The sequence below is a fragment of the Malus domestica genome, chromosome 13, assembly GCF_042453785.1.
Source record: "Malus domestica chromosome 13, GDT2T_hap1".
Taxonomy (NCBI): domain Eukaryota; kingdom Viridiplantae; phylum Streptophyta; class Magnoliopsida; order Rosales; family Rosaceae; genus Malus; species Malus domestica.
In genome coordinates, this window is record NC_091673.1 from 11,457,710 (window position 1) to 11,598,627 (window position 140,918).

Consider the following 140,918-nt stretch of genomic DNA (forward strand, 5'->3'; position numbering starts at 1 on the left):
TACTACAATATATATGTCAAATACAAAACACTTATAACTTACATACTTAAGAAACCACTGTGGAAACAATTATCGGTGTTTCTTGGCATACAAATGTGATGGATGTTCTCGCTTCATCATCTCTTTATGCTCATCTAAATATGCTATTATGTCATCACAACTGTTCAGTATGAACCAATACGCTACCTCCATGTCATTTCTGGAAAACGACTTTCCTCGTATAGGATATCCAAAGGGTTGTGCGCTTTGGGCAAAAACAGAAAGTTTCTCCTTTCTCACACCCCCGTCATTATTGTGCTGAGGACAATTGAAAGCCGTCTCCACATCTTTTAAATACATTCCATAGAAAGTAAGCGACTCATATTGAACCCAAGCTTCTATAATTGATCATTCGGGTTTCGCCCTGTTGTGTACACTTTTTTTCAACTCCCTGAGAAGCCTACCAAAATAAAACAATACGATACAAAATAGTAAGCGTAGACTAATGATACATAAACAAATGATGATGATTATATACCTTTCTATTATATACATCCAGTGATAGTTGACATGACCAGCAAGCAATGCCTCTTCAGGCAAATGAACCATCACGTGGATCATACTTGTCAAGAAAGTTGTAGGGAATGTCATCTCAAACTTGCATAGTACTTGGACAATGTCATGGCGCAACTGATTAATGTCCGTCTTTCATAATGTTCTTGTCGTCTATTGGGAAAAAAAATCTGGACAACATGATTGGCTTCACTGCATCTGCCAGTAATAGGTGTCGAATACCCAAATGAAGTAGGCATTGCATAAACACATGGTAGTCATGGCTCTTTAGTCCAGCAAATTTACCTCCGTCAACATTCACACAATGCGCAATATTAGAAGCATACCAATTGGGAAACTTTACATACGATACAAACTTTAAAAACACTTTTTTGTCATTTGGTTTCATGGAAAAAAAATGCAAGATCCCTCATGGCTTTATCACTATCCCTATTCATCCATAAACCCCTATGTATGCCCATTCTTTCCAAATCAAGATGAGCTTTGATCGTGTCCTTTGTCTTGCCCTCGATATCTAGAATGGTGCCCACCAATGTGTCAAAGATATTTTTCTCAACATGCATAACGTCGAGGTTGTGTCTCAATTTTAGTTTCGACCAATACGAGAGTTCAAAAAACATAGGCTTGTGCGTCCAGTTCATATGTGTAGAAGGTCTAGTCTGACTCACTATTTTCCTGAACGGAGCAAAATCCAAACGGTTAAGCTGTTCCAAAATCTGATCACCCGACCATTCCCTAGGTCTAAGGCGATGTTCTGTGTTCTCGTCAAACTCTTTATCCTTTTCCCACCACTCGTGGTCTTATGGCAACCATCTCCGATGACTAAGGTAACAAACTTTTTCGGCATGCCAACCAGATGTTACATCATCCTTGCATACATAGCATGCCATATAACCCTTAGTGCTCTACTAAAAAACCATTGCATATGCGGGAAAATCATTCACAGTCCACATGACTGATGCCCACAAAGTGAACATCTTCCCAGTGAACTTATCGTATGTGCGCACATCGTTTGTCCATAAATCCTTTAGCTCATTAACCAACGGCCTCAAGTAAACATCGATTGACCTGCTAGAATCCTCAGTTATCAAAAGAGTCATCATCATGTATTCTTTTTTCATGCATTTCCAAGGCGGCAAATTATATGGGAATAAGAAAATTGGCCAAGTGTTGTGGTGTTGGTTTAGAACCCCGAACGGATTGAATCTGTTAGTGGCAAGTCCCAATCTAACATTCCAGGGATCAGCAGGAAACTCGGGGAACGTTCGATCGGACTCTTTCCATGCCTCCCCATTAGTAGAATGCCTCATCACATCATTGCCTACCCGTTTTTCCTTATACCATTTCATGTTGGTGGCAGTATGTGTCGACATATACAATCGCTGCAACTTAGGTTTCAGGGGCAGATAACGCATGACTTTTTATGAGATCTTAGTCGTTCTATTCTGAGATGTCATTTTGAACCTCGACTCATTGCATACAGGGCATTTATCCAATGCTTTATTCTCTTTGTAGAATAAAAACAATTATTTTTGCAAGAGTGAATTTTTTCATAACCCAATCCAAGACCATTCAACACCTTTTGCGCATGTCTATAGTCTTTCGGCCAACAATTGTCCTTCTAATGCATTCTCTTGAAAACCCCCAAAAAGTAATCGAAACACTGGTTCGACATCCAATACTTTATTTTTCCGTGCATTAGTTCCATAATGGCCATGAGAACGAAAAAGCTCTCACACCCCAGATATAACTTTTGGTTGGCATTTTTTTAATAGTTTTTCATACTGTTCGAACTCTGCACTGTCCATTGGTGTAGGCACGTCATCTTCCCGGTCTTGATTGGTGTTTGTCGATGCAAATGGAATAGCATCAATTATAATATCCATGACTTGTTCATTAAGATCCACAATAGGTTCAACATTGTCCACTCTTGTGGCATTTGAAAACGAACAATTGTCTAATTGTTCCCTATAATGGTTCCAAGTATTATATGTCTCAATCATTCCATTCCTTACTAAATGAAATCGAACATTTTCAATTGTCTCCCTTAATGTGTTGTTACACCTCCTACAAGGACATTGGATTTTAGTTGCACCCGGGTTGTGTGTACATGCAAAGTCAATAAAATCCTTGATTCCATCGAAGTATTCGTTCGCGCATCTATTCGAGTTCTGTATCCACGTCCTGTAAGGGCCCTATCCCATTCGGGAATGTATAGTCATGTCACGTAATTTACGGCTACATCATATTAGATTTCGACGTGGATGAATTTCAGCAACATCTTGATATTGTTCTTCAGGTGTACGACGTAGATATAAAATACCTATGTACCACCTGAAGAACGTACAGAGATGACACCGAAATCTCCACAACCGAAACCTAATCCTTCAACCATAAACTACGCGTCATAACTGTGCATTCCCAAACTGTCCAAATAATGGGACAATTCAAGAATTAATTGGACCGCAGTCATGCTTTCGTATCCATGAATGAAATCCAACTAATCCTCGAACGGGAAACTAAGTTTTACTAAAAATAAAAAATAAGTACAAAGTTAATTTCAATTAACTCCGTACATCACAACACATATTTATACGTCACGTACAAATTTAACAACATAATATAAATATAATTTCACAACACAATATAAACATAACAAACTAAGTTCAACATAATTTAATTAATTTTATATTTTTTAAAAATATAACGAACAAAATACATTCTCAATCATTCTCCACTAATCACTAATCACACACAACATCCCTATAGACAACGAAATTAATGGCGTTAGTATGAATTTACATTAATACGTTTACCCTAACAACAAAAAACGCTTACCAAACACACCGAGATAGCTCGATCAACCTAGAGAAGAAGATGGAGGGAGTATTAGATGATGAAATTAAGAGAAAATGGAAATGACAAATGCCGGATTAAGCAAAATCGAAGGGATGAGTGCAGAGGCATAATCTGCAAAAAAGTTTTGCAGTTTGCCTCTGCACATGGTTGAATCCATATTAAAAAGTTCACTTTGGGACGAATGATTTTGCGCGACGAACAAGGTCCTTGTCGCGCAAATACCATTTGAGCGACTAAGATGGTCTTCGTCACGCATATGACATTTGCGCGAAAAAAAAATAATCATTCGTCTCGCAAGTTTACCATTTTTTTATTTTATTTCCTTTACTTTACAATTTATTCTTTTCAACAAATTGCGCAACGAAAGCATGTGTCGTAGCACAATCCATATTTTTTTATTTTTTTAATGTTTTTCTGTTTTATTTGTATGTATTGTAAATTTTTATTTTATTATAAATCAAAAACTCAAACCTAATTAAACATTAAAGTAATTAACAAAACTAATTTACCTTCCCAAATAGAAATTATAATTAATGTAAATATTACTACTCATCATCCACATAACATATATTTATTCATTAAATTAAATATAAAGTCCACAAAATCTTTTTTTTTTTTTTAAACAACCTTCATTAACTTCAATCATCCCTCGCCCGCAACACATCACACTTCCACTGCCAGAAACTCTGCTTGAAAAGCCCATCCACATAAATCCGTTGCTTCTCATTGATTTCATCAACATCCCAATGAACCTACATTAATGCCAATAACAATAAATTAGTAATTTAAAAAATATTACGTTTTAACAAAAATAATTGTTCATTATTTACCACAAACTTACCGATAACTCTCCCAGCATGGAATTTTTCAACTTCTTAGGGACCTTTTTCGAAGACTCAAACTCGGCAAAACAATCCCTCCACACCAAATTCCCAATGTCATACTAAAATTCGACATACGCCTCAGCCATATTTTTGCCTTCAAAGTACAGCACTTGCTTTTGTTGATACCTCTCTGATCACACTACAAGTTTCTTTTTTCCAAAACCTTCTCCAAAATCGGCCATTCTTTTCAAAACAAAAAAAAAATTTGAAAACTAGGGTTATGAAACTGTGTTTATATAGCACTAGGACACCTTTGCACGGCGAAAGGGTTCGTCGCACAAATCTCCATGTTCGTCGCACAAAATGCATCATAAATGGGAAGGTTTGAACGCAGTCTGACTGTGCTTTGTGCGACAAACAAATGTTTTCGTCGCGCAAAGTTGTCTTATGCGATGATGTGAAAATTATGTTGACACACAAATTAAACCCTATTGATGACAATTGTAGTAATGATGCAAGTAGGGATCGTTCTAAACCGGGGATTAACTAGGGATGCTAATCAACACAAATAAGACTCAAGAACACTAAACTAGACTCTATAGACTCAAAACTACCTCAAAACACTCAAAACAGCAAATAACAACAAAAAAGACTCAATTCTAGACCTAACAAGTGACTTGGACGAAAATAGGACTTCAAAGACTCAAAAGACCAAAAGAAAACAAGTTTTGACTCTAAAAACAAGACTTAATGAATGGGGATTTTGTTTTGACGAAATTGAAAGTTAAAACATAAACTTTGAAAACAAACTCAACAAAAACGATGTTGGATGAAAAAGAATGGTGAAAGGCTAGTTAGAGGGTTCTTTCTCCACACATGAAACATATGCATACGACTCGATTTCCAGTTACTCTTTCAACAAACCATGAATGACAATGCCCCAAATTAACTAGATTGCACCAATTAATTCTCAGATTTCCCTAGATTCATTGAATTGAATGGAATACGCATTACAACCAAATTATTCTTATCAAGGACCCTAACTATGGAATACGCATGATAGAGACACATATCAAAGATCATTAAGTTCAATGGAAATCATAAGCATTGACGAGGCATTCATAACTATGGAATACGCATGTTACTCTTGCCAAGGATTTACTTAACACAATCGTGACTAGCGACTTTTACTACTTATGAATATAAGTTAATAACGATTAGGTGAAATTCCCTTATACTCTAGCGTCAAATTCATGCATGCGAACTAAGTATGCATCCTTAATTAACATACATAAACATGTTATCAATCAAATAGATAAGTAAACCACATTCACGATTCATGAAATCATAACTGGAGGAAATCAAGTCATATAAAACATATGATCATGGCTTTGAATTCCCCTCTAACTTATAAAGAAATTAGTTCCTCATGTTCGCAAATAAACAAAGATAAATAAATCTAAACATTGACATAAAGATAGAAAACACCTAGAAACGCTCCAACAATCCAAGCTCCTTGAATGGCATGCACGGCTCCAAGAGTCTCCTTCCTTCTCTTTTGCAAATTCACGGCACACAAGGGATGATTGGGTGAATGATGTAGTGAAAATCTGGTAGAGGGTGGTGAATGAATGGTGCGGCATAAGGTGGTATTTATAGGCTGAAAATCCCAACTCCTAGGTAGCAAAGGACAAGGTTTTAAAGGTCTAATCTGCATAGGACAATAACATACAATCCTATAAGGAAAACAAGTCAGAAATCCAAAAAGGAATGGGAGATAAGGTGCGGCACAAAGGGTTGTTTCTAGAAAGAAATACAAGGCAAATTTTTAGGCTTCTAGAAAGGTTCTAGGCGCCATCTTTGTAGGAGAAGATTAGGTCTTCTAGAAATCTGATTTTAAGCCTCCTAATCTAGTTAGAAACCCTCCCTTGCAGCTGAAATATGGGTAGTTTAGGATTAGGATAAGATAGGATAGGATAAAGTTTGTTTGGATAAGATAAGCTAAGATAAGGTTATGGATGAGGTTTTGGATAAGATTCCTTCACTTGAGCTGATTCTTTGGCTTTAACTCTTCTTCTTCACGTAGGAATACTTGCTTGAGTAGGAAACTTCATACGTCTAGGAATCCATCTTCAATTAGGACTCCTACATTGATTAGGAATCCTTCTTCATTTAGGAATCCTACATTTAAGCCCTTTCCTACTTCAACTAGGAAACTTTGTATCTTCAATTCTTCAACTTCAAAAAGACATTCCTAGCTTCTTCAATCCCTCAAATTCGTCCATCCTTTGTGCTTCACATGCATGAACTTCATTCTAGCCCAGTTTTGCTCCAAAATGCTCCAAATTGCATCCTTTTGCTTACTTTGTCCTTAAAACCTGAAAACACATGAAAATAGCTTAAAAGACTAACTTAACTAAGAAAACACAACATAAATGCATAAGAACTAACTAACTAAGGCGCATAAATATGCTCCTATCATGCGACGAGTGAAATAATTGTAATTATAAAGTTTACATAAACATAGACATCTATGTTTACGTAAACTTTATAATTACAAACAAATATTCTGAAAATATTTAATACCTTAAATATTTTTTCTATAAATAATTAATACTTTAAATATTATTCTATAAATAATTAATACTTTAAATATTTATTCTATAAATAATTAATGCCTTAATCCATACAATTATGTTTAGCATAAGTACGATATTCATTGAAGATTGAAAACACATATAAACCGAGGATAAGCTTCTTACATTAGGTCTCAATAAAAAAATCCAACAAGAATTGAAACCTAATTAGGTCCAAATACATAGCTTATAAAAAAAATTAAAAAAAAAACCTTTAATTTAAATATTGTCATACAAAACATAAATTTAAAACTACTATTTGGATGGTCCTGGTCCATTCCGCAAGACTTCATAACGCCACCGATTGTAACCTCCCTCCAACGCAGCATCCATCAACTTCATCGATTGTTCGTTCATATCATCATCAAAAGTATACTTACACTGTTACACATATATGCAAATAATTAATTCCAACAAATAACTAAAAATTTCACAAACATAATTATTGATCCATCAACAATATAGTTACTAATAGTTCATCCATCACAACCTTCTTCACATTCCCAGGCACATCTTCCCAAAAATGCCACTTAACAGTGGGAGAATTATTCCCCATGGCTACAGCAATCACATGCTCAAACTCAAAATGATCCCTCAAATCATGCGGGTTGGCATCACTCACACTCTCATCCTTATTTTTATCCGCCAACCCAGCATGAAAGGAGAACAGAATTGTGAAGAAAAATGACAGCAGAAGCGCATATTTATAGGAAAGTTTGGATCTTTGAGCGACGAAGGCTTTGTCACACAAACATCTGTATTAAATGCTGTATTGATTCCTCTGATTCACATGCAGTAAATGGTCAAAACTGACAGGAACTTGCGCGACGAATAATTGGTTGTGCAAAGGCCCCCTTTTCGTCGCGCAAGTTTTTCGTGCCAAAAAAATTTACCTTGTGTTTTCTTTCTAACTTTACGCGACAACGATGGTTTGTTGTTGCGCTTAGTATTCTTGAGAGACAAATATTTTCGTCCCACAATTTTTTCTTGTCCTATCCTTTCTGTTTTGCCTGACGAATTTGTTTTTCCGTCATGCAAGTACATCTTGTGCGACGAAAAAAATTTCGTCGCACAAAATATCGCCTTAAGCTATTTTTTTTTCTAATAGTGTTAGGTTGCCCATTGTGGCTTAGCCGAATTACACATCCCCTTTAGTATAAAAAAAAATATCGTTGTATTAAAAAAAATATATATATATATATAAACCTCATATCAATCATATTATAACACTTGAATTAGTAAGACACCAATGACCTCACAAGGAATACAAAACATTATGTTAGTGATAATCATATGAAACCAAATGTTGTCAAATGCATGAGTAGATTGGTGCATTTGGTGTGGTGGGTAGGAAAACCTTTAAACTTAACAATAAAGGCAATCTGCTGTTGAATGTCGGACTGATTACAAATGCTTCCTTAGCTCTCAATAAACACCATGATAATTTTAAGGTTATTCATCATCAATATGAAATCATACCACTCGTGGAATATATTTAAGTGGAGAGAGTAATTGGGCTACGTATTATTGCTAATGGATTTATAGGCTGATATTATTGAAATTTGCACTTGCGCCCCCAAAAAGGGAGAGAAGACCAATGCAATTATAAATATTTTTCTTCAGTATCTACATGTATTGAAGGTGGACATCCTTGAAGCCATTAGATCAAATCTAACGGCCCGCGATTATCAGTTTTAAGCTATTAAATCAAAAGCCAACGGTCAATTGTGAAACAACCAATGTCTTAGATATAATATAAGATCTCTTACTACTTTTAAGTCGTTGGATCAAATTCAACATCCAATCATGCAACGACACTCGGTTCCTAGGTACATCCAATTGTACATTCCTGACATAAGATTGTTTCTTTGGAGGCATGGGTTTGAACTCTGTTGACTTCCTAATCTAACAAATCTATCATTTGACAAACAAAAATTGTATGTTCCTAACATAAGATTGTTTCCTTGGAAGATATGTGGTGTAAAACTTTTGAGCATACAAGGCTACAAGTTAAATGTACTTTTTTGGTAGATGATTATGTAATTGATATTGTCAACACTTTAACCTAACAACAATTCATAATTGATATTTATAAGGCTACGAGTGCGCTTAAATATTTTTGATAGATGAATATGTAATTGATATTATCGATACTTTAACCTAACAGCGATTCATAATTTGATATTTATCACCTTCGAGAGATGTCGATATTCGTTTTGCTTTGACTTACAAGGTTACCGATGTATTATCAACGTTCAAAAGCCAAGACATGTCAACAACTGTCTTCAAAAGGACTAATAAGGAGAAGGGGGATTAAATAATGCACATGGCTTGCATGTGTAGTCTGGTGTTTGTATGCCAAATGAAATCAATGCCACCATGTGCTCTCTCTCCTCTGCTCCCTTCTCTCCTCTGCTCTCTTCTCTTCTCTCTCTCTCTCTCTCTCTCACGCTTCGTTTTCGTTTTCAAACCCCTGCGTCTGTGAGTCGTATGCATACATTGACAGTATGAGCAACTGTTGTGGTGCATGTGGTCCTTTTTGAACTATATTATTACAAGGGAGCTAGTTATCCTGCCCAATCAATCCAATTCAATCATCAAAAACCCTAATCCAATCCCACTGATAGCGATGAAACACAAACACCCGTGTGTGTGTTGAAGAACCCTTCATCTCTCTCTCTCTCTCTCTCTCTCTGGAGGGACACGTGGAGAAGGATTGAGGGTGACACTACTAGCTAGCAAAGTGAGTGATGAAAGAAGTATGATTCTCTTCCATCCGATCTCTTCATCTCTCACTTCTCTTTTCTCTTTGTATAAAGAAATCAACATCAAATGTTGACGTTATTTAACTGTGATCGTAAAAATATAAGAGAATTGAAAGACAAAGTGATTTAGAGCGGAGAGAATCATAACCCGTAATAAAATGAGAGTTTTTGTCCAAAAACGTATTAACCAAAATACGTTACCCCTGTGAAGAGGGGCAGGTGAGCACAGAAGGGGGCACAGATAGAACCAGCAATCGCCCCCAAATCGGGACTAGTGTGCTCTTGTCCGGTGGGGACGACAAACGCACATGCATATATGTTGTAATTGAACCCATCACCTCCTTCCCAGTAATTTTATGTTGCTCCGGATTATCGCATGCTAATAAACTGTTAGATTTTAGTTTAACAAAATCAGAATATTTAATACTCTGAAACACCATAAAAATTCCGTCATTCTTCAATTCTTCTTCTCTCATATTATTTGTATTGACACTTTCGGCAGCTTTTCTTTCTTTCTTTCTACCCCCATTCTTTTTACTTATCTACCCCCTACGGTCCTACTATAGCAAGCATTTTGCCCACTGAGATATGTGTATGACCAAAATCCCGTACGATATTCCATTCCATTATTCATTTTCCTAACATGTTTAAATTGCCCCTTCCCTCTTTCCTTCTTCTCCACAACATTCAAATAGGTCTTGTCATTTCTAAGTGGTTACAATGTGTGTGTCCCCAAACTTGCAAGTGATCAGTCATGTCAAAACTAACCCAATAGCTCCATAGAGTTCTATCCTTGCTACCTAAATGTTGTTGCAGCTTTCAGCTAAAACCAATTGACAACGAGTAGATGATGATTACATTATAACATGATATAAAAATAGATGATAAATGTGACAAACACAACGATATAACATGCGCGCGTCACCCAAACCATCCACATGTTGCTACATTGTGAGAGAATAATGGTATTTAAGACACAAACGAGACATCATAGCTCACATACTTTATAATACTAGTGGCATTATCAATGTATATAAAAATTTTCTATATGAGGATGCATTTTTGTGCGTCTAAATAGTATTTACTAAGATTGCTTAAAAGATTCTCTCCACAAATTGCCAATTAAATTTGAATTGAATTCTCAAATTCTTATACATACCGCTGAACTAAGAGAAAATTAGTCATACTCCATACCTTCAATAAAAAGATAGTAACACAATATTTGCTCTATTTTCTAGTTCAGAATTAGGCGCAAGTTATTTTGTACAATTTGAAGATTAAGATTATCATTTTCACAAAACTTTAGAGCTCATTTGAAAATATTTTTTAAAACGACAAAAAATAGTTTTGGTGAAAATATTTTTGAAATCAATCTTTAATAAAAAAAATCAAGTGAATACTGAAAGAAGCTTAAGTGCTTCTTTCAAAATGCACTTCAAATGTTTTTAAAACCCAAAAATATTTTCTTTAAAAGTATCTCCAAACGAACACACTTACCTAAATTATCCAATAATAATAATACCTATAAAAATAATAATAATTTGGTTATTCAATTGAAGATTTCTTCCATTTTTTCCATAGTGGTGTGGGTGGAAATAGAATTACTGGAAAATTAAAACGAGAAGAGCTAGACATCATGTATTTAACAGGATAAATGACAATTACTTGCACTGAGAGCCAAAAAAGAAAAAAAAAGGAGGAAAGAAAAAAAAAAAGCATTGATCGAGGAACCCATGGCAACATCCCAACCCCGTTCAATCAAGTGGAGCCGGAAGTTGAACCGGAGAGCAGCTGAGTGAGCCGGCTCATGGCTCGGACCTGCATCTCCAGAGCCGCGATGTAATCAGTCGCTTCTTCTAGAATCACCGGCAACGGCTGTTTCCGGCAACCGGGAACCAAACGGCCCAGAACCCGTACTTTCTTCTGCACGGCCGGCAAGCCCTTCCCTTTCAGCCGCTGAACACTGAACTTGGTCTTCCTGGGCCGGGTCGACCGGGTCCCCGACGCAGCGGCGGATCTCTGCCGTTTATGCTGGCGGAACTTGATTTTAAGGCGGCTGGTGAGAATGGCGCGGCTCCAGCGGGTCTTACCCTTAGCTGCGACGGCGAGTACTCTGTCGGCGGTCTCGCGAACGGCTCGGCCGCGTGGCGGAGTACAAGTGGAAGCGGAGGAGTTGGCGGCGGGGGCGGAGGAGTCGGGTGCGGGGTTAATGGAGACTTGGTTGAGGGCGTGGAGGAGCTTGGAGGAGTAGAGGTGCTGCTGTGCCTCGGACTTCCACTTGGTGTGGCTGTTGGCGGGTTCTTGGTGGTGGAGGTGGTCTTGTTTGGATTGGATTTTCTTCTTCTTTTTCCTTCTAGAAGGATCCCGGGCTCGTTCGGAGGTGGCTACGGGATTCGAAATCAGAGTCGACGCCATGGATTTTGATTCTCCCCTTAAATGGGGGGTTGAGGATTCGGAATCAAACGGAGGAATTGGAATTGGAATTGGAATGGTATTTGACAGAGGATTTCGGTTTTCTGTTAATCCAATAGAGGAATGAGAGAGAGAGAGAGAGAGAGAGAGAGGAGAACGGAACGGAGGTGGTTGGGGGTGGGGAGTTGGGGGGGGGGGGGGGGGGAGAGGGATGGAGAGAGTAGGGAGAGACAGAAAGAGGGTGGGGACTATTAAGAAGAGGAGGAACGGTGAGAGGAGGCTTATAAAGGAATCAAAAGATAGCACGCGTCATTTCTTTAAACGCACTGACTAGTTATTGTTGGGAAGTGTCGTTTCTTAGATTTATTCTTCCTTTTTCTTTTTCCGAATACCATTTTTACTACCGATATATACTCTAATCTACCATTAAGGAGGGGCGCCGGTTTAAACTCGGTAAGCAGTTAATTAAACAGAATAATCTTATTTATCAGAATAATCGATCACTTGCGAAATACGATAAAGCGTTCTAATAACCTTTCCCTTCAAAATTCATTTTCTTGCATTATATAAAGTCTAACTAACTAAAGTATTCTTCTGAATTTTTTTTAACGAACTGTTTCCTCAATACCATATGGGTAATAGACTAATGGTGAAATAGGATTGTGTAATTATTTAATTTTACTTCTCTACATGTGAAAAGAAATATGACTAGATAAATAGTTTAAGTTAATAATAAAAGACATGACAAATGTTTGAATTTTGTATTCAAACGCAACGAAATTTCTCTTATACATAAAAGTGCGTATCTTTATCTTAATTTGTCTACATGTGGTTTTATGCTGCTAAGTTTGATTAAACCACACTTTTAGTTCCAAATCAATCATAAATGACAAGCTAACTAAGATGGAAACAAAAGAACTCAAAAACTGTAAAAAATTAGTATCAATTAGTTTTAAGTTGAGTGCAGTAAGTTTATCATAAACCAACAAATTTGATCTTGTTATGCATTGCTATCAACCTTGCCCCTTCTTTGCTTAGGTCCAATTTTGTTCCTTTAAACCTATTAGGCTATAAACATGCCCTAAAATTTACTGAAAGTTGTATGGCATACCTAAATGACCTCCCTTTGACAAACAAAGTTTTGCCATTGTCCCTTTTGTGATCAAGCCCTTTACCTAAATTTAACATCTAAACTAGAAGAATACAAGTCACACAACTATGCTAACTTGAATAATTTAATTAATTAATTATCTTCCTAATTAGTAGCTAAACTAAGCCAACACACAAAATCCAAAACCCAAGGAACATTTAAATTCAAGAAAAAGTGAGAAGTAATACCAAAAATTCAAAAAAGAATTAAGAGAAAAAACAAAGTTTGATTTAGTGACAAGTAACACTTGCCAATGAAAAGGAAGGCCACCAAATAAAATAATTTAGAATTTGATTGAAGAGGAAACTTAACCCAACAAACGCCATCCAAAAAATTAATGATACACATGATGAAAGTATAGATTAAGGATTGAAGATTGAAGATTAAGATTAAGGGGGCATATAAATGTAACAATTTTATTGGCTGGGTGGTGGTGGTGTTGGCTTCCACTAATTGACCAGGTCGGGGGGGTCCCACATAAAATGTTTTGTTTTCATTCCCTGCAATGATTTTCTGAATGGTGGTGATCCAGAAAAGAAATGATAAACAAAGGGGAAATCCATGTGCAATGTGGGTTGCTTTCTCTGGCACTTTTGGTATCCCTCCCAGGCCTTTGTATTTGTACCGAGAAATGCTAAGGGAGTCTAAAACGAAATTATTTATGAATTATTTGCATTTTATAGTTTACTATTAATTTTTGTATTAATATTATAAAGTATTACGAAAAAACACAAAGTATCAGAAAGTTAATTAAATATCTCATTTTTAAGAAAATCCCCCTTTTGGCATTTTCTTTTGTATTTGTTAATGGTTTTGGAGTTTTCCTCCTCTGAGGTGTGGGCAGTTATGCTCCAACTCCACCTCCGCATTTCCTTCCGACAGGGCTTCTTCCTTTTATTAATGTTTTTATTTTGTTAAGAAAACAAGATATTTTTCATACCATAATCGCAATTTGCGACATAATTATCGTTTTATATTCTTAAAGTAAGAGAAAACCCTCTTTTGTTTTTTGTTGGCTTCCATAACCCATAGAACTGTTGTAGAGCTGGTCAAATTACACATTGCTCACCGAAAATTATAATAGCATTGCTTTCCTGATCGATGTTTGATATCTCAGTTTACCTCTTACCATCAATTCCCTTAAAAACTCCGTCAAAATCACTAACATGGCACCCAAGTGAAAAAAAATAAAAAATTAGAGAGTTGCGTCTTCGATTTTGACGGAATTGTTGACGGAATTGATGTTGAATGACAAATTGAGACACAAAACATTTGGCCAAAGAAGCGTTGTAAATTTCATAGTGCAATGTGAAATTTAAGCATAACTATGGGAACTAGCTAAGTTGTCACATAAGGGTAATAAAATAGCTAATTGAACAACCATTTACTCCAAATATCTAAATCCATTTTATTTTCCTCCCTTACCATAACTTGTGTTAACTTCTAACGCATGCATAACATATTTCATGAATGACACAATACAAGCACCAAAACACAACTGGACAATCCTATTTCTCTCGACTCTACTTTGATTTCATCCTATTAAATCTTAAACTCTAAAATTAAAATATAGCAAAAATGTTGAAAATAAAAAAACAATGAATTTTCCTAATTTACCCCTATGATTCTTATCCAAGGAACATTTCATCGGGCACAAGTCGGAGGAACACCACCGTAGACATAATTCCAATGCCAAATCTAGCAACAATTATTTGGTCCAAAACCAAAAATAAACAATTTTTTTTTAACGACAGATAGTGCTAACAACTTGACAATGGGATAAACGAAGGTCCAGAAGCGCATATCACTTATGGTTTTGGGATTAGTTTGGCTTATGTCTTAAAGTTTTGTTAATCATGAACCTAATCCTAATTCTCATCATAAATCATGGTGGGCATGTGTTATCTCCCAACCCTTTGAGGGGCATTGTATACTAAGAAACCTTAAAACATGCTTTTGAAAGATTAAAAAAACCAACCACAAGGTGGCATTATGATGCACCAGAGGGATTGTCTCCCCTGTGACAGACACAATCAAACAATTGAGGCACAAAAAAGTGGGAGGGGATGGAAAAAGACAAAACCCAAAAAATTAAAGATGGGTACATATGAATGTTGAAGGTTGGAAGGCGATGGTGAATAATATGGGTTCAAATCAAGGGTTCCGGAAATGAATCCTGACCAATGGTTGTGGTGGTTTGGTGTGAAGTATGATTATAAATATCTCACTAGCTTATCACTAAATATCTATCTATCTATCTATCTTTTTAGATCTCTAATCTCTATAGTAAATACTGTATGAACCTAGTCGGCAAAAACTTCTCTTTTTGCATCTCTCGAGATGTGGCTTATCACGTGATGTGGGATGCAAAGAGAGAAGTAGATGTGGTTAAAGAATTTATTCCCACTATTTATGCATCTCCTAGAATGTCACTAATCACATGATAAGAGATACAGATAGACAAAAGTAGAAGCCCGTTACATGTAAGTTATTCTCCAATAAGTATTATGTAACTAAATTCTAAGGAAACAAAAGAAAACTTGTGATATGTTAATTTGACACCTATATATGCCCTACTATGTGATTAAACTAGGTTTTTGGCACTAAGATAAATTTGTTTATGGGAAGATTGAACATAACCAAACCAATGATTTCAACACAGAATCTTCATCCATGGCAACTAGTGTTTTTCCCTCTAATTATGCTAATCACTACTTTAAACAACAACAAACTCTCCTTCCTTTGGGAATTATACCCAAATCAGAATCTTTGATTTTAAGTAGAGCTAGCTCTCTCCTTCTTTCACCGTCACTAAACTAAAAATTATTTTCAAGATTTAAAAACAAGACATTTACCTGCGGACCTTTCGTCGGTGCGATTTGATTGGTCCCCTCCAGCAAGTTGCTCTCACAGTAGAAGTTTATCCCGTTCTTCATCTGTTCTCCGGAATCCTTGTTACATTAAAATAAAAGCAATTAGGCCTCTGCCGTCAATTTATGAGGATTAAAGACAAAAGATTTAACTAGAAGGAAATAATTAATAACTAGAAGGATGACAAGCTTTGAAAAACCAACTTATAGCTGTCGTCTAAAAATTCACCTCCCCTCCATTATTCTATTCTCTAAGATTGTTTAGTGCTGTAAATTAGAACAAATCTTTGACCCTAAGGTTTGACTGGTTTTTCTTCCCCTTGTTCCAATTGAAATTCAACTTACTATCATAGTTTAGTTTTAACAGATTTTTTAAGATGGTATGATCGCATTGCTTATGTCATCACAGACCTAGCTTGGCTAATGAATGATGATTTCAACCATTCAAGAATGTGTTCTACCAGATTCACCAAGTGGATATATATATATATTTTTTTATCTAACATATTACTAAGATTCAGCTATAGTAAATCAGCAATCAACACATACTCCACCTCTCTTTTTTTCCAAATATGTCGATACAGGTAGAGAGCAAACAAAACGATAAACAGCAAATTAAGCAGACAAAATGATGAGCACCATGAAACCCCAATCCTAACAGAATGACAAATTAAGCAAACTAGTTGGTGGATAAACAGGGGGGCTCAAGCAACCCGTTTTGGCATTACCAATAATTACAGAAGATGATTCAAATGTTTAGTATATTGGAATGTCATAGTTGGGGCACCCATAACTTCTAGACGACGGACAGAAGTCACAGAACCATTTAACTAAAATCCTTGATCATACTCACTTGGTTAAATTTAAATCAATTAGTTATGTGTCGTCAAAAGTACGGTGTCAAACCTAGTTATGTGTCATGAAAAGTACGGTACCCAAACTAGTTTTCAGAATGATTTTCCAGACAAGGAAAACCAGAAGATCATATCAGGAGTTCTTTTACTTGCATTAACCTAAACAACTTAACATTAGGGCATCAAAGCCCTCTTCAATGCATTGATAAGATTGCACAAATGTGGACCATGTGTACATATGGGCCAAATCTGGGCTCAACCCAGTACTCAAATTTGGACATGTTAACTTATTTCTGTGGGCCAAAAGAAAAGAAACAAGAATTGTACAACAGAAGGGCTCAAGAATGTCCTTGTAAAAATGAGTAGATCTCCAATGACAAGTCACAAACTAATGAAGTTTGGCACGCTGAAAGACTAATAGTCACGGGAAAAAAAAATTACTAAGATTGGATTGGGGATACTAGAATATCACATTTGGGGCTCGTTTGGTGACTAGAATTGGATAGGAGTGGACAACTATCCATACTAAAGCCATGAGCATATATATGTGTACACAAAACTAATATTTCAGACATTGATAGAACTATCCATTGTGAACTGTGCATGTCCACAACCATGAGCACAATGCCAAGAACAAGAGTATTAAATCAGCTCAAATTGGAAGAATAAAAGCTAAACCACTAAGCCCCAAGACAAGAGGTCTTACTGCTCAAGTTGGCAGAGGTCCATGAAAGGTGCTTCGGTGTCCAGAGCTGAACGCCCAGACAGACAATGCAATGATCCAGAGCACGAAACACGCCATTGTTATGTAAACTTTTGTCGACAGAAGTTCAGTAACCCGGTCCCTCTCTGCAGGTGAAGTATGGAGCTCCTCTAAGACAAAGTCAACCAGCGCATCCAGAATCTTCTTACATTTAGTATCCACCTCGGAATTCAAGACCTGAGTCTGCGCTTGCCTGAGAAATCTCGTTACAATGTCGGCCTCCATAGAACCAAAGTTTGAGCCATCAAATTCGCTTGATTTACCACTACTCAGAGAGACATTGCCCAGCCCGTCCATATTAACACTGGCCTCCGGAGACAGTGAGACATTGGATGGAAGCAATGTCTCTGATGGCATCAACAGAGCTGGATCCGGCACCAGCATCAGACTCTGAACGATAAAATATGCAATTAAAATCCTCACAATCACAATTACACATTCAATTTCAAACCAACAGAAATATTCAGATATTTCATTTCATTCGGACATTTTCTCAGTAACCAAACAGGCACATTAAGATCGATTCAAATCCAATCGACCTGAGCTAAAACGTATAACAAATCAAGAGAAATAAAACCGATAAATCAAAAAAAAAAAAAATCGGACTGAAATTGAAGCTTACCTCGTTGAAATCCACATCAGAAATCACAGAAATCGGAGTGTAATCCACTGAAATCTTGGAATTCTCAGAAATCGGAGTCGAATCCACTGAAACCTTGAAATTATCCACCGGTTCGTCTTCCGAAACTGCAGAAAAGACGGTGTTCAAGCTCTTCTTCGGAATCTGCGAGAGAAACTCGGCGAATCAGAAATGTCGATCGAAATCGAATGTTGAGGTGAGGAAACTATTAGGGTTTCGAAATCGTACCTTCTTCTTGGGAACGGGAGTCGCGAGCTTCGCAGGTCGGGATTGGTCCTTGAGCGGTGTTCGGTTCTCTCTCATTTTCTCTAGTTCGTTTGCTTGGCGGGAGAAAAACGAGTTTTGATTTTCCTTTCCTTTTAATGAGCACGTTTGGAAGATGATGGTATATATGGGCCTAAGATGCAGACAAAATAAGAGACACAAGAAAAGGTCCATCACAAAATGGCCCAATTAAACTAAAGATGGGCTCAGAAAAACTAAAGGCCCACTTTCAGTTAAGTTGAGGGTTATTACGTCCATTCAGTTAAGGATGTTTTAAAAGATGCCTCGGTTCGATTTTTCTTGGGGCTTGGGTGTCTTTCTCTTGGTTCGAAGTGTTCTGAGTTCAAACCTTTTCACTCTCTGTAGTGTAGAGTAATTTAATTACAAGGCTCAAATCTAATTAAAAGTCAAAGCGCAAATCAAAAGAAGATTGTAAGTTTGGCGACATTGCTAAATTTTCCCTTCCTAATAAAAGTTGAATCAAATTTTGCATCAACACCATCGTATCTAGTTTGTCATCATCATTAGAAAATGAACCGCGTGCAGCACTGAAGTCAGTGGCGGAGTTAGGAACAACAATGGGATCATGAAAAGAAAAAAAAACCAACCAAAAGCCTATGAAGAATAAACGGCAATATATTCCATAAGATTTAGTTTGTAAATTTACTTTCCTAATCAATCAATCGGAAATAATCTTATAATCTAGTTATGTAAAATAATCATGCTTATGCACCTTAATGATGTTAAGGTTGAGCATTATTGTCGCTTTAACTAGCAAATTATTTGACTTTATACCTAAACTAGAAATATAATATTTCAAGTTAAATTATTTTAAATTTGGTATTTAAACCAAAAGCTCCTGTAGACTAACTTTTAAAAGTTGAGGAAAATGATAAAAAAAAATATGAAAAAGATTGTAACCATGAATGTGTGGTAGAAGCAAGGAAGAAAATATCGGTAATATCGGAAATATCGGTAGTCCGAAAACACGGAAATATCGATGGAAATATCGGGATAATATCGATATCGATAAAAATTACATGGAAACCACGGAAATTGTAAGAAAAACTTGGAAATTTTTATTGAAACTTTGCAGGATGTCTATTAAGTCAATTATCTATTAGTTTATCACAAAAAATTGGAAGGAAATGCATTGCATGATGGATTTAACATTATCAAGTTGATTATATAGCGAGCTGTCAAACATTGTGAGTGTAGAAAATATGTAGTAATTAATGAAAGAAATTTAAACACACCATAATCATTTATATATAATGAATTAGTACAATATTTTACACTTTATACATTGTATTTTTTTTTTCTCTCGGATAACACACACGGACTGACACATGGGCTGGATATTTTGAAAGCAGGTTTGGATTTTTTTTTTCTTCTCTCGGATAACACACACACACACCCCACGATACACACTTCAATAACACACACACACACACATCCCACTTCTACACACACACACGCACAGACACACACTTCAATAACACACACACACACACACACACATCCCACTTCTACACCAGGGACCAAGCCATTTCCTTCTCTCACTCACTTCGACCCTCTCTCTCTCTCTTCTCTGCACTGTCTCTCTCTCTCACTCTCTCAAAATCCTCTTACCTTTCTCCCTCTCTTGCCGTGACCACACACACACACAGCAGCAGCACCATCTGCTCGACTCAAGCAGCTCGAGGACGACACCGTGACTCGAGCAGCACCATCTTGCCGTGACTCGAGCAGCACCATCTTGCCGTGACTCAAGCAGCACCATCTTGCCGTGACCTCCACCGTGACTCGAGCAGCACCATCTTGCCGTGACTCGAGCAACACCATCTTGCCGTGACCACACATCATCAGTCTTCTCTCTCCCACCTCTGCGAGAATGGCGGACGACACCGTGACCTCCACCGTGGCGCACACTCCGGCGAGCACCATCACCACATGTGAGAGGCGCAGATCTTGGCAGCTGCGACGACGGAGCTCGGCTGCCGTTCCGATTCCGACGACGGAGATAGAGAGAGCGATATTATCGATATTATTGATAATATCGCGATATTATCACGATAATCAATTGGAATACTCTGAAAATATCGCTGTTGGAAAAAAACGATATTATCGGCGATATTTCGCCGATAATATCGATATTTAATTCCATGGGTAGAAGCTTAGAAAGTGTTCAAATCTAGATCATTGGAAAATCATAAACTAGCCACTTAAGACTAAAAAGAGTAATGATATTCATACTTTATTTTTATACCACATTTTTATAACATCTTAGGTGACATCTAATGTGGATAGCCACATCATTTGAATTAATCAGATTTTTAAATTTAGTTTATTATTTAATAAGCTAATAATTAAGAAAAATTAGTTAATTAAATGATGATTGTGATATACGAGGAGTCTTTCTTATTCATTTCCTTGGGTTTTGTAATTTTTCAAATAATGTAGCTGTCCACATCAGATACCACCTAAGATAGTATAAAACTATGGTATGAATAACATTAGCCGACTAAAAAAGTATCACATACGTACAGCGGTGCATACGTTTGTAAGGCTCTAAGCTATCTTGTCTTTTTCCTTATAGACAAGACTGATCCATAACACGTGAATCCTGAAGGCTGAAACTTTTGTGAATGCTTAACTACGCATTGCAGACTGCCGCTTATTAAATTCGCACGATTTTCATATACAAATCACAACGGCTTTTGGAGGGAGGCCCTCGCCTCTCTTATTTTACAAGTTCACAAAGCTTATTTTATGGCTTAATTGAATTAATAGTTTTCGTGGTGATAGAATAGTTAGAAGATAGTCTATGTCGTAAAAAAAATTAGAATTTAAATTTATGTGATGAAATCTGTTATAATTTAAGTTTAAAATTAAAAGTTTCGTAACTTTCTATTAATTGTTAATACATAAGACTCACATTTAAGGTTAAAAAGATAAATTTAGCTAAAGTTAGTCTCACATATAAACTCACAAACAATTAACGGAGAGTTTTATTTAACCCTTATATGTGTAACTCACGTGTTAATAATTAATGAAGAATTGACGGAAATTTCAATTTTAAACCTAAATCATATTAGACTTCATCACATGAGCTTAAATCCTTATTTTATTTTCATCGTATAGGCTATTTTCCGACTATTCTATTACTACATAGACTCATAATTCACTTAGACCTTTTATTATTATTATTATGGGGATAAAACGTATAGAAACAATAACAAAGAACCAAAAACATGTCTGGAAACTTGTAAATCGTTTTGTTACCAATTTATTCGTGGAGTCCACTTCCGTAGTGGCCAACTACGCACTTTCATCGTGCTTGACAAAGTTGAAAAAGCTTAGAACATGCTAGATGGGGGCCCTAAATATAATTAAAAAAAACTGTTATAAAGTTTTATTCTACAATCTTCACATGTGTATTTTTCTTTCTAACTCACAAATGTATTTTTCTTTCTAACTATAGAAAGTTTAGAGTGCCAGTAACAATTCCAAAAAACATTATAATATGAAATAAAGAAAAGTAAGAGAGAAATGTGAGAGAGAAAGAAAGAGCAAGAGTGAAACGTCGGTTATTTTTATTCTTAAATTAGAGACATGCTTTGATAACATGTGAGAAGGAAAGAAAAAAAACAAATTTTTTTCTGCAAAATCACTTCAATGCTCATGATTTTTCTTTTCTTTCAATTATACAAAAAAATATATATTGTTTAGAACAAACGATGATATCTACACTAAAAATGTGAGGAAGTAGGCTAAACCTTACAATGAGCTTACCGTAATACTGTACTTGCTTGCCACTAAATTTCGGCAAAATCATTCTTTGGCATGAAAGAGAATCCTCTCTGCTAGGAATGTACTCTTTTAAGGGGATGAGGTGAGTTTTAAGAAATGGTCAAAACGGTAAGTTTTGGACCTATAATTGGATTTTTCATTTCCCACTTTTCCATCTTGCCCCAGAAGATCAGAGATTAAATATCAACTGGAATCTTAAGCCCAGGCCCATCCTGAAATTTTACGAATCTATATTTGTTGTCCACTAGGTTTTGCAATCTAGAGCTTGTAGTGCCTTGGTGTCAACAACCTTTGTTTTGTTTTTAAACTAAACCTTATAATTAGCCTTCTATTTTTCACCAAATAAAAATTAATTCTTTTTTTAGTTTGTTCATATATGACAAGTTCTATATAATTTAGAGCAAAATCCTATTAATTATGCTGAAATTAAAATCTCATAGTAATATTTTTTGAGTTGTGACCTTATTTTTTTGAGTTCTTATGATATAATCATCTCAATACTATTCATAAAAATTTGAATCCCCATCACTATTGTTTGATAAATTTTCCATGCTAAAAAAAGAAAGCAAAAGAAGAGACCTTAAAATTTTCTCCAATATATTACTATGTTTGGTCTAATTTCTTTATACTTCTCAAACGTCCCTCCTAAGAGAAGTTTCTGACTCCGCCATAGCTTGGATCCAAATCGAGGAAAGTAGAAATGCTCACCAGAAGTGAGGTTTGTAGCAAAAATGTGGAAACTTTCTATTCCACATAAAGTTAAACTTTTAGTTGGATTCTTATTCGTGAAAGACTACAAACTACAAAAAGATTGAGTGGATTCAATCTAAATATCTCGCCTAATTGACCTTTATGTTATAATGAAGATGAAGATCAGTTGAGAAATATCAAAGATGTGATGATTGAATGTGATCCCAAGATGGTAAATGATGGGATTCTTGACCGTTGCAAGATCTCTTGGAGGTTCAATTCAGAACTATTATTAAGGACATAACATAGCTGGCGAACTCTTTTAATTATATTCAGTGGCAACAAGTTTTAGAAAAGCTAATTTCCTCGCAGATGCCATTACTTCCCTTGGTCTTAATGTTGAAAATATTTGTATTTAGGATAAGGTGCTTCCTAGTGAGGCTCACTAAACACTTTTATTTGATTGTATGAGTTCCAGGTGCTCCTGGAAATTCTCTTTACCTTAATAAAATTTATTTTTTAGCAAAAAAGGAGAGTCTAAATTTCAAGTGGGTTTCCACGTTAGTATTTTGGGGTACACGTAAACACACAAGTGTTTGGTTCAAATCGCGAGGTGGGTGTCGGTCGATCTCCTTCTCCCAATCCCCCCTTCTATAAATGGCAAACATTTCCCAACCCCTTTTTCTTCATATCCATTCTCCCATATTCTCCATCAGATCGTATCAGACGGGACACATCTCCAGTTTGTGCGTGAATCGAACCCCTTTTAGCCGTCCATCTGTTTGATAGATAATCCAACGGTGTTAGATTCACGCACAAACTCGTGATCAGTCTCCTCTATCAACACCTTATCTTTCTTTCTTTCCTTCCCTTTTATTTTCTGAATTACTTTTACTTTCCAAAAAGAAACAAAATTAGCTTTTTGGCGCCAGTTTCGATTCACATTTCCCTCTCAATTAGTTTTTGTTTCCCTCCAGACTCATAAGAAGAAGAGAGAATTAGCGAAGAGAGTAGGAATCCTGGAAAATTTGGGAATCGGATCGAATGGATTCGGGTTTGGACTCGGGCTTGGATTCGGGATCAACGGAGGATTACGAGACGGACGTGGAGCTTCTGAAGAGGGCGTGGCGGCAGGAGAAGTCCGCTCCGGAGATTCTTCAGTTCGAGAGTGCTTTGGTTCGGAGAATCGTAGAGCAGATCCAATTGATGGTAAATTTCCCTAAATCCAAAACAAACAAAACCCTAATTTCTGTTTTTTACTGTCATGCTTGAGTTGGTTGAATTTGAGCTACAAAAATATTTGTATTGGAAATTAAATGAATACGGGAGAAATGTTTATTTCTTGTCGATACATACGATATTTGGGAATCGAATAGGACCTCGGATTCAGATAAACGCTCAACCAGTTGAGTTATGAGCCCGTAGTGGATATAGGAGAACTGTTAACTTAGGGAGAGTATTCAGTTGAAATTTTTGAGGGATTTTAATTCTTTTAATGAATCTAGGGGTATTCAATTAGGATTTTAAGTGATTTTCTGAAATTGAAGGGGTATTCAATTAGAATTTTAAGATAGTTTATTAAAATCCTTAGAAATTTGGGACCATTCAATTAAGATTTTAAAGAAATTTATAACATTCTAAGTGTATTCAATTAGAAATTGATTTTAAAGAATTTGAGAAAGTCGAGGAATTAGAGGGAATTGGAGAGATTTCGTAGTGTATTTTAAGCATCCACAAATCTCACATCTCCGCATGAGATTTCGAAGGAATTGAATCAAAATTTTATATGGAATCTCTACAAATCAATTAAACTCCATAAAAATCCATTAAAGTCTATCAAATTCTCAATTGAATACAATGTTGATTTTGTTCCTTTTTTTTTATTTTAACTTTAATTATTCGGTAAGAGAGTGAAGAAATAATCTTACTGTTAGTTTACCGTGTTAATTTGGTGAAATTTGTGCTAGTAATTTGTGTTTTTGTGTTATTGCTAACCCCAATTGGATATATATGACAGGAAGAAACTGTGGAGGAGTTCACTGATAGTGGTATTGATCCGCTTACTGTGTCACTCTACCAGATGGATTTGGACAGGACGCAGTTCTTGTTGCGATCTTATTTCCGAATTCGTTTGCAGAAGGTAGCAATCGTTTCTCCTTGTTCTTAGTGTGTGTTTTGGTTTTGTTTTTTCATTGCATTTGAAATCAACTGTATGCTTCTTTGCTTGTTTTTTCGTTATTAGAGAGATGAGCATTCACTATGTTTCATGATGTTAAGTAGGACAGGTTTTTCAAGTCCGCGTTGGTTCTGCTTTGTGATTTGTTTCTCAAGTAACTTCGTTTTGCAGATTGAGAAATACATGTTTCACATCCGGGATAATGCCGAAAGCCGTCTCTCTGAGAAGGAGAAGGTGTTTGTTGAAAGGTGAGGGTTCCAACTATCTCATTACTTTATGTTCTATTAATGGACGCACATGCTTAAGGCTTACTCTGATTTGGAGTTGACATGGTTATTCGTTGCAGATGCTGTGCTGATTTGCAGACGCATCTTGAAAAGAGCGTTCTGTTGCAGTTGCCTTCTACTTATCAGTCTGTATTCCGTCAATCAAGTGAAAAGGAGACTGACATGGGTAAACATTCACATTATCCTTTTGGATTTTCGTGATGCATCTCTGTTCTCTCTCCACCCTATATGTGCATGTGTATCTATTATGGTAACAGCTCATTTACCCAAGATCAGTTCCAAATGCTGTGCTCAGTGCTATGGTTAATGCTTAAAGTTTTCATTCAAATATATCTAGTTATGTGGTGGCCTTTTCGACAATTTACCTAAGATGCTTGCATTTTCTGATATTGTTCGGCAGATCCACATAACTTGCTCTATACTATTATAAATTTTGATGTGATAAATGGTCAGTATTGTTGCTTAGAAAAAATTTAAAACATTAGCACGCGGTGAGATATCCAATGACAAGCTGGTGTATTGAACCAAGGATTTTTTTTTCCTACTGTTTTTTCTTTATTTGCAGACCTTTTGTGTGTTTAATAATGAAGTTTTTATCAGAAACAAATGCATTATTTTGTTTGACAAATTCTTAGCTTTCCCTCGTAGACTTGGTATTTCCTCTGTTATTACCGTTCTTGATATCTTGCTTTAACCGAATAGATTGCTTTAACTGCATACTATTTTCTACTAAACAGATTTTTTTTATTGATCATCTGGTAGGCAGTTTGTAGATTGGACTTCTGAACCCTAACAATGTTCTATGTTCGACTTTTCAGTGCCGAGACCACATTTGGATACTTTTGTTGTTTGCAAAACCAAGTACTATCTTGGACATATCCAGCTCGAGGACAATGCAGATGGAGAATCAGATAGCAGGCAACTCATATATTCATAAACATTTTTACTCTCATAGAAGAAACTGTTGTTTCTTGTTTTGTTTGCTTACGGGTTTGAATTCCCCTTGTGACAGTGCGAGCCAGAGACCATTGGATGAACCGTTTGAAATGGAGCCTAATGTGTTATACTTTGTACGTTATAAAGCAGTGAAGAAATTCGTAGAGGAAGGGAAGATTGATTTATACTGAGCACCATCTAGCACCTCATTGCTCGACCGGTTTCTTCAGAAGCTAAAAAGAATATGCAAGTCATGGGAGTGAGTTTCTGAGCAACATCCAGTGCTTCTACGTAGAATGTTGAAAATGATGAAATCCTCAAACCAAAGATGATGCCGCAGTCTCTCCGCCTTACTGCTTTACAACATTTGTTTGGAAACTATTGATGTTGCGGTGCCTTTCTTTCAAAAGAAACTATCAATGTGCAAGTTAGGGGAGCGATTTTCTCCCTAGCAAGATCTGTATGTACTCTTCATTTATTATTGGCTAAGACTATTCGTTGTGCGCAATTGGTATTCTTTTCGATGTTAGTGGAAGGGGTTTTGGGGGAGGGATGGGGGGGGGGGGGGGTGACATAGTAGGGCTTGAAGTGATACAGCTACTGGTTTTTCGGAATTAAGCTACATGTAGAAATCATTCATCATTTCAGAAATTTTTCCCTGCTACGTAGAATTGATGGCTTGGATTGATTGGCTTTATTACTTTTATTGTGGTTCCGTAAATTCAGACCATCAAATGTTACGTAGCATTAAAGTGGAACATCGTTTTTCCTACATCAACAAAAATCATTTCCTGCTCGTAGCTGGCCTCCAATAGAAACTGGCGAGACTCACAGTTGTGCATTGTGAAAGTAGGTGCAAATATCGGCCGTGGTTATCTGGCCCGGATTGCTTTCTCTCTTGTCTTTATCCGGCCCGGATTGCCCTTTGTTTTGAGGAGATCAACTAAAATTATTAGAAATCATCTCTTAGCTGATCAAAACCAATCACAATTTATTCGAAATTGATACATAAATCAAATCAAATGTGTACGATATATTAATAAATTGATATCCACAACTGATATTTGAAAATTGATCATTTTGACCGTTTAATTTAAAAGATGAAAGTTTGCGATGACAAATCGCAGTGTGCAGTATTAGACAAAGTTGAGGTATGCAGTTCATTGCCAATATGTCGCCACCAAGTATTTTAAAGTTAGATCCAAAGAAAAATCATTGAATATTAGGAGGGTGTATTCAATTGAGATTTTGAGGGTCAGAAATTTAAGTGATTATTTGAAATTCAATGTGTATTTAATCAGGATTCTTAGAATCCACGTGTATTCTGTTGATGCACAAAATCAGTGAGGATTTTGGTATAACAGAAAGTGTTAAGTTTGTGACATTCGCTAGATTGCTCCAGTCACTAGTGTGGATAAGTAGGTAAATGGATAAGGACAGGGAAGCAAACACAAGATGTACGTGGTTCACTCAAATTGACTACGTTCACGGAGTAGAGGATTTCGCATTAATTGTGAAGGGTTACACAAGTACATAGGTTCAAGCTCTCCTTTAGTGAGTACTAGTGAATGATGTAGCACAAATGACATTAGAAAATATTGTGAGAGAATGATCTCTATTTATAGAAGAGAGTTTCTAGTTTCATTCTAACATTGACACGTGTCGTGTTGTGATTAGCTTCTGATGTTGACACGTGTCGTGTTGTGATTAGCTTCTGATGTTGACACGTGTCGCGCTATGATTGGCTTCTAATGTCGACATGTGTCGCACTATGATTGGCCTCCTGGTTGGAGGGAAACTCTTCTGGGTCCTTGACAAAATAACGTTGACCAGTGCTCAGTAGTTTCGGGATTGATCAAGTATGGTACAAACATATTCAATTAAGATTTTAAAGAAGTTTATATTTAATTAGAATTTGATTTTAAAGCATTAAAAAAAAAAATTTGAGAGATTTTGTAGTGTATTTTAAATATTCACAAATCTCATCTCTTCCTAAGAGATTTTGAGGGAATTGAATCAAAATTTTACATGAAATCTTTACAAATCAATTAAACTCCATAAAAATCCATAAATTCATAAATCCACAAAAATTTCTCAAATTCTCAATTGAATACACTTGCTTAGTATAAAAAAAAATATTCCAAACAAATTTAAACAAAACAGACCAAAACGAAACATGGACCCACCCATCAATTGTGCTTTGTCATCACAAAGATTGTGACGACACCGTAATCCCCTCTCCCACCACTTTGCCGGAAAATACAGGGAAAAACTTGCTGGAGCTTTATTCTCCATCTATTATCGAATCGAATATTTAGTAAATTATATTATCACTACATTTAAGCCAAAAATTAAGACCTGGCAACTTGGACTTGGCCGACTTGATCAACGGCCAGGATCTTAAGCAAGCCAGCGTAAGTCACCCCTTGGTTCTCATCGCCACCGCCCAATTTTATCATGGCCTTGATTTCTTCGTCGCTGGCGGCAAAGCCTGCGCTGCTCATGTAGCTCTTCAGATCCTCGTGGCTCAGCTTGCCGTCCCCGTCCTTGTCCATCACCTTGAACACGTCCTCCATCACTCCCGAGCTTCTCGGCCAGCGGCCGCCCGCCAAAACGCGCTCGAACTCGTCGTACTGGACGAAGCCGTCGTTGTCGGAGTCGGCCGCCGACATCATTGAACCGATGAGGTTTTCGTCAACGCCGGAGCTGGAGAAGCCGGCGTAGAAGGCTCGGAGGTCGTCTTTGCTGATCTTTCCGTCGCGGTCGGCGTCCAGGACGTTGAATGCTGGAAGGAAGTCGGAGGTGAGCGCCGTCGTCTCCGTCTGCGAGCTGAGCGTTCGGCCGGAGGGACACATTGCGATGCGAAAAGGGCTGTGTGTTAAACAACGTGTGCGTGGAGCTTGTGGAATGCAACTTGGACTTTGTGAGAGCCATTCGGGTATTTATAGACGGAAAAGGTTGGTGCCACAATTGCGTGGTTCACAAGATTTCGAGAGTAAATGGTGAATTGCCACGTGGGTAATTCCGTGTGACTAATGCGTACAGAGTGACGTCATGAGTGTTAGGGTTTCTTTGGAATGGTGGGTGGACCGGAGAGATTTTTCAGTGTGACCAGTACACGGGTTGGTAGATCACGTGTTATTATATAAATTGTGAGATATATGTGCTAAAAAATTAATAACTTAAAAGTAAAATTTCTCACTACTTCTATTAAAATACGTGGTGTACCATTTATATTTATATCACAATTAAAAATTTATCGGGGGGAATGGTAGGTTTTGTTTGTTTGTTTGTTGGGAGTTTGATTGACAACACCGAGCGGTGCAGAACCAGCCAAAGACCAAGATGTCTTTATCTCCCATTTCTACGGTGAAGTTTGAACTTTGAATTATACCACATTGATATGAGATGGTGGTAATTATTGAATTAATGATGCATTAGGGTTTCATTTGATTAAGTTTAAACCTCCAATTAGTAGCATAAACCGACTTACCAAAACAAGTTTATTTCCTTCTACCAAAAAAACACAAAAAAACAAACAAGTTTATTTCCCCATTTTCTTTCTTGAATATACTTGACTTTTAATATATTATGGCTTATTAATATATTTGACTTTTATTTTCTTAACAGTTAATTCCCTTATTTTCTCTCTTGAATATACCATTGACTTTTTGTTAAATGTAATTTAAAGGAAACTACAATGATAGACATGTTATCGCAATGATGAAAAATAATTATGCCTATACATTTTTGTGCGAGTTTGATACCCACTTAAGCCCCTCTTTCACCCTACCAACTAGTAATTTAACTTACTAACACTATCTCGTTTGTTAAAAAAAGAAAACAAAGAGAATTACAATCTTTCAAAAGGATATCAAATCTAAATAGTCCAATGTGGCTACCAGACGAGCCTTGACTATGTTTACTGTATATTATTTGTATATAGAGGGTTTAGAAGTAAAACTAACAACACAGTTGATATTACTTTTTTTTTTTTTTGGTAAAGAACACATTTGATATTTCAAACGGTATCTAATTTGGATTGTACCATTTTATATCCTCATGAAAAATTAAATAGTGAACCAAAAAGTATCACATCACCTGGTGACTGTCGTGGCTCAATAAATTCCATCGTAATCAGATTCTAGGTTCGATTCCTGGAAGGTATATTTTACTTTACTATATTTCCACAAACGTTTGGGCTTTGGTCTTCTTCTTTTTTTCTGTAGGCCCAATAAGGTCCAGGAAGTTTTGGGTTTGCAGTTCCTAAATTGGGCTGTTTATGTTGGATCCAATCCAAGTGAGCCTAATGTAATGGTTCATTCGTAATATCACTAACACGAAGGGGCTTTTCATAGTATAAATCTCAACCATTTCATCACCCCACAACCCTAATCCTTCCTAAAAATTCCAGTATCTAAACACACCCTCCTTCCCTCCCCTCCCCTTCTGCTATTTTTTATTTTATTTTTTGGGTTTTGGGGATAAAAATGGAGAGAAAGTATCGTGGTGTTTGCTATCGTGCGCCTCTTGATGAAGCCTTGGATCCCATTAATCTGGATCTTTAGGGTTTATGTTCTTTATAAAGAACGAGGAGGTAGATTTTGTGCAGGAACGTTGAGTCGCTTCGCCTCTGAACAATAACCAGGCTCAGTGAATAACACCCTGCCAAATCCCCTTTTCATTTTTTATTTTTTATTTTCCATCCGACTGTTTGTTTGTTTATTTTTGCATCTGATATTATATTAAATTGATTTGTTGAAGAATTTGGATTTGCGTAGTGGGGGCTCCGATGATGGATTAAATCTTCGAGACCTGATCATGGAATTGATGATAACTATAAGCATGGTTTCTGAGGATCCCTTTAATTTTATTTTTTTATTTTTAAGAATTTTAATTTTAAAAAAAATATTTATTTGGAGTGAGAAAGTATAGATGATGAAGTCAGCACTGGGCTCTGAGTACATTTGATGCACAAATAATGCAGCCTAGAAAGCTATTTCTGATATATTCCAACTTCTCTCTCGTTCTAAATCATTTTCTTAGGAGATGGGTCAGCCACTTGAAGTAAACCAGCAGCAAGCACATCAGCAGATCGTTCCGTTCCATCTCATGGCGATGCAATGGATGTGAACCCCCAACGATCACAACTTCCTGGCCAACATGAGCCATTTTCTTCACCTGAGCGGGACAGATGAAACGATCAAACAAAAATATAAGTGGTTTTGGGTTTATGCATCTCAAAGCACAACAACGAAATTACTTCGGAGGAGAAAGTGAAAGAATTATTCTTGCTTCCACATTACTCCATGTACTTTCGGGCTAGGCTTCCCCTTCCTTGTGGTCTAACACACAGCACACAACGGAGTACTTGCACCTTAGAGTAGCATGTAACATATTCTAGCATTGGCTCTTGGAATACTGTCTGGGAAATACCTTGCTTTGATCACTCGAGCCCATAGAGAATTGGGTTCATGTATTAGACGCCAACATTGCTTTGCCAACAGGACGAGGTTGAACTCATCCCGGTTCCTAAAACCCTTACCTCCTTCCTTTTCACCAAGCCAATAGAAGCCCAACTAACCGAGTGGATTTTGTGCTCCCCTTCCTTTTGGCCCCACCAAAACCTGACAACTGCCGAATCGATATCGTTGCACAATTTTTCAGGGAAGCATAATACATTCATGGGATATGCAAGAATTGTGAAATCTCGTCCTTGGAATTTCGTTATTTAATTTACGTATTTCATATCTATTAGGTTTTATTAACTATATTTTTGTTAATATTAGAATTTTAATTATTTAGTTACAAAGTTTGGTTTTTCATAATTAGTATTAAAGAAAAAAAGAAGAAGAAGAAGAGACTAGAATCTACCAGATGACAGTAGGAGAGAGCCAATGAGAAAAGAAAGAAAGGATGGGAAATGAGAGAAAGGGTAAGCAGGGGATCTTTGACCCGCACCCTTTTGCGACCCAACCTGGTCGAAAACAATGGAACCTGTTGGTTCCTCTAGCCAAATTTTGGTGATTTAAGCCGAGCAACCACCTGGGAAACACTCCATGACCTTCCCTTTACCTATTCCACCCAAAAAATTGATGAAAATGGCTTTGAAATTGTGATACCCGCACGGGTGGGTGCGGGGGTCCCTTGCCATCAATCGACCAATTCTGAAATGATTCCCTTCGATCACCACCGCCTATAGCGAGCCCAGGAACAAAGCCCAAACAACTGTAGGGGCGACGGAGCACCGGAGGTGATGGATCGAAGCCACCCATTTCTAAGGTTTCCGGGGGGTTCGAGGGAAATTAGAGCTTTTTCCGGCCAAATTGGCCTTAGTCATAGGTATGAAATTTGCTCTACTCATTGAGATCTACATTTCTGTGAAATTTGGTAATCTTTGGAGTTAGTCGGAAAATTGGGTTTCTGTTCGTTGGAAACTGCCACTCGTGGTGGCCAGTGGACCCACAATGTCTTTCTAAGTCCAATTAGATGCCTTGATTTCATATTTGATATCCATATGATGTGATTTGATTATTTGAACCTAGTTTCACTATGATACATCACTTGATCATTATACGAATCGACAATTCGACCGTTGGATCGTCTCCAAACTTTAGTGCGTTATAGCACATAATATTTGAGCACATTAGAAACTGACGGATCGAGAATCTGACATACGGATCCTCCCGAATTGAATATCTAAGTTTGTAAAACTAATTGTTGACCGCCATTTGAATTGGTGATTGGCGGAGATCTAACCGTTGGATCACAATGAGATTTAAATATCTTGTTCTACGATCTTAATGAGACTCTTGGGAAGATACGGATATGAAATCCTATATATGAATCTTCCGGATTGAATTATGTAGAATTGTGGACCCCATCTTTGACCGAGAGTTGACTTTTGGGCATCATGTCTCGAAACATTCTAAATACTAAAATTAGTACTATAGGAAACTTAAGTGAAGTCTAGTGGGCCTACATTGGATAGAGAGTGAATTGAATATATGTGATATGGTTATTACCATGATTTCTTATATTGGTATTATTTGTGAATATGACTTGGTTTTATAATGTGATTTGAAATGTGATTTTATATATTTAACCATAGACCTATATTTATTAAACATGATTTGGCTTCTGTATTGATGATGATTGTGAAATGTGATTGATGTGCATATTTGAAATGTGGTTTGATTTGCATGATTGGTATAATGTGATGAAATGTAAGGGCTAGTAGTGGACCATTAACCCATTGCCATGGGGTTTGTTGTTTCAGAGCTTGTTTCATATCCCATTTCATTGTTTCATTTCTCGCTTCGTTGATCTGTTCTAAATTTAGTACTTGTGCTTTGTTTCATTTTGTTAAGCCTTTGTAAATTGAGCACTTGGTTCATGTTTTGTTCTTCAAGCCGTTGATATGTTTCTTGGCCTTTCGCTCGGTTCCGTTGAGTGATCCGAAACTGGGTATCTGCTGGGGTTCCATTGAGTGGTCTGGTTCCTTGCTCCGTCTGGATTTCGTTGAGAGGTCTGGAATCCCTCGTGATCCGCGATTCCGTTGAGTGGTCCAGAATCGTATCTTACCTTGGATTTCATTGAGTGGTCTGATATCTATTGTACTCCGCGATTCTGTTGAGTGGTCCGGAATCGTATCCACTTGGATTCCATTGAGAGGTCCAAAAACCCTTATATTCTACGATTCCCTTGAGTGGTCTGGAATCCCGCTTGGTGTTTTGGTTCCGTTAAGTGTTCCGAAACTTGATGTTGTTGGATTTCATTGAGTGGTCCGAAATCCCATTCTTCAGAGATGTAGGTTTCGGCCGAACATTGTCGCTAGCCCTGCATTTTAATGCTTGGTATATAATATAGATTGATGCGATTGTGGAATGGTGTGGAAAGCATGTGTGTACATGATTGGCATACCTGTGTGAATGAGATAATGAAAATTATTATTTGGCTTAGGGTTGATGTGTAACAGTGGTACATGGATGGTCCTGCTTGGTATATCCGCGATAGGGGACCATACATATTTCATGGGTGATCATGATTAGTATATTCACGATGGGTGATCACCGCCTGCACGATTAGACTATGCATATATAGTTCTGCTTGGTATATCCGTGATGGGGGACCATATGTATTAAGGGGTGATCATGCTTAGTATATCCGCGATAGGTGATCACTGTCTGCACGATGAGATTATGCTTATGGTTCTGCTTGGTATATCTACGATGTGGGACCATATGCATTCTAGGGGTGATGAGGATTAGTTGTACTTGGTACATTTGAAATAGGCGACCGTAGTTTAGTTGGATTTCGTTGAGTGGTCTGAAATCCTTACTCTTGCTCACTTCCATAAAGTTAGTCTGGCCCCTAGATTCGAGTGAATATAAATTGTTCACAGTAGACATTGTGTTTATAAATTGGATTTATCATGTTATTACTTGGAATCCAGGTAGGGAATTATGTTGAATTCCTTTATTAAATTTTGTGATTTGATATGTGATCTTGTTGACTGATTAACGTACTTAAATGTTAATATCGTGCATATGTGATTCATGGAATTGATTAATTGGAGTGATTGTGGAATGATGTTGGATATGATTGTTATTATTACGATCAGATTAGTTGACCATTGTGACTAGAGAATAATATTGTGCTTTGTTGATTCTTTAATATGTTAAATGCTATGAACTGCGAATTTATATGGGAAACATGATGATTTATGTGATGGATGAAATGAAAATGTTGATTGTTATGTGGGATTGCTATGTAGCTTGAAACTAGTAATTTCATGCTTGTCAAGTTCTAAAAATTGATTGATGAGTGCTATGATTTTCTACTTAAAAGTATTGTGATAAAAGTCGAGCGTAGTGTTTGACGAACTACGAATGGCTTGATCCCTGTTTAGGGTACGTAATGCAGCCATAATGTATACAAAAAATTACTACGCAATTGGATCGTGAGAGTGTGTATGGCTCATATCTCGAAAGCAGGGTATGATAGAAGTACATGTATTTAGTGATGTCATGTGTTGATCCTGGACGTGTGTCGAGATCGAAACGTGACAGGAATGGCCTGAGTCACAACCTTAATTAACACCTCTCTACTAGCTTGGGATAAGAAATTTTGTTTCCAACCTTGGATTTTTGCAATAACTCGATCCTTGACAAACGCCAAAGCCTACCTCTTAGATTTACCCCAAGTCGTTGGCATACCCATATACAATCCAGGGTCTTCCACCATTTGCATACCCAAAACCCCACACAACTCCATCCGAGTCGCGAACGGGATGTTGGCCCTAAAAAATACATGACTTTTGCATATTAACCTCATGTCCCAACGTTAAGCAATAAGAGTCGTGTAACATCCCACATTTACCAATGGAGAGGGGGTGATGTGCCTTCTATGTACATACCCACCTCCATATAACACGAGGCCTTTTGGGAACTCACTGGTTTCGGGTTCTATCGGAACTCCGAAGTTAAGTGAGTTCGAACGAGAACAGTCCTAGGATGGATGACCCATTGGGAAGTTCTCGTGTGAGTACCCAGAAACAAAACAATGAGGGTGTGACTAAGGCCCAAAACAGATAATATCGTGTTATAGCGGAGTCGAGACTGAGATGTGATAAAATGGTATCAGAGCCACTTTGCCGTGTGATGCGAGTGTGCCGACGAGGACGTTGGGCTCCTAAGGGGGATGGATTGTAACATCAACCAACAAAAAAAGGGTGATGTGCCTTATATGTACATGCCCACCTCCATATAACATGAAGCCTTTTAGGAACTCACTGGCTTCGGGTTCCATCGGAACTCCGAAGTTAAGCAAGTTCGGGCGAGAGCGGTCTTAGGATGGGTGACCCACTAGGAAGTTCTCGTGTGAGTTCCCAGAAACAAAATGTGATGGCGTGGTCGGGGCCCAAAGTGGACAATATCGTGCTACGGCGGAATCGAGACTAGGATGTGTCAAGTCGAGGATCCTCACAATTCTGACATTTCGGTATCGAAGTTGCAAGAGTATGAGGGTATCATCAACAAAGAATAGGTGGGAGAGAGTGGGGCCGTGCATACTAAGTCGAATTCCCTTCAAAAAGTCATCCTCCACCACCCTTGTATTAGCCTAGACAAGACGTCACTCACGATGAGGAAAAGGTATGCTGAGAGAGAATCCCTTTGTTGGAAGCCCCTCGACGGTTTAAATTTCTTCCCATGCTGCCCATTGATAAAGACAAAAAAATACACCATGGATACACATCCCATCACCATGTTGACTTACCACCGGTTGAAACCCATATGGAGCATAACTGTTTCTAAAAAAATCCCATTCTATGATGTCATAGGCCTTGTTCATATCAATCTTCATTGCTAATTCAAACTTCGTCTTGACTTTTTAGAGTTTTAGAAAGTGGAAGACCTCATGTGCTACTAGAATATTGTCCTGAATTTATCTTCCCCCAACAAAGGCATTTTGGCTCGGGGAGATCAGGGACGACAACTAGGGCTCCAGTCAATTAGCTAAGATATTCGATAAGTTTTATATGAATAGTTACAAAGGCTAATCAGACGGAATTGTCCCATCAAAATCGAGTTTGTAACTTTTGGAATGAAAAAAATATGGGTTGAATTAAGCTTCCTTAGGCTGTCATCACCATTAGCAAAAGCACGAACCATTGCATTTACCTCCCCTTGAATAACATCCCAGTAGGAGTGGAAAAACACCTCATCGAAACCATCGTGGCTTGAGGCCTGCAGACTACCCATCTGAAAAATGACCATCTTGATTTCAGCTAAATTAATCGGGCTCGAAAAATGAGAGTTCATCTCCTCAGTGACATATGGTTGTGCACTATTCAAAATCGACTCCCATTCCCGACTGCCCTAAGAGGTGAAGAAACACTTGAAATGTGCATTGACCACCAGTTGGATATCGACTAATCCCTTCTTCTAATTCTCATGCGCATCTTGCATTTTCTTAATCTTATTGAAGCAGCGGCATTGGATAGTAGTTTGGTGAAAGAAGCGGGAGTTCGAATCGCCTGTTTGTAGCTATTTGATACGGGATTGTTGATGCTAGAACTTCTCGTCCTTTTCCTCCAATTTATCTAGCAGAGCAGCGACACCTTTAATCTCATGTTGGTTTCCTTTGAAATGAGATCTACTTTAGTTCAGAAGATTCCCCTTGCAAAAATTAATGCGCTGTAGCCAATGGTCCACCTCACCTAAACCACCTATGATACTTCAACTTTTCTCAATCGCCACCCTGCACCCATCCACCTAAGCCCAGAAGGCCTCGAATCTGAAAAGTTTTTTTCCTTTGGGAATAGCCGGCTCCGTGCTTAAGATTAATGGACAGTGGTCTGAGCCATGCACTATGCCATGAACAACAGAGGTGTTAGGCCAATGGGATTGCCAGCTTTCATTAACTAGGCCCCAATCAAGAAGTTCATGTACCAAGCTATTATTCCTAGTGCCCTGCCATATGAAGTTTGGGCTGCTAAAACCCAAGTCAATTAGTCTCATAGTAGACATAAACTTCTAAAGATATCTTGGTCTTGTGTGCAAATCCTCCATGCCGCCTGATTTCTCAAATTCCCATAAGAACTCATTAAGGTCTCTTCCACAAAACCAAGGGTCAGCAGTGGGCTCCAACACCCTTGTAAGCCAACCCATAACTCCCTCTTGTCTGCCCTATAAGGAGTGCTATATATCCATGAGTCTTGAAACCAATCACAATGATCATTCTCTCGTATCATGGTATGGATCAAATTCTTAGTCGCAACTTTGATAAGAATTTCCATAGAATCGTTCCATTAGAGGCTCAACCTACCAGCCGTCATCACTGGTGGAACATCCCATTCATGAGTATACCCCATTCTCCTTCTCACCCTTTGTAATCTATGGCTTTTCATCTTGGTTTCAAATAAAAACACCACAGAGGGTCTATGTTTTCGTATGAGTCCGTGAAGGGCTCAAACCACCATGTTCGACCTTAGACCACGACAGTTCCATAAGAGGTGCATCATATCGATTTTACAATTGTTTAAGGTCGGCCGCCACCACCCCAGGGTTCTTTTCCCACCCTTCGCTCCTGACTCTCATCCTCAGCAATACCATTAAGGTAGTCCCAGATATTGTCTTCTTCCAACACTGGGACATCTTGCAGGTCATCCTCTGCAAAGATTGCATTCTCAACTGCAGACCACTGTTCTCGCATGGACATACCATCAAAACAACATTTTTTCCTTCTTCCTTGTGTTATGCTGCCTTCCCCAGCTTTTGCATTTTTCTTAGGAGATTGCACTCCTAGATAAGACTTCTTGTCATTGCTTCACTTCAAGCCCATCTATTCAAAGATATTGGGCTTTCCTTGGGCCATCTCCACCTCACATGGAATAGCCATATTGGAGATTACAAGATTTGGGAATGGGTCTCCAAAGATCCCCTGCATTATTGGGTTACTAGGTTGGCCACCAGATGGAGATGACTCACCTAATTTGGGTTTGTAGCAAGGCCCATCCCTCATACATTGTTCCACCAGGTCTTGAATGCTTACACCCCCCTCCCGGGCGGTGGGCTTGAGTATCTGACCTAATCAAATTAGGGTAGCCATGCCCAAATCCATCACCCCTCGTAATTATATTATGAGCCTCACGTGGTAAGGTCCCACCAATTGTTACTTGGAAAAAGCAGTTGTGTTCCTTACTTCTCGCGATGCCAACAAAGAGGGTTTTAGGTTCAGGGAACGTTGGTCTGTAAGCCCTCCCCCTCCCCCCGGTTGGGCTAAAATGAACACTAAGTGCTGATATGCCCAATTCTTCCACATTTGTAACAAAAGTCTTGGAGCTGTTCATACCTAAATTCAATTCATGAGTCCATATCTCTAGATCTTGGTAGCCAGCACCACGTGATGAATGGATTTCCAGTATTAACCAGGGTTTTTTTTACTCTTAGAAACCCTATCGCCGTCATTGGGTCCTCTAGTTCAATGAACTCCCCCACCTCGGCTGAGAAACGCTTGGCACTATTCTCAGTGCATAAGTTGAGGGAAGACCTTTTATCTGGGCCACTTCCAAGTAGATTTCCTCTAGAGACATGTTACTAGGCCATCTCTTCACATAGAAGTTTTGGTAAGACAGAGAAACCGCTAAATTGTCATTCGCATCGACCTAGTCCCAAATGATATTTTGGGTTTTGCATATATAAGCCTTTATCTAAATAGATCTCCATTTTTGGCAACAACAGTTGGAGACATTTTGAAAATATTATCTAGGACTCTAGGTCAACTTTTTGAAAATATCCAAAGGGTTTCCCATTTTTAATGGCCTCATCTTTTTCCTTTGTCACCTAGAGTCATGTAATAAATATGAACCTTATAAATTTTTAAATGCGTTCATTTTTGTTATTGTTTATTAAGAAAATGAAGGATTCGAGCTGGAAACCTCTTTTCTACAACTGAGAGAAAAATATTGCTAATTAAACTAAGTGTGTTAGGTTTTAACAATGCATAAACAAATCATATTTTATGAATATGATGTAGTTTTTTAGTTGTATAAAGGTAAACTAAGAATGTGATATCCACGGATGGAGAAAATGGAGGAAGTAATCTGGCATTTCAAGGAGCTAACCATTATTCAATGGAGGGAGGAGAGTTTGGAATTGTTTCTGGGACTGGGGATTTTACATTCTTTAAGGGGTATGGGATTATGGAAATAGAGTCCATGGATACAGAGAATCATAGATCTGTTCTTAAATTTAATGTCAAACTAAAGCACTACTAGTGAAAGTAAACGGCATTTGATTTCTATTTGTTTTTGCGAACGGTTGTTATTGACATTGCAAAAAGTTAATCTTCCTCATACAGCCATATTTATAATAGCAACAACACTGCAAAAATGTCGACCTCACTCTAACTTATAATAGCAAGTGCTTAGAAATTGTCCCAATTTTACTACTTAGGTGTTGAGTTTGTAAGAAAATACTTACTCATATACTTATAATAACAAGTGCTTAAAAATTAAATAATAAACATGCATATTTAAAGTAATGTTGTATTGTATTTTATACTTATCTTGTTTCTCCCACGTTTTTTGTGCAGCCGATGTGGGATATGAAACGTATACAAACAGCAAAGTGTAGATGGTATTGCCAAAAGCTAATTGGAACTTCAATTTGAGAAATAAAAGGGGATAATATATACAAGTGACAAACTAAAATGGCTGTTTTGACGTTTTTGAAACATTGTGTGAAAATTTAAAAGTAAGGCCCCTAGGCAAATTAAAGGAAGAGAATCTAAAAGCACATACGAGCTGGGACGAGGAGAGGAGGTCCAAAATAAAAATGAACATCGCTACAAAATTGGCTTCACACAGATTGATTGGTATTGCTTAATATAGGTTGGGGAATGAAAACTTAAAACTAGGATTTGGTGGGTTGTGCCAGGCCCAAGCAATAGTGCAACGCTTGGACGACACACGAAAGCTCTAGTAGCAAGCTACTAAAATGAGCTCTCACCCTTAAAAAATTAATTTAATATCATGTGGACTATTGGTCCACGTATCAGATATAAAACTGATAAGAACAGATACTACACTTGATCTTAGCCAAAAGGCCGAGAAAGGTATGCTTATGTTAATATTGGGCATTTGTTTTTATACGCAGTTCATTCTTCTACTTTCTTCCGTGGTCGATGTGGGATTCTAATGCACTATTTCGAAGTACTCTGTCTGTCCTCGTACTTCAACCCAAGTTCACCTAAGGCCTCTCCGCAGCTCCCGTAAAGCATACCCAGAAAAGCAAATGCATTAAGCTAATAAGATAAAAAAACTAGAAAAAATTAGTGAAAGTACATAACTGAAACTACAGCTCTTGGGAAATATGATGAAAACCGAAAGTTGCCCCCAACAGATTAACAACTTCTTGCGATATTTCCAAACCGCCAAAATTTTCGTACAATTATCCGTTAATGGATGTTTGAGATGATGGCCTTGAGCTTCTTCTGCAATGCTTCAATTTCTCCTCACCACCAACACCAAGGTCTCTTCTCTCTCTCTCTCTCTCTCTCTCTCTATAACAGTAAAGTTTTGTGCTAAAAATTTCAGCCAAAGTGAAGGTTACAAGAAGCAAAGGCCTTGAAGAAGCGAAGAATCTCATAAGAACTGTTGGGATTCCATAAAAAACCTCTTCTCCAGCAAAATCTCTTGAGAATGGCAAATGGGTCAAGCTCATCTGCGGCGCAAGCTTCGAGGATGTGGTTGATATCAGGAACCTTTCTCTGGTTTACACTCTTGCCGGAGATAATTAACTAAAATTTAACTGATTTTTTGCTGACTAAGTGAGAATAGATATTGGATTAAATTGATGTTAATTGCTTGACAAACGATTGGTTGCGATTGATTGCATAGACTCTGTAGCGGATGTGTCAGTGGTGAGTGCAGTGAACGAGGGGATTGATGCAGCAGTTGGGATTTTCAGTGGAATCACAGCACAGTGTTGCTTGTATAAAGGATTATCCAGAGCATCTCCTTCAGGCACTTAAGAGAGGCCGTTTCTTTGGTTGGGAACTGTCAATTGTTCCAATAAATACTTGAGTAATGGGCTACGTTTGGCTTCTAAATTCTAACCTAAACTGTGATAATACAAAAAACATAATTAGGTTGGGCTGTTAAAGACTAAACTATGATTTGGTGGGTTGTGTCAGGCCCGAGCAGTGGTGCAACGCTTAGATAACACACGAAGTCTCCAATATCAAGTTATTGTAATGAGCCCTCACCCTAAAGAAATTAATTTAATATCGTCTGGACTATTGGCCCACCTATTAGATATTAAACTGATAAGAATAGATACTACACTTGATCTTAGCCAAAAGGCCGAGAAAGGTGTTATTATTTCGTTGGTGGGCTTCCCTTTTTATACAAATTAACTCTTCTAATTTAATAAGTTGGCCGATGTGAGATTGTAATACTTTATTGCAGTGCTGTTTCTAACTTTGTACTCTAATACAATTACATCTTATCACTCTCAGGCCTACAAAACCATGTCTTATCATCAAAATCCAAAATTAAAAATAAAACTTAACACTAAAACGAAACTAAGCTTTACACTAGGATCTCCACATTAGGATTGAACAAAGAGGATTATACAAGCAAACTCTCTTTATTGATACTTCAATATCTTACAATGCTTGGTGAACCAAGTATGAATGCTCAACCAAGTCTCTACTACTAAGCCCTCTTAAAAGTCTCAATGCTCAACTCAGTCTAAGAATACAAAGCATAAGCACACCTATTTATAGGCAAGGGAGGATGTCTCCCGAACCTCACCTAGGACTAAGAAATATTATACTCTTTTGTCTCTTTTCTACAATAATGGGTGAGAATCTCTCTTTATAACTCATTACACTTTACTTTAGTCACACTCACTTCATGTCTTATCGATGCTACGTGTCGTCATCATATTCCACCACGCTTCCGCATGCATTAGTTCCATCATTCACATCAACCTAGTCCTAGATGATATTTTAGGTTTTGCATATATAAGCCTTTATTTAAAGGGAACTTTAACGAAAAGTATCCGGTACTGTTCACTTTAACGAAAAACCACATTTTTACACTAAAAAGTCAATCCTGGTACTATTCACTTTACCCTTTATTTTGTTCTTATCATTAAAACTCAAAGTTTTCAAGTCTTTTCCATTAGTTTTCCTTTATTTAAAAGGATCTCCATTTTTGGCGAACAATAGTTGGAGACTTTTTGAAAATATTATCTGGGACTCTAGGTCAACTTTTTGAAAATATCCAAAAGGATTCCCATTTTCAATGGCCTCATATTTTCCCTTGTCACCTAGAGTCACGTGGTAGATATGAACCTTATAAATTTTTAAGTGCATTCATTTTTGTTATTGTTTATTAAGAAAATGAATGATTCGAGCTAAAAACCTCTTTTCTACAACTGAGAGAAAAATATTGCTAATTAAACTAAGTGTGTTAGGTTTTAACAATGCATAAACAAATCATATTTTATGAATATGATATAGTTTTTAAGTTATTGTTTGGACCCAAATTTACACTAACGGCCCGTGCAATCAAGGGCTGTTGATTGAGCATAACTCCACACCATTAGATATCAAGAAGATAATTTTGTTATTGTTAAAGGATAATATTATGATTTTTCATCATAATAATTATTTTTTAATGATAAATTACCTTGATATTTTCTTGTACAAGATAAATGGGGATATGCATTAAGGCACGACATCAAATAATGAAGCATGCATGATGGAATTGAAGCATGAAAGATGGGATTGGATTTCTTGAAACTGTTATTATCCAATTCAAGTTTGGTGATAATGATGATGATTAAGTGTTATCATGCACTTGGCTTGGTACTGATCAGGATGGTCAAAGATGATGGAATAATCGTGAGATAATGATTACACTTCGCGATTTGTAACGGATTGCATGAGTGCATTTGGACAATAAAATGGAGAAGGGAGTCTCTTGGTTGAAGTAGGAAGCATGACTTAATGCATTATCACTTGGTCATTCATTGGGCTAGTGTGAAAATATGTGGCTATCAAGAAAAGCCATGTTATCTGCTCAAACTCATTAGATTCTTCATCGCTATAAATATGAAGCATTGTGCAACGTGCTGAGCCTCTCCAATTCAACACACAAATTGCCCTGCTAAAAGCCTCTCAACAACCTTTGAGATTTTATCCTTCTCCTCATTCTTCTTGCCAACACATCTTCAGTTTGGATAAATAGCACTGTGAAAGCAACTGACGACATCTTCAGTTTAGATAAACATCACTGGAGCCGTAGAATAAGCCGATCAATGAGCACTTTCAGTTTGGATAAACAACACTGCTTCAAGACAGATTGATTATTTATCTAAGTCTTGGTCGACAAGGACTTTCAAGTTCTTATTGGTAGAGGTCATTTCATCAGCCTTCTTGGCGAAGTGAGGTGTTACAGGTTACTAGGAAACGTTGAGTTGTTTTATGATTGGATATTCACAAGTACACTTTAGATTTCGGCATTCCGACGGTCGAATCACATTTATCATCCAGACATACATCTCTTTCAAGTATTTGTGTCCATATAGTCTGGTACCAGTTTGATGTGCTTATACTCTTACAAATATAATCACCGTGACCGAACCTGACATCGATGATTTGTGAACTTCGCAAAGACTAGCAGCTTTGTCTTTAGGCTCTAGAACCCGAAGGCCGATATGTGTTCCTTTCTTGACTGCAGTTGCAAGATCAAGAAGTTAGCAGCGTGCTCAACGCGACATCATCATATTTTACTCCTCAGCCGAGCTCGGCTGTCGAGTTGGCACACCTTGCACATAACCGAAGGACGTAGTTAACTCATTATTTACTCGGCATGTGCGCCATGTAGGCTTGGTAGTTTTTAGGGTCAACAGTTGTATAAAGGTAAACTAAGAATGTGATATCCATGGATGGAGAAAATGGAGGAAGTAGTCTGGCAATTCAAGGAGCCAACCATTATTCAATGGAGGGAAGAGAGTCTGGAATTGTTTCTGGGACTGGGGATTTTACATTTGTTAAGGGGTATGGGATTATGGAAACAGAGTCCATGGATATAGAGAATCATAGATCTGTTCTTAAGTTCAATGTCAAACTAAAGCACTATTAGTGAAAGTAAATGGCATTTGGTTTCTGTTTGTTTTTGCAAACGGTTGTTATTGACACTACAAAAAGTTAGTCTTACTCATATAGTCGTACTTATAATAGCAACAACACGGTCCCTGCCCTCGTCTCTTAGGACTGCCAAAGGCACAACGCAAATAAATTAAATCAACTCATGTGTTGCTCAGGAAATACTTAAAAAGAAAAACAAAGGGGTGTGCTATCCACACACCCCAAATTACTTCTCACACACTCCTTGTTAATTTATGTCCGTTGATCTTCTTCAATTCATCCGATCCGACGGTCGAAAATTAGAAGAATGTGTGAGAAGTAAAATGGGGTGTGTGGATATCACATCCCAAAACAAAATAGAAACAAAGAGGTATTTTGTAGTCATCTATTCTCCAAAGTTAATTTTGGTTGTGCTCAATCAACTTATTTGATGAATTTTTTAGAGAGATCTCGTTGTGTTATTTCTCTAATTAGAAGGAATTGCTGAAACGATCTAGAGTGAATAACGCTCTTGCTCGCGTAACCACAGAGGAGGCAAGTCAGATCATCGATCATCCACGTGCCTCCTAGTGAGGTTTGCTTGGGAGGGTGTCATTACAAATTCTCCATGAACAAACCCCAACTTTGGGAAGAACACGAGCGCTTGCATATTCCTGAAGTTGCTTGGGTTGGGCCGTCAAATTTTATACTTTGATTTGGTGGGGTGTGCCAGGCCCAAGAAGTAGTGCAACACTTAGGCGACCCATAAAAACCCCAATAGCAAGCTATTGTGATGGACTCTTCCTCTTAAAAAATTAATTTAATATCATGTGGACCAATGGTCCACGTATCAGATATTAAACTGATAAGAACATATACTACATTTGATCTTAAACCAAAAGGCCAATAAATGTATGCTTATTTCACTGTCGGGCTTTCGATTTTATCCCACATCAACTCTCCTACCTCCTCGATGTGGGTTTCCCCCCATAGTCTCTTGTAGCGCTGTTTCTAACTTTGCACTCTTAACCAAGGAAGAAAAAATCAATAATATCAGCAATATTTCACCAACATTAATTGTTTTTTTGAAGGTCCGATATTTTTTTAACTATCCAAATGATTTTCATCAAAATATCACAATATTATCGATAATATCATAATATTTTTGAAATTATCAATAATATTGTAATATAATATTAAAAAATACTTAAAAATGTTGAGATATCTCAACACATAATACACTTGATCATAACCCTAAGGCCAACCAAGACATGCTTTTCTCAGCTTGGGAATGTGGGTTTTAAAGGCATTCTTGCTTGCTCACTGCCCTCACATGGGCGATGTGGGACTCGACCAAGGAAGAAAATAGGAATTTCGGCCGGAAATCCACACCCACTTTAAACGGCCATAACTTTGTCAAAACTCAACAAAATCTAGCAAGACAAAAACGAAAGTTGTAGCCCTCGAAGAGACGAAGAGAATGGTACCTCACACGACATCTGAATCGTCGTGGTTTGGCCAGAAAATTCCTCGAAAGTCACTGAGGTCGCCGGAAACTGGGTAAGATTCAAATGAGTGTAACTTTTTCAATACTCAACGAAATTGAGTGAAACAAAAAGGAAAGTTGTACTACTTGATGAGACGAAGAGATTGATACCTTGCACGCCGGCCAACTGGCCGTGGTTTGGCCGGAAAACCAGTGTCAAATTCGGCACATTATTCTTTATCATTTTATTCACTTCCCTTTTTTTTTTTTAATATCCTAAATAAAACCTCCCAATATTGTACTAATTAATTATATATAAATGATTATGGTGTGTTTAAACTTCTTTCATTAATTACTACATATTTTCTACACTCACAATGTTTGCCAGCTCGCTATATAATCAACTTAAATCAGTTAAATCCATCATGCAATGCATAATGCGTTTCCTTCCAATTTTTTGTGATAAACTAATAGATAATTGACTAAATAAACATCCTGCAAAGTTTCATTAAAAATTTCCAAGTTTTTCTTACAATTTCCGTGGTTTCCATGTAATTTTTATCGATATCGATATTATCCCGATATTTCCATCGATATTTCCGTGTTTTCGGACTACCGATATTTCCGATATTACCGATATTTTCTTCCTTGCTCTTAACACAATTACATCTTACCACTCTCAGGCCAAAACCAGGAATGTAACATCACATGGGATTGATCGATGAGAGCAACCAGTCCTCTTTCTCGTCCTCTTCCTGGCTGCATCATCTTTGCTTCTCCTCCGTGGCTCGGTTTGAAAGATAGAGCTGGAAACAAGAAATTCAGGGGGGAAGCCGAATCTGCAAAAGCTTTCGTTTAAGAGAATGCAGAAACAAGCCGGAACCATTTCAATTTGCTGTAGTTTAATTTGTTTAAGAAAGTTGATGTTTTGCTGAAAGCAAATTGCTCTAATCCAACTTATGCTGAAATAAACAACATATATTTATCGGATTCGCTTATTAGAGCAATTCCAGCTGTTCCCAAAAGAGGTAAGAGCCTTTTAACTGCCCAAAACATAAAAAAAATTGCTTTAGCGGGCCATGGCGATTAGGGGGCTCCGTCTAGGCCGTTGTGCTGCCCACCCAACTTTTGGCCGCCCTTCCATTGGCAATGGATGACATTAGTCAGTGGAGGGTGGGCCTTGCGACATACGCTAGCCGACAGAGTCCAATGGCTCTTTGCCCTGCGTGTCTTAGATTGTTGGATTTCTAAACGGTTATTTTTTTTCTCGAAAATCCTTTTGTTGTGCCATATGGAACAATCATGATTAATCTAATTGTAAAAAATAAAATAAAAAGAACAATTAAGTCTATAAAAACTCACCATCTTCTTTATTCCCCACACTACAACTCATTATTTATTTTCACTGTTCTAAAAATCTCCGCTTAAGCGTTGGGCGGTTGGCCATTGTCTCGATTAATGTCTAAGCGTTTGAAAATTAAGAAAGGGCGCCTAGACCTGCTGAGGCGCCCTCCTAGACTGCTTAGGCATGCACCTAGCCCGCCCAAACCCGCCTAGGCAACCGCCTAGATTGCTACTCACTTAGACACTTAGACAGAAAATAGATAACATTCATTTTGTATTTTTTTTTAATAAATTGTAAGAGACTTATTGAATACTTAAATGAACACACATTATATGCTTGTTTCCCATGTTTTTCCCTTATATTTCAATACTTCATATTATATATATATCATTCTATTTTGTAGTTTATAATGAAATTATTTATATTTTAAGTATAAATAGACATTTATTTACACAAAATATAATAGATCTACTCGCCTAGATGCCCGCATGACTAGCGCCTAGCATCTTTTAGAACCTTGTTTATTTTTACTACAATCTCTTATATTTGTTTTCCTCTTTCCAAGTACTTTTGCTACAAGGAAAAAAAAAGGGAGAGAGAAAGCAAGTTGATCAATCGGATAAGACGTTACACCAAAGGACGTTGCTTTGTTTGAGACTTGGGTGCTAGTAACTCATTATCCGATCGCGGGAAAGAGATGAGAGTGCAACACATGTGGAAGAAGATTTTTGCCCGTGACGCTACATAAATGGTTGAGAATCTCATCAAAAGTCTGGGCGAGTAGTATTAATGAATAATCACACATGACGAAAAAATCTTATTGGAAATATAAGATAATAACGACAAGGGGAAGATAAAGCCAACAAAACATTAAAAAAAGAAAATGTATATAAATAAATAGTAATAGCCTTTGCCCTTGCTCATACCCAACGGATGGAGTTGCCCAAATTCAATTCAAATGTCTTGCTCTTGCCATTTCCAAAGGATGCAATTGCTGTTACAAGCAGTTAAAATAGTTCCCTGGTGATGAATAAAACAAGAGGTGTAGCTGTATTGGAAGGAAAAAAGTTATAATGACACTACAGCTCTCGCATTCTGTTTCCGAGAGGCAACCAAACCAACTACAACATTCATTTAAGATACGACATAAACATGGAATTATACGACTCTGTAATTAAGTTACTCTTCTGACATTAAAACTTGCAAAGCCTCTTCAAAAACCAAGCATCATCTCCGGATCCCGGTGGTCTGTCTAGCCAATTCATCCTGGAAATTATTTCTCACGACAGTAGGATGATCGTTCACGCACATATCAGAATCAGGGGCAGCAGAGACATGTTTGATTTCATAAACGTATCAGTGGTCACGGGCACCTTTTATTGATACTGGGGGCTCTCGCGCTGTGCCTCTGGATATTAGGTCATGGTTTAAGAATAAAACAATGACAGTTATATCATCGTGAAAATGGCGTCTGACCTTCTTGTCAATTTTCCGAAGATCTGAATATCGCATCTCTCTTTTCCTTGCAGCTTCTTGGAGAGCCGTCTTAACAAGCCGCTTGGCACTTCCCTGCCAACACGGGTACTAGTCAGCATCAGAGATCAAGAACAGCATATAATCCCATTAAAACAGATATACACAATAAGCATCAGATACTAGAAAATGCTTAAAGCATCAGCTCAAAGCCAATGTTTCTTTTTACTTCCCTAAGTTGCAAATTAAAGGGCAAAGTATTTATCCTTACATCTATATTTCCCTCAATAGGTATTCAAAACTCAAGTCAGCACAAGCACCAATATCAGATAAAAATGTGACAGCGGGGAATAAAGATAAATATTATCAAGAATATTGAAACCTATATGTTTTGTCCGGGCATCCAGTCAAATATACTTCTTCTATAACGATCATTCTTTAAGGACATTTGATCTACACCAAGGCAGGTAAGAAAGTATGACATGAATGTGATTGAAAATAAGAATTATTTAATATGACTAAAAACTGAAAAGGTCAGAATCTTACTGCATGTGGATGATTGTGGACAATCTCAACAGCTTTTTCATTACTCAAGTGTTCCCATAGACCATCAGAAGCAAATATAAGGAAAGAATCATTTGGATGGAGGGGATGAGAAAGAATGGTTGGTTCGGCAGACAAGATAGGCATGGTCATTGGTTCGGGAAGTCTGAATTTTGCACTAATTGGCTCCCTGTTAAACCGTGCATGTTTCATATATACGTCACCTATAGATTTAGATACCTACATCAAATAAATGCAAGGAGTTATCACAAAACATCACTATTTAAGAATGAACAAACTTATGAAAATTTATAACGAAGCATTCATAATATAGCCCAAAAATCTCCTTCTAGAAGGATTCTAGCAAGATAACAGGCTTATGTAGATCTAAGAAAATACAAAGTATTTATACATTTGAACTCCTATGATCTTCAACAAATGCAAAATAAAATAGATACAGGCTTTAGTGGGAAAAGGCTTTGTTGTTGTTGTTGCAAAATAGATACACATCTATTAAAAAAAACTTGGCACTGGGGCAAATTTGAACTTGGGAACAAATCAACAACCTTCAAGTTCAGTATCTCTTGCCTATCAGACAAACAACCATGATTTCAATTAGACCTTGCAAAACAACCCATTTACCTCACAAAATTTGGTTGAATCAGGTAAAATCAAACTTATTGAAGATATTATGAATCAGCAAGGGTGTTATCTCAAGTTATAAACAAAGCTAGAAGCTAATGGATAAATTAGACTACTCTATCTTAGTTCAAAATGCTTATCAAAGGGACTCCTAATCCTTCACAATTCTAAGCTTTCAGTAATTCTTATGGCTGGATCCTAAACAGGACGAGCATAAGATGCAATACAGCACTGCAGATGCATGACAGACATAGGATAGAAATGCTCAGACTAAACACTGCATGCACAATACCTAGGAGGCTAGGACTAGGGTTCTTGCACCATTTCGACAAATATTGGCTTCAGAAACAACAGGTAGGAGAACAGAAACACCAATGACATAACTGTAGGTAGTTACAGATTAATGCACACCTTAACTAATGAGCTTTCAGATGAACAATATAAAATAAAAAATACCTGGATTATCCCTTTTACTCTCCAAACTCCATGCTTTAAAACGACAATTTCAGGATCATGTGGGTGCAAATCTTTCAGCTCACGCCTAACCTCCTCGAGATTTGCATTGTGTTCAGTGGACAACTGGATCGCAGCAATTTCCCCAGTGTTGCCCACTTTCTTCCCCAACACACACCGTGAATCTCCCAAGTTTGCCACAAATAGGGTCCCCTGACATATTACTCCAACCAGACAGCATGACCCGACAGTTGCTACTTGGGGTCTAGTACCCCACAGCTCCGAAACAAGGGCAGTAAACCCTTCCTCTGTTCGGAGAAAAGCATTTTGGATAGTCTCTGCCGTCACAACACCTTCGGACTCCGCTGATATTGCTGCATAAACACAATGCCTAAGATAGCCAACATAAGAGCGGCTCATTCTTCAATAGTTAAACAGGAAACCCGACCCCAAAACTGCCCAACTAAAGTAAAATAAAAACAATAGGAAACGAAAACTATGCATTACAACGAAGAACCAGGCAGTGTCCCACAATTTTTTTACTCGCTTAGCAAATTCTACGCGCAGAGATATATATTCAACTTTCTAAGGCATTGTATGCAGAGATAATCCGTGATCCAAACTCAAAGACAAATCAAAGTCACAACTTTAACAAAAAGTTCACAGCTTTAACAAACATCACGATTAACAATTCCGATCCACAAATTAACAATCACACATTCTCCACCAAGACGTGGCGAATTCGAAACCATGCCATTCAAATCTAAAAATCATATATATTTGAGAGGGTTGGGGATCACGAACCTTGGAAATGTTTAAATAAATTGTCGCAAACGTATCGAGCGGTCTCCGGGCCGCCATGTCCGTCGTATACGCCGACGAAGGTTCCAAAGGGTCCAGACTCGATCTGGCTCTGGTCCTCGAGCACCTGATTGGCTTGGACCACCGCCATGGAGAAATCCCCCCACGCGTACTTTCCGAAATCTCGGAACCAAAGCAAATTATCTTTGCCATCTCGTCCTCCACCGCCGCCTGCGATGTTCGCAGCGCCGACGATTCCGACAGAGCCGAGTCCCTCACCGTCGCTGCGCCCAAATGGCTTCCAGCAAAGAGAGAGGAGATTCATCAATGCCTGAAGCATCCCACATCTCTCAAAAACCCTAACCCGAAACCCAAAGACCCTTCAGGACTCCGAATTTGGGGGAAGAGGTTGAGAGGAGGGGAATCCTAGGTTTTAATGGAAATTGGGAGGGGAAGGTATAGGGGGAAGAGGGTGCGCAGGTTAAGGGTGGGGGTGGGTTAAGAGGGGAGGCGCAGGATAGAGAAAAGTGATGGCAGGGGGGCTGTGTTCGGTGGTAGAGGAACAGGAAAGGCCTCGTCCTCGGCTGTCTTGTGGGCAGAAGATGGTGTAGGGAAGCCTCTTGTCTGTCACCCTTCATCGCCTCTTTCTTTCTTTTTTTCTCCTTTTTTTTTTTAGTTTTTTTTATTTTTTATTTTTAATTTGTTTTTTCCACTAAGAAATTAAGTCAATGTTTCTTCCTTTTACTTTTAAGGCATGGGGAAGTGGACAAGATATATATCTTTATTCGTAAAATTTTTGGTTTTATATTCAGTTATATATTCGTTGTTTAGGATATGTAATGTTATATACAATTTAAGTACAATTACGCATGTGGTACTACTCAAACTATTAGAAGCACAAAATTTTATCAAGTCCTAATTCGAATAGCTCTAAATATCCTTGAAATGGTGTTATGTTTGTAGACAAACATATTTTCATTTTTTTGTCTAAAATATATAAGATGGGTAGATTCTACTATTTGAATTACAAACTCTCACAAAGCACGTCTCAGTCGTTTAAGTTTGGTTTAAATTTTGACATCTTGGGCACTTCTTTTTATTTGTTGCTTTCTTTTTGAGCAAAATTATTTTGTTGCTTTAGGCTTATTCCTAAGAGGAAAGTGTTTGTTTTTTTCTTTGCAAGAGTGTGTACCTATGCGATCTTATAGCTCAAGGCCAATTTGTCTTCCTTCCACAATGTATCGCTCGCTCAGTCCAACATATTGGATTTAAGCGCATCACAATCTTGATGCATACAACATATATGTAAATTTTAATAACGATAAATAATATCCACGCATTATTGATGATCTATGAATAATCAAATATTTGTTTTACAATCGGATTAATCTTATGTAAAATGAAGAATACCGCTACTCTAACAACTTTGCGCAGCGGAAGCTTGTCTTGCGCATTTTGCAAGTGGATCTGAAGAGTGTTTCCTCTACGAATGGTCATCAATTTCCTTCGCTATCTGTACTGTCGCAGAATAGGAGACAGATAACCAATTTTAAGCTCCACCATACACAATGATCCAAAACCACGGTGCTTGCTTGGTTATTCCAAATTTCTCAGCATAGCAAGTTGCCCCGAAAACAACATAGCCAGGCGAAAACTGGGTCCGATTCAACGACTGTTAGGGTAGCAGAGTGTCAATCCTAAACGACCGTGGTTCAACAAAGTCCGTTGTGGCTGGAGATATACGTTTCCAGTGACTCGTTTGATGTAACCATAGGAGCCCCTACCTTCTAACATGCATGTTAAGATATTGCCGGAAAAATAGACATTAGCTATCCCCGGTCTCAATTCTTGCAGAAGATTGTGTGCCTGTAGTTAATGTAATTGATTAACTAATTTTTTAGTTTGTTTCCCAGGCCACTGATATTTTCTGCATAAATTAGTACATGGTCTAGTAAACTAGTAGTGGTTTCAAATTTATTGTGTTACGAACTATTACATCAAACAACCTTTCTTTCAACAATTTAACAACGAAGTTTCCAACATTCCGGGATTTGATATACAATGATCCAATATGTTTGGACAACGTCCTGTGACGGTTAGTAACCTATTCATGGAAGGTTGAAGGTTGTTCCATGCCTAGACTATTTAAAACCCCTATTCATGTATGGAAATAAATCATTCAGAAATTAAGAATTACTTTTAAACTTGGTTTAGTGAAGAGTGTTTTTCTTCCTATCCGTAAACTCTTATCTCTTTGGTGGATTCCTTAAAGTGGCGAGTTGTTTATCTTTGAGTGTTCACTTGTGGTTTCTCTTTAAGCTCTGTTATTTGGTGTCAAATTGGTAATAAGAGCTCTGTCCGATCATGGTTGGGAGGCATGGGCGTCGTGGAGGCCGACAAGCTTGCCAATACTCACCACATCGTGAGAGACATCTACGTGACATTTAGATGGACGACCTAAGGAGACAAGTGCAGTAGCTTCAGCAACGTTTTGAGCGCTATGAGCCTCTGGAACATGATGATCCCCGTCATGAAACAGAGAATGATGGATCTGATGAAGAGGACGAGAATCCTTTTGGTGGTGGTGATGATCGAGTCTTGGATGATGAGAACGATCGTAGACAACGTCATCATTTTCAACAAAATTTTGATATCAAAGTTGACATTCCAGAATTTGAAGGCAAGATGCAGCCTGAAGAATTCATGGATTGGATCAATACCATGGAAAGAATATTTGATTACAAGGATGTGGCAGAAGATCGCAAAGTGAACCTAGTGGCTATCAAATTGAAGAAACATGCTTCAATTTGGTGGGAACATCTCAAGAAGCAGCAGGTTCGAGAAGCTAAAAGAAAAATTGTAACATGGGAAAAGATGAGGAGAGAATTGAAGAAGAAATTTCTACTAGAAAATTATCGACAAGATTCTTTTCTTATGTTTCACAATTTCAAGCAAAAAGATTTGTTTGTGGAGGAGTATACAACAGAATTTGACAAACTCTGAATGCTCTGCAACATTGTTGAGCCAGAGGAGCAAACAATTGCTCATTGTCTCGGGGGACTTCGCTTGGAAATTAGCAATATCATGCAACTCCAGACCTATTGGAGTTATAACGATGTCGAGAAATTGTCAAGCTTCATGGCATTCCAAAGACAATCACATCTGACAGAGACAGTAAGTTTGTTGGGCATTGGCGAACTCTTTGGAGAAAGCTAGGCACTACTTTACAGTTTAGTTCTTCCCATCACCCCCAAACGGGATGGGCAAACGGAAGCGGTCGACTGAAGCTTGGAAAATCTGTTAAGAAGTTTGGTGGGTAAAAATATTCGTCAATGGGATCTTGTTTTAGCTCAAGCTGAATTTGCCTACAATCAATCTACCAGTCAGACAACCGGTTCTAGTCCTTTCATGACAGTTTATGGACAAAATCCAATAAGTCCTCTAGACTTAGCTCCACTACCCACAAGCTATCAATTTAGTGGAGCTGCTGAAGAACAGGCCGAGTATATAAAGAAATTACATGAACATGTGCGGGAACGTATCATTAAGCAAAATGAGAATTATCAAAGGCAAGCCAACAAGCACAAGAAGCCGGCTACATTCAAAGAAAGAGATTTGGTGTGGGTTCATCTTCGCAAAGAAAGGTTCCCTCGAGGTAAGAATGGGAAGCTGAAACCACGAGCTGATGGTCCTTTCAAGGTGCTCCAATGTGTCGGAGACAATGCTTACAAGATTGAACTTCCAGGAGACTATGGAGTATTAGCAACCTTCAATGTTGTAGACATTTCTCCTTATCATGGTTGCGAAGACGAAGAGAAATTGGGGACAAGTTATTGTGCAGCAGAAGTGTATGACACCGAATATGGACTTGTCTAATTATTACCAAATTTGGACTCGTCTAATTATTACATGGTGCATTCATCATATTTAATTCAAAGATGGTTCATGTTCTCATTTAAGTTCATGATTAGTCTTACATTAAGTTCATGCTTAGTAACCTATTCATGGAAGGTTGAAGGTTGTTCCATGCCTAGACTATTTAAAACCCCTACTCATGTATGTAGATAAATCATTCAGAAATTAAGAATTACTTTTAAACTTGGTTTAGATTACATATTGATTATAATCCCTCAATTTGTCATTAATTCAAAATATTTAATGTCTCCCATTAAATACTTAAATTTATTAAGATACAAATTTTAATTTATTTTTTGACCAAAAAAGAATTTTTTAATTTTATATGATGAATGCACCTAAATGTAAGTACCGAAATGTATTATATTAAACTAATGTATTTAAATGTTAGTATCGAAATGTATGTACCGAAATATAATGTACTTAAATATTTGTATCGAAATGTATGTACCAAAATGTGTGCACCTAAATATATGCACCGAAATGTATTATAATGAATTTAATGTACCTAAATGAAGAAGACAAAGTACATCGAAATATATTGTATGACAAAAAATAATTTATCTAAATGTTTACAACAAAATATATTACAATAATAAAATGAAAATGAAAATTATAATCAAATAAAATTAATACATTAAAAATTAGGAAGAAAAAGATAAATAATTAAAAAAATAAAAATATAATTAATAAATGAGGTTATTAATGTATCAAGGGACTAAAATTAGATTTTGATCTTACTCATAGTTTTAATCTAAAAGTCATCTTTGTTAAGGATTAAAATGAAGTTTTCTATATTAAAAATGTAGCAATCTATATAAACAAGCCGCGACACATCATCAAAAGTCATATATACAAAGTAAATACTCTTAATCGCTTGATTTACGAGTTCTTTCCTGGTTTGGTACATTTTTCAAGTTCAAACAGATGAGTATAAAATGATGAAGCCATCTATGTTTCAACTTATGACATTTTTCATTAGTGAAGAGAGTGGGTATTGCGGTATGCATGCAAGTCTTCCCTTGTACTTGAGTGTGATTGACATGCATGGTAGTTGCATTGTATTCAACGCATGTTTCATATTTGTTGAAATATGTTATCTATGTATGTATCAAAGTCAAGTTATTTTTGTGGAAAGCCATTCATCAGTTTCTACCTCTCGTTGCAAAGAGCTTTTACGACGTAAGATTCACTAATGAAGGCATCATCATCTCTTCTATATGGGATATGATTGTCTGACTAGTAGTCTAGGATGCTACAGTAGCAATGAATCCGTTGCATAAAATTGATTATCATTAGGTAGGAAATGAATTGAGAAAATTAATGGATTCTGCCATGTGCTGGATGTTTGTCGTCGAAAGTGACGAAATTAATGGCAGTTCGACTCAAAATAAACATTGATGGGTCATGTGATAATGATGGTTGGAAGAGATGGTTAGACATAGTAACTAATAGTCATGTGCTGGATGTTTCGGGCCGAAGGTGACGAAAGTGGCAGTTAGACATCTTCAATTTATGTGGAGGTGGAGCCTGATGCAAAAGCTGTGTAGAGTGAATTCTAACACATGGTCCGGAGTACTATGTTGTTGATCGTGCAGCCCCTATCGATGACATCAAGCGTTTAGAATTTAGTGACTCAATTGTCATTCACTGCATCCAATCCTAGAAATTGTAATAAGGTAGCCCAATTGGCTATGTATGCCTTAAATTGGGATAATATGGATGTATGGATGGAGAAGAGGCCACTATATGTCTCTCATTTTTTATTTATTTATTACATGAGATAATATTATTATAATCTACAATAAGAAATTGGAGTATATATAATTTGAACGCGGAACAAAATAAATTAAAAAAGAAAGCCATATTTACTAAGACAATCCACCACTTGTCTTTCATTTATCAGATGTTAAATTAAACAAAATCTGGTGTCTCAAGTCTCTAATTTTCAAACCTCCATCATGATTTTTATTTCTTCATGAATCTTGTTATTACTTATTACAACAAATATAATATAATCAACAAGCTCTTCTGGGCAATAGTTTATACTCTTTCTTCTGTCTTTTTTTCTTTTAGTTGCAACCATGCTTTGCAATTACTAATTTACTACCCTATAAAACAATGAGTTTTATATATTATGAACCCAAAAGAAGAAGAAGAAGAAAAATAATAATTAAATAACTACTGAAGAATTAACATCATTCATTTGATTTGTTCTCTTACTTTAGCCAACAGATTTAATTAAGACTGAATAAGTTGGAGAACATTGATGGGCGAAATGTCATTGGAGTTCCCATACAAGAGACGCCTTGCTATGATTAAATTAGCAGCATCAGAAGGATGGTAGGGATCCCATAATATGTACTTAGATATCTCCCTGCAAACTTCGGACGGAGGGCCGCACGGAATAAGACCCCCGAAGCGCCCCGCCACATGGCAGCATGCAGAATTTGCATTCACAAAACCTGCATTTAACATAACAAAAAACATTCAGCACTGCATTACACTTCGATCTGTAAGGAAAAATTGAAAATATTCATATGGCCTTCTCATTGTCTGTTGAGAATGAATTCCACATCGATGGGAAGAGGGACCTTGCATGAGCTTATAATTGGCAACATGGGGAGTCGCTCAATCTCTTATAAGCTTGCGCAAGGTCCCTCCTGTTGTGCTATGACAACACCAAACCTTTTTGGAACCAACTCAAGCTAACCCACAGGAAATATATCAAATGAAATGCAAGAACAAAATATTAAAGACACCAAGATTTTAACGAGGTTCCTCAACAGTCAGTGTAACTGGAGTACGTCCTCGGAGCAGTAGGAGCTCACCCAATAATCCACTATCAACCAAATGGAAGTTTACAAAGTGTTGGCAAGCTCACAACCCAAAACCCCAATACAAACAATAGCTCTCACACACCAAATAAACAAATAGAGAAAAATATAATGAATAATTTCTTCTCTATACGAAGCTCAAAGCTAATACACAAATACAACTTTAATTGAGTGAGAACTAACAAAGAAAGAAAATCACCTTTCTTTCTTATATGGGAGCTGCGTACCTCTCTTCTTCTTTCTGTTGCTCCCTCCTATTTTCTTCTTCTGCGGCTGTTTTCTTCTCATAACAACAAAAACAGCAATTGCTGCTCAATAATTCCTTAAGTCACCCCGTGACTTCCCACATGGGCCAAAGAAAAAAAAGTTTTCTCCAACATTATCATTTGTCATCATCACAAAGCAAGGAACAACATCATGATGTCTCCCTTTTTTTTTCTTTTTTTTTGTTTAATAGCCAAAAGGTAATGGCCACTTGGCCACCATTCAACAATCTCCACATTGGCCAAGTTCCGAAAACGCCATGATAAGCCAACCAACACAATTGACCCAAAAAATCACTCTCAAACACTAGCAAGAAAACAACTCATGCCGAGCCAAATGCTCCAAAACTCCTACTGCTCAACGCCTTCTTTATATAGGCATAATGTGAGCCAAGTTCAAACAGTGAACAAACTTGGCTACACCAACAACCTTAGTTAACATATTAGCGGGGTTGTCTTTAGTTGGAATCTTCTGGAGAATGATTTCCCCTTCACTAATAATTTCACGAACAAAGTGATAACGCACATCTATGTGCTTGGTCCTCGTATGATGAACCTGATACTTGGCCAAATAAATGACACTCTGATTATCACAATGTACCTCCACCTGCTTCTGATCAACTCTCAAATCTCTAATCAGCCCATGTATCCAAATGGCCTCCTTTAAGCTTTAGCAACTGCCATATATTCAGCCTCTGTAGTAAACAAGGCAACAGACGACTACAAAATGGACCTCCAACAAACTGGTCCTTTAGCCATAGTAAACACATAGCCTGTAGTAAACTTCCTTCCATCCAGATCACCTGCATAATCTGAATCAACATAACCAACTGCAAAATGACCAATACCAGAGTCATCCCTTTCAAAGCATAAACCAACATCTCGAGTACCATGGAGATATCTCAATATCCACTTAGCTGCTTGCCAATGCTCTTTACCTGGATTATACATATATCGACTCACCATGCCAACTGCATGAGCAATATCCGGTCTAGAGCATACCATTGCATACATCAAACTACCAACCAAATTTGCATATGGTATATTTTTCATTTGCAGCTTCTCTTTATCAGTTTTAGGATATGTAGAGAACTCAATTTAAAATGAGGAGCCAAAGGGGTACTAATTGATTTGGTTGAATCATGAACTCCAAACTTCCAGATCAACTTCTCAAGGTATTGTCTTTGATTCAAACTGACCAAATCCTTCTCTCTATCTCTAGTGATCTCCATGCCAAGGATCTTCTTCGCTTCACCAAGATCCTTCATCTCGAACTCGTTCTTCATTTGTTTCTTCAATTTCTCAATCTCTTCAACATTCTTTGAGGCAATCAACATATCATCAACATATATCAATAAATAAATGAAAGACCCATCTTGCAACTTCTTGAAGTACACACAATGATCATATTGACTTCTAGAATAATTTTGGCCTCTCATAAATTTATCAAACCTCAAATACCATTGCCTTGGAGATTGCTTCAAGCCATAAAGTGATTTCTTCAATTTGCAAGACAAATTTTCCTTCCCTTTCACTATATACCCATCCAGTTGACACATATAGATCTCTTCATTCAAATCACCATGTAGGAAAGCCGTCTTCACATCGAGTTGCACAAGCTCAAGATCATATTGTGCAACAAGAGCTAACATAATATGAATTGAGGAGTGCTTCACAACCGGAGAAAATATTTCATTGTAGTCAATGCCCTCCTTTTGTGCATACCCTTTAGCAACTAATCTTACTTTAAATCTCACATTGCTTTTCTCATCAGCATCCCCCTTCTTGGCATACACCCATTTGCAACCGATGGCTTTCTTGCCCTTAGGCAATTTAGCTAACTCCCAAGTCTTGTTCTTCAAGAGAGAATTCATCTCATCACCCATGACATTGCACCACCTCTTCTTCTCATCACTCTCAATGACTTCCTTGAAATTTGATGGAATATCATTAATGATAATAGGAAGAGCAAAAGCAACATAGTCACTATACCGAGCTGGCTTGGTAATTTGTCTCTTTCCTCTGTTCTTTGTAATAGACTCTTGAGGTGAAACTTGCTCTTCAACTTGAATAGAATCTTCAAGTTCAACTTCTTCAACATCCTCATGGTCTCCAACTTCTTCACTTGTAGTGGCTTCGACATCAGCGGAAATAGGATTTGAAGTACCAGAGGCAACTTTCTCAAGCTCCACTTGTTGGACATCTTTCACATTCTTCTCAGAGACTTTGTACATACTTTCTTCATCAAATGTCACATCTCTGCTGATTACAAGTTTTTTCATCTCTGGGCACCACAACCTATAACCTTTGACACCACTACTAAAACCAAGAAAGATAGCATTTTTGGCTCTAGGATCAAGTTTATTTTCAGTCACATGAAAATAAGCAGGTGAACCAAAAATACGGATATAGTCATAATCAGAAGAAGGTTTTCCAGTCCATACCTCTATTGGTGTCTTACCCTGAACAGTAGCTGAGGGTAACCGGTTGATGATGTAACATGCATAATTAACTGCCTCTGCCCAAAATGACTTGCTTAAACCCGACTAAGACAACATACATCTAACCTTCTCAAGCAAGGTTCGATTCAATCTTTCTGCAACTCCATTTTGTTGTGGAGTTCCCCGAACACTGAAATGTCTCACAATTCCTTCCTCTTTGCAAACTTTAAAGAAAGGATCAGATGTGTATTCACCACCATTATCCAATCTCAAAATCTTAATCTTTCTCCCAGTCTGGTTCTCAACCATTTTCTTCCAACCCAAGAAAATGCTTAACACCTCACTCTTGTGCTTCATAGTGTAAACCCAAGACCTTTTTGAATAATCATCAACAAAGGTCACGAACCAATATCTACCACTTAAAGATGGAGTCTTTGTAGGACCCCAAACATCCGAATGCACATAATCAAGAATGCCATTCGTTTGATGTACAGCAGTACCAAACTTCACTCTAGTTTGCTTCCCCAAGACACAATGCTCGCAGAAATCAAGCTTACAAGTCGTGGCACCTTTTAGAAGACTTTTTTTCACAAGCCTTTGTAAAGCTTTCTCACCGGCATGGCCTAATCTCATATGCCACAGTCTAGTAGTATATGAATCAGATGTGCCCATATTTTCAGAGACTACAGATGCTTCACCTGTCACAGTGTTTCCCTGCAATAAATACAAATGACCACATCGAGGAGCTTTCATCACAACAAGTGCACCATAAGTAACTTTCAATGTCTGTCCATCTGAATGAAACCTGAAGCCCTTGGATTCCAAAGTACCTAAAGAAATAAGATTTTTCTTCAAATTTGGTACATACCGAACACCTGTCAACTCTTTAACCATGCCATCATGCAACTTCAAACGAACTGTACCAATCCCTTTTGTTGTGTAAGGATTGTCATCTCCCATGAACACAACACCGCCATCAAACTCTTTCAAGCTTGAAAACCAATCATTGTGAGGAGTCATATGATGAGTACAACCCGTATCCAACACCCATTTAGTAGCACAATCAAATGATGAGGAAGTGGTTAAAGCAAAATAAAAAACACCTGTTTCAACCTCAGCAACATTGGCTTCAGAACTTTCTTTTCCTTTGGTCTTCAACTTAGGACAATCTTTCTTCCAATGACCCTTATTATGACAAAAGGCACATTCATCCCTTTCCAAGGTTTTTCTACCTTTAGAGTTTCCTCTAGGTCGAGAGTATGATTTTTTCTTACTAGAAGATGACTTCTTCTCCAATGATCTACCTCTAACAAATAAAGCTTCAGAGGTACTATCATGATTTTATCTCTATGCCTCATTTCATAATTCATCAAGGCATTTGACACATCTTCAAATTTCACAGTTTCTTTACCATGCATAATAGTGGTAACAAAATGCTCATAAGAGTCCGGTAAGGAATTCAACAATATTAAGGCCTTATCTTCATCCTTAATATCCTCATCTAAATTTAACAAGTCGGCAATCAACTTATTAAAAGCATCAAGGTGTCTAATCATTTTTGTACCTTCTTTGTATTGAAAGCGGTAGAGCTTTTTCTTCAAGTGTAGCCAGTTCTCTGCACTCTTCGTCATATACTTGTCTTCCAATTTTTGCCACAACACACTTGCTACCGTCTCCCGCATCACAAAATACTTCTGAGTTTTTGCAAGGCATAACCGAATTGAAGAGCAAGCCCACAAATTTAATTTCTCCCAGTCCGGCTTCGACATAGCTTCTGGCTTCTCTCCCAAAGCGGCAAGTAGATCTTGTTGAGCGAACACATCTTTGACCTTACATTGCCACATCCCGAAGTTGTTTGTGCCATCAAACTTTTCCACTTCGAACTTTACATTTTGCACCGTAGTTCTTGCAAACCCGGAGCTGCTTCCAAAAGGATTTTCATCTTGCCTGTCTGACATCTTTGGCAACTAGACAGTACCCAAGAGCAACCAGTGCTCTGATACCAATTATTGTGCTATGACAGCACCAAACCTTTTTGGAACCAACTCAAGCTAACCCACAGGAAATATATCAAATGAAATGCAAGAACAAAATATTAAAGACACCAAGATTTTAACAAGGTTCCTCAATAGTCAGTGTAATTGGAGCACGTCCTCGGAGCAGTAGGAGCTCACCCAATAATCCACTATCAACCAAATGGAAGTTTACAAAGTGTTGGCAAGCTCATAACACAAAACCCCAATACAACCAATAGCTCTCACACACCAAATAAACAAATAGAGAGAAATATAATGAATAATTTCTTCTCTATACGAAGCTTAAAGCTAATACACAAATACAACTTTAATTGAGTGAGAACTATCAAAGAAAGAAAATCACCTTTCTTTCTTATATGGGAGCTGCGTACCTCTCTTCTTCTTTCTGCTGCTCCCTCCTATTTTCTTCTTCTGCGGCTGTTTTCTTCTCATAACAACAAAACAGCAATTGCTGCTAAATAATTCCTTAAGTCACCCCGTGACTTCCCACATGGGCCAAAGAAAAAAAAAGTTTTCTCCAACATTATCATTTGTCATCATCACAAAGCAAGGAACAACATCAAGATGTCTCCCCTTTTTTTTTTCTTTTTTTTTTTAATAGCCAAAAGGTAATGGCCACTTGGCCACCATTCAACACCTCCTTCCTTCGATGTAGAACTCATTCTCAACATTCTCACCATATGATATGTAGTTCTGTGTAATGTCATCTACAATGCGATAAACATCTGCATAAACAAATTTGGACCCCTCAAGGTTGGCGTTAAGCTCCGTGAGAAGGCTCTTCAACTCGGGGTTGAACAATTGCGCAAACTGATTTGGTTTTTCGACACAGGAGTCTCCTGCATCAAGATTTGTATCCCTCTCTTAGGGTATGCACCCAATTGGTCCTACATTTGTCACAAGAATCTTCCTTGCTCCCAAATTGTACAGTCTCTGCAAGGGTAACGCGTCTATTACATAAAACTGCAATGCCGAATATTCATATGTAAAAAGCAAAGGAAAACGATAGTAAATTTACTGTAAGTTGTAATCTGTATATTGAAATCAAAATTCCCACAAATGTTTCCGGAGGTATCAATTTTTGCTCAGGAGCTGAGATCACCGGCGTCAAGTAGTTGTTAATGAAATCGTTCGACCCCATTGTTACGGAGAAGAGAGCCTTGCTTAATTGCTCCAGAGCTGCAGGAAGGCCAAAGCTGGAGATAATGTCTTGCCTGGTATTAGCAAAGAAATCTAGCTGTTCATCCATGTTTAATCGACCTCCCTATCAAATTGCACTAGGTTTACGTCAAATCAAAGCATTGTATGTACAAATAAATAAAAACTCCAAACATTGAGTGCACAAGAAACCTTACAAAAATCTTCCCTGTGTGATTAAGGATTCCACCTCCACCAGAAGCATAATTTATACCCTGCAGAATTTTCGGCCCGGCAGTTGTTGGAGATAAGTAAGGAGGAGTGAAACCTTTGAAGGCAAGTTGCTGACCTGTAAAGACTAAAATCAATTAAAAAGAAGGAAGAACCAGGAACAAAATATAAAAAAAAAATAAAAATGGAGAACTTGCCTATTATGTCAATAGTTGTTCTTCCATTTGTGTATCTTCCAGTTGGCTTTCCGAAATCGATTCCATTGGGAAGATAGTTGGCCTTGGAGAGTGACACAAGGTAGTTGTTGTTTCCCGCATCGACCAAAGAATCCCCAAACACAAAATTAGCAGGAACCTGTTTTGCCAAGCATATTCTCCAAAATAGCACAAAAATTGCTGAAGTTTGGAAGAAAATGCCAAGCTTAGTGAATGTTCTATTTGATAGGCCATCCATTGCAAAGAATGTGAAGAAAGATAATACAAAACTTTCACAGATTAAAAGGAGGCAACATCAGCAGCTATTCTTACATGGAAATTGAAATATATAATGTGAGGAAATATGATTATTTGCAGGCTGCTAAGTTAGAGAGTGCTTTGACCAGCTTTTAATATTAGCAAAAGGGCATCTCAAAATACCAAAATAATAATTAATTAAGTTGAAGACAAAGAAGGAAGTTGAGTTTCCACAATAAAATTAAGGGAACTTTAACGAAAAGCACCCGGTACTGTTCACTTTAACGAAAAACCACATTTTTACACTAAAAAGTCAATTCTGGTACTATTCACTTTACCCTTTATTTTGTCCTTATCATTAAAACTCAAAGTTTTCAAGCCCTTTTCATTAGTTTTCCTTAAAATTAATTCATAATTCAATCTCTTTATAAGCACAAGAGTTAGTAAACTTCCAACGTGAAATATTTTTTCTCATCCTTACAAAAGAAGATTTATTAACCTCACTTTAAGTACATATACATGGATGATATAAGACCATGAATTGTGATGATTAAGGATTGCTTAAGAGAAGAAGAAGAAAATTGAGGTTACACCATAAAACTAATTGGAAATATGAGGAGTAGCCCAATTACTTCATTTCCCCCCGATGTGGGATTGATACTCTCAACAGAAGCGTATATGGTAAAACACAATCATAAAAATATGAGGTGTCAACTTTGTTTGTAAGGAAAATGCTAGAATAAATCGTGCACACGTGTATGAACTGATGAACACAAGCTTAAATAATAGTCATGATCAACTCTGTGTGAGACCGATCCTAACACTCCTCTTGTTTGTAAATATTGATTGCCTTGCAAAATTAGCAGCAACCACCCGTGGGGACAATGCCGCAGGTGCAGTTTCAACGCCAAAAGACGTACATATTCAAGTGACTAAAGTTGCACTTGCATATATGAGGCCAAATAAAAGAAAAAAAGTGGCTAAAGTTGGAACCCAAGTGTGTAGTCCGTGCACTAGTTATTTCTTTCAACTAACAATGAACCTATCAAACCAGTAAATAGGAATATCATATGGAGGAAATTTAATGCAAATAAGTCTGAATATTTCCTTTAGCTTCGGAGCAAATTTGCAGCAACTCATAGCCTAAAACAAATCTTTTACAGGAATAGTAGTTAATTAATTAGGATTCTTGTCGTGCAGTTCAGGCAATACCTATAAACCAGTCGGCATTTATAAGCTGCGTGACTGACCGGTGCCTAATAAAAGTCATAAGAGTTACCGGCAACTAGGTGCATATGCCATTTTCTTTGAGGCGACAGATAGACGGAACAGGTTGTGCACCACAACTAGGTTCGATTTATGGAACTTGCTACTCTAAGACAATCTCCAATAGGATGGGGTAATCACCCCTAATTCATGTATTTAGGCGGATTAAAATTTGGGTTTGTCACATTTTTTGGCTAATTCCTCTGATTAATATGTGTTTAGGCGGATACAAATTTGAGTTATGTCACATTTTTTTTTTTAACGTTTCACCAATTGATATTTTCTTTGAGTGATGCTAGGCTAGAGAGACCATCTACTTGTGTCATATTTTGTAAATCACATGTTGTGGTGATCGGGTTGAATTTCTTCTTTAAATAGGAGATGGAAAGCAGGCATGTAATACAAGTGATATTAGGGTATAAGGGTATCAAATCTCGGGATCCTAGGTGTAAGGGCTATCAAACCTCGGGACCCTGGGTGTATGGGCTATCAAACCTCGGGACCCTGGGTGTAAGGGTAAATATTATTTAACAAATTGAGTTATAAGCTTCTTATAGCTGAATTGATATCACCAAACAACCCAAACTAAATCTTTGACAACAACAACAACAAAACATTTTCCCATTAAGTAGGTTACTAAATCTTTGACAAAAAAAAAAAAAACCCAAACTAAATCTTTAACAATAAAGGTTTGATCCAACGATCCAAATTTAAAATCAACAGTAAAAACAATAATGTTGATTATGTTCTAATGAATTAAATCTGTTTTCGGAGTTAATTTTTTAAATTAAAATGTTCACAAAAAGAAATCAAGATAGTCTCTAAACACAAACTAACTTTAAAAAAAAAAAGGTTAAAACAATTCATAAAACTAGGAACTCAAATTTTAGTCACTAGGGTGAGGCAAAATAACTGTTTGAGTCAAGGCCAAATTTAAATTTGTAGCCTTTACCAATGGAGAAGTATAAGAAACCTATTCTTCATAATCTCATAATGGTACTTCCAAAGCCACATCAAATTTCATATAAGGGTTTCCAGGCCACTGGTCAAGATTGCATAAGTTGTCTTAAATTCATTGGTGACATATAAGTTAAGTCACCATCCATTAGGAGGACTAATCCTATGTAATCCATTAGCTAAAGTTTGTCCGGACAGATCAAAGTATGTATTCTGGGATCCATTCCACTTAACAGAGGCTGGTAATCTGGATCCCAGAATACATACTTTGATCTGTCCGGACAAACTTTAGCTAATGGATTACATAGGATTAGTCCTCCTCGGGGCCCGGCCGTTGAGCAGCATGCAGAAATTCCATTCTCAAACCCTAAGAAACCTATTCTTCATAATCTCATAATGGTACTTCCAAAGCCACATCAAATTTCATATAAGGGTTTCCAGGCCACTGGTCAAGATTGCATAAGTTGTCTTAAATTCATTGGTGACATATAAGTTAAGTCACCATCCATTAGGAGGACTAATCCTATGTAATCCATTAGCTAAAGTTTGTCCGGACAGATCAAAGTATGTATTCTGGGATCCATTCCACTTAACAGAGGCTGGTAATCTGGATCCCAGAATACATACTTTGATCTGTCCGGACAAATTTAGCTAATGGATTACATAGGATTAGTCCTCCTCGGGGCCCGGCCGTTGAGCAGCATGCAGAAATTCCATTCTCAAACCCTAAGAAACATAACAAAGGTACGTACTTACTATTGTTACTTAGTTGTTAATTTCATGATATATTAATGAACAATGCTGCAGTTTCATGCCCTCAAAATATAATGTGAGGAATATACCGTATGATACATAATTTTCGGTGAGATCTGTTAATATCTGGTAAATATCTGCATAAACAAAGTTTGCCCCTTTGAGATCCTTGTTAAGCTCAACGAGCAAGCGCTTCAACTTGTTGTTGTACATCCGGGCCATCTTATTTACTACACGAGCACAAGTTCCCCCTGGAAGGAAATGTAAATCTTTCTCCCATGGGATGCACCCACCTGGTCCAGCATTACCGACGATAAACTTTCTTGGATTCAAGTTGTAGAGTGTCTGCAAGGAAAAAAGGGCCAAGTTTATGTTTAGAAAATTACCAGGGAATATTTTGTGGGAGATTGACTAAAAATGATCAGAAATCAAGTTCAATTATTGACTAATCAAAATCAAAGATCGACGAAATACTTTTAAAACTGACCATTTCAGTAATTGAAATTTCGAAAATATTATCATTTGGCCAATTTCCTTATTTTTTGGTATGTGTTTTTGTTGTTGCATTCAATATTCAATAATCCAAAACTACTAGGGATTAGTCTTTTAGGATTTTTACCCTGAGTCCTAATTTGAGTCTTGAAATCAATAAATCCAGAAAAGCTTTGTCTGACATAGGCTTGGGAGATGTCTCCCTAAACATTATGTCGTTAGAGCCAATTGCGATGCCATAAATTGCTCTTCTCAACAATTTCTGAGCTGCAGGAATACCAATCCTCGACATGATAGCTGCAGCAGTCCTCCCATGGTAACTGACTTGCGTCTCAAAATTGATTCGATCCCCCTATATGCACATACAGTTTTGATTTTAAATTGAACTTGTTCGAAATAAATAGGTATGAAAGAGATCATGCGATCTTGCGGGTATATATAAACTGATTAAGTTTGGAATTAAGACTAGCTACCTAGCAATTTCATCAAATCCGAAAACCCTAGCAGATGATTAGCAGAGAAAACCTACAAAGATTGAACCAGTGGAGTTGGAAATTCCGGACGCACTGGAAGCATAATTGACACCCTGGAGAAGCATGTCTCTCCAACCGTAGTTGGTGCCAAGTAAGGAGGAGTAAAATTTTTAAAACCCAACTCCTGTTCTGTCATAACAAAATAAGAACACTAACAGTAAATAACAATTTTCCAGAGTTGAATTCCAAAAAGCACGTTAGCTAGGCTTATGTATGAATATTTCATTAAAATGTACGTACGAAGAATGTCGAAAACTGTTCTCCCGTTTGTAAATCGTCCTGTTGGATTCCCAAAATCAATTCCATAGGGATAAAAGTTTCCCTTTGCTACAGTTTGAAGGTAGTTGTTGTTTCCCACATCAACTAAGGAGTCGCCAAAAGTGAAAAAGGCAGGAACATTTTTGGCTGATGAGCAGGTAACCATTTGGAATAAAATCCTCATCGTGAACTATAATGTGCAGAAAACATAACTTTTTTTCTTTTTGGTAAGAGGGTTTGTTGGTTATATATACAACTTTATAAATTTTTGCGGGGAAACTTGTGCCTAACTGGCAAATGAAATTCCCCTTTTCTTCTAAATTTGTGCCCAACTTTCTAGGTCGGCCACATCTGGCCTCTGTAATCAAAATTGCGTGACCATCATGAGCCATCTTCTTTGGCAATTGGTATTGGGTGTTTTTCTTGTTTTCATTATAAAGCTGGTTCACTTTTAAGTGTTTGGTGAAAACAAAACCTAAGTATTTTAAAAGAAATGGCCTCCAAACAAAATTTTTATCCATGACGAGGGAAAGTTCTATAATTATTTCAATAGAAGAATACAAATCTGACCGCGCTAGCTGATAAGCAAACTCAAGTGTAAAATAAAATGATATTGTCACATGAGTAAATGAAGCTGGAGACTTCGACATGAGTTCATAATTTCGAGTTATGTTATGATATTAATCACATAGATTCTCGTTGCAATAAATTTGTAGCTCAAATGATTAAGATATTCACTTTAATTAAACCCGAAGCCATGTGTTTGATTTATTCTTTCCTAATATTACAAAAATATTTATAGTTTATGAGGTCATATAGAAAAACTTGAGTAGGATGCTCAATCATATCATCTAAATGGCACATCTTACGGTGATCCCTCGTTGATGCTACCAATAGTAAAAGTTCTCTCGTAAGGTAGATCTAAGAATTTTTTTTTGAGGGCATGGCTCAAGTCACTAGGGGCATCGTGATTCTCCTGCTAATAAACAGGGAAAAGTATTATTTTCCCTTTTTTTGAACTTTTAACTTTTGAAGGTAAAGTGAGATATTTGTCACAAAAAAATAAAGTGAGATATCGATAGCAGCTTGGTAAAATGAGGTGCATGCATTAGAGCAACTCCAGTGTAGGAGCCCTCCCCCCAGGCTATTCACTATTTAATCCACCTAGTGAACAGTAACTGCTCTTAATGAATAGTGCATTCCCCTGGCAATTGCCTTTTGCATTTCCACCCCTGCACTGAATAGCCCTGGCAATTGGCAATAAAATATTAGTATTTTTTTATTTATAATTAATATTATATTATTTACTTTGTATAAATTAATATTATATTATTAATTATATTAATATTATAAAGGAATCCAAAACTATCTCCACAACTAAAAAAATAAAAAATAAAACGCACGGAAGCTGCGAGACAGAAACCATGAGCGCCCAATTGCGCGAACACGACGACGAGTCGTCGAAGCTGCGAGACGGCGCGGACGATGATGAAGCCAACTGCCTGCTGCGCAGCCGCAGTCCCTGTCGCTGCCGTCGTCGACATGGGACGACGAGGAGGAGGTCGCGTTAGAGGCGCGGGAGAAGATCCTGATCTTCGATGATGCCGTCGACGACGAGTCCACGGCTGTCCCACCTTTTTCATGGAAGAAGCTGTGGCTGTTCACCTGGATTCGGGCAATTTAGAAGGGGATCTCAATCGTTGCAGAGGAGATGATGGCTGACGTCGCCTAGACGTCAGCCTTGCGTCACATGGCCTTCGGGCTCTCAGGCTGGCAATCGCTGCCGGGCCTGTCGCTCGGGCTTGGCCTGTCCCTCGGGCTCCCAAACGCTGGAGCATGTCCACCGGGCAACAACCCACTGTTTAATCCACTGTCCCCCGAGCAAATGCTCCCGCTGGAGCTGCTCTTACCACGGCCCCTCACGACTTATAGGCCCCTTGATGCCTTCTTGGCCGTTGACGGAACTGAGAGGTTAGGAGCGAGGATACTTATTCAAACTATATGATATAGGCAATTGGTTAGTCAAAATAATTTGTTATCAAACTCGTAATTCACCGGAGTCAAATTTAAAATTTTCCACTTATAAATAGAGAGAAATGTATTGCCACTAAGCTACATATGTAGTGTAGTGATGAATATCCTAATGAATAAAGCATTTATTTTTACCCATTGCACTTCGTATTTGAACCCTTTCATTTTTCCCTAGTTTAGTTTATAAGTTAAAAGAAAAGAAATTTATCAAATGTATTCTGTAACTCAAACCGTTTTCCATTTTATTTTATGGCTAAATGTCAAAATTGGATGCTTGCATGTGGGTTTTATGAGCTGCTTAATTGAGTAATTGAAAATTGGTTTCGTCCAATTTAACAATATTAGTCTTGATATTCCCATGAAGTGATCTTCGTCGAAACCAACTCACTCACACACATCATATTCAACTTTGCACAAGTTGTCTTAAATTCATTGTTGACATATAAGTTAAGTCACCATCCATTACATGTCTTGCAACAATGAAGTTAGCAGCCTCTGTTAAGTGCAATGGATCCCAGTATACATACTTTGATCTGTCCGGACACACTTTAAACGATCCCTGGCATGCGATTAATCCCCCTCCAAGGGCCCCCCCCCCCCAAGAGCAGCATCCAGAAATTGCATTCTCAAACCCTATTAAACACAACAGACCAGTTATTAGTATTGTTAATTACATTATAAATTAATTAACCAACGATGCTGCAATTTTGAATGAAAGGTGAAAAAAAAAAAAAAACAAAAACACAGGATATTTATACAAACCATATGACACATTATTTTGGGTGATATCTTCCAACATTCAGTAAGTATCTGCATAAATAAAGTTTGCCCCTTCGAGCTCTCTATTAAGCTCCTCGAGTAGGATCTTCAACTTCTTGTTATATTTCTCGGCCAACTGATTTGGTAGTCCAGCACAAGTACTTCCCTCTGCAACTAGATGTAAACTTTGTTAGAATTCCTTTGTCCCACATCGGCGAGAAGGTTTGAGAACAAGCGATTTATATAGAATTACTCCACTCTAACTAACATTGAGACCTTTTGTATTAAAACCCCACACCTGACGGATTGAGTAGGTGGCCAAGTGGGGACAGTATCGGTGTTGTTGGAGCGGGCCCATGGCCCGTCTACCTAAAATTTAAGATGGTATCAGAGCCAGGGGACGGGTCTGTACATCCACGTGAATGAGTGGGTCCCCTTAAGCCCCGCGCAAATGGGTGAGCCCCGACTTGGCTCCACGTAGGCCAAGAGATGCCACGTGCATTGGCCCAGCGCGAACGGGTGAGCCCCGGCTTGGCTCCACGTGGTTGTCGATGTGTGGAACTCCATGTGTGACCCATAAAATGGGGTCTCAAGTGCGGGGGAGTGTTAGAATTCCTCTCTACAGTAATCAGTTTGCTCTAACTAATAATAGGTCTTAGTTTAATGATTGAGCGTATCAACTCTGAGAGCAGACTATATATATACAACATAATCCTCGCCAAATCCCATAAGGATTCCCCTATTAGAATCCTTATAGACAACCAACATAGTGCTTCAGCATAACATGGATTACAAATCCATTCTCAATAAGACTTCCTATGCAAACTTGAATCAAATAACTTAATCCACAAATTCATACTCATGCTCATATTCTAACAAACTTTTTCTCAAATGGGATACATCCAAGAAGTCCGGCGTTGCTGACAATAGTGTTCCTAGCATCCAAGTTGTAGAGTGTCTGCAAACAAAATCAATGGCTAAATGAGTTCAAATGATTAAATTAAAAAGATCACTTAACGTGATTAGTCCCACAAATATTTTTAACATGTAAGAGTGTCTTGTTCATCTCAGCAAACCATGCTTTATCCTCTCTAATAGAGTCTCTAATAGAGATGAAACCTCACGTCTATAATAGAGTTCGATGTGTTGAAGTATGTAATTAAATTTCCACATAGCAAACCTAACGAAATTGAATCCCGCTTATACATAATGATTTTACCACTAATTTCATTGAGACCGTTCATATAAAATACTACACTTTTTGGATTGCACATTTAAGTAAGCTGAGAATAATAATATATCGATATTGATTAGTAATGCTGGACTTGTTGGAGTGTCTCTGAAATTTGACGACATGATGTACATTGTCAGTTACAGGTATAGACAATTGTCGGTCAGAACTCTTGAGGAAATTTTAGCTCAAGTTCTAATCTGAGAGTTGAAATCAACTGATCCAATTACGCATCTTGTGACAGAGCAAAGGCCGCTGTCTCCATAATCTATACATCGTTAATACCAATCATAACTTGCTTTTCTCAACAATTTCTGAGCAGCAGGAATTCCAATCCTTGACTTGATAGCTACCGTAGTTCTTGTAGAAGGTGATTCGATCACCCTTTCAAACATATATTAGGTGTAAAAAAAAATCTAAATTAACAAATTTAATATAATGCGGAGCAATCGTGCGTATAAATAATCGTTGAGTTTGGGGTTAATTAATCTAAAAACTCTAATAGGTTTAGTAGAAGAGTAAACTTGATATTAGTCCAATATTGTAAATCACTAGTGGGTTTAGTTCACTATGTTGGGTTAGGTCTACTCGTTGATTATCCACATCATCTTAGACCATCTCCAAACCTAGGCTAAAAGCCAAATTACCCCCCAAATTACCCCCCCCCAAACACTCTCCAACCCATGTTAAAATTTTAGGCTAAATGCCAAATGTTATTTCTAGGCCAAATACCCCCCCCCAGCTTTCCCCCCGGGCTAAATGTCAAATGTTTATCGGAATTTAAATTTTTTTAGATTAAAATGTTCATAAAATTAATTTACAATAATCTACATATTTAAAAAAAAAATTGATTTAAGAAAAAAATTAGCCTAATTTCATTCTTTAATAATTCCGGGCTAAAATTTTAGGGCAAAAGGGTTGGAGCAGAAAAAATGTTTCTGGGCCAAAAGCCAAAATTTTCGGGCTAAAAAATTTGGCTTTTAGCCCAAGGGTTGGAGATGGTCTTATATTGATTATATTTGTATATCTTTTACTTAACTTTATTATTAAATATAATAATTAAATATTTTTCTTCTTCTTTTTGTTGTTGTTGCAAAGTCTGAGGTCTATCACACTCTGAATGATTGAGATAGTACTAATTCCTAGTGGTCCTCAAAAGGTTGAAGGCATTTCAGCTCACTCTTGGCTACAATCAAATGACACACGTCCTCTTAAACCTTTCAAGTAGGGAATGATCACTTATGTTTTTCCCAACTTTTATGTCTCGAACTCAAAACTTGGGAGCATACCTGACTGGAAATTCTATCGTATTTTCCTTGGACCACTAGCTATGGTTTGTTTTGCCTTCTTCCTACTTGCAATCTCTGTATTCTCAATTTTTTTTTCTCCTACATCCATGACATGCTAATTGCATTAACTAATCTATGTTGTATGTAGTATATATACTAGTATGGATCTATAAATGTATGAAGATAAATTTTCTTTGAACTAATCTTTTGGATGATAGGTAAATAAATTTTATTTATATTTGTATATTCTTCCATCACAAGTTAAATGTATTTTATCAACCTATGATGTAAGTATCATATAAGATGGCTAATAAATTTTCCTTTAACTGTTTCCCAAGAAAAGTGATTAGATCTTTATATTTACATAAGGAAAAATTAGTATCCGGTCCCTAGTTTTTACTGTTCATTGACTAAGACCTTATTAGTTCTCAAATTTTGATTCAAGTCCCTAGCATTAATGTGATAATGAATTTACACGTTTATTATATAATTTTTTAATATAAAAATTAGTAATTAATTTAGGGTTTAATACTCACACCTCTATTAAACTTCTAATTAATTTTCAATTCAAACATTTCCAAAATAATAAAAAATTAAATTAAATTAAGTTTGTACCTATTAGTTTTTTTTTTATATATAAAAAGATTCTCAATTTTTTAATCTTAAATGTACCCATTCATATAATTTTTCAATTTTTTTAATCTTAAATGTACCCATTCTCAAATATATCAATTTGTTATATGTAAAATGTACCCTTTTTTAATATAAAATCCATTCAAATTTTTTAATCCATGTTTAAACTTATATGGGTACATTCTTTTTCGTTGATTTGAGAATGTATCCACGTTTTGGTACAATAACTTTTTTTTGTTAATTTTGGTTAATGTACCCATACATATATGTATATACACACACAATATAATAGAGAGTATAATTTATATTTTATTATTTTTAATCCCATAAATTATGGGTGTGAACACGAAATTTTCCTGAAAACGAAAGAGACAAGAACAACGTGCACAAACAAATATTTGTATTTAATGATTTTGGGTTACAATCTCTCTCTATTTTGATCCTCTGATTCGATCTCCGTAAGGTATTGATTTGTGAATGTTTCGTTGATCCAAGGGCCGTCGAGGCTTGATCTTGGATGAACTGTTGGAAGTTTCTTCAAAGGGCCGTGGGCTTGATCTTTGAAGGTGGATTTGAGCGGATCTTCAAGAAACCGTTGGGGCTTGATCTTGAGGATGAGTGTTTCTTCAAGGGCCGTTAAGGCTTGATCTTGAATAACGGTGATGAACTGGTCTTCAAGGGCTTTTGGGCTTGATCTTGAAGAACAGTGATGAGCGGATCTTCAAGGGGTTTTGAGCTTAATCTTGAAGAACAGTGATGAACGGATCTTCAAGGGCTTTTGGGCTTAATCTTGAAGAACGGTTGGATGTGTGGATTTGTCGACGTTGTTGATCCAAAGGGCCGTTGGGACTTGATCTTGGATGAACAGATGAACGAAGAACGAAGAACGAAGAACACTTTCTTCAAGAGCCGTCGGGGCTTGATCTTGAGTTGGTGATTGTTGATCCAAGGGCCGTCGGGGCTTGATCTTGGGTTGGTGATTGTTGATCCAAGGGCCGTCGGGGCTTGATCTTGGAAGAACGATGAACGAAGAATGAAGAACACTTTCTTCAAGGGCCGTCGGGGCTTGATCTTGAAGAACGGTTGAATGTGTGGATTTGTTGATGTTGTTGATCCAAGGGCCGTCGGGGCTTGATCTTGGAAGAATGATGAACGAAGAACGAAGAACGAAGAACACTTTCTTCAAGGGCCGTCGGGGCTTGATCTTGGAATAACGATGAACGAAGAACGAAGAACGAGGAGAGCTTTCTTGATTCTTCGGGAACCTGGATGCTTGAGAGCTTCGGAGTTTCAGAGCTTCAGAGCTTCAAGAATTTTGTCTAATGATTTTGGTTTTCTCTAAATGAATGAATTAGCCTTCTATTTATAGAAATTTCCAAGGCCTAATTTTGAATATAATATTCCAGATGAAATAAGTCGTTTCTGCCAGGTGTTGACACGTGTCATGTTTGATGACTTTTCCAACTTATTTCGATTTTTTGTTTAGACACACGCTACGTGTAAAATTTATGTAATACATGAGCGTTGAAACTTTGATTTATCGGTCAACATTTATTTACCGAAATTTCGATGTCTACAATGGGTTTTATTTAAAATCTCATTAATATAAACAATTACAAATTTCAATTTTTAATTTTTAATTTAAAAAATATAGTAACTTACATTATTACATTAATGTCAAGGACCTCAATCAAAAACTAAAAACTAACAAGGTTTCAATCAAAGAATATTGATAGCTAGGGACCGCATCCAAAGTGTCCCTTTACATAATTTAATAAAGATTCATAAATCAAGAAATTTAATAAAAGTAGAAAAATAAAAAATTGCTTGTGTTTCTTACTCTCATAACCTTTCTCAACTTTCTTCGTTATAGGTTTCGTTTCGTTACAAGTGGTTTTGAGTTTGTTTATGATCTTTTAAGGTCAGGGTTAGAATTCATGTCCTCTTGACATTTTTATTTTTTATTTATTTTTAATAAATTTACATCATAGTCTCTTCCCACGATAGAAATGCTAGACTGTGTTTGACTCTGTAATTTTTTACCCAAAAAAGAAAAAAGAAAACAGAAAAATAAGAAATAGCCTCAGCACAAAACTCACCCCCTAAAATCCAGTGATACTGAAAATTCCCGAAGCAGCAGAAGCATAATTGACACCCTGTAGAAGCATGTCTCCAACTGTAGTTGGTGCCAAGTAAGGAGGGGTGAAATTTTTTAAACCCAATACCTGTTCTGTCAAAAACAAAGTTAGAAAATAGTAAATTAAGCGTACGTCCATATATCTCTAAAATTGTCGCAAACAGCACAGAAAATTCTAATTTGTCATATATAGTTGATGGATATCATCAAAACAAACGTACGAAGAATATCGAAAATTGTTCTCCCATTTGTAAATCGTCCTGTTGGCTTTCCAAAATCAATTCCAAAGGGGAAAAAAATTCGCCTTTCCTAAGGTTTGAAGTTAGTTGTTATTTCCCACCTCAGCAATGGAATCACCGAAAGTAAAAAAAGCTGGAACATCTTTGGCTGATGAGCAGCTAACAAAAAACAAGTAGCCTACCAAATTTTGGAATAAACTCCTCATGATGAAATAATCTGCATATAATATAAGACTTTCGTTTTTTTTTTTTTTTTGGTTAAGAGGGCTGGTTAAATACAAATTTGTTAATTGTTTAGGAAACTTGTGCCAATCAGTGTACCAAACATTAACAAAATTTAAGCATAGTAAATTCTCTAGGCTGGGCAGGGCAGTGACCCAATGAACCTTGTTAGAGCTAGTTTGGTATTGTTGTGTTTTAAAAAAAAAAAAACTGCTTCTGCTAATGCTGTGAGAATAAATAACTGTAAAAAAATAGTTGAGTATTTGGTAATCTCTTGTTATAGAAGTGCTTTTAGCAAAAAACACAATGTTCAAGTGTTTGATAACTTTTATGTAAAAGTGCTATGAATGTGTAAAACGACCAAAACCAATATGGTAGTAAGTGTGAAATATAATGGATGTTAAGAATTTTCGCATAATGTTTATCATTCTTATTCATATGTGGCGAATTTTCAAGCCAAACAAGTGGACAACACAAATTGGGTGGAGCACGTGTGGCTGTTGAGCTTCACACATGGGCTATCTGTTTGATACCATGAAGAAAGTTGAGGTTCCATCATAAAATCAATTGGCCATATTGGTGTTAATTATTGAGGTTCCACCAACCTCTTATAAGCCCTTATAAGATTTCTCCTTTCACCAATGTGAAACTCTTTTTCCTTCACATCCTCGCATATAGCAACTTACGTTCCTGATTAATTATTTGCTTTCTCTCTATCTTGTTTTGGCTTTGCTGCAGACGTTCCTGATTAGCAGCAAACGTTCCTATTGATTTCAACTTGGCTTGATGGATTTTAGATGGCTTTCTCTTGTAAAACCAATTATCAAATGATGAGAAACCAATTATCAATTGATTTGATTAGCTTGATGCTATTTCTGTTTTATATTAATGATATTTCTAAATATATTAGTCATGAAAAACAGGTGCAAATGATATAATGGAAGATATTAGTTTTAATATGAAGTTGTTACAACAAGTAATCTTCAATCATAGTCATTAGTTGTTACTATTTGTTTTTTAGTCACAAGTGTTGTTGTGACTAATAAAGCTTTTGTTTAGAGGGTTATTGTACAAAGAATTTAAGTTATGAAGACCGGTTGTGACTAAATAATTATTAATCATTATAAGAGCGTTGTAACCAAATTTTTTTAGTCATAAAGAGTAATTGTAACTAAAAGGATGTTGTGACTAAAAATTAGAATTTGGTTTAATTTTCTAGTAACAAGGCATGTTGTGAATGATGCATATTTAGTCAGTCAATGTATTGTGACTAAATTAATCAGTCACATGGTTTTTAGTCACAATCCCGTTACAGAGTTTTTCACAACTAAATGTTAGTCACAATGTTTTGTACTTTTAGATACGACTTTCGTTGTGACTGAAGTCTTTTTTTAGAGTGTAAGAGCTATCCCATTTTTCCAACAAATTTTCATGATTCCTAATCAGTGTTAAGGAAATTTCCAAGTTGTAATGAGTGTCGTCTTGATGGGTTGAGGTTTCAGAAGTTTAGGATTTTAGGATAGGAAAAATGAGATGTACTAGAGTTGATAAGAGTAGAAAGTGAGGAGGCAATTGGGGAGAAAATGTTGATGCGCGGTCTATATATTAGAGAAGTATATGTAGGAATATTTGTGTATTTGAAACGAAAACTATTTTTGATAAAATGGGATTTCTAGTAATTAAGGTGGCTGATTTACCAATAAAGAATCGACATACTTATCGATAACATATATATGTGATGTTAGTATTTCTCAAGATTCTAAAAAATGCTAGGCGCTAGTCGGGCGGTCAGCTGGCGCCTAGCGCCTAGGCGGCTAGGCGGCGCCTAGACGGGTGCCTAGACGGCCTAGGCGGATTTAAGTATATGTGTAAAATTTGAGGACTTTTTATGTTGATTTTGTAACATTTAGTCAGCCTATTTATTTTAATCATTGTTGGGGATAACGACATGAAGGGATCCAAGTCGTGAGGAGTCACTCATTGGGTCGTGGACAACCAAAGAAAAACATGAAGAAAGGCCCAAGAAAATAGAGACAAAGTAGCCCATTTTTCTGTTCACACACACAACACACACAAGCACCAGAAACCCTAGCCGGTTTGAAATAAACATTGGATGCTCATGATACATTTGCCTCGAGCCCAGAGCCTCTTCTGTCCATTCCCATCTCCTTTCTGAATAATAATAATGTTGCTTGTAGAACCCGAAGCCTCTCTCTCTCTAGAAAATCCAAAAGCCATATCTCTTGCTCTCATTTCAAACCTATCCCTCTCATCCCTCTCTCTCTCTCTCTAGAAAATAAAAAAGAGCTCCCAGTTCTCCAATCGCAAACCTAGCGCCCATATTTACAGCTCATCCATTTCATAGCAATTAAATCCATTTCAAACCTATCATTCGCCGTCCCTCTTCTTTACCTTTCCGCTCCTTCACCTTTCTCTGCAATTGCAGATCGATGGTTATCACTCTCATCCTAGCCAAATCGTCGTCTCACTTTGTTTTCTCTGCAATTGCAGATCAAAACTGTAGGGATGTTCGCCCAGTCGTCCAACCTCATTACCACAGCAAAGGAACGACGTTGTAATCGACTTACCATCAAAGCCGCCTAGGCGGTCGCCGAGGCCGCCTAGCCCGCCTAGCGCCCGTCTAGGCGCCGCCTAATACCATTTCCGATTTCTTCAACGATTTTGATTAAATCGCAGCGGCGAACCACCGCCCAGCGCCTAGGTGGCCGTCTAGGCCGCGTTTTCGAACACTGGTATTTCTTGTGTTATAATGAGTCCAAGATATAATTAATTAAGAGGTGTATTCAATTGGGAATTTGAGAGATTTTAATAGATTTATAAATTCATGAATTTTTACGAAGTTTAACTGATTTGTAGAGATTTTATATAAAATTTTGATTCAATTTCCTCGAAATTTTATGAAAAGATATGAGATTTGTGGATACTTAAAATTCTGATTAAATACCTCTAAATTCATTAAAAAAATTAAAATTCCTCAAATACTTAATTGAATACATCCCCTTAGTATGTCTCACTATAATTTGAATTAAATAATAACACAAAAAAATTTAATACTTAAAATGGTTACAACGTGATGGGGTTGGACACGAAAAAAAATGCTACCTATTAATGGGGCCACAAGACACAGATTTAAATATTCTTCCTCGCCTAAGCTAGCTAAATAGTGGATAAATTAAGAGTGCATTTTTGCTCACCACCATTTAGTGTGATCTATACTCTTCATCCTATTTAAGAATTAATGGTACAACACGTTGTTAAATTTAAGAACTAAAAAAAATTAATATGAGAGTTCAAAGATTAAAATCAAATTAGGTGTAAAATTCAAAAATCATTGCTACAATTAAACCAAAATAAGCTGACAATAATGTCTAATATTCCGACTGTAACACCCCACCCCGAAATATTTATTTTCAGGAAATAATTCCGATTATAGGCCCAATTCAAACTCTTGTTTATTTTTACTACCATTAAACACTATTCTTTATTTAAATTTTCTAATTACTCACAAAATCTACAACCAAAATTTACTTACCAAAAACATAAGACTTAATTTCGTCTTATTCATCGGATTTCTTTTTTATTTTTATAAATCAACTTCCAAACAAAATATAATTCTCTATTATTTAAGGTTACATCTGACCCCTATTAGACTACCTACGTACTCTTAAACGGGATTAAGCCTTTCGTAGTTCACCATTCATTCTTTTATCCATTTTCGAAATTATTCTAGTAATAGAAATATTCAACTTTAGCTTTCACAATCGAATCACCTCAAATGGGTACCAATTACGGATTTAAAATGTCAAAATTTGCATGAAAAGGCAGCGTCGGCCCACTGGCCATGCACCGCCGCACACGGTGGTTTCCAACGAACGAAAATCCAATTTTCCGACGAACTCCAAAAATTACCCAAATTTACAGGCAAGTAGAACTCAATGAGAAAAACAACTTTCATACCTAGGCCGAAATCTAATTCAGCCTGGAAACACCTAAAATTGCCCATGAACCGCCGGAACCCTAGAATTGGGTGTGCTCCGATTTGATCTCCATACTCATTCCAACGCCTCCTCCACTGATTGGGTTTTGTTCCTGAGGTTGAGGGTAGTCTATTGGTGGTGGTAATTAGCTGAATTGGCTTCACGATTGGCGGATCGCCGCCGTACACCCACACGGACCACCGTTCATTTTTCCCCAAACTACCGCCAAATTTCTTCTAAATTTGGGTGAAAAGGGAAGAGAGAATGACGAGATGATGATTGGGCATGGTAAAATGGTCCAATTCGTTGGAAACCCGATGGAAAACCATTGGAAAATATGGAGAAAATGGGTCGGGTCATGCGGGTCAAGGGAAACCCGGTTTCCCCCCTTATTTTCTCCTTCCCTCATTTCCCTCCTTTCTTCTCTTCCCATTGGCCCATTCTCTTGCTCTCTCCTCTCCCCATTTGGCCAACCTCCCCTCCTCCTCCTTTTCTCCTGAAACTCCTCTCTCCCCTTTTCTCTTATTTCCCTCCTCTATCACGCTGCCATTTGGCAGCTTCAAGACTCCTTTTTTTTTTTAAGCCTCTAATTTCTTTGTTTCAACTTCGATTCACAAACATTTTTCGCCCACGCTTTCGTAGGGTCGAGCTCTATCCAATTATATCAAGAAATACGATAAAATATATGAGGATAAAATACGTCCTCGTAAAATTACATTTAGTCAACTAGGGGCATTTTCGTCTTTTCCACTTATTGATAAAAATTCTGGAAACAATTTTTTTTACAATTTCTCAATTCAATTTTCATAACCATAAATCAATTTATTTTCGATTTCTCCTCATATTCGTAATTATGAATATCTAATTCATATATTTAAATTTTTAAGGTATTACACTAACACTCCTAAAATTCTTCAAATTAAACTTGTAAACTGGGAAATTTGTATAAAAGAAAACTCGTAGACTTGGACTTGGTTCCAATATCAATTATTTAATCAAAAGGTCATCTCGTTTGTTTTTTAATTACAAACATGATAGTCCCACTTCATATTCATGTCATTTCAGGTTCACGGATCACTGATTAAACTTGCAGAAGTTGCCTTATATTCATTGGTGACATATAAGTTGAGTTACCATCCATCATATGCCTTGCTGCAATGAGATTACCAGCCTCCGTTAAGTGGAATGGATCCCAGAATAAATACTTTGATCTGTCGGGACAAATTTTAGACAAAAAGGTACACGGGATTAGTCCCCCTTGGGGCCCGGCAACGGAGCAGCAAGCAGAAACGCCATTCTCAAACCCTATGCATGAAACATAACAGAAAGTACCACTGTTTAATTAGAACGAAAGCACCACTGTTAGTTGTTACTTACGTTGATAAATTGATTAATAATAACGCTGCTAGTTGTGGAAAAATAAAAATATTATACGAATTAAGTACCATATGACACGTAATTGTTAGAGAGGTCTTCCAACATTTGGTAAATATCTGCATAAATAAACTTTGCCCCTTTGAGATTCTTGTTGAGCTCCACGAGCAGGCCCTTCAACTTGGCGTTATACCTCTGGGCGGTACGATTTAGTATACGAACACAACTTCCCTTTGGAACTGGATGTATATCTTTCTCATATGGGATACACACAATAAGTCCAGCATTAGCCACAACAATCTTTCTAGCATCCAAGCTGTGGAGTGTCTGCAAAGAAAATGGTGGAATATATCTGTACAAATCTATGTATCATGTTGTATTTGTGAAAATGTGAAGTTTATCATATCTTGCATGTGCTTATAAAGAGTTCGATTACTTCGCATAAAATCAATTGATAATGCGGGGAGTGGCCTAACTCCTTATAATTTATCCCTCTTGCAAGGTTTATTAAACTGTTGATGTTGGAAAAATTCTTCATAACACGGCCTCTTCATGTCATGTGGGTGAATTTCCAAGCCTCACACATGGATAACACAAATGTAGCGAACCCCTCTCATGGCCGAACTAGAAATGTACTTGGATTAGAAATCCTCACCCTATTTTGATCGGATTTCGGCCAATCCTAACCCCTATAGGACTTTGAACCAAGCTTCTTAATGAACCAGATTCATTCCCTAATTCTAAGCATCTTCAGCTTTAAGACTCATTGTTGCCCTAGGGTTTGACTACTCCATCCTTATCCAAAACAATCCTCCCCATAACAGGATTTGGCCGACCTTGAGTGGACAACCTACGACAAGATTCCAGATGAATGTCACTGGACCGAGAATGACTCTAAGCTCAGACCAAAATATTATTTTGGGCCCAAACAGAACGACGTTGAGATTCCACCATATATAAAATTAAGTGGCAATATAGGGAGTAATCTAACTCTTTATAAGCCCTTGCAAGATTTGTTAAACTTTCGATGGTACATATCCACAAATCCTCACAATAATATAGTTTAAACCTATAAGAAATTTTACCTTAAGTCCTAATTTGAGTCTTGAAATCAAGAAATCGAAATAATCTTCTTCGCTCATGGAAGAAGTCTCGGAATACATAATATCGTTTGAGCCGATTGCAATCGCATAAATTGCTCTACTCAACAATTTCTGAGCTGCAGGAATACCAATCCTTGACATGATTGCTATCGCAGTCCTCCCATGGTAACTGATTTGTGTATCGAAATTGAGTAAAGTGCCCTAATAATACATAGATATCCGACTTGTTATTACCGCTCATGTCATGCAAGCATACTTCTATCATAAATAATATATAGATAAATAAATAAGAAAGATGAAGGACAAGGAGAAATCTTGCATATAAAAACTGTTTATGTTTGGAATCAAGACTAGTTAACTTCCTAATTGCCGAAAAATCTAGCAGATTGATCAGAAAAACTTACATAAAATGTTTCAGTGGAATTTGAAATTCCACTGGCAGAGGAAGCATAATTAACACCTTGTAGAAGCATGTCTCCAACTGTAGTTGGTGCCAAGTAAGGAGGAGTAAAATTTTTAAAACCCATTTCCTGCTCTTTCATAACAAAATAAAAAAATTAACACAGTAAATAATAAATGGCAGAATTGAATTCCCAAATAGCTAGTCTTATATGTGAATCAATATCGACCAAAATTTACGTACGGAGAATGTCGAAAACTGTTCTCCCATTCGTAAATCGTCCTGTTGGCTTCCCAAAATCAATTCCATTGGGGTAAAAGTTTCCCTTTACTATGGTTGGGAGGTAGTTGTTGTTTCCCACATCAGCCAAGGAATTGGCAAAAGTTAAAAAAGCAGGAAAATTATTTTTGGCTGAGCAAGTAACTAACAAGAAGTAGACTGTAACAGTTTGGAATATAATCCACATCATGCAATAATTTGGAGCTAATTTAACCTATTTTACATTTTGGAAAGAGGGTTGGTTATATACAACTTTTTAAATGTACTGGAAACTTGTGCACCAAACATGATTAAATAATTTTTGCCTAACTCTCTAGGCCGGCACAGTTCGATTTGTTATTTTTCCTGACCACTAGGAGAACATCAATTCTTACAGGTACAATACCATTTCATAGGTTCAACCATTCAAGTAAACAGGGAGAAACTCATTTTTGGGTCCAATATTGCCGCAAAGTATTAATACAGACGAGAAGTTTCGTCGGGACTGTCGTTGATAAAGTGGCAATTCTTTTTCCAAACTAGAATCTCTTCAAATACCACTGCAACAATTGATGTATAATTATAAGAATACTTAGGGACATCTGTAATGGGAGATGCAAAATTCTTCAATGGAGAAATGTAAATTATCCATCTTCGTTAGAAGATATAAAAAAAACTTAAATTTATAATTTCTTTTACATATTTATTGGGGATCCTATTAATCAAATAGAGAAAATTAAATGCAATCTCAAATATATATACTCTTATCAGAGGAGGCGTTGAGGGAGAGCGAAATGTGCAATCGCAAAAGACCTTAAATTTGGAGGGGCTCCAAAAAAAATTTCACAAGGCCTCAAATTTGGAGGGCCCCCCAAAAAAAAAATTCATCTAAAATTTTTATGTAATAATGTTATATATGAAAAAAATTTGAGATCTCATTGTGCACTCCTTATAAGTATATATAAAAAAAAATTCTTTCTAATTATAAAAATTTGGAGTGCACTGAGATATTTGAAGTACCAATAACAACACCCTAAAAACGAGTTTTTCAACTATTAATAATACTATATATTCAAGTAAAACTTTGAAATTAGAGTTTTTGAAGCTTTTTTTTCTTGTTTGGTTGTTTAAGATTGAAGTGCATTTGATTATTTGGTGAATGTTATGTTTGTAGCTTTTTTTACTTAATATTTAAAAACATTTATAAATTTACAATCATTGAGTCCTAAGTTCATTTTGATTTAAGTTATTACTTTCTAACATCAATATTTTGTTCTACTTTTTTTGGAATACTATCAGAAGGAGAGACCTTTTATAAATTTCGCACAGAGCCTCCGAAATCTCATAGAAGTCCCCGACTCTTATTGGAGGAGATTTTCATTTACATGTTGAAAATATAATAGGAATGTACATATAGTTTTTACATGTTAAATTTGTATTTCTCCATTGAAGATGCCGTTAGGCATACAGAGTTTCTCCTTTTCTCGCCTACTTTCGGCCAATGAATAAGACGTAGTTGAACGTGCACCAAATATTTGTGGATTGTGGACTAGGCTCCTCCATTTGTACTTGATGGTAAGCCTTTATGACCTAGACCAGATCGAGTTATTCTTTTCTTTTCTTTTCACATAGACCATGGCTGGTCTGGACGCCCTCAAACGGCTAGCCTGATTGTGTCCACTCTCTCTAAAACACACTATGTTTTTTTATCAAGTTATATTGTATCAAAAATTTATTAATTATGTACAATATACTTATATTGATCCTTCTGGTCACTAAAAATTCTTAACCCTAAACATTAATTATGTACAATATGCTTCTAATTTATAATTTATAATTTTAAACTAAATTTAGAATTACTGAATATCATATCTAAACAAGTCAATTAGCAAGCAATTCAACTCTTAAACCTTACCTTCTATTCAGAGTCCCCCTCTTTGCTTATTGCTTTTGGCATCTCCAAGACATCAAGACTCCCTGTTTTTAATTTTTCTTTGAATCAAATGAATCATGTAATTAGGTAATCACTGAACTCTAACTTTGCAATTTTCTTTGAACAAAATACCACGAATTAGCTTATATCTTTTTTTTAGGGATGTAATATCCACACAACCCATTTTACTTCTCACACAGCCTTCTAATTTTCGGTCGTTGGATTAGATGAATTGAAAAAGATCAACGGATAGAAATTAACAAGGGTGTGTGAGAAGTAATTTGGGGTGTGTGGATAGCACACCCATTTTTTTATATGTTGTTTATTAGTAGGCGTGAGAAATTTTTTGTTAAAAGATATGTATTTTTATTTTTGTTTTTGTTATTATACTCCATCCTTATAGTTATTTAAGATTAACTTTTCTTGAAATACTTTTTGACTTCGCCACTCATCACGCACCCATTTTTTTATATGTTGTTTATTAGTAGGCGTGAGAAATTTTTTGTTAAAAGATATGTATTTTTATTTTTGTTTTTGTTATTATACTCCATTCTTAGACCATCTCCAACCCTGGGCTAAAAGCCAAATTACCCCCCCCAAACATTCTCCAACCCATGCTAAAATTTTAGGCTAAATGCCAAATGCTATTTCTGGGCCAAATACCCCCTAGCTTTCCTCCCGGGCTAAATGCGAAATGTTTATCGGAATTTAAATTTTTTTAGATTAAAATGTTCATAAAATTAATTTACAATAATCTACATATTTATTTTTTTTTTAAATTGATTTAAGAAAAAAATTTAGGCTAATTTCATTCTTTAATAATTCCGGGCTAAAATTTTAGGGTAGAAGGGTTGGAGTAGAAAAGATGTTTCTGGGCTAAAAACTAAATTTTCCGGGCTAAAAAATTTGGCTTTTAGCCCAAGGGTTGGAGATGGTCTTATAGTTATTTAAGATTAACTCTTGAAATACTTTTTGACTTCGCCACTCATCACCCACTGGTTGTCAAACTACTAGCCTTACTCTCTTCTCGTAAAAAGCAGTCGGGAAGAATCAAAATTTTCGGAATTGGGTCTTTAACTACAAATGCAATCTACTTTCTTTAGAGCGATTAGAAAGAACTCAACAGTCAATCTTGATAGTGTTCTCCTTATATTAATTACAAGAGAAAAAAAAAAAACAACATATGAATACGTGAGATTCAACCATTCATAACTCATAATATCAGGAAATATATTTTCACACAATTTTCTTTTGGCAACAGGGTTACATATAACTTTTTGATGAACCCATGGAATCTTCCTTTTCTTTTAAGAGGGTTGCACCAAACATGGTTACTGTGTGCCAAACTATCTAGGTATTTTGACTTATAATTGTTTTTTGCCTCCATATTCCTTCGACCTCAGGGATATGCTATATAAAGTGAATTGCTGGCAATTAAGTGGCAACCTAGCTAATTCCTAAGACCATCTCCAACCCTTGGGCTAAAAGCCAAATTTTTTAGCCTGGAAAATTTGGCTTTTAGCACATAAACATCTTTTCTGCTCCAACCCTTATGGCCTAAAATTTTAGCCCGGAATTATTAAAGAATGAACTTAGGCTAATTTTTTTTCTTAAATCAATTTAAAAAAAAATAATAAATATGTAGATTATTGTAAATTAATTTTATGAATATTTTAATCTAAAAAAATTTAAATTCCAATAAATATTGAAAAATCATTAAATTTTTCACAAAGCAAGCTACTTTCACCAACCGTTCATCTTTCACCAACCGTTCAACACAAAACTTTCAACTTTCACTAACCGTTCATCAATCATCCTCTATATAAACACAGGTCCAATATTAGTTGATCACACAATCTTTCAACCTTCAATCATCCTCTATATTCACCAATCTTTCAACTTTCAAAGAGTTTTTGTTTCCTAAAAATTCTCAATATCTCATCAATGGGTGATAGAAGAAGGCGTAGCAGGGCAACAGAGATGGCACAATACCAAGCAAGGCTTAACCTTGAGGAATCAGAACTGATCAACGCCGAAGCTGAACTTGTAAACTCGTTTATGCAATATGAGCACCATGACGAATCTAGCCATCGTGGTTTTGTCACGAGATGTTCATTCGTGCAGCATGATAGAGAAGAGTGTCATGACCAAATGATGAAAGATTATTTCATTGAGCGGCCGAGATATCCTGCTCATGATTTTCGGAGGCGGTTTCGGATGAGAAGAAAGCTTTTTAAAGGCATCTTGAACGCAGTTGTCAATCATGACCACTACTTTGCAAGGAAGATAGATGTTGTAGGCCGACAAAGTCTATCACCTCATCAAAAGCTCACATCTACATTTCGAATGCTAGTTAATGGGTGCTCTGCTGACTCAACTGACGAATATTGCCGACTTGCGGAGAGTACTGCTATTGAGAACCTGAAACGCTTCTATCAAGCAATTCAAGCCATTTATGGAGCCACATACCTCCGCAAGCCAACTTGTGAAGACTTGAAAAGGCTTCTACGCAAGGCAGACAAAAGAGGCTTACCTGGCATAATAGGAAGTCTCGATTGTATGCATTGGGAATGGAAGAATTGTCCTACTGGTTGGGCTGGCCAATTCAAGGGCCGTCATAACAAGCCAACCATCGTGCTGGAGGTTGTGGCATCTTACGACACATGGATTTGGCATGCATTCTTCGGCTCTCCCAGATCAAACAACGATATCAACGTTCTTTGGTCTTCTCCTTTGTTCGATGAGGTTGTGAATGGATGGGCACCATAATTTCGATACAAGGTAAATGGTAATAGGTATGAGCTAGGTTACTACCTAACTGATGGTATTTATCCTAGTTGGTTTACCTTTGTTAAAAGTTTTTCTCATCCCGATAGTGTAAAGAAGAAATTATTTTCGCAGAGGCAAGAGTCTTACAGGAAGGATGTGGAGAGAGCGTTCGGGATCTTACAAGCTCGATGGGCCATTGTTAGAGGGCCTGCACGATTTTGGCAACCCGAAGACCTCCATTCAATCGTGATGACGTGCATAATTTTGCACAATATGATTGTGGAAGATGAGTACATCGAAATTGGAGAAGATTCAGACGAAGATGTGGATGATGACCAACCAACACATGCAAGAGCTATTGCAAGAGATGTTGAATATCTCACTCCAACCACATATGAGACCCGACATTATAGGGTCACCTTGGGTGAGTATATGAGACGTTTAAATAGAATTCAAGCTCCTCAAATTCATGACACACTCCGCAAGGATTTGGTTGAGCATGTGTGGCGCCGAGAAGGTGAACGTTGATGATGTTGGTTGAGCATTTATGTAATAATTTTAAGTGTACTATGTTGTTATTTGTCTACTACGTTGGATAATTTATTAAATGGAGGTTGAATTATTGAATGGAGGTTGAAATAATAAGTACAATAATTATTGAAGACATCTAGATTAAATAGAAACAATAATTAATAAGACATAAATTTAATAAAGTACATAAACCACATAATAAACAACATAAACTTAATACAAACGACAATTAATAAACTTAATTAATAAAGCACATAATTCATACACTACATAAACTTAACAATCATATCCACCATCTTCACTTGGTGATGGACTTCGTTGAAATGTTGGGATATAGGGTTCAGAGGATTCATCATCTTGAAACATACTCCTTAAGGCAGACTTTCGCATAATTTCCTTTTGCTTATCACGTAAGAACTTCTTCCTCTTTGGAGTGTATTTGCTGAGGTCCTTCATCTTGAATTCAATTTCAAACCTATTTTCCTCCCTATCCAAGATTTCCTTCATTTGCAAACGCAATCGGGCTGCTTCTTCTTGGCGAGCGCTATGAGTTTCGTGCAATTTTGCAATTTCGGTAGCAAAGTCTCCGCTCGACGAATCTTGGGACTTCCCTTTTCTCTTTGCTTCCTTTTGCTTATCTCTTCCCAGGGGCCTTGCTAAAGAAGGAGATGGGGTCATTTCATCGACACCTTCATCGACACCTTCATTTCTCGGTGCGGCTTCACGTTGAAATAATCTTCCCCATTGTTGGTCTGCATCGGTTGCCCACCTTGGACAATCCTTGAGGACGTCCCAAGCATGTTGCAACTTAAAAACTTGATTTTTTGGTGTTACTCTTGTCTTGTAAATTTCCATTGCTTTGTCACCCTATGCAAAAAATACATAAAAATAATTAGTTGCAAAATAATATTATGTACATGACAAATAAAATATCAAGAAAAAAACTCACAATTTCTATGACGCTCCTTCCACTAGGCATGCCAACCATGGCTCTCTCTAAGCTTCCCTTCCATAAAGTGCATGCTTTGTTGATAGTCTTCCACCGATTATAAACACCACCACCGTCCCGCCCGCCGCCGTTGCAGTTTTCTTGAAACTTTGCAATGATTTTATCCCACAAAACCTTTTTATTTGGATTTGTGCCAACTGCACCATCTTCACTAACAGAAACCCATGCCAAGCATAAAGAAACATCTTCCTCAAAGGTCCAATTATGACCTCTAACATGCTCTCTTGCCATGTTGAACAATTTGGAAATGGAAAGAAATGATAGAAAGATAAATTAGAAGAATTGTAGGAGAAAATTGAATTTTGTGTGGATGTTTGAACAAATACATAGGTATTTATAGAGTTTTTGGGTAAATTTTGTGTTAAATAAATTTATTTAATTATTTTAGCCGTTGGATTTTAATTTGGGCCGTTAGATTTTTTTTTTTACCGTTAGATTTGAGTATATTCAATTTCAACCATTGGATTCAATATATTTTAAAATAACATATTTTTTAAAAATAAAATTTGAATCTGGACCGTTGGATCAACCAACGGTCCTTTCACAATGGTCGTCAAATGCGGAAAAGAGCCGTTGGGCTTGGGCAACAGGCCGACAAGGTTCTGACGTTGGGTCCTACATTGTCGGGAAAGGAAAGCAGGCGCCCCGCATGGGCGCGCGTTGGAGAGTGAACAGGCTGAAAGTGGCTCAAAGGCCAGCGAGTCCAGTCGCACAAGGGGGGAAAGCTGGGGGTATTTGGCCCAGAAATAACATTTGGCATTTAGCCCAAAATTTTAACATGGGTTAGAGAATGTTTGGGGAGGTAATTTGGCTTTTAGCCTAGGTTTGGAGATGGTCTAATAAAGCTCAACTAGGTTAAATGTGTGGCGCAACCTTGGGCCATCTCCAACTTAAGAGTCCAAAGGGCTAGAGAGCCAAAAATAGCTCGAAACCGTCTTCTACTGAGGGCTAGGCCAAATGGCTTGTGGGTTCCATGGGACAAAAAATGGTCAAAGGGCCAGCCCTGGGGTGGGCCACAAATTTGAATGCAATGGCTAACTGATGTTAGCTAGCCGTTATATTTGAATTTTTTTTTTACAATTTTTTTTTATTTAAAATTCTATTTTTTTTCCTATAACTTCTTAAGCCATTAAATAATATTAAGTAACATGGAACAACATTAAACAATGTTAAACAAAATTACATAACATTAAACAACATAAAAATTATACAACATAAAAAATAAAAATAAAACATGATCATGTTGTAGGTACTTGTTTGTGCAAAGATGTGCAGCAAGATCCTGTTGTAGGTACTTGTTTGTGGCACGGGAACATATCATCCTATAGCACCTCATGTACTCATTTAAAAGGATACTACCAGTTCTTAGATTCAAAGGCAAATTAGGCCCATCATATATTTTTGCACGAGTCCTTCTTGACCTATTTGGATCCTCTTGCTCGTCATCATACTCTCCATTAATATACTCATCTCGCTCCTCCTCCACAGTCATGTTGTGTAATATGATGCAAGACTTCATGATGGAGTCCAAATTTTCTCAACAATCATGTTGTTGTAATTTTTAAATTTAATTTGTGTAGTTTTTAAATTTAAGTTGTAGTTTTTAAATTTAAATAATAAATTATGTTTGGCCCTCGGTTGGAGATGGTTTTTTGTCACAGGAATATGTTTGGCCCTATGGCCCTCGATCGGAGATGGTAAGAAATATGTCATGCACTGTTCATTAAAATATTAATTTTTTGGAGGGAGCCCTTTGGCCCTCCTCCGGTTGGAGATGGCCTTAATTACGGCCATTTTGAAACTACGGCGCTGCCTATTATCTAAATGGAAAGGGGTGGACTTAGCCTCACAATGAGCTAGTAATAATATGGTTCAAATTCGTGTTTGGTGAGAACTGAACCCAAGACCTCTCACTTACAAGTGAAGAGGAAGATGAATACCACTAGACCTAACTAAAGGTGTTTGAAAATTTGTATTTTTGAAAGTGTTATAAGTATAAAAAGCACTATAAAAAAGTTTGGTAAACTTTAATGTAAAAGTGTTATAATTGTATATAATGACCAAAATGGACATAGAAGTGGGGATGGTGGCAATGACAGTGGTGGTGGTCAGGGTGATGTTGGTCGCAGTCATAGTGACAACAACAAAAAAGTTGGGATGCTGGTGGTGCTAATAGTGGGGTGTGGTAGTTGGAATGTAGAGTTAACATGATAGTGTGGTGCCGCTCACTTTGTTCTTCAAGAGATAAAATGAGTGTAGAAGATTAAAACAATATTGTTCTTAAAAACTACTGAGGGTATTATAGAAATTAATAGGCTTAACTATGCTTTTTAATAAAGCAGCTTTTAAAAGTAACCTGCATGCTGCTTTTAAAAGTTGATGTCTTAAGGCCATTGCTTTTAAAACAAGCATGAGTTTGAGATCTCGAAGCAGCTTGTAGCACATGGGGTAAATGTTACACTCACATCTAGAGACCACAGTGTGTAGGGGTGGTTTAGTATGGGATCCCAAACCGAAAATTTTCGGGATGGGAATTTAAAGATCAATTCCGAACCAAAATTTTGATATTCCTAATTTTCGAGATTCCGAAATGTTTTCGGTATTTCGGGATGGATCGGGATTGGATTTTTGGTTTTGGGCTTTTGGGTTTTTGGGTTGAAATTTGAGATTTTTTGGATGTGGGATAAAATATGGGCTTTTGGCCTAAAATTTTGTTCCCCAATTTCATATCAATCGAAATTTAGGTTTTTTACCTTATGTTAAATTTGAAATTTCATACCAATTGAAATACCAATTCATTCATACCAAGTCAAATTGGTGTTACAAAGTTACAAACTACTTAATTTCATACTTCTATTTCTAATATAGTCTACTATCAAATACTTAAATTCAATATTCAACATGCATGCAACAAAAAAAAAAATATATATATATATATATATATATATATTTTGTTCCTGTTTGGAATTTCCGAACCATTGAATATGTAATCCGGATTTCCATACTAAAAGGTTCTGGATCGGTTTAGTATGGGTCCCAAAAATTTCGGTATTATTGATTTGAGAATTTTTCGGCATGAGATTGGATTTTTTTTTTGTTTGGTTTTGAATTTTCAGGGAAATTTTCCCGACAGTGTGGGGGTTGAAGCGGTTAAGGACTCCCAAGAAGGTGGTCTCAATGTGTTTTGCCATTTAGCTCGATGTGTTAGGCCATCTCCAACCGATAGCTGTCCAGATGGCTCGTTTTAGCCATCTGGCCCTCCAAGATCCTCCAAGATATTAATATTTTAATGAACAGTACAGGGTTATATTTGCCTCCGTCTCCAACCGAGGGCCAGAGGGCTAGAGGGCTCGTTTTAGCCCTGTCACAAAAATCGTCTCCAACCGAGGACCAAAGGGTCATAGGGCCAAACATAATTTATTATTTAAAAATTACAACTTAAATTCAAATCCAACGGCTAAGTGACGTCAGCATGATTTATGTTGGTTAATGTTATTTAATGTTGTTTTATATTGTTTAATGTTGTTTCATGTTACTTAATTTAATTTAATGTTTTATAATGGCTTAGGAAGTTATAGGAAAAAAATAGAATTTAAAAAAAAATATGAAACAAATTTTGTGAAATAAAAGTTATAGGAAAAAAATGGAATTTAAAAAAAAATATGAAACAAATTTTGTAAAATAAAAGTTATATGAAAAAAAATCTGAACCAAATTTTGTAAAATATAAGTTGTAGAAAAAAAGTTACAGGAAGTTATAGGAAAAAAAAGGTTTAAATTCATTAAAAAAAATTTTTTGAATACAACGGCTAGTGATTGGCTAGCCGTCGGAATTCAAATTAGAATTTAAATTAGTGTCAGTTATAACCGACACAATTGGAATTCAAATTAGAATTAGTGACGGTTTTAACCGACACTGTTCAAACTGCTATTATATTAACATTGCTATTGGTGTCGGTTATAACCAACACTAATAATATAGTAAAAAATATTATTTCTATCGGCTATAACCGATAGAAATAACAAAACATTAAAAAAAAAAGGCCAGCCCTCTAGCCCTCTTTGATTCCGTGGGGCCCTCCCAGATTCCAGATCCCTATGGCCTAGCCCTCGGTTGGAGACAGTTTTCGGGCTATTTTCGGCCCTCTAACCCTCTGGACCATTCGGTTGGAGATGGCCTTAGCACCGCGGTTAAGGACTCCCAATAAGGTGGTCTCAATGTGTTCTGCCATTTAGCTCGATGATAATTGATAATACGCTTTCATAGAAAACTCTCAATTGAATTAAGAAGAAGACACAATGAAGGATTATAAAATGTAGTTCAGCAATATGATTAATTATTTTTTAATTAAGTTTAAAAATAAATTTACATATTGAATTGAGTTTGTGAGGATAGTTTAAGTTGTAAATTTGAGTTTAAAGAGAGATTGTTATTTTAATTAAAAATGATATAGTTGTAGAGAATAAGTCAAGTATAAAGTAAAATAATATGAATTCAAATACAATTTTCTTCGACTGGGTTGAAGGTCTTGACAAAGTTTTTATCAAGATGATCGGATCATATTTATATATATTTTTACTTCGAATTCACTCGTCTTTTCTTAGTTAGTTCTTTATATTTTGAGCTATGTACGTTATTTTTGTGTTTATAGGATTTGTTATGCAAAGAAAATAAAAATAGCACAAATGAGTTTTAAATAATAAACAGAAAAGAAAAACAAAAGCAGCAGGATGTGGAAAATAGACTGGCAGACAAAGAAGACAAAAGGAATAAAGAAAAGAAAAGAAAAAAAAATAAAAAATAGAAAGAAGATAGAAAGGAGTGAGGACGTGCAGCACAGGGCCAGCGAAGGAAAGAGAGTTGCTTTGCAGCTGGGGGAATAATTTTAGAAACAAGAAAGAAAAAGGCTGCCTTTGCAGCTGGAAAGAAAGAGAATAAAAACAGCTGCCTTTGGCAGCTGGGAAGGGGGGTCAGCGAGAAAAAGGGAATAAGAGACTGGCGCAGGGGACTGAGGTCAGAGGGCAGCAAGGCTGCCAGAGAGGAAAACAGAAAGCTGCCTTTGCAGCTGGGCGCGGGAAGAGTATAAAAGCTGCCTTGCGGAGAGAAGCTGGGGGGCCTGTCTGGGAGCGAGAGAAGGGAGCTGCCCTTTGGGCAGCTCGCAGAGACGCAGGAAGAGGACCGAGAGGAGAGTGCTGCCATTGGGCAGTTTGAGGAAGGGAAGTCAGTGGCGAGGAGGACAGGAGGTCAGCATGAAAATGCAGTTCAGAGTCCAAGCAGCAGATCCTTTCTTTCGGTTTAATCTCTCTAAACTTCTATTTTATTTCTATTTTTAATAATGTGTAAATAAACTGATTTTGGCTAGAGGTTAATTCAAAGCCATGATTATATCTGTAATATGAATTGATTACCTTCGGTTGTGATTTCATAAGTTGTGATTTCAATTTACTTATCCGTTCGTATAAAAACTGATTTGTGTATGTTGGTTGAGAGTGCACGCTTAATTTACATGCATGAATTTGATGCTAGAATATAAGTGAATTTCACCTAATCGTTATGAACTTATTTTCACAAGTAGTAAAGGTTGCTAGTCACAATCACGTTAAGTAAATTCTTGGCAAGAGTATCATGCTTTTCATAGTTACGAATGCATCGTCAATGCTTATAGTTTTCACAAAGTTTAATGATCTTTGATTGTATCTCTATTGTGCTTTTCACGTAGGGGACTTTTGAAGAATGTTTTGAATTGTTGTATGCGTTTTTCCGTCCAATTCAATAACTTAAGGAAAACTTGAAGATTAAAAAAGTGCTGTTCACGGTTAATCTGGAGTATTGAGATTCACAATTTATTGAAAGAACAACTGAAAATCAATTTAAGTTGCATATGTGTCATGTGTGGAGAATAACCCTCTAGCTAGTCCGTCATTTATCATTTTACCTTAATTTTATGTTTTTATCAATTCTGTAATTTAATTAAGTTTAATTTACTTTTCATCAAAACCAAACACCCATCCATTATTAAATTATATTATTTAGTTAGTTTTCTTTATTGTTAGTCTTTTAATTTAATTTCCGTCCATTTCAGTTCCTAGTGTTTAATTTAATTGTTTTCATTATTTTGAGTCATTTTAAGTGTGTTTCGAGTTATTAGAGTTTTTAGCCTAATTTTGTGTCCTTGAGTCTTATTTAATATTTTTAAATTAATTTAGAATAGATTAGCAATCCCTCCTAATCCCCGGCCTAGAACGATACCCTACTTACATCTATACTACAATTGTCAAAAAGAGGATTTAATTTGTGTGTCAAGAAATTCTCACATCACAAGACCTATTTGTTGCACCATGTCATCAATGATGTACTTATTCCATGATATTTCAATAAATAAATATCATATTTTTCTCAAAAAAAAAAAAAATCTGCAATTTCTTTTTATGGATTAGGGGAGTCAAAACAACAAAACTGAAGTATCAAAATGTGGCCGGGATTGAGGGTTTTTTTTTTTTTTTTTTTTTTTTGGAAACGCCTAGAGATCGAGTTTGGCACAAATATTTTTTAGCGCAATGCTACCATTAATCACTAGAGAAATTTTGAAATAGGTCCAATTTTTAGTGACTTCTAACTTTTGAAATATGTTCAATTTTTAGTTACTTTGGACCCATATCAAAAGACATCACAATCACTAGAACACTACTACACTTTATGACTTTAGGAAATGAAATGGCTTTTATACCCTTTTCATTTTGCTTTTTCTTACCCTTCTTTTTGGAAATGGAATAAAAAAAATAAAAAAAAGAATCGATTTGTACTGGGGAACGAGGAAGAAGGAGAAAGAAGAAGTGTAAGAGAAAGCAAAACGCGAAGGGGCATAAAAGCGATTTCATTTCCTATACGCTGAATGCCCTTTTTTACCCATGCGTTATAGGTTCAAAATTCTCATTCCTTTGAATTATTGTAATGATTTTGCATTTTTTTTCCCTCACCTTAATAATAATAAGGTTTTATTTAAAAGAAAAAGGTTTACAAGATAATGGGACATGTGTCAGTCTCACAGAATAAGTGAAGAATAATATTATTATATATACTACGAGTTTAGCACATATTTAATACATGTAAAGGGGATTCAAAAAAGGTCATATGTATCACTATTATCAATCGATAAATCTAATTTCCTGCTGGACTAGTATTCACCATGGGGAGTACTATTATGTTCCATACTTGTATAGTTTACTTCTTGTTAGTGAGGACTTGCTCATAAGCGCAAAGCGCTTTTTTCATCTTTGGTGATTCTGCGGCAGATGAGGGAACTCAGACGAGAACTTCTCAGTGGGTCACCCATCATAAGATTGCTCTTGCGCGTTACTCGCTTAACTTCGGAGTTCCAATGGAACCTGAAGCCAGTGAGCTTCCAAAATGTCTCGTGCTAGGTAGGGATGAGAATATACATATAAGGATCACTTATCTAGGCGATGTGGGATCTTACAATCCACCCCTCTTAAGGGGCCCAACGACCTCGTTAGCACATGGTTAAGTTCTGATACCATATTGTCACATCCCGATCCTGGTCCACCACATCCCGGGCCCGTTCCACCACCGTAGCACAATATTGTCTGCTTTGGGCTTCCCATTCGTTCACGGTTTTGTTTTTGGGAACTCACGAGGAACTTCCTAGTGGATCACCCATCCTGGGAGTGCTTTGGCCTCCTTCTCGCTTAACTTCGGAATTCCTACGGAACCCAAAGCCAGTGAGCTCCCAAAAGGCCTTGTCGGCACACCACGGCCAGGGTTAAGCTCTAATACCAATTTGTCACATCCCGGCCCGAAGTCAACCACATCCCAGGCCCGTTCCACCACCATACCTCCTTCTCGCTTAACTTCGGAGTTCCTACGGAACCCGAAGCCAATGAGCTCCCAAAAACAAAATCGTGAGAGAATGGTAAGCCCAAAGCGGACAATATCATGCTACGGTGATGGAACGGGTCCGGGATGTGACAGAATGGTATCAGAGCCTAACCCTGGCCGTGGTGTGCCGACGAGGTCGTCGCGCCCCTTAAGGGGGGTGGATTATAAGATCCCACATCGCCTAGAGGAGTGATCCTTATATGTATATTCTCATCCCTACCTAGCATGAGGCCTTTTGGGAGCTCACTGGCTTCGGGTTCCGTAGGAACTCCGAAGTTAAGCGAGAAAGAGGCCAGAGCACTCCTAGGATGGGTGACCCACTGGGAAGTTGCTTGTGAGTTCCTAAAAACAAAAACCATTAGGGAATGGTAAGTCCAAATCGGACAATATCGTGCTACGGTGGTAGAGCAGGCCAGGGATGTGACAGTGACGATAGGGTTTGCGCGACGAAGAAATAACATGCGTTGCGCAAAGTGGCTTTGCACGATGCACGGCCTACGTCGTGCAAAGATACTTTGCGCGACGCACTTCCTACGTTGTGCAAAGCCACTTTGCGCGACGCGCGTCCTACGTCGTGCAAAGCCACTTTGCGCGACTTGCGTGCATCGTGCAAAGTGGCTTAATGGCTTTGCCCTGTTTTGCGAGACGTAAGGACATGCATCGCGCAAAGCCACTGCTTTGCGCAACGTAGCCTACTTCTTTGTCGCGCAAACCCTTTCTTTTTTTGACAAAAATATTTTTTATTTACTTTTAATAAATATTGTAATTAAATTCTAAACAATAATTAATATATAAACCAAGAAAAAGTATTTAATTATAAAATATATACAAATGTACATACAAGATGTCCGAACGAAAATAGAAAAAACTACAATAACTATGTTCTAGGTTTGATACATCAAGCTACTGGGTATCGGCTGGGCGAAGTGGCTGGGAGGTCAAAGGTAGAGTAAGATTAGGTGCTGGCATCGGGATTTTGCTTCACAGTCTTCATAGTTAGCCTGCTCAGCTCCAAGGCATCAAGTAACTGCAAGAAATTGTGAAGATCAAATATCCTACACAACAGTGCTTATTATATGAAAAGAAAGATAATTACTTTTTCCATCTGTGCTCCACCAATCAACATTATGCAAATTTTTCAAATAATCTTTTATAGATGGTGAAAAGAATTCTGCTGCACTCTTCAATTATTCATTCATAGTTGCGGATAGTAAACGTCTAAAAGAAAATTTTGCTACGACAGCACGTAATCCTCTATAGTTTGGTTTCCAAAAATAATACCGCAGAATCTGATACCTATTTCTGCTTTCAAAAACAACCTGGGAGGTATTCGTGCAAATAATCCTACGTATTTTTAAGAAAATTACTTGTGAAAGTCTGTTGCCCAATAGCACAATAGAAGACACCTCACTAGCAGCTCCAACACCACCACCCATGGCAATTCCAACATGCGATGAAGCCAATGCTGCAGCATCATTAATTCCATCACCAACCATTGCTACGACGTTCTGATCCTTCTGAAGTTCCATTCTGAACTTCTTCTTTTCCGTCGGTTTAACACCAGATATCACCTGCAACCCACAGCATAGGCTATACAATTAAATTCGATAAAGAAAAAAAAATCTGGGATCCAGTTAGATACCGGGCAACTATTTGGGCATCAGTTTCAAATGAGTTTAGGGATTGAGTATTCTCACTCTTCTATAATGACGGATGTGTTAGCAGCTGTGATTAAGTTTATGTTTCAAGTCTTGAGGTTTTTGTATTTATAGGCTAGGTATACAGATTGTGGATACCTTATCCAAAAGTTGTATTGTTTATGATATTATTAAAAATCTGTTTCATTTAAAAAAAATAAATTAAAATAAAGGATAGAGGACAAGCTTTTGGTGTTCTGCTTGAAGTTGTTTAACGATTTTTTACATTTTTCCAAATTGATAAAATTTTTGTTTCCCATCAAAGAAAGAAGTAAAAGAACTCCTTACCTTCTCTTTCGGAATACCAACAGCAGACGCGACGTACTCCGCGTTATTGCTTTTGTCCCCAGATAGCATGTATACATCGATCCCTTGCTTAGATAAAAATTAACAACTTGCCCAACATCTACCCTTATCTGATCCTCAAAATAAATGAGACCGGCAAGAGCAGTATCAATGCCAACATATACAATAGATTGACTCGTATGGGCTTCTACTTCTTCAAATGGGTAACTCCATGCCTGCATATATTTAGTTTTTCAATGGGACCTCAATACATGATCCAAGATTAAATTATTTGTCATATTAAGAAGGAAAAAAAAAACAAAAGATATCTTATTTGGAAGATGAAAACAACTAAGCCTTTGGTTCCCAAAATTAATTTCCATGGTAAGCAAAATAGTCAATCCATCTTCTGGGGTCATTTAAGAGTTCGGCAAACAATCAAAAGTAAAATTTAGAATTGGTCCATGAACCAAAAATCTGTTAATTGAGATCCCTAAATTTAAAAAAACATGCGCCCTTGGTTGCCTTCAATATACCTTCAATTCCCTAACACCAAATGAGCCCTAAAAGTTTTCTAAGATTCTACATATCTTTAATGAATCTCTAGGATTTTCTTTTACGTTTTGATGCTAGAAACCTTTAGAAAATAAGGCTCACTTTTGTAAGCCAAAGTCAAATTGGAGAAAGAAATAAGCATCTGTTGAAGTACCCCTATATCTTCTTAGTCTCTCTAAGCTGCTTATGTTTTCTACAAATTGTGCAACTTATAGAACTTCATTTTAGTGCTCCTGTAAGTCGAATCTGTCAAGCATTACTTCTCCATGTACATTGTTATTTATACCCTAAGGAGTTCATCATGATCATAGACAGCACTCTATGTTGTCCTAAATGAATCTAAATTTTCAATAATAGGATTCTAAATTCTCTTAACAATGGTCCAGGGCCAATGCCTATCAGCATTACACCTTTACAAGAAGCAAATTCACATTCAAATATGCAATGATACAAACTATTATATTCCATTATACCCTGTAATTACCTTTGAACCAATTCCAAAGTCCCAACAGAAACCTTTTTGTTCTCAATAGTTGCTACAACACCAGAACCAGGTTCTTCCAAGAATGTTCCATCCGTAACCTGGAATAAAGTGCACAGTTTAGGATCTGAGCATCATGATTTTTTCGGAACCTTATCCAGCTAATGCATGCACTTAAATAACCTGTGAAAAGAGAAAATATAACCTATAAGAATGTCCCAAATAAAATCCATTAGCTAATGCATATTTAAAGATCAGAAGGGTATTGAAAAGATGAGGATTGAAATCTGGGAATCACTTGATCGGGGACGACGAAGCTTGTCGACGCAGCCAATCGTGGATTTACTCAACTCAACCAAGTCAAATACTTGATGTTTGAAGAAGAAAACACTCTCTTCTCAAATTTACTAATTTATTTTTAATACATATGGAGCCCTTTAAATAGGAGATTACACATATATTGGTATAAACTTGCGCAACAACCATCAATTAAATTTGTGCCTAACTCTCTAAGTTGCTACTTAGTACTACGGTCTAGTGATATTCCTCTTCACGTGTAAGTGAGAGCTCTTAGGTTCAATTGTCGTCAAAGACGAATTTGAACCACTCTATTGATAGCTCATTGTGAGGTTAAGCACACTTCCCCTCCCCCTTAATGTAGATAATATTATTTGATCAAAAAATAAAAAGGTCGTACCCAGTGCACAAGGCTCCCGCTTTACGCAGGGTCTGGGAGAGGTGAATGTCGGCTAGCCTTACCCCCATTTATGGAGAGGCTGCTCCCAAGTCTCGAACCCGAGACCTACCGCTCATGGGCGAAGGCACTTGCCATCGCACCAAAAAATAAAAAAATAAAACTCTCTAGGTTGGCACAGTTCTTTTATTTTTTTTGTTGAAAAGAGAAAACCTATTAAAATGAGGAATCAGATAGAAAGTACAACAACAAAAGACCAAAGCAATAAGTGAGCTACAACTCAATACAACTGGCCAACTAGGGAAGCCCACACAAATTTTGACCCAGCAAAAGCAACAATACGAAACCCTAATCTTAGGTGAGCTACAACCCAATACAACTTGGGAGGCCCACACAAACTTTGGCCCATCAAAAACAACAAAGTATCAATAGAAAACCCTAATTTTCAACGTTAGAGATCAACCGGATGCACGTGCTACGCAGGTAGCACAAACTTTGGCACATTTCTATTTGTTATTTTTTCCGACCATTAGACCAACTCCAACCATGGCTTATAACCTAAAATTCCCCTTCCCCTCCCCCAAAAACCCACTCCAACTCATGACCTAAAACTAACCTAAAACCTAAAACCTATTCTGAGGCCAAATACCAACCCCATTTTAGGTCACAAAGCAAACTGGGCTCCACCAAATGAGACTGAAATAGGGGCTCTGAAGCTCATTACCCAGCTCCCAATCGCCCTCAGCCCGTGCACGCGCTAGAGAGTAACATAAGCTGGGTCCACCCACGTGGGGTTGTCCCCCAGGTGTCAGCCAATTATGTAGCCCAACGGCTACTTTTCTTTATCCAACGGTCCAGGTTCAAATTTTTTTTTTTAGTTTTATATTTATATATTTATTGAATTCAACGGGTTAGATCAAATATAATCAAATTCTAATGGTAAAAAAAAAGATCTAACGGTCCAAATTTAAATCCAAAGGCTAAAATAATTAAAAAAATTATTTAACTTAAAATTCATACCTATGTATTTTGTTTGTACCATACTTGACCAATCCCGAAACTACTGAGCACCGGTCAACGTTATACCGTCAATGACCTAGAAGAGTTTCCCTCCAACCAGGAGGTCAATCACAGCGCGACACGTGTCGACATCAGAACCAATCCTAGCGCGACACGTGTCAACATCAGAAGCCAATCACAACACGACACGTGTCAATGTCAGAATGAAACTAGAAACTCCCTTCTATAAATAGAGATCATTCTCTCACAATATTTCCTAATGTCATTTGTACTAAATCATTCACTAGTACTCACTAAGTGAGAGCTTGAACCTATGTACTTGTGTAAACCCTTCACAATTAATGAGAACTCCTCTACTCCGTGGATGTAGCCAATCTGGGTGAACCACGTACATCTTGTGTTTGCTTCCCTGTCCCTATCCATTTACATACTTATCCACACTAGTGACCGGAGCAATCTAGCGAAGGTCACAAACTTAACACTTTCTGTTGTACCAAAGTCCTCACTAATTTTGTGCATCACCATTTGGCACCGTCTGTGGGAAACGACACAAAAGGCTGTGTCAGTTCTCTCTCTTTTTTTTCACCTCCGCCATGGATTTGCAAAATCTGCAAAATCAACACTGTAAAATCTGCAAAATCAACACTGCAAAATCTACAAAAACTCATAAACCTCACTGGGCTTTTCCAGAAAAAGCATTCACTAAGCTCCAAAACTCATCCCTTAAACACTATCTCTCTCCCTCTCTCTAAAAATGGAAAGACATCATCACTCACAACAAAGCAACAGCAACCTCTGCTCGCCAACATCGCCACCCACGACCTTTGTTCAGGCAGACACAAACAACTTTAGAGACCTCGTTCAGAAGCTGACAGGCTTATCCAGCGACTCGGAAAAGCTCCCCATCACACACCCAGCAAGGCACTACCCTAAAGCACCCATAAGTACCGGTGACCCCACCGACCTTCGCTGGTCACCATTCAAGCTGCAAGAGCGAAAACACACCATGAGAAAACTCAAGATTAAGCTTAGTCTCGCAACCCTACACGGCTCTCAGCCGATTCCGAGTCTCGTCACCCCACTCAGGTTCAAGTCGTTTTCATTCTCGAGTTCTGGTTCCGAGTCGCTGTCGTCTCCAACAACGGTGGCCGAGGAGAAGAAGACAATTGTGGAGAAGGGGTTTTATTTGCACCTTTTGCCACTCAGTACAAAGCTGCTAGTTAAGATCAGGGCAAGCTGGATCGACAAAGCTGATGTTCTTAGTCCCACCGATCAGGTCCTCATGATCAAGCAATTTCATGCCGGATCAACATTTTTAGCATCCATGAATCTGCACAAAGCCGATCAGGTCCTCCAAACCCAAACACCTGGAACGACCCACAAAACCTGAACCCAGTTCGATCCCAACCGGTTCGAACCATGTCCTACCATTTCACTCCCTCCAGTAGATCGATTAAAGATTTTCTAGCAGCAGCTGTCTGAGAGTCACAGTCTCTGAGTGCTTCTCTCTCCTCAGCTTAATTCCTCAAGGCCATCTTTGCTTTTTTGGTTTTCAAGATCTTAGCAACTTCAAAAATGAGTGATTCGCTGAGTGATCCGGTGGGTAAACACGTTATCAGTTTCAAAGATTGTCCGGCGGAGGCGAAGGAGGACACGATGGCATCGGCGGCACCGGTGAACGGGGTTGAGCCGGCCCACCAAATGTACCGAGAAATCAAGAAATCCCGCATCCATTAAGGTAGTTTGGAAAGTACCATGAGTAAGCATCCAGAAATCCCAGGGCAGGGACGAGTTCTTCAAGACCCGCATCCAGAAATCCCAAGCCTTCGCCCTCGCGAGCTTCTGGCCACTTTGTCAATCAGCTTCTGGCCTTCGCCCTCGCGAGCTTCTGGGCACTCTGAGTCCCTGTGGGACTTTGCTTCCTACTCCGAAACAGTCGCCCAAGAACATGCTCGCCGGAGCACCACCTCCGTCGATTCCAAGATCTTCAAAGCCCTGCAGCAGTGCCCACGACGATGCTAGATCCGAATCCGACAAACAAGCATCCAATGAAAGTGAAAAGCACCCTAGTGCCCAACAAAGTTGCCCATCAACAGCAATGAAAAGAAAAAGCAACGGATGTTTACAGAAAGCAAAAGAAAGGAGCGGGGAGATCAAGCAAAGCATAAAAGCAGTGGAGAACAAAGCAGAACAGAGAAAAGCAAAAAAAAAAAAAACAAACAAAGCAGAAAGCAAAAGAGAAAGCAAAAGAGAAAAGCAAAAGATTTTCCTATTATTATGATTTCTTCTGTCTGCCAGGTGAAGATACAGAGAGAGGGCAGCAGAAAAACACTGCAAAAGTAAGGAATAAACACCCCATCTGAATGATGTAATTTATTATCTTTCGGAGACATCTGTATAAACCCCATCAGAAGGTAATTAAAAAAAACGGCAAAGCCCAAAATAAATGGGCCGGAATATTGTGTGGATAGCGAAGGCCCATAAGCCTAAAATAGCTCTAACCAGGCGATTAAAAGTACGCCCAATACTTTACAATTATTCGACAACCTACCGCTATTACCACCAACCAGGTGATCAAAAGTACGCCTAGTACTCCATAATTATTCGACAACCTGTCACTATTACCACCAACCAGGTGATGAAATGTACAACCCGTACTCTAATATCATTTGGCAACTAGCCATTCATGCCACCAACCAGGTGATGAAATGTACAACCCGTACTTTCCTTCATGCCACCAACCAGGTGATCAAAAGTACGTCAAGTACTCCAAATTATACCTGAGCATTACTCATGCCATTCATACATAAACATTCATGAGCATCATTCATGTTAACATTCATGAGCATCACTCATGACAACATCCATGAGCATCACTCATGACAACATCCATGAGCATCACTCATGTCAATCAATATAAACATTCATGGGCATCACTCATGTCAACACAGCTTCAAAAGCTTCATTTACAGAACTCTAGCTTCAAAAGCTTCATTTACAGAGCTCTAGCTTCAAAAACTTCATTTACAAAAGCTCCAGCTTCGAAAGCTTCATTTACAGAGCTCTAGCTTCAAAGCTTCACTTGCAAAGCTTCACCTACTAAGCTTCAGTGCAGGGTATACAAATACCGTCTCCGAACAACCGCCACTTCGGCCCATACATGGATTCAATTTGAAGTCTCCAGCCAACAGACTCTATTGACCGAAGGCTTGGGGGACTACACTATACACCATATATTGGGCATATATTGGGCCTCAACTGGGCCTCATGAAAAATATTTAGGGGACTCTAGCCCATACTCATGTATTGAGAAGCGAGCCCTTATTCTATATAAGGGACTCCCTCACCAACATTAGAGAGCATTAACTCTAGCCCATCATTCATGTATTGAGGAGTAAGCCCTTATTCTATAAAAGGGACTCCCTCACTAACATTAGAGAGCATCAACTCTAGCCCATCATTCATGCATTGAGGAGCGAGCCCTTATTCTATAAAAGGAACTCCCTCACTTTCAAACGCCACAAGCCGAGCCAACCAAGGCAACATAAGCCACGAGCCGAGCAACCTCGCAACGTGTGCTACTTCTAGTTGAGCATCATTTCAGATTGAGCACCGCCTCATATCGAGCATCAGTTCAAGATAACATCTAGTTACTTCGGCCCACACATGGACTGAATTTCAAGTCTCCAGCCAAAATACTCTCTTGACTGAAGACTTGGGGGACTACTGTTTATACCATATTTAGGGCATCATATTTAGACCTCGTATAAATACTCGGGGAACTTAAATGTAATTATGCAATAAAGGAAGGGGTAAATATGTAATAAGTGAGGAGTCTTTATTCTATAAAAGGACCCCTCACCCTCACAATTGAAGGATGCCATTTCTGGAGCCTTCTCACCCCTCTCACATCTCCTCTCATTACAGAGGTTCTCTCCCTCACCTCTCAGATAAATACAATACAATCAGTGTGGACGTAGCCCAAACCTTGGGGTGAACCACGATACATCTTGTGTTGTTTACATTACTTGCAGATTCACGGTCGGATTTACGTTGTTCCAAGACCTCCGGTTTTGTGCATCAACATATTTGTTCAAACATCCACACAAAACTCACTTTTCTCCTACAATTCCTCCAATTTTTCTTTCTACCATTTCTTCTCATTTCCAAAATTTTCAAGATAGCAACAGAGCATGTTAGAGGTCGTAATTGGACCTTTGATGAAGATATTGCTTTATGTTTGGCATGGATTTCTGTTAGTGAAGATGGTGTCGTCGGCACCAATCAAAATAGAAAGGATTTATAGGGTAAAATCGTTGATAAGTTCCATGAAAACTCCAACGCCGGTCGAAGGGAAGTTGGTGGTGTTTATGATCAGTGGAAGATTATCAACAAAGGTGCACTTTGTAGAATTGAAGCTTGGAGAGAGCCATGGTTGACATGCCTAGTGAAAGGGGTGCCTCAGAAATTCTGAGTTCCTTTGTTGATATTTTACTTGTCATGTACATAATAGTATTTTGCAATTAATTATTTTTATGTATTTGTTGCATAGGGTGACAAAGCAATGGCAATTTACAAGACAAGAACTACACCAAAAAATCAAGCTTTTAAGTTGCATCATGCTTGGAACATCCTCAAGGATTGTCCAAGGTGGGGAACCGATGCGAATCAACAATGTGGAAGATTATTTCATAATGAAGCCCCACCCCTAAATGATGTCAATGAAGGTGTGAATTTTGCTGACAATGAAGGTATCGACCAAATGAGCCCAACTTCTTCTTTGCCAAGACCCTCGGGTAGAGATAAGCAAAATGAAGCAAAGAGAACAGGGAAGTCCCAAGATCCGATACGTGCACAATTTGCTAGCGAAATGGCAAGAATGAACGAAAATCAGTGTCGTTGGCAAGAAGAATCGGCCCAAATGTTTTTGGCCGTGAAGCAAGAAGGGGATAGGGAGCAAAAAAGGTACGAAACTAATTTGATAATGGAGGACCTCGACAAATACACTCCAGAGAGGAAGAGATACTTACGTGGTAAGAAAAAAGAAATTTTACGAAGGAATGCCACGAGGAGTATATTTCAAGATGATGATTCATCTCAAGACTATCACCCAAGTCCACCACCAAGTCAAAATGATGGATATCATTATTAGGTTTATGTAGTCTATGAGTTTTCAATTGTATTAAGTTTATGTGGTTTATTAATTGTCTTTTTTTTTAAGTTTATGTGGTTTATCATGATTTTCACGTATTGATTTAGTAATTTTTCAAAATTTATTGGAATTTAAATATTTTTTGTTAAAATGTTCATAAAATTAATTTAAGATAGTCTACATAATTTTTTTTTTTTTTTAAAATTAGCCTTAATTCATTTTTTGATAATCTGGGGCTAAAATTTTATGCCCAAAGGGTTGGAGTAAAAAACCTGTTTCTGGACTAAAACCTAAATTTTCTGGGCTAAATATTTTTAAGTTTTAGATCAGGGTTGGAGATGGTCTTAGCAGAAAGTCAGATCTCGAGCATCATGGTATTTCGGAACGCCATTTCATAGCTTCAACCATACAAGTAAACAGGCAGAACCTCACTCTCCGGGCCAAAAATGGGTCATGGCTATGAACTGAAAATTTACTAGATAATAGGCTTTCTGGGTGAAATTTTTACTCAATTTTCTGAAATTTTTTGTCAGCACGACTATCGGGCAAAGAGAGGTACCTCTTTTTCCAATATTAAAATCTCTTTAAATACCACTACAACCTCTTATATATCTTATATAAATCCTGCTGAAATAATCTGCAGGAAAGATAATTCACAGGTTTTTCTGTTGGCAAGATGGTTTATATTTAACTTTCTAAATCAATGAATTTCTCTTTTCTTTCAAGAGGCCGGTTGCACAAAACATGGGCTAAATGTGTGCCAAACTCTCTAGGCACTTTTGATTTGTAGTTTTGCCTCCACAATACTTCGACCACAGGGACAGGCTGCACAGCTATAAAGCCAATTGCTGGCAATTAAGTGGCAACCTAACCAAAACCTAGTAAAGCTCAGCTAGTGTATGTGAAGCTCCTAAAGATGGATGCTTCCAATATCCGATGCCACTGGCTCAACTTGATCTTAAAGCCTCACTTTCTGCTTATGGTGGCACAACTTTTATATTAAGCACCAACCTAATCAGTAGTTAAGAACACATGCAAGTGTTTAAAAATAGACTATGAGGCAAAACAACCCGAGTTGTATTCTCCACCTGTTAAGCTTGAAAATTCGCCACACGTGAGGAGCGTGTTGAGAATGAATCCCACATTGATGAGAGAAGGGATCAACTTCAGGTAAAAAATTATTTACACTACAATTTGTTGGAATATTTTCAACAATATTAAGTAGAAGCGGTGGGTTTGTTGTGCAAAAACGGTTGCCATGTTTATGAATACAAACTTGAGCAATTTGTTGGTAACCACCGCTTGGTTTGTATGGCAGCCACCTATAAGAATCATGAAAGAGATGTGTTTCTTGGTTATTACATTACTATTAGCTGTTATTAATTTCTAAAGCATGACAACTCTTGATCAAGACTTGTGTCTGAAACCAAGTGGTATTGTCGAATGGGTATACACCTTCCGAAGATACATCAACCTCTATAACATATTTGAATGGTCAATAATAATCATTCTTTCTATTCGTTAATATTCCTCCTCCTCCACTTATATATAAAGCTCTAGAAACTAAAACCTACAGTATTATAGTTTCTAGTTAAATCTTGAGCGTTCTTGTCTATCTCCTTGAGTGTTTACAGTTTGTCTTAGGAGTGTGCAAAACTTTGACAAACAGTAGGCGTAAGGCCGGAATTCATTGTATCCACAAGGCCTATTAGCATATACCCTTCGCACCCTAGATGTGGGCAATAGAGTCGGAAAGATAGCATATTTATACACACCTTGAAGCAATCTTTCATCCTTCATCACGAACAGAACCCACATGTTAACAAAATTTCTCCAACACAATGGCTAGCACATATGTAATGTAATGGCAGAATATTGAAATGGCTCCGTTAGTACTCAATATCTGCATAAAAAAAAATTCAGACACTCTACAACTTGGATACTAGAAAGATTGTGGTAAACTGAATTGGACTCATAGGCTGTTGCCCATTTGTCAAAGATGTATTTTCTGTTGCCAACGGCAAGTGTTATGATCCATTCAACCAATTAGCCCAGATGTATAACAAGAAATTAAAGAGCCTGATCATGGTGCTTAACAAAGATCTGGAGGGTGCAAAATTTTTTTACGTAGATACATACAAAACAACGAAAGATATCATCCAAAAATATGTGTCATCTGGTGTGTGCGCTGTTGTTTTTTTAATAATTGATAGAATTGTCTTTATTTAACGGCTTAATTTAATTACCTTGCTTTCCTGTGTTTAATTCATAGGTTTTGAGGATGCAACGAATGTAAGAAAATGAGATTATCAACGAATGTATTGATAAATAAAACATAAAGCTTCTTGATCTGAAGTTGTGAAAAACACTGAAGATTCACATTCAACATGAACTGAACAGTAATTATACGAAATTTACGGAAAAAATGGTATGACAAACTATGAGCACCTCTTGCTCTTCAGTCTAATGCATTGCAATTCTTTCTGACAACGCCTTGATTCCCAGTTAAAACTCCTGAGTTGGAGAGCTTGACAAAGGCAGAAGAAAACGCCTGAAAGAAATCATCCTGATTCGCAGCAAATCGCTTGACAGCCATAGCTGTGCGCGGGTCCATTATCATTTCAGTATCAACTCTGAGGACCCCGTGGCCTCTAATTACATTCTTGTAGTAGTGGTTGTCAAATGTAAGTGTTGTAGGGTCATTAAGAACAAAGCTTGCATTTGATGCCAAAGACCCTTGTGGACAGTTTAGCCTTAAAAACGATTCAAACCCAGGTGCCATGCCTTGTACTTGGCCACCTTCATCTGCTTGGTTTAGACGATTTAGGATGTTCAAACAGTGCGTAACTCCTAGCGTGTGGGCACCTGCAAAAAATGAAACACTATGTAGTCATATGTGACGAGAGAGGTGGACACCTAGTTATAATTAACCAGTTACGCCTAGGATTTTCTCCCAAATTTAACATATCGGTTTCTTAAAAGAAAGAAAAAGGTTATTTAATTTGATGGTAATACCCATGATGGCCACAGATTCTTCAACTGTCATTTCTTTATTGGCAAATAATTGAAGCATGCCATCAACTCCAGTAGTGGCAGAAGGAAGCAAAGAATCTGCATGCTTGTAGCTTGGAGCAAAAGGGGAATCTCTCCTTCCCAAAGCAACCTTTATTTGCGGCCCTCCTGACACAACCACAGCTTCTCGAGCCGCCAATACAAGAATGTCAGCACAAGATACCTGTTGGGGACATTGTAATTCAACCATTGATTTCAGTATGTTTATCGACTCCCTCTTTCGGATGCCGAAGTTTTTCCCTGCGGCCATCTCGGATGGCACGTTGTTCGCATTCAGATCCACAAGAATTGAAGCATCACAGCCCTGTAATTACATTGTCATGCATTCTTATTGAGCAAACAACTGCACTCAGACATGCTAAGCTGAAAAATAAAATATATAAGACCCTAGTTTGTTAATTTTTTTTTTAAAACATGCACATCAGCCCCATTTTGGGAACCAATGTCTCAAACGCCTAAACTGGTATTATATACACATTTTTTTAGCAAGGGTATCAAGTTAAATTCTTAAACCAAGACAGGTGGTCCACAATAATGTTAAGGAGTTCAGAAACGTTAGTAAAGGCCCAGGAAGAGTCAACTGTTTTGTTTAACCGCCTAAATATGTGTGTATTAAATAAAATTGGAGGAAGATTACCTGAACTTGGCAATCATGGAACATGAGCCTCAGAAAAGCAGCAGGAGAAGTGGGATCAGTAAGAAAAATAGGCTGGATGGCAGCTCTAACAATGGCTTCAACTTGTGGGCATGAATTCTCATAGAAATTATAAGAAAGGCCTTGCCCTTCAACACAAATGCCGAAAACAAAGAGATGTAGTCCTACAACTATAGCTATCAGATCCATTGTGATGATTGGCTGCAGTATTATAATTAAATCCTAGTTGGAACTTCACCGCTGCTGGTATTTGAAAACTCAGGACTCTGCCTGGCTCTGCCACACCCAGTAGCCAGTAGGTGAACTTAAAGAGAAAGATATCAACTTTTTCTTTTTTCTTTTTTTAATATGTTGATGCAATTATGAACTTGTAGGACTTTTGTAGCTGCTAATTACAAGTAGGTGCGAAAAGAAAAGGTATTATAAAAACAGTGATGGAAATTGGAAACCTCAAATTAAAGGGTTTGCGGATTAGACAGGGATATTAAATATTTTCTGTCAAATGGTTTTTGCCATGCCAAATAATTGCCTTTAATACATTGCATGGCATCGATCCGAGGAACAATTTATCCTTTTTCAGTGTCTGATAATCTTGTAAGGTAAATGCTAGAATTCTACTTATAGTTTGCGACTGATATTTTTTTTCTTTGATGCAAATTTCTTATGATATATCCTTAGTTTTCATCCGGTTGAATTTTTTTTAACGCAAAATACTTGTTTTCTTGGATGTAAAGAGTCATGAGTGCAAAATTTCTCTTTTTGTAATTATGACGAGTTACTTTTGCATGTAGCATGGTGACCTACTCAACTATCATCATATAAAAGAAAAATGTTTTCTTATATAAAATCTCAAACAATGTTCCTTACAAAACACTAATTAGTAAGTAGTCATAACCGAATTAACTCTTTACACCCCACTCCAACTACATCCCACCCTTTTACCATAGGACTCGCTAATGATATAGTTCCTACAATCATCATAGTAATCGGTAGAAAGCTTTATCTTTCGTGGTATAATTACTAATTAGTAGAAAATTTTACTCAAATCTCACCAACTTAACATAAATCAAGGTTCGATTCCTTTCAATATTCACGCTTAGGGGTCGACGTACGTTTCTAAATAATAAAGGAGCAGATAAGTATGGTGGTTGACTAGAGAACAACTTTGAAGAGAGCGAAGAGAGCACATGCCCAATTCATCATATGTTTGTCAATAGCAGGAAATTAAGTTAGCAAGGTACCATGGCTCCCACAAACTTTGATTATTTTTGCTTTGTCAAAATCAAACATGCAATGCCCTTGATAGTTGATCACATATATTCATATCTAGATCCCCACAGTTCATTGTATATTTATTCTTGTAAATTTAATTTGGATTGAGGCATTACTGCTCCCTGCTTCTCAGAATTGCTGTATATGTTGGATCAAACCAAAAACAGAAACGGCACCCAAAAGGTGAAATCAATTGCAGACTCTGTATAGTTTGGTCCCTCTTGGTTTCGAAAACGACTTGCAACTACCTAAGTAATGAAACAAAGCATCATCCACATGATCACCCAAACCATATGTTTGTGTACAAAAGGCATGGTCTTAAAATTACTCACCTGTATTCATAACAGGTTTTTCAATGTACTCATAACACTCATCACGTGGTATTATTTAACTCAAATTATGACACATTTATGTTTTTAGTATACCTTAAAATTTAAATCAACATCATCGTTCACTCTTAATATTTATGTGTGTGTGTGTGTAAATATATATATATACACATATGTATACATATGTTGAGTGGAAAGATACATCACGTGACAAGTATTCTAAAACACACATACTCAAATTATGATACATATTTATGTTTTTAGTATACCTTAAAATTTAATATATCAACACCATCATTCACTCTTAATATTTATGTGTATATATATATACATACGTTGAGTGGAAAGATACACGTGACAAATATTCTAAAACACACATACAAACTTCTCCGCATTAAGAATGCAATGAACAAAAATAGGGACACTTGTCAAGTTGGGAAAGTAGAGACTCTGAAAGCGGCTGAGATTTAACCTAGCAGCACCGCTAGCTGTCAGAGTCAGCAAGAATGTCATGAGGCTGTAACTTTTACCAGTGTAGATCTTCTTCTTCTTTGATATACTGTCACTGCTTTGGGTTTTGGGTGGTTTTTCAACCACAATTGATCATAAGACCCTCCTAATCTCTCTACTCTTCCATCCCCTCTTATTTAAACGATAACGGTTAAGTCACGTCAATATTTTATATTGATTTTTATATAAAAATAATAAGACAAAAATCAATGTGTAAAAGCAGAGGAAAGAAATGGATGAGAATAAGAGAGTAGAGAATCCTCCTCCCAGAAGAATAGACCCATCCTGCAAATGTGGATTTTGGACCAAAAACTTGGCTCTATACCCATTTATGAAGTCTGACAAGTCATATTTTGGAGTTTTGAGCCCTTTTCATCAAGGAAGGGTTCACTTGTTCACCAATTGTTGTTCCATCTAATTTACTTGACTCGCTCGTTCTCTCTCTCTCTTTCTCTCTCTCTCTCTCATTTAAGAAGTGCGACGCAATTGTTTATCTAACCTGTAAGTATATCTTTTAACTTCCTCGAAAAATCTTTCAGCTCGTTTAGAAATATCTATAAAATGATTGAAATCTCTTTAGAAGATGAGACATTTTTGAAATTAATACTTAATAAAAATATAAGTGAATCATAGAAAAAACGCTTGAAGTGAATCTTAAAAAACCAATGCTTAATAACTGGTGTTTCTTGCATCAAGTGTTTTTGGAACTCAGAAACATTTTATCAAAAACGCTTTTAGTCATTTTAAAAGTACTTCCAAACAAGTCTTTTATTGTTTTCAGGCCAAATTATACTAATAGTTTTTTTTTAGGTACTCGTATTTTAAGTTTCATCTCACTAGTTTTTTTTTCCCTTAGGGGCCGTTTGTTTGCCCTCACTAAAATTCATTGGACTGGACAGGACTAAGGATAAGTCCAGTCCCAAGTTTGTTCCCAGTAGGGATTAGATTTAATGAGACTAAGTCTCACTCGCCTAGACTAAATCATGGGCTAGCCAGTCTTAGCGAAGCCCCCCAAAAACCATGGGACTAGCTAAGACTATCCTCTCTCTCGTCCTCGTCATGCTCAACGACCACTCCCGACAGACTCCTCGTCATCTCCGATCTCCTAGATCAATCATTAACTGTCTGATTCGACTCTCTTCCAAATCCATTTCACAACCAACTTTCATATAAAATATACCAAATTGAAGCTGAGAGTGACAAGATTATGATTCTACCTGAATCGAGGCCAAAAGGTGGTCAAATATGGATGAAAAATGGCCTGGAAGTCTCGGCCTATTTGGGCTTCTTCGAATCCATGACAGATTCAAGCATGCAAAGATAAGATCTCGGTCCAGGGATGGTGAGGATTTTTTTGGCGGTGCTAACTTCATCCGATTCAACAAGGGTTGGCCAAAAAACAAGTTAGGAAACCTACAACTCGTGGGAAAAAATGAAGCCGTGAGGTTCCGTTCGAACAACGCATAGCTAAAGAGGGAGGACAGAGAAATAGAGACTGGAATCGTTAAGGAGTTTGACCGGGAATAAGAGAAAGACAGGAATCGAGAGGTCTGGGAGGAAAAAAAAAAGGGAGAGGGTGGGACGAAGAACTAAGAAAAGAGGGAGAGAGTGGGACGGAAATGGTAGGAAAAGATGGAGAAAAAGATAAGATCATAATAAAATATTAATAATTTATAGATTAAATAATATAATATTAGAATTTGTTATTATCCAGCTTCTTAGTCCAACACTGCACCAAACGCTTCACTAAATTAGTCCAGCTTAGTCTAGTCTAAGCCAGTTCAGCTTAGTCCTTGAAGCTAGTCCAATCTGAGATAGTCCGGCGCAACAAACACACCCTTAATGTTTTATTCCATTAGCAATAGTCCAATCTTCCAAAGGAAGCAACAGCTTCCAAATTGAGAAACACTTGAATTTTGTATGCCACACTCTTGATGTTCAAGATTAGCTTTTGTGCTTAAGCATGTTTCAAATTATACATTTCATATTTTATTTTTTAGGATTGATAAAATGTAGTAAGACAATTTGAAGCTCAAAAATGACCATTAAAACATAGGAGACACAAAATGGATGTACGGATTGTTTTTGTTTATAACCATTATTTTTTGTTACAAAGCGCTCAAAGTTGGTGGCAGATTCTCTGCCCTCCCACTTCATGTGCCGTCCTATTTTGTGTAGTCACGGTTAAGCTACGTCAATATTTTATTTTATTTTTATATAGAGATTATAAGACAAAAAGAAATAGTAATATAAAATGTTGACGTGGCTTAACCGTGACCACACAAACAGGAGGGCACGGAAAGTGGAAGGGCAGAGAATCTACCACTCTAAAATCGAAAAGTTCTCAAACTTTAACATGATTAAAGCCTAAGAAAGTTTACACTCACTCTATCATAATTTGGAATTCTGAAAAAAAAAAAAAAAAAAAAAAGAGTTTTACGAAATCTCCAAGCTCATTTTAAGCAAAAGAAAAAAAAACAACATTATGAAATGATTGATGTAGATCAACAAGAAAATTGAAGAACAAGTCAAAAAGCATAAATCAGGTCAAAGAATCAAAGATTTGCAAATATGAGCTTTGGAGTTCAATTTGGGTCCTTGACCCATCATTTCGAAGAGAACGGCAACGCACATTAAACGCATCACTATGTTTGCGACATATGGGTTTTTCAGCCAAATTTTGTTGTTTATAATGTTTATGTTGATGCACAAAACCGGAGGAGTCTTGGAACAACGTAAATCCGACCGTGAATCTGCAAGAAATGTAAATAACACAAGATGTATCGTGGTTCACCCCAATATTTGGGCTACGTCCACACTGATTATTGTATTTCTGAGGGAGAGAGAGCTCTGAATATAAGAGTGAGAGATTAGAGAGAGCTTAGGGCTTAGGGGATGTGAGGAGGCTTCCGGATTGTGAGGGTCAGGGTGAGGAGGCCATTTTATAGAATAAGGGCTCCTCCCATTTTTACATATTTGCCCCTTCCTTCATTACATAATTACATTTAAGTTCCTCGAGTATTTATACGAGGTCTAAATACGGATGCCCTAAGTATGGTACAAACAGTAGTCCCCCAAGTCTTCAGTCAAGAGAGTCTTTTGGCTGGAGACTTGAAATTCAGTCCATGTGTAGGCCGAAGTAACCAGATGTCGTCTAAAACTAATACTCGATATGAGGCGGTGCCCAATCGGAAATGATGCTCAACCACATGTTGCGAGGCTGCTCTGCTTGGCTTATGTTGCCTTTGTTGGCTCATCTTGTGGTGTTTGAAAGTGAGGGAGTCCCTTTTATAAAACAAGGGATCGCTCCTCAATACATGATTAGTGGGCTAAAGTTGATGCTCTCTAATGATGGTGAGGGAGTCCCTTTTATAAAATAAGGGTTCGCTCCTCAATACATAAATATGGGCTAGAGTCCCTCCAAGTATTTTTCATGAGGCCCAGTTAAGGCCCAATATATGGTACATAATGTAGTCCCCCAAGTTTTCGGTCAATAGAGTATGTTGGCTGGAGACTTCAAATTGAATCCATGTATGGGCCGAAGTGGCGGTTGTTTGGAGACGGTATTTGTATACCCTGCACTAAAGCTTTGTAGGTGAAGCTTTGCAAGTGAAGCTTTGAAGCTAGAGCTTTGTAAATGAAGCTTTTGAAGCTAGAGCTCTGTAAATGAAACTTTTGAAGCTAGATTGACATGAGTGATGCTCATGAATGTTTATGTTGATTGACATGAGTGATACTCACGGATGTTTGACATGAGTGATGCTCATGAATGTTGACATGAGTGATACTCATGAATGTTGACATGAATAATGGTCATGAATGTTTATGTATGATTGTCATGAGTGATGCTCATGAATGTTTATGTATGAATGACATGAGTAATGCTCATGTACAATTTTGGAGTACTGGACGTACTTTTGATCACCTAGTGGGTGATAATAGCGGCAGGTTGCCGAATAATTTTGGAGTACTGGGCGTACTTTTGATCACATGGTTAGTGATAATAGCAGCAGGGTGCCGAATAAGTTTTTGTAGTACTGGATATACTTTTGATCACCTGGTTGGTGCTATTTTGGGTTTATGGGCCTTCGCCCTCCACACAACATTCCAGCCCATTTATTTTGGGCTTTGCCCTTTTTTTTTTCTTTTTTTTTTACCCTCTGATGGGGTTATACAGATATCTCTGAAAGATACAAAAAATAAATTACATCATTTAAAGTAAGGAACTCTTATCTTCCTCCTGGGTCTTCCCGTAGCTTTCTTAGAGAATAGGCAGGGAACATGCATTCCCTTTTATGATGAAAGTTTCATTGTTGGTAGGCATCTTCTTTGGTGGTCGACACTCTTTTTTGTTTGTGGATGTTCACATGTTAGAGCATAATTTCCCACTTCCTTTTTTTTCTCCTTTTGCTTTTGCTTTCTTTAACATCATGGTGTCGTCTGTGAATAGTGGGAACGTGCACCCCTTCATGACGAGGGTCTTTATCTTTTTCAGAAGTTGATGCCTTTCTGAATGGCTCCAGCTATCACGTTCGAGAGCATCTTTTAGTTAGGGTTTTGATATTGAGGTACCCATCCTTTACCCATGTGCTTTTGTGGTGGAATCTGAGGTACCTATCCTTTACCCATGTGCTTTTGTGGTGGAATCTGAGGTATCCATCCTTTACCCATTCTCTGTTCATTCACTGACCAATCAAAAATGCCGCAAACAATGCCGAGCTGCGACTTCGACACCGGCTCTTCATCCTTCAGCTTGCCCTTAACCGATTTGTAAATGGTGTCGAGCATCTTGAAGGCCTAATTCTCGCTGAGAGGCTTGGTCGGTGTGGGGCCCGTGCAAACCCAGGTCCTCCACATCACGCTCATGCAATTTCGCCTACCGGGACAACCCCGACATGGTCAATCTACAGTACGCATTACTAGGGAACTCAACCTCGACCAGCGTGCGTGACCCCATGGGCTATATATATACCAACATGCTGAATGCACAAATTGATGATGTTCGATCTGTGATAGCGATTTTACCACTTGTAAAACAAAGGGTTAAACCATAGAAAATTCTTGCAAGAGAACAAGTGTTTGTAGTATAGAATGGCTCAAGCAAGGTCGATCTCCTCAGGGACTGATATAAACAATTTACGAGTTTTTGTGTATTTAACTTATTTAACTCTAAGAATTACACTAATTTGACGAAACTAAATATTACTGGGTGTGAATTAAACAAATATCTAAAATAGGAATTGATTTATAGGAATAATGATTCAACTTAAACAAAACAAGCAAATAAGGAAATTCAAGATAAAATAAATGATTGAAGAAAAATAAATTGACAATATGCTAGAGTTCAACCTTTACCAACAACACTTCTACGTAGCTATTCCAATTGCTTAAATAATTGAAAACACACATGCTTTGAAGGTTGGATTTTCCTTGTGTATATTTTACTTGTGACATTCAAGCTAAAACGCATACCACTACATGCAACTTATCCATGACATTTGGATTAAATATAAACATGAGTGATTCATTAATCTTGGTGAAAATCCTTTTGTTAAACCATATAATCCCTAAGAGCATGATATTTACCTTAGGAGAGTATAATTCTCAATCATAAGAAGCACAACCAATTTTAACGTGACATTCGTTCAAAATTGCATCCGATAACTTTTCTAAGCATCCTAATGGTGTTCAAGCATCAAGATACATAGATAGTTTAATTTAGTGATTGAAAATATCAAAGCAAGCATATAACAACACTTAAGCAATTGAAAATTAAAACTACGTATTCATGTTGCGGCTCATGGCCTCACTCTAGCATAATAAATTAGTTACACATAATTATGTTCATACATAAGAAATTATCCATAAAAAATAACAAGAAAGAAAAACACCCGTTTTTGGTTCTTGGTTCCTTCTCTGCTTTTCTTTTTCTCCCCTGCACTGCGCAGTACGTGCCTCTCTCTCTTCCGTCTCACCACTGCTCTCCCTCTCTTTTCCCTGCCAGTCACGTTTTCTCCTGGTCTGCCCTGCTCTCTGTTTGCGCACTCCACTTATTCCCCTCTGCCCGTGTCTCTCCTTATTCATTTATCTCAGTCCCTCTTCCTCTCTCCACGCTTGTTGCCTTCCACTTTCAATTCTTTTCTTTTATCTTTTTCTTCCGTGCTCTCCCACTTCTCTCTTTTATTATTCTATCCATCCTTGTGCCATCCTCACTGTCTATCCTTTATGCCGTGTCTTCCATCAACCCACTTTCTGCTGCCTTTGATATTCTTTTATTCTTTTCCTTTCACTCTTCATTGTCTGCAAGCTTTTGCTTTAAACAATAAGGCAATCATCCTTTCAAAACATCACCCCGTGGAGACAAGCTCCACTTCCATTTCTCTTATTTGTTTTTATTAATTCCTTTTCTCTATTTTACTTGAAAGTGATCCTAAAATAAATTTAACTGCACATTAACACAAGATAAGGTAAAATGCCACAATTTTAACACGAAAACATCACAAAGACTTTAGAAATTGATGATATAAATGCATGAAATATATGCGTGATCAAATACCCCCAAACTTACATTTTTGTTAGTCCTCTAGCAAAACAAAACCACTCAACTAAGACTAGATTCAACAACTTAGTAGCCAACTTCTCAAATTCGATTTCAGAGATAAGTGCTAATCATGATACAGACAATCAAGAACTAATCAAGAGCTCAAAACATCGTCCAATAGTTAACCAAATTTCCTTCAAACAAAAACGTTGAAAAGCCATGTGTGAGCTAGCCATGTCAATGCAATTCCAAGCTCCTTTAAATCATCATATGCAAACATGTGAGTTTCTCACAAGACATACGCTCATTCACTCATAAGTTTTGGTTAATGTGTTTCACTCAAGTGATCTCATTGTACATGCCGCCATATGCTTACTTGTCCACCTAACTCGCTCATCAATATTTAAGTAATACCTTGGATCAATAGGACTTTATTACGGTTGTAATGGGGCTAAAGGTGATAGGCTAATGAAAGAGAGGATATGGAAATCAAAAATTTTGAGAAAGTACACTTTGGTAGTTTTCCAACACCTCAATATCACACCACCTAAAATTGAAAGCAAAATAATAAAACCTCGAGCACCTGTTACTCCCCAAATTTAACTTTAAAATGAAATTTATACTCTACCGACACATTTTCAACAAATCAACACTCTCCAATTTTCATATATTTCATTTTTTTTTTTTTCTCTCTTTTTTCTTTTTTCTTTTTTTTTTTTTTTTTTTTTTTCATTTTTGTTTTTTTCAATGAGAGAAACAAATCTGCAAAAGCTACATCACCCATCAAATTCACATGTCATTATAATACACATGCTCCATCCATCTTTCTACATAAATGAACTCCCAAAAGCACAACCCATGTAATACTTTCTCAAAACAATAAGGAATCAATTTTTGTGTATGGGCTCAACTCCAATATTGGAGCAAGGTAAAGAGATGTGGCTAACAAAGAAATGGTTTAGTTAAAGGCTCAATGGGCTACTACGGATAAACATAGCATATAAGGTAGGCATGAAAGGCTCAAACGATCCAAAGATGGCCTATATCACTTCCAAGTTATTACATGAATTGAGTAATGAATCGAGTAGTATAAAGCAAGTTCTAGAGATACATGTACAGTGAGATCATACGCACAAGAAGGAATGAGATTGATGCATAATGGTTCAATCATGTATAGGCTCAAAAACTCACAAGGTTTACATAATCTCACATGATTCACATATGAAACGCTAAATCATGCTCAAGTTTCACATTGACAAGACTAGGCACATTTATTTTTCAAGTTGATTTCTGGAAATCACAGTTAACACAAAGACAACGAAAAGAACTTAGACTTCTTGAAAGTAAGAAGGAAATTAAATCAAATCTCATCATTGAATTGAGAAGTAGCTACAAACAACAATAAAAATGCAAAAACTTTTTTTTTTTTTTTTATTTTTAAAATTTAATAAATAAACTAACGAAATATATTTCCACCCCCAAACTTAATTATAGCATTGTCCCCAATGATAATGAAAGGAATTTTTTAACAATAAGACATAAAAATGGAAGGAAAGAAATATAAAATGAAATAAAGACACAAAAAGAAAAGGAAAGAACACACCAATTTGTGTAAGCGAGGAGAGCAGTAGTGTGAGAGATGCTGACACGTCTGGAAAAGCAGATTCCTCTCCGATTTCCGAGCTTGCCTCTTCGAAATCTGAGCTCCGTCGAGTGCAGAGGTTGCATGTGACGAGTACGGACAAATCTGGAACAAAGGATGACCCGTGGTTTCTGAGCAAGCTCAGCTTTTGAGAAAGCTAGCGATTCTTTTGATTTTTTTAGTTGGCCTCTTCGAAATTTGGAATTGCCTCTTCGATCACCGAAATCCCATCGCGTGCTGATTTTTATAGAGGTATGCAGGACGTTCAAAGCACACTTGAATTTCTGCCTTCAAAAACTCCCTCTTTGCATTTCTACGATCTTGACTTGTTCGACCTCTTCTTTCTTTAACACCTCTGAAAAATGTCTGGCCCTTCCGACCGTCGTTTTGACTTGAATCTTGGTGAAGAGGCAGCTCCGCCTTCACCAGATAACATATGGCGCCCATCCTTCATATCCCCTACCGGTCCCCTTACCGTGGGGGATTCGGTGATGAAAAATGATATGACAGCTGCGGTGGTGGCCCGGAACCTTGTCACTCCTAGAGATAACAGACTGCTCTCTAGACGATCTGATGAGTTGGCTGTGAAGGAGTCTCTGGCACTTAGCGTGCAGTGTGCGGGTTCTGTGTCTAACATGGCCCAACGCCTCTTTGCTCGAACCCGTCAAGTTGAGTCGTTGGCGGCTGAAGTAATGAGTCTCAAAGAGGAGATTAGAGGACTCAAGCATGAAAATAAACAATTGCACAAGCTTGCACACAACTATGCCACAACCATGAAGAGGAAAATTGACCAGATACATGAACCTGATGGTCAGATTTTACTTGATCATCGGAGGTTTGTGGGTTTATTCCAACAGCATCTGCCTTCGTCTTCTGGGGCGGCACCGCGTAGTGAAGCTCCAACTGATCAACCTCCGATACCTCCTCCTTCTGTGGCCCCGCCGACTGCTGAGGCCCTGCCGACTACTGAAGCTCCTCCTTCGCAGCCTATGTGAAAGCTCCTCATTCGAAGCTTATTTTTTTTATTTATCTGCTCAATGTTCCTTTCCCTTTTTTTTTTATGAATGAAAAAGAAAAAAAAAATGTTGCAAGAAGTTGTGGTAGAGATTGCAAAATCATTACCTGCATAAAGGAACACAAGTAGGACTTAAACACAAAAACCAAAAAAACAAGAGAAAAACAGAACAAGAACATTTAAAATTATTCAAAATAAAAATGAAAGATAGAAAGCTTGGGTTGCCTCCCAAGAAGCGCTTTAGTTACTGTCTAGAGCTAGACATTCTGTTGGCAGCTTGATTCAAATAACAGGTTCCTTCAAAGTGATGGAATCCTTAGCAAGATCATATGGAGACTCCTTGTATAACTTCAAGCGATGTCCATTAACTTTGAAGACAAAACCAGTTTGCATGTTTTGGATATCCACAGCCCTATGAAGATGAACCTGTACAACAAGATATGGACCATTCCAACGTGATTTGAGCTTTCCTGGGAATAGTTTCAATCTTGAATTAAAAAGTAAAACCTTCTGGCCCGGTTGAAACTCTTTACGAAGGATGTGAGCATCATGAAATTTCTTGGTCTTATCCTTGTAAATCCTTGCATTCTCATAAGCATCATTCCTTATTTCTTCAAGTTCATTCAACTGCAACTTCCGCTTCTCTCCCGCTGCTTGGTAGTCAAAATTGAGATGCTTAATGGCCCAATATGCCTTGTGCTCAAGTTCCATAGGTAGATGGCAAGCTTTCCCATACACCAAACGAAAAGGAGACATCCCAATTGGTGTCTTATAAGCTGTCCTATATGCCCACAAAGCATCTGTAAGCTTTAAACTCCAATCCTTTCGAGATGAACTAACAGTTTTCTCAAGAATCCTCTTGAGCTCCCGATTAGATACTTCAACTTGTCCAGATGTCTGTGGATGGTATGGAGTGGCTATGCGATGGTGAATATGATACTTGGCACAAAGGGTAGCCATGGTGCGGTTTAAGAAATGCGTACCTTCGTCACTGATGATAGCACGAGGTACTCCAAATCGGGGAAAAATAGTATTCTGCAAGAAACCTAACACCACAGAACTTTTGCATGTTGGAGAAGCTATTGCCTCCACCCACTTAGAAACATAATCAACCGCCACCAAGATGTAGAGATTGCCATGTGAAGAAGGGAAAGGTCCCATGAAGTCTATACCCCAAACATCAAATAATTCAATCACCAAAATACTTTGTTGGGGCATCTCATTTCTTTGAGAAAGATTTCCAACTCGTTGACACTTATCACAAGCCTGGCAGCATAGGTATGCATCTTTGAATAACGATGGCCAAAAGAAACCACTCTGTAAGATCTTGGCCGCTGTCCTTCTTGGTCCAAAATGACCACCACATGCATAGTGGTGAGCAAACTTCAAAATGCTTTCTTGTTCTTCTAAGGGGACACACCGACGAATGATTTGATCTTGGCAATGCTTGAAAAGGTATGGCTCATCCCAAAAGTAGTGTTTTACAGTGGAGAGAAATTTCTTCCTTTGTTGGTAACTGAACTCTGATGGTATTTCTCCAGAAGCCAAATAATTTGCGATGTCAGCATACCATGGTACTTGATGAGTAACTGCTAGAAGTTGCTCGTCTGGAAAGCTCTCTTGCAGGGGCAATGAATCTGCCTCATCAGTGCTTGCATTTACTAATCTTGAGAGATGATCCGCCACAACATTTTCACGTCCCTTTTTATCTAGGATCTCCAAATCAAACTCTTGCAAGAGAAGGACTCATCAAAGCAATCGTGGTTTGGCCTGTTTTTTAGACAATAAGTATTTGAGAGCAGAATGATCAGAATACACAATGACTTTAGCACCAACTAAGTACGATCGAAACTTTTCAAGAGCAAATACCACTGCAAGTAATTCTTTTTCTGTAGTGGCATAATTCAGCTGAGCATCATTCAAAGTGCGGCTGGCATAATATATAACATGGGGGAGCTTGTCACGTCGCTGACCAAGAACAGCACCCACAGCGTAATCGGAAGCATCGCACATGAGCTCAAAAGGAAGGGTCCAATCTGGAGCTGTTATAATTGGGGCTGATGTGAGAAGATCCTTCAATTTGTTGAAAGCATCATGACAATCTGCATTAAAATCAAAACAAGCATCTTTAGCAAGTAAATTACAAAGAGGACGACTAATTTTGGAAAAATCCTTGATGAATCTTCGATAAAAACCAGCATGTCCCAAGAAAGATCTCACATTCTTCACAGAAGTTGGTGGTGGTAATTTGACGATCACCTCAATCTTTGCCTTGTCGACCTCTATTCCTTTGCTTGAAATTAGATGTCCTAGCACAATGCCATGCTTAACCATAAAATGGCATTTCTCCCAATTTAACACAAGATTAGTCTCCCTGCATCTTTCCAAAACCAAAGACAAGTTATCCAAACATATATCAAAAGAATTACCAAAAACAGAAAAGTCATCCATAAAAACCTCAACAATATTTTCAACCATTCCAGAAAAAATACTCATCATGCATCGTTGGAAAGTGGCAGGGGCATTGCACAATCCAAATGGCATTCGTTTGTATGCAAATGTACCAAAAGCGCATGTAAATGTTGTCTTCTCTTGATCCTCAGGGGCAATTGGAATTTGGTTGTACCCTGAATACCCATCTAAGAAACAATAGAAAGAATGACCAGCTAGTCTCTCGAGCATCTGATCAATGAATGGCAGCGGAAAATGATCCTTTCTAGTGCTGTTATTGGGCTTTCTATAGTCAACACACATTCGCCATCCGGTGGTCATCCTTGTAGGCACAAGCTCGTTGTTATCATTCTTCACCACAGTAATACCAGTTTTCTTTGGAACCACCTGAGTCGGGCTCACCCATTTGCTATCCGAGATTGGATAAATGATACCTGCATCGAGTAACTTCATCACCTCAACTCTTACGACTTCCTTCATGATCGGATTTAGACGTCTTTGAGCTTCAACAGTTGGTTTAGTCCCAGCCTCCATAAAAATCCTATGCATGCACAAAGCTGGACTAATGCCTTTTATGTCAGCAAGTGTCCACCCCAGAGCATCTTGATACTTGCGAAGAACTCTTAGTAATTTGTCTTCCTCCGTGTCATTAAGATTAGCAGCAATAATAACAAGTAAGGTCTCATTCACCCCGAGATGAGCATACTTGAGGTGGCTCGGCAGTAGCTTGAGCTCTAACTTCGGAGCTTGCTCACTTGAAGGAAGAAGGGGCTGCTTAGGTTCTCCAAGGCTTTCATAAACATGTCGCCACTTTGGATTATGAATTGGTGCACTATCCAATGCAGCGATGACGTCCACCACATTTTCTTCCATAGATAAAGTAGCATCATGGTTGGTGAGGCAAGTTAACAGATCATCATTAGATGATCGTGAGGCAAAGTTTGCATGCACAATCCCATCCAAAACATCAACACGAAAACACTCTTCAGGTTCGAAAGGACGCTTGACAGCTTCAAAAAGTTTGAATACAACTGACTCTCCTTGCACTCTTAAGGTTAAAGTACCTGCTTCCATATCAATAAGTGTCCGGGCGGTGGCCATGAATGGTCGGCCTAAAATGAGAGGCACTTCCTTGTCTTCCTCCATGTCAAGTACAAAGAAATCAGCTGGGAGATAGAATTTATCCACCTTAATAATCACATCTTCCAAAATACCCAAAGGATAGGTCACGGACCTATCTGCCAATTGAAGACTCACAGATGTGGGCTTGAGTTCTCCTTCACCTAATTTTTGAAAAACAGAATAAGGCATAAGGTTAACACTTGCTCCTAAATCAATCAATACTTTATGAAAATCAAGACTACCAATAGTACAAGAGATAGTGAAACTCCCCGGATCTTTCTTCTTGGGTGGTAGCTTATGTAAGATGACAGCACTGCATTGCTCAGATAAAATCACCTTCTCGTATTCCAAGAACTTTTTCTTTTTAGAACATAGCTCCTTCAGAAATTTGGCATATGATGGGATCTGTTTAATAGCATCTAATAGAGGCAAATTAATTTGAACCTTAGCCAACGTCTTCATGAATTCAATGCATTGTTGATCCTTGGAACATTGTTGCTGCCTTTGTGGAAATGGCAAAGGTGGCTTGTATGGTGGCTTGTCAGAAGGTGCAAATAAAATACCAAGGCCTTTTTCCTTGTTTGCATCAGAGTTGCGTCGAGATTGCACATTGTCACTTGCACTAGGATCTGGAATACTTGCTTCAGAAATAGCCTCTGACCGAGACTTTGCAGCTAATGGTGCACTTTCAGTAAGCTCTTCTTCTTCCACTTCGGCTTCATGGTGCTCCACTTCTCTGTTGTCATAGCTCTTGCCACTTTTCAATGTCCGTATTACTTTGCAATGCTCCATCCCTCTTGGATTTTGCTCAGATTGGCTTGGAAACTTTCCTTTCTCTCTTTCATTGAACATGGTAGCAAGTTGTCCAACTTGAGTCTCCAAATTCCCCACTGATGCCGTGAGATTCTGAATGCTAGTTTGTGTGGATTGGACAAAACTGTTGGTGCTAGTAGAGAGAGCGGACATATGTTGAGCTAGCTGTGACATTTGGTCTTCAAGAGATGGTTTCTTAGTCTCACTAGTTGATTGGTAAGACTGTTGGTATTGACGTGGCTGTTGGTTGCCACCCCAACTGAGATTGGGATGGTTCTTCCACCCAGGATTATATGTATTGGAATAAGGGTCACTTCTGGGTCTAGTGAAATTATTCACCATATTCACATGCTCTTGCACAAGCTCAGGATAGCTATCCTTGTTGGGGCATTGAGTGATGTCATGAGTTGTTGCACTACAAATGATGCACGCTTCTTGGGCATTGGGCATGGAAGATACCTGCATTAAGGCAGCAAATTTGGCATTAAAATTATTTTCCATTTTAGCAATTTGAGCTGAAACATTAGGATAACTGTGAGAAATCTCAAAAACTCCCCTCTTTTGTGTTTGTTCTTCTGTCCATTGTTGGGATTCAGAAGCCATCATATCAAACAACTCAAATGCTTCCCTTGCTGATTTTGACATTAATGACCCTCCAGCAGATGCATTCACGTGACTCTTGGTGGTGGCATTGAGACCATCATAAAATATGTTCATTTGAAGGTTAGAATCAAACCCAGCATGAGGACATTTTGTGTACATCTCATTATACCGTTCCCAAGCTTCATGGAAAGACTCGTTCGGCTTTTGAGCGAAAGCCAATATCTCTTTCTTGAGTGCAAGCGTCTTGGAAGAAGGAAAAAACTTATTGAGAAATTTGTCTTGCAATTCTATCCATGTTGTAATGCTATTGGCAGGCAGAGAATGCAGCCATGCCTTGGCTTTGTCCTTCAAAGAGAACGGGAACAAACGTAACTTGATAGCTTCAGAAGAGAAACCTCTGATTATGGTGTTGTCACATGCCTCAATAAAATCAACCAAATGCATGTTGGGATCACTGTTTGGCAACCCATGAAAGGAGGGCAATATGTTGAGGATGTGAGGTTTGATTTCAAAGGATGTCCCATCTTCCACATCTGGATATATAATGCACCTCGGCACTGCATTGATTCTCGCCGCCAATGAATTCCTTAAAGGTTGACCTGCTGCAGGTAAGGCTAGGGCCATGTGTGCAACTGGTATCAAAGGTTGGAAAATAGATGTGCCGCTCTCAGGATCACGGAACAAATCCTTAAGAAAAGTATCACCAAGGTTGGAATCTTGTGCTAAATATTTTTCTCTAGCTAACTTCCTTGCACTTCTCTCTGGTTCAGGGTCATAAGGAATAAGCACTTGATTCTTGGACCTTGTTCCAATCACCATATACTACACCTGAACAAACAATAGAAATATTAAGCCACAATAAAAAATAAAAGTAAAATAAAATAAAACTTAACAGAAACTAACTAAACAACAAAAACAAAAAGAAAAAGAAAGTAAGTAAACCTAGATGAATTAAAAACACAAATTATGCAAATTGGCAACCACTAGTTAATTAAACGAAAACAAAAATCTCACACCACACATCCACTACACTTAATAAAAGATCAAAACTCACTAAATTAATAGCTGTTTTTTTTTTTTTTAATTTTAAATAATTTTTTTTTTTTTAACTTTAATATAATAATTTTTTTTTTTTTAATAATATGTGGTTTAAAACAGAAATTTGTGAAAGGGATACATAAACAGATTTCTAACGCAAATATACAACATTATTACGGTACCAAAGTTAATCAAGAAGGATTCTTTAAATAATTTTTTTTTTTTTAAATTAATTTTTTTTTAATGATTAATAAAAATAAGACATAAACATAAGTATAAGAAAAATAAACACAAAAACTCGGGAACTGTTGGCACAGTCCCCGGCAACGGCGCCAATTTCTTGATAGTGATTTTACCACTTGTAAAACAAAGGGTTAAACCATAGAAAATTCTTGCAAGAGAACAAGTGTTTGTAGTATAGAATGGCTCAAGCAAGGTCGATCTCCTCAGGGACTGATATAAACAATTTACGAGTTTTTGTGTATTTAACTTATTTAACTCTAAGAATTACACTAATTTGACGAAACTAAATATTACTGGGTGTGAATTAAACAAATATCTAAAATAGGAATTGATTTATAGGAATAATGATTCAACTTAAACAAAACAAGCAAATAAGGAAATTCAAGATAAAATAAATGATTGAAGAAAAATAAATTGACAATATGCTAGAGTTCAACCTTTACCAACAACACTTCTACGTAGCTATTCCAATTGCTTAAATAATTGAAAACACACATGCTTTGAAGGTTGGATTTTCCTTGTGTATATTTTACTTGTGACATTCAAGCTAAAACGCATACCACTACATGCAACTTATCCATGACATTTGGATTAAATATAAACATGAGTGATTCATTAATCTTGGTGAAAATCCTTTTGTTAAACCATATAATCCCTAAGAGCATGATATTTACCTTAGGAGAGTATAATTCTCAATCATAAGAAGCACAACCAATTTTAACGTGACATTCGTTCAAAATTGCATCCGATAACTTTTCTAAGCATCCTAATGGTGTTCAAGCATCAAGATACATAGATAGTTTAATTTAGTGATTGAAAATATCAAAGCAAGCATATAACAACACTTAAGCAATTGAAAATTAAAACTACGTATTCATGTTGCGGCTCATGGCCTCACTCTAGCATAATAAATTAGTTACACATAATTATGTTCATACATAAGAAATTATCCATAAAAAATAACAAGAAAGAAAAACACCCGTTTTTGGTTCTTGGTTCCTTCTCTGCTTTTCTTTTTCTCCCCTGCACTGCGCAGTACGTGCCTCTCTCTCTTCCGTCTCACCACTGCTCTCCCTCTCTTTTCCCTGCCAGTCACGTTTTCTCCTGGTCTGCCCTGCTCTCTGTTTGCGCACTCCACTTATTCCCCTCTGCCCGTGTCTCTCCTTATTCATTTATCTCAGTCCCTCTTCCTCTCTCCACGCTTGCTGCCTTCCACTTTCAATTCTTTTCTTTTATCTTTTTCTTCCGTGCTCTCCCACTTCTCTCTTTTATTATTCTATCCATCCTTGTGCCATCCTCACTGTCTATCCTTTATGCCGTGTCTTCCATCAACCCACTTTCTGCTGCCTTTGATATTCTTTTATTCTTTTCCTTTCACTCTTCATTGTCTGCCAGCTTTTGCTTTAAACAATAAGGCAATCATCCTTTCAAAACATCACCCCGTGGAGACAAGCTCCACTTCCATTTCTCTTATTTGTTTTTATTAATTCCTTTTCTCTATTTTACTTGAAAGTGATCCTAAAATAAATTTAACTGCACATTAACACAAGATAAGGTAAAATGCCACAATTTTAACACGAAAACATCACAAAGACTTTAGAAATTGATGATATAAATGCATGAAATATATGCGTGATCAATCTGCCATTGATTCATTGGGACTTGGCCACCGTAAGGTGGAGATCATGGTGTCGGAATCTGGGTGGCCGTCCAAAGGTGATCATGGTGAAGAATGAGCTGTAGAGGTCCACGTTGGAACGGAATCAAGGAGTTTGTCATTGATTAAGGGGTTCGCCTTTGATGAACAACTGGGTGCATTTTATCGTGGGAGTCTTGACGAAGGAGTCGAAAGTAGAGGTGCTGTTGAAATCACTCCCCATGGCTGTCGTTTCCTTTAGTCTTCTCGCTCTATGTTTTGCTCTGTTTGTTTGTGTGGAAAAAGGAAAGAGAGGCTCTAAATATGATGCGTTTGTTCTCCAGCTTAGGTCAGTTTCTCTCTCTGGTGGGCTTAGGCTCTCTTGAGGGCTTGCGCTCCCTTTAATGCAGTTTGCTGCCTTCACCTTTGGAAACATGCAAAAATGTGAGGCTTCTTTGCCTTTCAAACAAATAGGCATAATAGAGTGTCAGCCATCCTTTGGCCCTGATTTCATGCTGAAGGGTGAAACCAGGAATTAATAAAAGCCTTGTCCAAATCTGTTGTTGGAAGAGTGACACTCATCACCGAGTGGAGGAGCCAATGCACCCGCCGCCGAGACGCAAAGCAGCCATTTTTTTTTTAAAAAAAAAAACTTCAAAGCAGAGAAGAGAAAAAATGTGCGTTTAGGTGGTGTGTGGCTGAGACCCACACATTATTTTTCTTCTTTCTCCTGGTCCTGATAGAAATCAGAAGGTGAAAGCTGGCGCAGATTTACGGCGAAGGTGAAAAAAAATGAAAGAGAACCGACATAGTTTTTTGTGTCGATTCCCACAGACGGCGCCAAATGTTGATGCACAAAACCAGAGGGGTCTTGGAACAACGTAAATCCGACCGTGAATCTGCAAGAAATGTAAATAACACAAGATGTATCGTGGTTCACCCCAATGTTTGGGCTATGTCCACACTGATTATTGTATTTCTGAGGGAGAGATAGCTCTGAATATGAGAGTGAGAGCTTAGAGAGAGCTTAAGGCTTAAGGGATGTGAGAAGGCTTCCGGATTGTAAGGGTGAAGAGACCCTTTTATAGAATAAGGGCTCCTCCCCTTTTTACATATTTGCCCCTTCCTTCATTACATAATTACATTTAAGTCCCCCGAGTATTTATACGAGGTCTAAATACGGAGGCCCTAAGTATGGTACAAACAGTTTATATTAGGGTTTTAAGGACCTTCAAGACGTTTTAGGCCAAAATGTATTATTTACATTCAAGGATGTTTTTGGTATTTTATTAGGGGTCTTTTTTTTAGGAAAACTAATGAAAATGGCTTGAAAACTTTGAGTTTTAATGATAAGGACAAAATAAAAGATAAAGTGAATGGTACCAGGTTTGACTTTTTAGTATAAAAATACGGTTTTTCATTAAAATGAACAATATCGTAAGTTTTTCGTTAAAACTCCCTCTTTTTTTTGGAGAACGTGTTTTATTAGGGTTAAGTTACATTATAAATAGAATGTTTTGGTTTTAAGTTTGGTATCTTAGTAATTATGCAATATTAAACTTTTGAGATTTTCTCATACTTTGTGATGGATTTCAGTGTTCTTATTCTTTAAGATTAAAGTTGTTTGATCTTCACTCTGTCACACTGCATCCATTATATTATTCACAAAATGGATGAAAGCATCAACTAATTAGTTAACGAATTGAACAAAGTGGAACAAAACGAAACTACAAGGATGAAAATGCAGAAGTCAATAAATTACCTAACTAGTTGAGTGAAAGTCCGGAAAAACTACCAGAACCATTATGCAAAACTGTCATTCTTAATGTTTTATGCCGGACCGTCTACACACACATATATACAGACATATAAGCTTTAAGCATTTTTCCAATGTTATCTTCTTTTATAAACGATCACGATAGTAGGACTGGGATATATATATATATGTATGTATGTATTCTACTTCGATAGCAGATAAACAAAAATCAACTTAGGGTGCTTGGAGATTTGTTGACGCAATAAAAACTGATGGTGCTGTCTACACATTCATTTTTATCTTTTACGTATTCTCTCAATTTTTGAATTATCAAATCGAATGAATTGAAGGATTCAAATGATATAATTTAATAAAAAATGTGTAGAATGTAAAAACGGTTTACGCGAGCCCATTAACCTATCACCCAAATAAACCCCGTACGTAGTCACGCTATACCATTCATTGTTGGACGTGCATGTAACATCAAACATTTTGTGTACCATTAGTGTGTCCATACTATTTGTGACGCTAAAACACAAAGAAGAAAAATTTGTAGCAGAATCATACTACGTCATCATCATGATATTACACTACAAACGCTCAAAGAATGACATAATATTAAAAGTGAAAATATATTTTCTTTATTAAATTTTAAGACACGTGTATTGGAACTACACAACAAAATTTTAAACATAAACAAAGTTCCTCTGAAACACTTATTATAGGGTTTAAACTCATATGTAGCGGAGTCTACTAGTTTGTGTCTCTCTCTTCTTATTTTAGAATGCGCATTAACCGACTGCCTGAATTACTCGTGAAAATCAAAGAAAGTTGAGCTTTAACCAACGGAAGGCTCTCTAAAATAGATAGAATCTTGTTAGCCAATTAACTTCCAGCTTCGATTTGTCATGTACGCTCAATTTTTCCAAATAACCGCACCCGTAAATGAATAATAAAAAAATTTTAAAAAAAAACCCTTCACGTTGAGAACCTCATTGCCTCACAAAAAACATCCCCCTAGGTGAACATTATTAATTCACCCAAACTGCAGATTGTGTTTCTCCCTAGAAACATGGCTTGGTCTTCGTCCACAACATTCATAACCTTTGCAATCATTTTTTTCACCTACGTAACTCTCACGAATGTTGTTCATTGCTTGACAGCGCAAAAGGTCATTGATTCACCCTTATTGACTCAGAAGATTCACACGAACCGCACGCTTAAGGTTGACATCAATGGCAAGGGAGATTTCACATCTGTTCAAGCAGCCATTGATGCTGTTCCTGAAGGCAATAAGCAGTGGATCATCATCCATGTTAGGAAAGGAGTGTACAGGTAATTTAACCATCAATGATTCACTTTGTTAATTGTGAAATGAAAGCAAAATTAGCTATACATCATGAATAATTAACAAGTTTAATTATGTTATTTACATTATATGTTTTGGCTGCCAGAGAAAAGGTGATCATACCACGTAATAAGCCCTATATATTCATGAGAGGAAATGGGAAGGGGAGGTCAGCCATTGTTTGGTCCCAAAGCTCTTCGGACAATGTTGAATCTGCTACTTTTAGTGTCGAAGCTTCCCATTTCATTGCCTTCGGGATCAGCTTCAAGGTTCATCTTCATTCCCTTTTTTGTGTATATGTACATTACGAGTAGGTTCTACAAAAACGTATGTCAAAATGATTGTCAAAAGCGTGTCTCCGATCCTAATCCACATATATATAAATATGACATTATTCTGTAGATCTAATAGATGTATAAAATTATGCAATGTTTTGCAGAATGAGGCCCCGACCGGTGTGGCTTACACCTCCCAGAACCAGTCAGTTGCAGCATTTGTAGCTGCAGACAAAGTTGCATTCTACCATTGTGGATTTTACAGTACCCATAACACCCTCTTCGATTACAAAGGCAGACATTACTATGATAATTGCTACATCCAGGGCTCCATTGACTTCATCTTTGGACGCGGTAGATCTGTCTTCCACGTATGTAGTACTTAATCACCTTCTTAATTAATTATGAAAACTGTTATTAGCGCTCTAAAAAGATCAGCCAGCATGTATCAAGGTGCATTGAATAAGACTAATTAATTAATCATGGATGCATCCATCCATGCAGAGCTGCGAGGTCTTTGTCATTGGAGACAAGAGGGTGTCGATCAAGGGGTCCGTGACAGCTCAAAATAGGGAGACTGAGAAGGAGAACAGTGGATTTGTTTTTAACAAAGGCAAGCTCTATGGTGTTGGTGACAGTGTGTACCTAGGTAGGGCAAAGGGCGCTTTCTCCAGAGTGATTTACGCAAACATGTACCTCTCCAAGACCGTCGTGCCACAAGGTTGGACCAACTGGAGCTATTCCGGCACAACTGAGTAAGAAACATGCACCCAAATAATTGATCAAACACACATGTTTGCATCTAAAAATATTCCGATTTAATTTATGATTTAATTTTTTGTGCATGAAATGAAATCTGCAGAAACCTATACCATGCCGAGTACAAGTGCAAAGGGCCAGGAGCAGAGGCTACAGGGCGTGCCGAATGGGCAAGACAACTCACCGAAAAAGAAGTTGCACCCTTCTTGTCTATCGACTTCATCAACGGCAAGGAATGGCTGCCAGTTTGGCTTTGAATTAATTAATGTTCATCGATCGTTAGCCGGGGGCCGAGTTACATCAATGATGAATGCAAGAGGCAATCATATGTTTGATTAATAATTTTCTTTCCCTACGAATGTAAAACTGCATGTTGTTGTATTAATCAAAATTACATATTTAGATAATATATGTTTCTGTCCGAATCCAATCAAGGCTACAATCTGACCGACAACCGCATGTCTAGAAAAATAAAATTTCTCTCTTATGTGTTGAATTTGGATAGCATTTGTGCTTAATTATTAGGTGAATTTGGATAGAATTACCAAACCACTTAAAAATTGTACAATGTCGGCAACTGTTCAAACTTAATTTGTTGTTTAATAATGAGAAAGTTGATCTTTCCATTAATTTTACGGATTATTTGCTTCTTGCATGCCTTTCTTCGTATTCGTTTGTGCCAAAGTTAGACATATTGAGAACACAGTGTTTGCATGGAAGAAGTAAATAAAAGGTAGTACCTATATATGGCACGTTACAGATCTTCATTTATTCTCTAGTAGTAAAAGGTAATACAATTTCCATGCAAGTAATCTGACACGACTTTGCATGATGGCGTAGCCTATAGCTGCAATTGGGAGTTAATATCCACCACCAATTCCTCCACCAACACCGCCACCAACTCCTCCTCCAACACCACCACCTGCACCACCACCAAAGCCTCCACCAGCACCTCCACCGGCACCACCTCCGCCGCCAACTCCTCCAACACCACCACCTACACCACCCCCAAAACCTCCACCAGCACCTCCACCTACACCACCTCCACCGCCAACTCCTCCTCCAGAACCACCTCCGCCGCCAACTCCTCCTCCAGCACCACCACCTCTACCGCCCCCAATGCCTCCACCAGCACCTCCACCTACACCACCTCCCCCACCTTTGCCTCCACCGCCAACTCCTCCTCCAACACCACCACCTATGCCGCCCCCAATGCCTCCACCAGCACCTCCGCCTACACCACCTCCGCCACCTTTGCCTCCACCAGCACCTCCACCAACACCACCTCCCCCACCTTTGCCCCCGCCAGCACCTCCGCCTACACCACCTCCCCCACCTTTGCCTCCACCGGCACCTCCACCTACACCACCTCCACCGCCAACTCCTCCTCCAGCACCACCACCTCTGCCGCCCCCAATGCCTCCACCAACACCTCCGCCTACACCACCTCCCCCACCTTTGTCTCCACCAGCACCTCCACCGACACCACCTCCCCCACCTTTGCCCCCGCCAGCACCTCCACCTACACCACCTCCCCCGCCAGCACCTCCGCCTACACCACCTCCGCCACCTTTGCCTCCACCAGCACCTTCGCCAACACCACCTCGCCCACCTTTGCCCCCGCCAACACCTCCGCCTACACCACCTCCTCTTCCACCACCAACTCCGCCTCCAACACCACCCCCTCTTCCACCACCAACACCGCCTCCAACACCACCTCCCCCACCAGCTCCGCCTCCAACACCACCTCCTCCGCCAGCTCCTCCTCCAACACCACCCCCAGATCCACCTCCTACACCGCCGCCTTTGCCACCACCAACACCACCTCCACTTCCACCTCCAGCACCACCCCCGGATCCACCTCCTACGCCACCACCTTTGCCACCTCCCCCACCAACACCACCTCCACTTCCACCACCAACTCCACCTCCTGCACCACCCCCAGCACCACCTCCACCTCCAATTCCACCACCTCCGCCAGCCCCACCACCCAAACCACCTCCTAGGCCTTCTGAAAATGTTTCTTTCTCAATCTTACGACACTCAACTATTGCTAGCACCACTACAAACATCACAGCAAACAACCCAACATACTTAGAATACTTCCCCATGTTTCCCCAAATAACAAATAAGTTAAAGAGAGATCGATATATAGGAAGCGGGGATCGTGAACTGTTTGGTTTGATAAACTTCGGTCACGAGCATTGAATATTTATAGTGATGCAAGCAGGCATTGGAGTACAGAACTGTAGTTCAGGGAGAACACAATTACATAAATGCATGCAGTTGGATGCTTAAGTTGTGGACTAATTTCTACGAACCATGATTAATGAAATGGTGCAAAAATCAAACCCCATTTGACAAATACTCATAATTAGCCGGTGCAACCATAATTTTGTAAGTAGTCCCTGCCACTGTCTGTCCCTGTGGTGTCCCAGCAGCTGTGCTCAACCACTAAGCCTGGTAGATAATATAAGGCATGACAGTCTAAATATACCCCTTGTACTGTATATTATATTAAGGACATATAGAGGGCTCAGTTGTAATAGCACTGGAAATAGCTACCTAATAGTAAATATCCATATGATTTTGCTAGCAAAAAGAGAAGAAAATCCATGTGATTAGTTTAGTCAACTTGATTAAATGGACCACCGACAACACTTTTGTTGTGATAACATGGGATTTGCATGGCACGTAAACATCATCTAACGATCTCAAAGTATTAGATCAATTGTCAAGTTGAATATGGATTAGTTGAACTTTTGAAGAAATTCAGCCGTCGACTTTAAAACTCCACCTTTTTTTTAAACAAACGATATTACCTACAATGAGGGGATGGTCTTAGCCTCACAATGGGTTAGCAATAATGTCATTCAAATTTACTTTTTACGAGAATCAAACTTAAAACCTTTCACTTACAAATGAAGATGAATATCAATACATCGTAATACTAAGTGGCTTAAAACTCCACTTATTCACAACACTCGAGGCTTCCCTTTGATAGGATTCTGTGTACTTGCTGACTCAACACGTTGAATTGGTGATGTGGCAATGCTGATTAGGAGGAATTAGGGGTTGGTTTATCAGATGAGGTTGTTAGGCAGTTAGTTAGTCGGTGGCCTAGAGGATAAGCTACCTGGTTACTATATTAGGGAAGTTGTAAAAGGAAAGTGGTTGTTGATGTTGTAATTGATTGTAATAAGAAATGCACCATTACTGCAACATTGAGGAAGACGTAGAGCTTGCGTTGTATCACCCTGGGGTAGTGTAATCACTGATCGGTCAAGCTTAATAAGGAAGCTTATGTGAAAAAAGGACGAAGCATCGATTTTGCCTAATCTACGTTTTATTTGATCCAATTAAACTCTCAGTTGACCTAATTAAAAACTGTATTGATTTACACTTTGCACCCTAGGGTTCAGGTTTAGTAACAATCTAAAAAAAAAAACCAACCATACAATTATAAATTGGCACATATGGCCCCTTTGTTCATTTGTCTATCAAGTTGAACCTTTTAGATGTGGTTTGAAGGCTTGACTAAACAAACAGTCTATTTATTTGTATCAGTTAATTAACTACGGGCATTTTGATAATTATTTTGTTTTTAGCTTTCAGTTTTCACTTGTTTGTAAATAGAAAATTAAAATATTATTTGGTAACTACTTTTAGTTTTTAATTCTTAAAAAATAAAAAGTAAAAACTCAAGGTCAAATTTTGAAAATTCAAGAAAGTAGTTTTTTTTTTTTTTTTTTTTTGAACATTGAAGGTAGCTATCAAACAAGATTTCAATTTTAAAAAACGTGAAAACCAAAAGTGAAAATGAAATGAGTATCAAACGGCCCCTAAATGGTCTTAGTTTATATTAATTTTTTATAAAGATAATCTTCGTATAGTGATTTATAATATGAACAGTTCGAATTATAAGCACGAAATTCTGTGAACCGGCCAATTTTAAGGCTGAATGGCCATGATTGCCCAATCAAATTCTTGTTGGGCCATTATCAAATTCTAGCCCGCTATTGACATGCTCAGGCCCCCAATTCTCAGCCACCGCCAGTCACCACCGCTTTCAAGTCTTCAATTCTCAAAAGAGGGCAAAAGCTAGGGTTTTTTACCAAATTCCTTCAAAAATACAGAAGGGGGTTTCAAATTTCAGTTTCTGAATCGCGAGAATCACACGAAGAAAGCGCAATCGAAATCGAAGAATCTGAAAAAAATGGAGGGAGGTGGAGAAGGAGTAGAGATGGTGGTGGACTCCAAGGACTTGCAGCAGCAGAGCAAAGCCTTCGATAAGCTCACCGACCGCGTCGAAGATCGCCAGCTCAATTCCACCCGCGTCCAGGAGGCCATGGCTTCCATCGCCGCCTCCTCCGAAGCCGATAGGAATGCTATGCGATTGAGGTCGGTATATTCCAATTTAGTCTGTACTTATATTTATCAAAAATTTCAATATTGAATTAACTTATGATCGAGTTTGATTCGTATGCTATTGAAAGATTAGATTTTCCTTGTGACTCAGTAGTAAGGGTTTGAAAGCAATAGTTTTTTCTTTAGGCAAGCGATAATGGGGAGGGTAGGGATGCACGGCGGTTACAGCGGACGGGTAATCGCGGTTATTTACTCATAATCGTTTATGTTCATACTTGCATAACAGTTTACCTAGTGGATAATTGCATAAATGGTTATACCCAT

At 37.6% G+C, this 140,918-nt stretch overlaps 16 protein-coding genes, 7 non-coding genes and 1 pseudogene across 30 annotated transcripts in view; 8 read left to right on the forward strand and 16 right to left on the reverse strand.

The window, feature by feature from the left end:
• Positions 1-11,248: 11,248 nt before the first annotated feature.
• LOC103452670 (transcription factor bHLH147-like) lies at positions 11,249-12,320 on the reverse strand. Its single transcript, XM_008392206.4, has one exon. It carries the CDS (start codon positions 12,049-12,051, stop codon positions 11,395-11,397), a length of 657 nt encoding a protein of 218 aa, XP_008390428.1. The 5' UTR covers positions 12,052-12,320; the 3' UTR covers positions 11,249-11,394.
• A 3,491-nt stretch (positions 12,321-15,811) lies between these two features.
• LOC103452705 (uncharacterized) lies at positions 15,812-18,669 on the reverse strand. Its single transcript, XM_008392237.4, has 4 exons — positions 18,554-18,669; positions 18,308-18,469; positions 17,629-18,075; positions 15,812-16,149 (listed from the first exon to the last, which is right to left on the reverse strand). Exons 1-3 carry the CDS (start codon positions 18,626-18,628, stop codon positions 17,632-17,634), a joined length of 681 nt encoding a protein of 226 aa, XP_008390459.2. The 5' UTR covers positions 18,629-18,669; the 3' UTR covers positions 15,812-16,149; positions 17,629-17,631.
• Positions 18,670-23,764: 5,095 nt separating this feature from the next.
• LOC139190406 (DNA replication complex GINS protein SLD5) lies at positions 23,765-26,999 on the forward strand. Its single transcript, XM_070810670.1, has 6 exons — positions 23,765-24,301; positions 25,110-25,232; positions 25,440-25,516; positions 25,615-25,721; positions 26,374-26,473; positions 26,568-26,999. Exons 1-6 carry the CDS (start codon positions 24,137-24,139, stop codon positions 26,680-26,682), a joined length of 687 nt encoding a protein of 228 aa, XP_070666771.1. The 5' UTR covers positions 23,765-24,136; the 3' UTR covers positions 26,683-26,999.
• On the forward strand, positions 23,817-23,931 carry MIR403A (microRNA MIR403a). Its single transcript, NR_120967.1, has one exon. It is a non-coding gene; the product is annotated as a microRNA MIR403a (primary transcript).
• A 1,540-nt stretch (positions 27,000-28,539) lies between the features above and the next one.
• LOC103452671 (calcium-binding protein CP1) lies at positions 28,540-29,414 on the reverse strand. Its single transcript, XM_008392207.4, has one exon. The coding sequence runs from the start codon at positions 29,344-29,346 to the stop codon at positions 28,843-28,845; it is 504 nt and encodes a 167-aa protein (XP_008390429.2). The 5' UTR covers positions 29,347-29,414; the 3' UTR covers positions 28,540-28,842.
• A 1,865-nt stretch (positions 29,415-31,279) lies between these two features.
• LOC114820807 (small nucleolar RNA R66) lies at positions 31,280-31,351 on the forward strand. Its single transcript, XR_003768284.1, has one exon. It is a non-coding gene; the product is annotated as a small nucleolar RNA R66 (small nucleolar RNA).
• A 71-nt stretch (positions 31,352-31,422) lies between these two features.
• On the forward strand, positions 31,423-31,500 carry LOC114820815 (small nucleolar RNA snoR118). The gene has a single exon (XR_003768293.1). It is a non-coding gene; the product is annotated as a small nucleolar RNA snoR118 (small nucleolar RNA).
• A 9,418-nt stretch (positions 31,501-40,918) lies between these two features.
• Positions 40,919-41,114, reverse strand: LOC114820760 (U2 spliceosomal RNA). Its single transcript, XR_003768238.1, has one exon. It is a non-coding gene; the product is annotated as a U2 spliceosomal RNA (small nuclear RNA).
• Positions 41,115-42,176: 1,062 nt separating this feature from the next.
• LOC114820770 (U2 spliceosomal RNA) lies at positions 42,177-42,372 on the reverse strand. Its single transcript, XR_003768248.1, has one exon. It is a non-coding gene; the product is annotated as a U2 spliceosomal RNA (small nuclear RNA).
• A 3,483-nt stretch (positions 42,373-45,855) lies between these two features.
• On the reverse strand, positions 45,856-46,052 carry LOC114820769 (U2 spliceosomal RNA). Its single transcript, XR_003768247.1, has one exon. It is a non-coding gene; the product is annotated as a U2 spliceosomal RNA (small nuclear RNA).
• A 2,863-nt stretch (positions 46,053-48,915) lies between these two features.
• Positions 48,916-52,729, reverse strand: LOC103434226 (probable protein phosphatase 2C 42). Of its 2 annotated transcripts, XM_029091288.2 has the most exons (5): positions 51,883-52,729; positions 51,082-51,452; positions 49,987-50,223; positions 49,444-49,536; positions 48,916-49,375 (listed from the first exon to the last, which is right to left on the reverse strand). In XM_029091288.2, the coding sequence occupies exons 1-5, from the start codon at positions 52,217-52,219 to the stop codon at positions 49,331-49,333; spliced, it is 1,083 nt and encodes a 360-aa protein (XP_028947121.1). In that variant the 5' UTR covers positions 52,220-52,729; the 3' UTR covers positions 48,916-49,330. The 2 variants fall into 2 exon arrangements, with proteins under 2 accessions (XP_028947121.1, XP_008370767.2); XM_008372545.4 differs by having other exon boundaries at positions 48,916-49,536.
• A 5,218-nt stretch (positions 52,730-57,947) lies between these two features.
• LOC114820567 (GDSL esterase/lipase At4g16230-like) lies at positions 57,948-65,242 on the reverse strand. 3 transcript variants are annotated; one of them, XM_070811199.1, is made up of 5 exons: positions 64,937-65,242; positions 64,727-64,857; positions 64,390-64,635; positions 63,743-64,304; positions 57,948-58,259 (listed from the first exon to the last, which is right to left on the reverse strand). In XM_070811199.1, the coding sequence occupies exons 1-4, from the start codon at positions 65,190-65,192 to the stop codon at positions 64,236-64,238; spliced, it is 702 nt and encodes a 233-aa protein (XP_070667300.1). In that variant the 5' UTR covers positions 65,193-65,242; the 3' UTR covers positions 57,948-58,259; positions 63,743-64,235. The 3 variants fall into 3 exon arrangements, 1 of the variants encoding a protein (XP_070667300.1); XR_011575101.1 differs by lacking the exons at positions 64,390-64,635; positions 64,727-64,857; positions 64,937-65,242 and having other exon boundaries at positions 63,715-63,809; XR_003767999.2 differs by lacking the exons at positions 63,743-64,304; positions 64,390-64,635; positions 64,727-64,857; positions 64,937-65,242 and adding an exon at positions 58,831-58,969.
• A 2,937-nt stretch (positions 65,243-68,179) lies between these two features.
• LOC103434350 (GDSL esterase/lipase At4g16230-like) lies at positions 68,180-69,616 on the reverse strand (annotated as a pseudogene).
• A 13,344-nt stretch (positions 69,617-82,960) lies between these two features.
• Positions 82,961-85,361, reverse strand: LOC114820337 (GDSL esterase/lipase At4g16230-like). 2 transcript variants are annotated; one of them, XM_029090927.2, is made up of 5 exons: positions 85,110-85,361; positions 84,871-84,996; positions 84,449-84,667; positions 83,435-83,690; positions 82,961-83,294 (listed from the first exon to the last, which is right to left on the reverse strand). In XM_029090927.2, the coding sequence occupies exons 1-5, from the start codon at positions 85,173-85,175 to the stop codon at positions 83,071-83,073; spliced, it is 891 nt and encodes a 296-aa protein (XP_028946760.1). In that variant the 5' UTR covers positions 85,176-85,361; the 3' UTR covers positions 82,961-83,070. The 2 variants fall into 2 exon arrangements, with proteins under 2 accessions (XP_028946760.1, XP_028946759.1); XM_029090926.2 differs by having other exon boundaries at positions 84,871-85,001; positions 85,110-85,355.
• A 3,640-nt stretch (positions 85,362-89,001) lies between these two features.
• Positions 89,002-89,826, forward strand: LOC103452812 (uncharacterized). The gene has a single exon (XM_008392349.1). It carries the CDS (start codon positions 89,002-89,004, stop codon positions 89,824-89,826), a length of 825 nt encoding a protein of 274 aa, XP_008390571.1.
• Positions 89,827-90,633: 807 nt separating this feature from the next.
• On the reverse strand, positions 90,634-91,597 carry LOC139190787 (uncharacterized). The gene is made up of 2 exons (XM_070811264.1): positions 91,307-91,597; positions 90,634-91,197 (listed from the first exon to the last, which is right to left on the reverse strand). The coding sequence occupies exons 1-2, from the start codon at positions 91,595-91,597 to the stop codon at positions 90,634-90,636; spliced, it is 855 nt and encodes a 284-aa protein (XP_070667365.1).
• Positions 91,598-100,052: 8,455 nt separating this feature from the next.
• LOC103452771 (copper-transporting ATPase PAA1, chloroplastic-like) lies at positions 100,053-102,689 on the reverse strand. Its single transcript, XM_029091468.2, has 4 exons — positions 102,284-102,689; positions 101,248-101,480; positions 100,630-100,833; positions 100,053-100,289 (listed from the first exon to the last, which is right to left on the reverse strand). Exons 2-4 carry the CDS (start codon positions 101,314-101,316, stop codon positions 100,218-100,220), a joined length of 345 nt encoding a protein of 114 aa, XP_028947301.1. The 5' UTR covers positions 101,317-101,480; positions 102,284-102,689; the 3' UTR covers positions 100,053-100,217.
• An 8,778-nt stretch (positions 102,690-111,467) lies between these two features.
• LOC103452772 (peroxidase 29) lies at positions 111,468-113,297 on the reverse strand. 2 transcript variants are annotated; one of them, XM_008392306.4, is made up of 3 exons: positions 112,856-113,297; positions 112,162-112,522; positions 111,468-112,011 (listed from the first exon to the last, which is right to left on the reverse strand). In XM_008392306.4, exons 1-3 carry the CDS (start codon positions 113,060-113,062, stop codon positions 111,605-111,607), a joined length of 975 nt encoding a protein of 324 aa, XP_008390528.2. In that variant the 5' UTR covers positions 113,063-113,297; the 3' UTR covers positions 111,468-111,604. The 2 variants fall into 2 exon arrangements, with proteins under 2 accessions (XP_008390528.2, XP_070667280.1); XM_070811179.1 differs by having other exon boundaries at positions 112,162-112,381; positions 112,856-113,198.
• An 11,167-nt stretch (positions 113,298-124,464) lies between these two features.
• On the reverse strand, positions 124,465-125,400 carry LOC114820727 (uncharacterized). The gene has a single exon (XM_070811265.1). It carries the CDS (start codon positions 125,398-125,400, stop codon positions 124,465-124,467), a length of 936 nt encoding a protein of 311 aa, XP_070667366.1.
• A 408-nt stretch (positions 125,401-125,808) lies between these two features.
• Positions 125,809-130,229, reverse strand: LOC139187696 (uncharacterized). The gene has a single exon (XM_070811180.1). The coding sequence runs from the start codon at positions 129,988-129,990 to the stop codon at positions 125,932-125,934; it is 4,059 nt and encodes a 1,352-aa protein (XP_070667281.1). The 5' UTR covers positions 129,991-130,229; the 3' UTR covers positions 125,809-125,931.
• On the forward strand, positions 129,302-129,408 carry LOC114820794 (small nucleolar RNA R71). The gene has a single exon (XR_003768272.1). It is a non-coding gene; the product is annotated as a small nucleolar RNA R71 (small nucleolar RNA).
• A 4,476-nt stretch (positions 130,230-134,705) lies between the features above and the next one.
• LOC103452814 (probable pectinesterase 67) lies at positions 134,706-136,656 on the forward strand. Its single transcript, XM_008392351.4, has 5 exons — positions 134,706-135,179; positions 135,299-135,461; positions 135,632-135,838; positions 135,972-136,222; positions 136,330-136,656. The coding sequence occupies exons 1-5, from the start codon at positions 134,917-134,919 to the stop codon at positions 136,481-136,483; spliced, it is 1,038 nt and encodes a 345-aa protein (XP_008390573.1). The 5' UTR covers positions 134,706-134,916; the 3' UTR covers positions 136,484-136,656.
• Positions 136,657-136,949: 293 nt separating this feature from the next.
• On the reverse strand, positions 136,950-138,548 carry LOC108175042 (glycine-rich cell wall structural protein-like). Of its 3 annotated transcripts, none has more exons than XM_070811181.1 (2): positions 137,539-138,548; positions 136,950-137,454 (listed from the first exon to the last, which is right to left on the reverse strand). In XM_070811181.1, exons 1-2 carry the CDS (start codon positions 138,335-138,337, stop codon positions 137,087-137,089), a joined length of 1,167 nt encoding a protein of 388 aa, XP_070667282.1. In that variant the 5' UTR covers positions 138,338-138,548; the 3' UTR covers positions 136,950-137,086. The 3 variants fall into 3 exon arrangements, with proteins under 3 accessions (XP_070667282.1, XP_070667284.1, XP_070667283.1); XM_070811183.1 differs by having other exon boundaries at positions 136,950-137,298; positions 137,509-138,548; XM_070811182.1 differs by having other exon boundaries at positions 136,950-137,298; positions 137,422-138,548.
• A 1,660-nt stretch (positions 138,549-140,208) lies between these two features.
• Positions 140,209-140,918, forward strand: part of LOC103452774 (uncharacterized) — a 2,225-nt gene continuing 1,515 nt past the window's right edge. The window contains exon 1 of the mRNA XM_008392309.4: positions 140,209-140,627. Within this exon, the coding sequence (XP_008390531.1) occupies positions 140,443-140,627 (185 nt within the window). The 5' untranslated portion in view covers positions 140,209-140,442. The remainder of the gene's footprint in view (positions 140,628-140,918) is intronic.

Coding starts and splice junctions, on each gene's coding strand:
- LOC103452670 (XM_008392206.4), bottom strand. CDS start 12,051: ATGGCGTCGACTCTGATTTCGAATCCCGTAGCCACCTCCGAACGAGCC.
- LOC103452705 (XM_008392237.4), bottom strand. CDS start 18,628: ATGAGAGAGAACCGAACACCGCTCAAGGACCAATCCCGACCTGCGAAG. Junction 18,470..18,553: donor CTCCCGTTCCCAAGAAGAAG/GTACGATTTCGA, acceptor TTTCTCTCGCAG/ATTCCGAAGAAGAGCTTGAA. Junction 18,076..18,307: donor CTGATGTGGATTTCAACGAG/GTAAGCTTCAAT, acceptor TTTATCGTTCAG/AGTCTGATGCTGGTGCCGGA.
- LOC139190406 (XM_070810670.1), top strand. CDS start 24,137: ATGGATTCGGGTTTGGACTCGGGCTTGGATTCGGGATCAACGGAGGAT. Junction 24,302..25,109: donor TAGAGCAGATCCAATTGATG/GTAAATTTCCCT, acceptor TATATATGACAG/GAAGAAACTGTGGAGGAGTT. Junction 25,722..26,373: donor TGAAAAGGAGACTGACATGG/GTAAACATTCAC, acceptor TCGACTTTTCAG/TGCCGAGACCACATTTGGAT.
- LOC103452671 (XM_008392207.4), bottom strand. CDS start 29,346: ATGTGTCCCTCCGGCCGAACGCTCAGCTCGCAGACGGAGACGACGGCG.
- LOC103434226 (XM_008372545.4), bottom strand. CDS start 52,219: ATGCTTCAGGCATTGATGAATCTCCTCTCTCTTTGCTGGAAGCCATTT. Junction 51,453..51,882: donor TTTATTTAAACATTTCCAAG/GTTCGTGATCCC, acceptor GTGTTTATGCAG/CAATATCAGCGGAGTCCGAA. Junction 49,537..49,986: donor TCCACAATCATCCACATGCA/GTAAGATTCTGA, acceptor CCGTGTTGGCAG/GGAAGTGCCAAGCGGCTTGT.
- LOC114820567 (XM_070811199.1), bottom strand. CDS start 65,192: ATGGATGGCCTATCAAATAGAACATTCACTAAGCTTGGCATTTTCTTC. Junction 64,858..64,936: donor AACAACTATTGACATAATAG/GCAAGTTCTCCA, acceptor TAGTCTTTACAG/GTCAGCAACTTGCCTTCAAA. Junction 64,636..64,726: donor ATCACACAGGGAAGATTTTT/GTAAGGTTTCTT, acceptor GCAATTTGATAG/GGAGGTCGATTAAACATGGA.
- LOC114820337 (XM_029090926.2), bottom strand. CDS start 85,335: ATGATGTGGATTATATTCCAAACTGTTACAGTCTACTTCTTGTTAGTT. Junction 83,691..84,448: donor GACTCAAATTAGGACTTAAG/GTAAAATTTCTT, acceptor TTTTCTTTGCAG/ACACTCCACAGCTTGGATGC. Junction 83,295..83,434: donor TAACAATTACGTGTCATATG/GTACTTAATTCG, acceptor TTTCATGCATAG/GGTTTGAGAATGGCGTTTCT.
- LOC103452812 (XM_008392349.1), top strand. CDS start 89,002: ATGGGTGATAGAAGAAGGCGTAGCAGGGCAACAGAGATGGCACAATAC.
- LOC139190787 (XM_070811264.1), bottom strand. CDS start 91,597: ATGGCAAGAGAGCATGTTAGAGGTCATAATTGGACCTTTGAGGAAGAT. Junction 91,198..91,306: donor GAAGGAGCGTCATAGAAATT/GTGAGTTTTTTT, acceptor GAAATTTACAAG/ACAAGAGTAACACCAAAAAA.
- LOC103452771 (XM_029091468.2), bottom strand. CDS start 101,316: ATGCTATCTGGGGACAAAAGCAATAACGCGGAGTACGTCGCGTCTGCT. Junction 100,834..101,247: donor TTGGTATTCCGAAAGAGAAG/GTAAGGAGTTCT, acceptor TGTGGGTTGCAG/GTGATATCTGGTGTTAAACC. Junction 100,290..100,629: donor TGGGCAACAGACTTTCACAA/GTAATTTTCTTA, acceptor AATTTCTTGCAG/TTACTTGATGCCTTGGAGCT.
- LOC103452772 (XM_008392306.4), bottom strand. CDS start 113,062: ATGGATCTGATAGCTATAGTTGTAGGACTACATCTCTTTGTTTTCGGC. Junction 112,523..112,855: donor TCCATGATTGCCAAGTTCAG/GTAATCTTCCTC, acceptor ATGTAATTACAG/GGCTGTGATGCTTCAATTCT. Junction 112,012..112,161: donor AGAATCTGTGGCCATCATGG/GTATTACCATCA, acceptor CATTTTTTGCAG/GTGCCCACACGCTAGGAGTT.
- LOC114820727 (XM_070811265.1), bottom strand. CDS start 125,400: ATGCCCCAACAAAGTATTTTGGTGATTGAATTATTTGATGTTTGGGGT.
- LOC139187696 (XM_070811180.1), bottom strand. CDS start 129,990: ATGGTGATTGGAACAAGGTCCAAGAATCAAGTGCTTATTCCTTATGAC.
- LOC103452814 (XM_008392351.4), top strand. CDS start 134,917: ATGGCTTGGTCTTCGTCCACAACATTCATAACCTTTGCAATCATTTTT. Junction 135,180..135,298: donor GTTAGGAAAGGAGTGTACAG/GTAATTTAACCA, acceptor TTTGGCTGCCAG/AGAAAAGGTGATCATACCAC. Junction 136,223..136,329: donor AGCTATTCCGGCACAACTGA/GTAAGAAACATG, acceptor TGAAATCTGCAG/AAACCTATACCATGCCGAGT.
- LOC108175042 (XM_070811181.1), bottom strand. CDS start 138,337: ATGGGGAAGTATTCTAAGTATGTTGGGTTGTTTGCTGTGATGTTTGTA. Junction 137,455..137,538: donor GGGAGGTGGTGTAGGCGGAG/GTGCTGGCGGGG, acceptor GTGTAGGCGGAG/GTGCTGGTGGAGGCATTGGG.